Source organism: Misgurnus anguillicaudatus, chromosome 15, assembly GCF_027580225.2.
Source record: "Misgurnus anguillicaudatus chromosome 15, ASM2758022v2, whole genome shotgun sequence".
NCBI lineage: Eukaryota > Metazoa > Chordata > Actinopteri > Cypriniformes > Cobitidae > Misgurnus > Misgurnus anguillicaudatus.
Genome location: NC_073351.2, coordinates 31,546,539 through 31,662,102, shown reverse-complemented (window position 1 = coordinate 31,662,102; position 115,564 = coordinate 31,546,539). Strand labels below are relative to the sequence as shown.

At 37.4% G+C, this 115,564-nt stretch overlaps 7 protein-coding genes and 1 long non-coding RNA gene across 17 annotated transcripts in view; 3 read left to right on the top strand and 5 right to left on the bottom strand.

Annotated features, from left to right (window-relative positions):
- Window positions 1-4,213: 4,213 nt before the first annotated feature.
- LOC129419532 (B-cadherin) lies at window positions 4,214-18,626 on the bottom strand. The gene is made up of 16 exons (XM_055174660.2): window positions 18,605-18,626; window positions 17,429-17,485; window positions 15,999-16,151; window positions 14,927-15,082; window positions 14,690-14,834; window positions 14,428-14,594; window positions 13,118-13,246; window positions 12,844-13,029; window positions 12,521-12,765; window positions 11,992-12,134; window positions 10,150-10,383; window positions 9,852-10,067; window positions 9,361-9,494; window positions 9,135-9,239; window positions 7,138-7,366; window positions 4,214-4,340 (listed from the first exon to the last, which is right to left on the bottom strand). Exons 1-15 carry the CDS (start codon window positions 18,611-18,613, stop codon window positions 7,157-7,159), a joined length of 2,289 nt encoding a protein of 762 aa, XP_055030635.2. The 5' UTR covers window positions 18,614-18,626; the 3' UTR covers window positions 4,214-4,340; window positions 7,138-7,156.
- Window positions 18,627-20,345: 1,719 nt separating this feature from the next.
- Window positions 20,346-37,547, bottom strand: anln2 (anillin, actin binding protein 2). Its single transcript, XM_055174701.2, has 23 exons — window positions 37,404-37,547; window positions 36,894-36,971; window positions 36,526-36,711; window positions 36,310-36,396; window positions 36,049-36,221; window positions 35,031-35,123; window positions 34,844-34,924; window positions 34,512-34,635; window positions 33,377-33,906; window positions 29,487-29,581; window positions 29,163-29,286; window positions 28,424-28,559; window positions 28,175-28,339; window positions 27,965-28,091; window positions 27,273-27,321; window positions 27,070-27,135; window positions 26,962-26,994; window positions 26,837-26,858; window positions 26,642-26,751; window positions 24,065-24,151; window positions 23,699-23,806; window positions 23,455-23,591; window positions 20,346-22,040 (listed from the first exon to the last, which is right to left on the bottom strand). Exons 2-23 carry the CDS (start codon window positions 36,949-36,951, stop codon window positions 21,878-21,880), a joined length of 2,754 nt encoding a protein of 917 aa, XP_055030676.2. The 5' UTR covers window positions 36,952-36,971; window positions 37,404-37,547; the 3' UTR covers window positions 20,346-21,877.
- A 1,106-nt stretch (window positions 37,548-38,653) lies between these two features.
- On the bottom strand, window positions 38,654-41,773 carry pdp2 (putative pyruvate dehydrogenase phosphatase isoenzyme 2). 4 transcript variants are annotated; one of them, XM_055174562.2, is made up of 2 exons: window positions 41,669-41,773; window positions 38,654-41,258 (listed from the first exon to the last, which is right to left on the bottom strand). In XM_055174562.2, exon 2 carries the CDS (start codon window positions 41,208-41,210, stop codon window positions 39,657-39,659), a length of 1,554 nt encoding a protein of 517 aa, XP_055030537.2. In that variant the 5' UTR covers window positions 41,211-41,258; window positions 41,669-41,773; the 3' UTR covers window positions 38,654-39,656. The 4 variants fall into 4 exon arrangements, with proteins under 4 accessions (XP_055030537.2, XP_055030539.2, XP_055030538.2 ...); XM_055174564.2 differs by having other exon boundaries at window positions 41,593-41,700; XM_055174563.2 differs by lacking the exon at window positions 41,669-41,773 and adding an exon at window positions 41,353-41,558.
- A 318-nt stretch (window positions 41,774-42,091) lies between these two features.
- Window positions 42,092-61,541, top strand: terb1 (telomere repeat binding bouquet formation protein 1). Of its 3 annotated transcripts, none has more exons than XM_055174838.2 (21): window positions 42,092-42,237; window positions 42,324-42,382; window positions 42,941-43,051; window positions 43,164-43,292; window positions 43,391-43,519; window positions 43,720-43,780; window positions 46,002-46,099; window positions 46,477-46,605; window positions 46,677-46,829; window positions 46,913-47,044; window positions 47,168-47,293; window positions 49,558-49,670; window positions 50,141-50,278; window positions 50,870-51,186; window positions 53,756-53,820; window positions 53,919-54,014; window positions 54,102-54,359; window positions 56,032-56,073; window positions 59,599-59,669; window positions 59,882-60,052; window positions 61,237-61,541. In XM_055174838.2, the coding sequence occupies exons 2-21, from the start codon at window positions 42,376-42,378 to the stop codon at window positions 61,282-61,284; spliced, it is 2,394 nt and encodes a 797-aa protein (XP_055030813.2). In that variant the 5' UTR covers window positions 42,092-42,237; window positions 42,324-42,375; the 3' UTR covers window positions 61,285-61,541. The 3 variants fall into 3 exon arrangements, with proteins under 3 accessions (XP_055030813.2, XP_055030812.2, XP_055030814.2); XM_055174837.2 differs by having other exon boundaries at window positions 43,161-43,292; XM_055174839.2 differs by lacking the exons at window positions 59,599-59,669; window positions 61,237-61,541 and having other exon boundaries at window positions 43,161-43,292; window positions 59,882-60,046.
- A 1,815-nt stretch (window positions 61,542-63,356) lies between these two features.
- LOC129419701 (uncharacterized) lies at window positions 63,357-66,521 on the bottom strand. Its single transcript, XM_055174870.2, has 2 exons — window positions 66,367-66,521; window positions 63,357-64,330 (listed from the first exon to the last, which is right to left on the bottom strand). Exon 2 carries the CDS (start codon window positions 64,321-64,323, stop codon window positions 63,664-63,666), a length of 660 nt encoding a protein of 219 aa, XP_055030845.1. The 5' UTR covers window positions 64,324-64,330; window positions 66,367-66,521; the 3' UTR covers window positions 63,357-63,663.
- Window positions 66,522-74,463: 7,942 nt separating this feature from the next.
- Window positions 74,464-101,345, top strand: neto2b (neuropilin (NRP) and tolloid (TLL)-like 2b). Of its 2 annotated transcripts, none has more exons than XM_055173790.2 (10): window positions 74,464-75,026; window positions 76,498-76,554; window positions 77,286-77,429; window positions 77,873-78,121; window positions 78,256-78,303; window positions 79,308-79,435; window positions 79,694-79,922; window positions 97,398-97,511; window positions 98,892-99,022; window positions 99,903-101,345. In XM_055173790.2, exons 1-10 carry the CDS (start codon window positions 74,999-75,001, stop codon window positions 100,386-100,388), a joined length of 1,614 nt encoding a protein of 537 aa, XP_055029765.2. In that variant the 5' UTR covers window positions 74,464-74,998; the 3' UTR covers window positions 100,389-101,345. The 2 variants fall into 2 exon arrangements, with proteins under 2 accessions (XP_055029765.2, XP_055029766.2); XM_055173791.2 differs by lacking the exon at window positions 74,464-75,026 and adding an exon at window positions 75,575-75,818.
- Window positions 82,458-84,900, top strand: LOC129453978 (uncharacterized). Of its 4 annotated transcripts, none has more exons than XR_012357756.1 (5): window positions 82,458-82,690; window positions 83,346-83,446; window positions 83,610-83,632; window positions 83,743-83,896; window positions 84,187-84,900. It is a non-coding gene; the product is annotated as an uncharacterized lncRNA (long non-coding RNA). The 4 variants fall into 4 exon arrangements; XR_012357753.1 differs by having other exon boundaries at window positions 83,610-83,659; XR_012357755.1 differs by lacking the exon at window positions 83,610-83,632.
- Window positions 101,346-106,771: 5,426 nt separating the features above from the next.
- Window positions 106,772-115,564, bottom strand: part of LOC129418859 (transmembrane protein 116) — a 10,770-nt gene continuing 1,977 nt past the window's right edge. Inside the window, exons 4-12 of the mRNA XM_073853779.1 lie at window positions 114,797-114,937; window positions 113,090-113,203; window positions 112,609-112,655; window positions 112,405-112,524; window positions 112,276-112,321; window positions 112,116-112,187; window positions 109,106-109,244; window positions 107,691-107,764; window positions 106,772-107,128 (exon numbers count right to left, since the gene is read on the bottom strand). Of these exons, the coding sequence (XP_073709880.1) occupies window positions 106,970-107,128; window positions 107,691-107,764; window positions 109,106-109,244; window positions 112,116-112,187; window positions 112,276-112,321; window positions 112,405-112,524; window positions 112,609-112,655; window positions 113,090-113,203; window positions 114,797-114,937 (912 nt within the window). The 3' untranslated portion in view covers window positions 106,772-106,969. The remainder of the gene's footprint in view (window positions 107,129-107,690; window positions 107,765-109,105; window positions 109,245-112,115; window positions 112,188-112,275; window positions 112,322-112,404; window positions 112,525-112,608; window positions 112,656-113,089; window positions 113,204-114,796; window positions 114,938-115,564) is intronic.

Here is a 115,564-nt window from a genome sequence, read left to right as displayed (position 1 = left end):
ACACACCTATAAGCTGAGAGAGAGAGAGAGAGAGAGAGAGAGAGAGAGAGAGAGAGAGAGAGAGAGAGAGAGAGAGAGAGAGAGAGAGAGAGAGAGAGAGAGAGAGAATAAATATTAACAATAACAAATCATAGCACATTCACATTTTTGTGTTTGAAAGGCACTTTCATCCAAGCGACTTAAAGTGCATTTAAGATTTACACACACGCGCACACACACACCTGCTGAGTGGTGGCTTTTGCAAGTACTGTGGACTTTATAATGAAGGTGATGAATGAAGAAGCTCCAAAAAGAAGACCGAAGATGTTCAAAACCATCAGTGAGATGACCTAACAATACAACAAACACAAAACCCTTTTTGAACACAAATAAATGTCTACATGTCATTTCAGTAGATAACAAAATATTAAAGGTGCAGTGTGTAAATTTCAGCAGCATCTAGTGGTGAGGTTGCGAATTGCAACCAATGGCTCAGTCCACTGCCCACCCCTCGCTTTTGAAACACATAGAGAAGCTACGGTGGCCGCCACTGGACAAACATGTCATCGTCGTAGACAACTTGGTAAAAAAATGTGTCCGTTAAGGGCTTCTGTAGGAAAATGGCGGCACAAAATGGCGACTTCCACGTAAGGGGACCCTCGGTGTATGTAGATAAAAAGGTCTCGTTCTAAGGTAATAAAACATATAACGGTTCATTATGAAAGGTCTTTATACACCCCTGATAATATAGTCTTGTATATTATTTTGCATTTCTGTCAAGAGATTCTTCTAAAATTACACACTGCACCTTTAAACAAAGTGGCATTTACAGTATCAAAACAAAAAAAACAAAAAAATTTAAGGAACGATAACCAGAGCAAAATTTTCAAGCATACATTTCACAACAGTAGTTTGTTTAGTTTTAAGTGAAAGATTCACAAAGATATCAGGGACCTCTAGAGATAGATAAAGTAAAAATGCAACAACAATTGTGCATATTTTCTTTTTCTAAACTTGAAGGACATCAAACAGAGAATACTCACTTTGACTTTTTTGGGTTTTCTCTTGACCTCGATTGCAAGTGAACCAGTGGCAACATACTGTGAGAGCACATTAAAACATAGAAACAGACACTTGAAGACACATCTAGATGTTAAAGGTGCCAAAGAATGCATTGAAATAATCTGTTAAATTGTTCTCTGATATCTATATAGAAGGTATGTGGCCTTATTAAGTGCAAAAAATATCCAGAGACGGTTTTACATGTCCATTATAACCCGAGGATTTGTCTTTAGAATGAAATGGCCTATTATAACCTTATTTGAAAGGGTCATGAATAATAATATTGAGCTCTGCTCTGATTGGCTGTTTCACAAAGCAGCTCCTTCAGTAGCTGTGTGTGTGTGTACACAGACCTTATGTTTGAGCCTGTATCAGATGAAGATACGAAATTTGAGGAATAATTCATTGTTTGAAGATTGTTAATGGACATTTTTGAGTGTTAGGTTTGTGTTTTTTTCATTATGGACCTGCAAAACGTAACTGTAGAACTGTTCTACAACAATAGTAGAACTTCAGGCTAAACGCTAGCATAGAGCATTAATATCATTGATTGTAATTTAAAGGGATATTCCATTGTCTTAAAAGAAAAATCCAGATAGTTTACTCACCACCATGTCATCCAAAATGTTGATGTCTTTCTTTGTTCAGTCGAGAAGAAATTATGTTTTTTGAGGAAAATTGCAGGATTTTTCTCATTTTAATGGACTTTAATAGAGCCCAACATTTAATACTTAACTCAACACTTAACAGTTTTTTTCAACGGAGTTTCAAAGGACTATAAACGATCCCAAACGAGGCATAAGGGTCTTATCTAGCAAAACGATTGTCATTTTTGACAAGAAAAATAACAAATATACACTTTTAAACCACAACTTCTCGTCTAGATCCGGTCCAGCGCGGCCTAACGTAAATGCATAATGACGTAGGGAGGTCACGTGTTACATATAAAACGCACATTTGCGGACCATTTTAAACAATAAACTGACACAAAGACATTAATTAGTATCAGTTGACATACAACAACGTAGGAATGGTCCTCTTTCAACACACTTGTAAACACTGGGGCGGAGTTTTGCGTTCGTCTTCTGTGACCTCTTGATGTCCTGACGTATTGCGTGAGGTCACGCTGGCGCATCACGACCAGATCTAGGCGAGAAGTTGTGCTTTAAAAGTGTATATTTGTTATTTTTCTTGTCAAAAATGACAATCGTTTTGCTAGATAAGACCCTTATGCCTCGTTTGGGATTGTTTAAGGTCCTTTAAAAAACTCAGTTGAAAAAAACTGTTACGTGTTGAGGTAAGTGTTAATTGTTGGTGTCTATTAAAGTCTATTAAAATGAGAAAAATTCTGCAATGTTTTCCTCAAAAAACATAATTTCTTCTCGACTGAACAAAAAAGACATCAACATTTTGGATGACATGGTGGTGAGCAAACTATCTGGATTTTTCCTTTAAGAAAATGGAATATTGCGGCGTACATCTCGACTGTAACGTCAAAGTGGGTGTTATGTTGAGATTGGCCTGTTTTCCAGCGGTCTTTTGCATGCACAAGGTTTATATAAGGAGGAGGAAACAATTGTGTTTGAGGCTCAGGGCCCCAGACTAACTTTTTTCACTAAGAGCACAGTGGCCCCCAACTGAAAATTTTAGGGGCGCAACCAGAAAATTTAGGGGCACACACTGTAAATCAACATGCTAACCAAATATTCACATTTCTACTAATTTCCACTGTATTACTAATAAATACTTTAATGATCGATGCAGAAAGTACAATGTGCTGTTTCAAATTCAGTGTCACATCACAAAAAAAGGTCAAATTTACTGGTCGCACATGTGCAAATGGATGTAAAATTCAGTGGCACACTCTCAAATTTTGGGCTCATTCCCTGAGGCTCATGATATGTCATTACCATGTACAGAATTCTTATTATTCATCCATGCCTGGGTAAATACAGTTTTACATTCAACGGCAGTCAATAATCTAAACAGTCAATAATAAACTGTTGTTAAGAAATGAACGTTTGCATTTAAGAAATAAACTTAAACAAGAATAAAGTAACGGGAGAACTTACAAGCAGACCACACCAGATTGGTGCTGTCATCGACACGGAGCAGCTGAAAGTCAAACACGTATAAGAAATGGTGGAGAGAATACAGGAGACGGCACTAAAAATCTGAACAACCTGCAAGACACACACACACACAATTATGTTAATAAAATATACACACTGTTTTTTTGCATATACACACTCTACTGTAGGTAATGTGTGAAACAAATTGCATTATACGCTATTCCAAAAATTTTCTGTGTTAAAGAAAAACACCACAGTTTTTCAATATTTTACTATGTTCTTACCTCAACTTAGATAAATTAATACATCACTATCTTTATTCAATGCGTGCACTTAATCTTTGTACAACGTGTCGTGAATGTGTAAGCATTCAGCCTAGCCCCATTCATTCCTTAGGATCCAAACAGGAATGAATTTAGAAGCCACCAAACACTTCCGTTTTCCCTATTTAAAAACTGTTGCATGAGTAGTTACACGAAGTATGATGGCACAAAATAAAACGTTGCGATTTTTAAAAATAAGAACTATGTTGTATGGCGAAAGATCACTTAGTTTGTTGCACTTAGTCCTCGGGTGCAGTAATATTTTTTATCTGCCTTAAAATTTGACACGTTTCATTTTCGAAAAGTTATTTATAAAAAGATAGGTATCTATTAATTCGTCTTAGTTGAGATAAGAACAAAGTAAAATATTAAAAAAACTTTTCCTTTTATTTAACCCACTCATAAAAAAATTAACTATTGTTTTTGTAGGAAAATTGTAGTAACAATGGTTAACTATAGTTTTTAAAAAAATTTGGTGGTAACCATGTTTATTTGTTTATAACCATTTTGTAACAGTTGTGTTCGTCCCTTTTTGCCCCAACGTTTGGTTGAAAATAATCTAGCATATTTTTAAATGTACAGTTTGGTTAAATTAACCCAGAAAATGTTTATATTTGACCCAACAATGCATTAAAACAACCTGGCATAGGTGAAATTATAACCCTTGGGTTTGTGCTATTGGGTCAAAACCAACCCAGCATAATCTATGATAATGGTTAAACTAGAGTTAACTTCTTACCCCAGCCAAAAGGAGGCGCGTGTTGACCACTGTTCCAAACCAGCGGATCAGTCTGGCTTCCTTAAGCTCGGCAGGTGTGGAAACTGCAGCAGGAAGTGGGCGGGACTGAGGGCGGTCCTTAAAAAACACCTGATACAGCCCTTCCTGAAACATGTTCTGAGTCATCTAAGGATAAAATGGTGACATCACAATAACCATTGCAGAAGATTGATTAGTTATATATGCCATGATTTGGTTCAAAACAAAGTCAAAAACATTTGACACAAACTGCAACTTTAGGAATAGGTTTGAATGGTTGAGCTTCATGAAGTCATCACTAAAGTTTGTATCAGAGGATTGATTAATGTCACTTCTTTGCTCACATTTTGAAGACTTTTATTTGCGAAATCATGTGGAGGACACAACTATTGTAATTATATGATTTAAACTTAAATGTAATAGTTTTCAAAAATGACTACAATTGAATAAAGTCATGTAACATCAGTTTCATATATTTACAGAAAGCCACATACATATATCAGTATAGATTACATTTACAGTCACTAACATTTTAACACAACTCTATGAGCATACAAGAAGATAATACAGTAAATATGTCTCTCACCTCTGGTAATCCTGACATCAAATATGAAACAATCCTTCAAAACAGTCCCAGACCAACACAAGATTCAACAAACATTTAAACATATAGATCAACTTTTAAAGCAGAATTTGTTATCATGAAACATAGGGTCAAAGCTCATATGTTAACTCCTTATTCAAGACCTGCCAAATAGGGAGAGTCCTGATGCGTGACTGTTCAGGAACTGGACAAAGGTTGTTTTAGTTACACTGCTTTAAAATTAAAAAAAGCTGTGTGTGTGTATGTATATGAGACCCAATTTGTGAAAACCCAGCTCAAGTCTTTTGTGTGATTTACTGTTTTCTGCATAAAATCATCATAAATAATGTAAATAACAGTCTGTGAAAATTTTATATTGACTGAGTGAGGTCCTGTCAAAGATTGAAATCAAACTTTGATGCTCCAGATCATTAGATTATGAGACATCAACCTGGATTTCACACAAAGAGTCATACTGTATATGATTCTTGTGTGTTTATAGTACAAAGTCCTTTTTTAAGCTGCTTTTAAAGGGACACTCCACTTCCCTTGAAAATATGCTCATTTTCCAGCTCCCCCAGAGCCAAACACCCGATCCCCACCATTTCTGAAACCATTCAGCCGATCTCCGGGTCCGGCAGTAGGACCCTAGCACAGCCTAGCATAATTCATTGAATCTGACCAGACCACCAGCATCGTGCCCAAAAAAATAACCAAAGAGTTTCGATATTTTTCCTATTTAAAACCCGACTCCTCTGCAGCTACATGGTGTACTAAGACCGACTAAAAATGTATTACGCAGCACCCGAAAACAGTCCCCTTGGTAACTTTCAATAGCAGGGGACTGTTTTCGGGCACTACGTCATGTCATTGCGCATCCTGCAGTCATGTTACGGCAGCAAAGTCCTTGATTATTACGCCAGAATGAGAGTATAGTCCTAGACATATCTGCCTAGAAAATCACAACTTTTAATTTTCTGTCTTAGTACAAGATGTAACTACAGAAGATTCATGTCCCAAATAGGAAAAATATCGAAACTCTGTTCATTTTTGAGCGCGATGCCAATGGTCCAACCAGACTCAATGGATCGTGCCAAGCCATGCCAAAAGTGGTACAGCCAGACCCGGAGATCGGCCGAATGGACTCCAAAACGATAAAAATCACATGTTCAACTCCAGGGGAGCCGGAAAATGAGCATACCTTTAAAAAACGTGGAGTGTCCCTTCAAAAGGTACATACTGTACTATTCACAAACAAAGCAATACATAAATGTGATGTCCAATCAAAACAGTACACTATAAAGAGTTTTATCTACTTATCTAATTTACTTCAACTGGTTACACCTAAAAAAAGTAAGCTTTTTCAACTTACAATTTTCACTTATAGTGAGAAAGTTTCAAAAGTAAAAAAGTCTGTCTGTAAAAAAATGTGTACTTTTTTAGGTGTTACCAATTAAACAACTTTTTATTACAATTAAAGTTAATCCAATGTTCACTTTTTACAGTGTATACAAAACATATGGTTTATCATTAAACATATTAAATATTTAATCTACATCATAACACAAACTTCAGCATTGACACAAATGACACAAGATTTGAACTAATAAACAAAAACAAATACTGAAATAATTCAAAATATGAATACCATTGGCAAAAAACTAAACCAAAAAAATCTAAATATATATGTAACTAACTATGTTCTTAAAAGATAAATGTAATATGAGAAATAATAAATATAATGTAGGAATTAGTCTGCAATAAAAAAAGAGATTTTTACACTTTATCTAAGCTGTTTATTACAGAAAGCAATGAGAATAAACTGCGACCAAATGTGACCCTGCATGTAAAAACCCAGCTAAAGGTGTTTTTGTGATGTACTGTTTCTTACATAAAATCCTCTTACATAATTTAAAGACCATTGCCATTCAGTGAAATATAACCTTGATATATTTAATATTGACTGAGTACTGTCATTTTAAAGATTGAAATCAATGTGAAATCAAACTTTGATGCCCCTAATATCATCATTAGATGAGATTATGAGATTTCAACCTGGATTTCACAGACAGCACATATTTTCTTATATTTGCTGCTTTTCAGTTCTGACAAACATTCAGTTCTTTTCAGTAGATATATTAAAATTTTTTCTTTAAGATAAAGTTGACATAACCAAGACCTCTATAAAGTCCCATTAACTTTAACTTTTTCATAGAGAAGAAAGCCAAGATGCCTGAGATTATTGTATCAAAATTAGTTTTCAATATATTGCAAAACTTCATCATCAACATATCTGAAACAATTTCACGTCACATGTTTCTATTTTCAGAGGGATTATACAGTAAATAATGAAGATCATACACTGTACTTCCAGGACGTGTTACTCATCATCACCTCCTGCATACATGTCAGCCAGTTTTGTGAATGGAGAGCCCCAGTACTTCAGCGGCTGATAATCATGACTGTCATCACTGCTGGAGGACTGAAGAGAGCTGAGAGATCCACAGCTCGAACCTTCACCCTCATAACCGAACACCAGCAAAGAGTCACGCGGTGCCAAAGAGTGATCAATGCCTGCCGTACATAGACTCTACAGAAACACACATTGCAACATATTAAACATGTATGTGTAGCACCTTACAACTATGGTAAATCACATATTATAAAACGGGCAGTTCTGGTTCTTCATTCTGATTGGTTGAAACGCGTTCTAAGCCGTGATAAAATACACCGGTAACCCCACGGTTCAGACCACATTACATAAGTATCACTGCGCTACTGATTAATTCGTGACTATTTCACATATTTTGTGAGATCAGGCTGTTTCTAACTCAAGTTCATACGTTCGCTATTATCCACTGGGTGGCAATCTTACCCAATTTAAACACTGACGCATTCACTCAACACTGAAAACAGCGTGTTTTCATCAGGCTCTGAATCTGATCTCTTACAAAAGTTCTTACCAAAAATGAAATTATCTCCGCTTTTAGCAAAAAATTTGAGAGGTGATAAGAGAACAAATGAAGGTAGGATGAAACGTTTTTTTTTTTTTTTGAAAGCGGATGGTCTGTTCTTTCATTTGATATTTTATGTTTATTTAAAGGTGTAGCAGAGAATTTTCCCAAATTTTAGAAAAGAACCGCCTTCTTCACTTTTTTAAAAAACACAATTGCGCAACACTCCTGATTGACAACTAGGAGGACCAATAGTCTTGATGATCCACACGGAAAAAGAAAATCCTCCGCAATACCTTTAAAGAAGATAATTTTTCTGCAAGGCATTAAACTTAAACTGGGTGGCAACTTAAAAAAAAAAGTTCAGCATGCTTCTAACCATATTTGATCATCACTTCAACAGTTGCACAATATAAATGTTAATGTATATTTTAGATGAATGTTGATTTATGAAAATAAACACTACAGTCTTAAATCATATTTTCAAATGTGTCTTTGCTGCATCTCTGTTGGTTGGGAACTGCACTCTGTTTCAGTCACACTTGATTCTGAGGAACTACTTTGTTTGACGAAAGAGTAATATTTGTACTAATATAATTACAACTTATTTGTGTTTTATTTTATAAACTCCCGCTAACGTTATGCATATGAAGAAACCGTTTTATAAACGCAATAAACCCCTCGAAGCAGTGGGGTTACCAGTGCTTCGCGTCGTGCCTAACAACACCCCTTAGCTGTTATAAAATGTACTGGTAACCCACTGCTTCTTGGGGTTTATTGCTTTATTAAAAAGTACACCTGTAACATGGTGGCAGCAGGCGTAGTGATATTACGCAGTGCCCAAAAATAGTCCCCTGCTATTGAAAGTAACCAAGGGGACTATTTTCGGGCAGTGCGTAATATCCCTACGCCTGGTGCTGCAATGTTACGGCAGCAAAGTCCTTGATTATTATGCCAGAATGACAGTATAGTTCCTAGCCTTATCTGAATAGAAAATCTTAACTTTTGACTTTCCGTCAGTTTTAGTACACGATGTAACTACAGGAGAGTCAAGTTCCAAATAGGAAAAATATTGAAACTCTTTGGTTATTTTGTAGCGCGATGCTAATGGTCTAATCAGATTCAATGGATTATACTAAGCTATGCTAAAAATGGTACAGCCAGACATGGAGATCAGCTGAATGGATTACAAAACTGTAAAAATTAAATGTTTAACTCTAGGGGAGCTAAAAAAAGAGCATATTTTCGAAAAAAGTGGAATGTCCCTTTAAAGAGTACTGCCCCAGTAACAGGTGTGGTACATATTTCGACTTCTTTTTTTTAACGGGCACTAATGTGTTTAGCAGACCCTGGTAAACCACAGGGCAAAGGAAATGTTGAATACTCATACAGTACAATACATACATTATTAATGAAGTTTCCAATATCTTCACTCTCCTCATGATATTGTCGACCGAAGACGTGGGTGGGTTCCTCTGGTATGCTGTGTAACAGGCTCATATCGTAGTCCTGTAACACACGCACACAGGTCTGTTTTACTACATATGTAAAGGCAGTAGATTTGTTTCCCAAAGCATAAGCATGTACACTCATACACATAATCTGAGCATCAATTAAAGATGATGTTCACCTGGTCTTCTTCCCCGCCTCCTTCCTCATTGTAATATAAAATATTGTCCCTGTCTTCTTCTTTATGAATAAAAAATGTTTGCTTCTTTCCACTCTTTCTTCTTAAAAGAAGTAGAAGCAACAAAAGTAGCAACACTAAAGAAAGAATAAAGGAGTTTCGATATAATATTGCATATATTTATATATATATATATATATATATATATATATATATATATATATATATATATATATATATATATATATATATATATATATATATATATATATATATATATATATATATATATGGTATATCAGTAATGTGTAAATATAATAAACGTGTTACCCAGTCTGTGAAATCTATAAAATCTATAAAAATATAACCTTGATATCTTAAATATCAAACTTAAATGCTCCTGATCTCAACATTATATTATGGGTTTTAACCTAGATTTCACAGAGAGTCACAAATGTATAGGTTGTTTATGACAAAAGAAGTTGTTTGCTTACAAAGACAAAAGATGACCGCCAACACATAGATCAACACGGGTGGGATGTAAGCAGCGCGCACGCCGGCGAGGCACATGACATCATCACCTTTACAATCACACATCTCTACCATGAGAGAGCTGTTCTGAGCTAACATCTGGGAATCAAACGCACGCAGCATCAGGTGGTACTCGCCAACATCCAGACGTTTGAGAGGATTCAGCCACACAACATCGCCTGGGAAAAGAAAGAGTGTCCTCTGTGTTTATAAAACCTGAACAAAACTCACAGTGCTGGTGATTGTAAGTGATTGCTGTACCGGTTAGACTGCTGGAGTTTCTGATGATGGTCCAGTTGTTTTGAAACTCATTATGCAGTTCGACTCTGAATGGGACGCTGTTTTCTGGCCCATCTTGGTCTGTAATGGTCAGTTGGACGGGCACCGGTTCTGTTGCACACATCTGGACTCTGCGCTGGTCCAGCACTGGGGCGTTATCATTTACATCTGACAGCTCGATTATCAATGTGCCTGTACTTGAGGCTGGATCATCATCTACAGAAAACAAAAAAGAAGAAATAGACTGTGTCAGAATACATGTTTAGTTTAAAGTAACTGCTCACATAATTACATAAAATTACATAATCATCATAGACAGATAGACAGACAGACAGATAGGCAGAAGAATGATAGACAGACAGACAGACAGACAGACAGACAGACAGAGACAAACAACAATAGATCGACAGACAGACAGACAGAAAACAATAAATTAACAGAAAACATTTGACAGACAGTTAGACAAACAATAGAGATGGATAGATAGACAGAAAGAAAGAAAAAAGATAGACAGACAGGCAGAAAGAAAAATGATGGAAAAGATAGAAATAGAAACAGACAGACAGACAGACAACAATAGAACAGATAGATAACAATAGACAGACAGAAATAGACAGACAGATAGAAAACAATAAATAGACAGACAGACAGACAGACAGACAGACATAAATGGATAGACAAACAGACAGACAGATAGAAAACAATAGATAGACAGATAGATAACAATAGACAGACAGAAATAGACAGACAGACAGATAGAAAACAATAGACAGAGAGACAGACATAAATAGATAGACAAATAGACAGACAGATAGAAAACAATAGACAGACAGACAACAATAGATGGACAGACAGAAATAGACAGACAGATAGATAGAAAACAATACATAGACAGACAGAAATAGACACACAGACAGAAAACAATAAATAGACAGACAGACAGACAGAACTAAATGGATAGACAAACAGACAGACAGACAGATAGAAAAAAATAGATAGATACAAGGATAGATAGATGGATAGACAGAAATAGATAGACAGACAGACAAACAGACAGACAGACAGATAGATAACAATAAACAGACAGACAAAAACAGACAGACAGACAGACAGACAACAATAGACAGACAGACAGACAGACAACAATAGACAGACAGACAGACAGACAACAATAGACAGACAGAAAAAATAGATAGATAGACAGACAGACAGACAACAATAGATTGGCATACAGACAGACAGCTTTTGACAGACAGATAGACAAACGATAGAGATAGACAAACAGACAGTCAGGCAGGCAGACAGAAAAATAATAGACAGACAGAAAAATGATAGACAGACAGACAGACAGAAAAAAATAGACAGACAGACAAATGATAGACAGACAGAGAGAAAATAATATATTTACAGACAGACAGAAAACAATAGATGGACAGACAGAAAGAAAAATGATAGACAGACAGACATGCAGAAAAATGATAGACAGACAGAAAACAATAGATGGACAGACAAACAGACAGAAAAATGATAAACAGACAGACGGGCAGAAAAATTATAGACAGACAGACAGGCAGAAAAATTATAGACATACAGACAGAAAAAAATAGATTGACAGAGAGAAAACAATAAATAGACAGACAGACAGACAGACATAAACAGTAGATAGAGAGACAGATAGGCAACAATAGACAAAAAACAATAGATAGACAGAAAATATTAGACAGACGATAGAGATATATAGATAGACATAAAGAAAAATTATAGACAGATCGACAGATTAAAAACAATAGATAGATAGACCAAAAGAAAGATTAGATGAGTTACCGTTGTCATTTGCCTCTATTAAAACAGTGTACTCTCCATCCCTTATGAACGAGGCCTCTCTGTCCAATGAGCTTCTGACTTTGATATGTCCAGTATCTTCTGTGATCTCCAACCAGTTAGCAAAGTCTCTCAGCAACTTATATCTGACATCAGATGATAATATCTTCTCAAAACATCATGGAAACATCTGAGAGTTACAAATGGATCTGGACACCTAGGCCACGCTTAATGTATGAATGTCACAACATTAGATGAAACACAAAGTTAAGGTAATGGATGACAGTTGTAGTTACTTAGCTTGTAAAATTGTGTAAACTTAAGGGGAAACTGACTTCATTATGGATCCATAAAAATGCATTTGACTATCAAATGACAACTGGCTTAACTGCACAAATGACAAAAAGTTATTTCTGAGAAAAAGTTAAATATCATTTGTTTTACAAATGCTACTTATTTGGTATTCATACACTTAATGTGAAGCTTAAGTAACCACATAATTGTGTGCACGCATGTACTGTATCTGTAAGACCTTATGTTCTGCCGTCTAGAAGTATCCGGGTCCTTGGCTGTGTATTTAGTGATGATGCTACCCACTGCGAGGTCCTCAGGCACAGTGACCCGCTTCTCTGCGGGCTCAAAGACGGGCGGCTCGTTTCTGTCCTGTACCAAGATGGTGACGGTGGCAGTTGAGGTGACCACAGGAACCACAAATGGAGCGGTGTTCACCACCTCCACCAGCAAAACGAAAGTATTGTGCTGCTCAAAGTCCACACCCTAAACACAAACATATAAATGTACACATTTACATAGATGTTTTATTATACAAATATTATATATATATATTTTTTTTACTTTTGTTGTTGTGATGGTTCCCTCCATCTGATTGGGAGTGGTGCTAATGTTGAAGAATCCTTCCTCATTGCCCTGAATGATGGAAAACTTCACCATTGAGTTTGCGGTTAGTGGTACATCTTTATCTGTGACGGCCAACCTTGCGACGATTTCTCCCACTTCATTTTCTTGCACCGTACTTTCATACTGCCAAAGCACACGCAAACACAGATTTATGCCTAATTGACACCTGCATCTTAATCTTTAATAGTTTCTAGAAAAAAGTTTTACTTACTGATTTTTGGCTAAATTTAGGGGCGTGATCATTGCTATCAGTGACCCGGATGATAACCATACAAGTGGTGGAGAGGCCGCCTCCTTCCATATCTGCTGCCTCCACATCCAGTTTATACATAGGATGAGTCTGTTTATTAAACAGGTTATTAAACATGCTTATTACACAGCTCGTTGGAATGCTTGATTCTGATTGGCCCGTTTGTTATTCTGAGATAACAATGGCTCAAAACTAATAACACACGGTAGATGCTGCAAATCATTTTGACAGGTACCGTTTAATATTACACAAACATTTTATATAAATGGGTTTGTGACAAAAACGGTTTGGCAAAATGAGAAATTCAAAAATCTTTTTAAAAACTTGTTTTAAAAGCACGCATCAGGTTTATTTCAATGCGCATAGTGTATTTATGTAAATTTTATGCAATAAAAATGACATTTGCACCATTTTTATGAAAGTTAAGACTGAATGGACCTGAAAATGTCAAATGGTGTAACCACCAATTGCGCTAAAGAACTAGTTGCACCAATTGACACAGACCGGTTACACCACACTGACATTTTTGCAATTATCCCTCAAATATTCTTTAAAAATGAAATAAAACCAGAAATTTTAGACTTGGTCCTCAAAAAAAGAATGTATGCAAGAAATCTGCAATTTTATTTTGAACTTTTAACCTTTTACATTTAATTAAACCATACGGACACAAAATAATTAATGTCATTGACCCAAAAATATATTATAATAACATATCCACCATTATATTTACAAATGATTAAACCAAATGGCATGTTCGTGAATCTTGACTTTAAATGTCTTCTCTTAAAACCGACAATTAAATGAGTTTTCTTGCGAAAGGTGAGGTCTGCATTTGTTAAAAATGAGCAAATAAAATATTTTTTACCATACTTATGAGGTAAATAGTAGTAAGCGGGATAATGTACAGGTAGTCGGTTGTTATCGTGAAATAAACCCTTCAGTATGATACAAGACCCTTCGCTTAGCGGCTTATTTTTGCGATAACAACTGGCTGCCTCTACATTATCCCTTATATATGTTTAAATCCATCTTACTTTAGTCAATGTGAGATGTGATATCAGTGATCTCATCACTCATCAGACCAATACAAAAATCACCGGGAACTCACTGCGCCTCAAGTATTTGTGTGTCAACCAAAAGCTCCAATCGAATGATTCAGAAGAGCCCAGACTATTACATTAATGCCATCTCATAGTGTTCGGACTCCTCTGAATCATTTTTCTAATCATACCAATGCATCCACATACGAATATATTTGTGTTTAGTACCTCTCTGTCCAAAATGCCAACAGAGGCTACACGAATGACTCCGGTGGTAGGGTCAATGTAGAAGGCGTCACCGCTTGGTTCCTGTCCCACCAGTTTATAATGCACAATGCCATTTGTAGTTTCTGGATCATCCAGGTCCTCTGCTGTCACTTGTATGACAGAAACGTCTGTAAAACAAATACAAAAAAACATAGTATTAACTGTAGTAATTTGAACACTAAAATATTTGTGGTTTGATTTTAAAAGATTTGTCACATCTTACTTTCCTTCGATCGTTCTGGTGCCTCTCCTCGAAAAGGATTTTGGGTACAGACGGGTTTGTTGTCATTTTGGTCAATAACATTGATGATTATTTCGGCAGGTTTTTCAATGTAGTTATCACGCTCTGCCCAGCCATGAATTGTGATCTACTCCATACACAAACACACAATAAATTTATCAACAAAACCCAATAATTAACTACTAACTTTTTATTGGAGATCCATGACAGATAACTCACAATGTACTGTTGAGTTTCCTCTCTGTCCAGTTTATTAGTGACAGACAACATGCCTGAATATTTGTCCACTGTGAAAAGACCTACGGGTGGCTGGTCGGCTCCAGGGCCTGTGATCTTATAAATCATTTTCTTTACATCAGCCTCCGTAGACTTCATCTGTAGAGCACAACCCCCCCCCCAAAAAAAAAACATGAGATAATTTTTTGCTCATTGCTTAAGTCACTATTTACTTTACTTCTAACACTTTTTTGTATAGTAGAGTGGCTAAGTGATATAATCGTTCAGTTTATGATACAGGCGTGAAAATTTGCATGAGCAGTCTCCATGCGTCACTTGACAAGAGCCACTTGAAATTTCAAGATAGCAGCCATTTTTCAAGATGGCCGACACCTTAGAGGAGCAGTTAAGTGATATAGTGGTTTATTTGGTGATACAAGCATGAAAATTGGCATGAGCAGTCTCTGAAGGTCACTAGACAATAAGCCCCCCACAGCTACTTGAAATTTCGAGATGGCGGCCATTTTTCAAGATGGGCACCACCTTAGTGGAGCAATTACTGTACATTCACACAGGGCGTAAGCGTTAATGCTTGACGGAAGGCTTGTCTGAAGCGTGGCCAATGGCCAATCACAGTGGCCGCAACACAAGCTCCGGTCTTCCTTAAACGTAATTTGCTGGCTCTGCCTAGGTTATTTGCATAAGGCGATATGATTGGCTGACGCACGCGTTGCCGCTTGAAAAGTTGAGAAATTTTCAACTTCTGCCGCGGCGCTGCCGACGGATCCACAATTCAGTTCGGCAACTCATGACGTCACCCATTAAAAGTGAATGGGAAGCGTTAACGCTTATGCCCCGTGTGAATGCACCTTAAGGCTTAAGAAATCATTTGATTGGTGATACAAGCATGAAAATTGTACAGAAAAAGAAGTTATTAGTAATTGTAGTAATAGTAATTAGAAGTAATTGTTGACTGATCAGTTTCCAACATCCTGTCCATATAAAAATTCAGTATTTCATGAAATGTTAAATGTTAAGAGAATATAAAGGGTATAGGTAGAGAAAAACAGATCACCTGCATCACTTCCTTTGGAAAAGGGCCTTTTTCGTTTTCTGGAATGTTGACGGGTGGAATGACCCATTCCCTCTTTCTCCTGATCATGCCGACCGATGCTTTTGGGAAGACCTTCACAATGGGAACACTTTGGGGCTCTGGAGTTGTTGCATTCTGAATGACAGATTTGATTTGTACAATAAATACTTTTAAGGAGCTGAGTGCCGCAGGGATGACGTATTTTTGTAGGAAAAACCAAGAAACAAGTTAGCATTTTAGCACTTATTGTTCCATCGTCCCAAATGAAATGTTTTTTAATGGAATTTTGGTTAAATGCCTTAAATAAGATCTTGTGTTAACATAATCCCAAGATATTTTCTACGACATAAAACACCAGTAACACACCCACTAGTGACTTTTCAAGGGGACATTTTTATGGTGTGGAAGTTTGAGCTCAAAATACCCCAGAGATAATTTATTATAACATGTTAAAATTGCCACTATGTAGGTGTGAGCAAAATTTGCCGTTTGTGGGTGTGTCCTGTTAAATGCAAATGAGCTGATGAAATGCCAACACTGATCGCCATAATTGTGGTTTGATTAAATTGAATCTCAGTTGTGCTGTCAATAATTTTCTCTCTCTTTCTGCACTAAATGGCAGTGCTGTGGTTGGATAGTGCAGCTTAAGGGGCAGTATTATTATAATAAGATCCCCCTCTGACATCACAAAGGGAGCCAAATTTCAATAACCTATTTTTTCACATGCTTGCAGAGAATGGTTTACCAAAACCAAGTTACTGGGTCATTCTTTATCATATTTTCTAAGTTGATAGAAGCACTGGGGACCCAATTATAGCACTTAAAAGTCATATTTTCATAATATATGTCATTAAAAGGGTGGCTACATGGGACTACAGACTTTGTCTGGGACTTTAAATGTCATCACGCATGAAGACCTCAAAAACAATGCAACACGGACACAATTTCCAACAAACATTCATCCACGCATTTACTTGTCAGGATTTTTCTTGTGTGTTTAATAAAGTTTAAGAGAGCTGTCGAAAGCTTGGTGGTGATGATGTTGATATCAAGAGACTGGTGTAGTTAGCTTGTAGCTTAAGGTTAGCTTTTAATTTCTAGTAAATGCATTAGGATTTTAAAGTTCATCAAATCTGTGTTCATCTGTGAAGAACATCTTGTTGGACCAAACCTGTGTCATTAGCTTATTTTTGCGATAATCCATAAGTCTATGTGAAAAATGAATCGGCTTTTTGGTAAGGGTACCAGTGTCCCGCTAACTTTAGTGTTGGCCTACAAAAATACCCAAATACAAACATATCCCTGCGGCACTCTTTTCTGCACGAACATACACACAAACTGTGTTAATAAAGTACAGTGTAATGCACACACTGCTATTTTTTTATTTGTCCCAAAAAAAATAATAGTTTTACCTGTTTAGTGACTGCGACATACTGAGGTGTGTTCCCTGCCTGGAGTGTAAAAATCTCCTGTTTAAAAAAGTAGTAAGAAAATGTTACATTAATTTCATAAGTAGGCTACAGATCACTCATATAAAATCATGTTATATCAAAACAAACTTTCATGCATCAATTTGCCTTTATGTAGAAACAGAAATGTATGAATTCACATAATTGAGAAAAACAATTCATATATTTTTTGGTCTACCCTATAACATTTAAACATGAGTCTGTACACTACAAAAACAGGACCAAAATTGTCCCTATGTCACATCTTTTAGAAAGATCCTATGTACCATTTAAGCACAGATACAGTCAGCTCCATGAATATTGGAACAGAGGCACATTTTGTGTTATTTTAGCTGTTTACCAAACTTTATTCCAGTTTCAATCATATGATTTTTTTTCAGAATGTACCAAATTGTTGATCTGGCATTTACTAATATTCCTCCTGTCTGACTGATGGATTTGTAGTGTTTTTAAAACCTAAATATGGTCTGTATCACTTGCATGGAGTGGAGATCTCCCTGACCCACATGATGTGGGTTGAGAGGCAAAGCATCCAAACGCAAGTGCCACACTTAAAATCAACTCCAGACCTTAAACATCCTTCATTTATGAGGAAATTATTTAACAACTAGACAATACCTGTACATAAAACAGCTTTTAAATGAACCGTTCCATTACTTTTGGCTCTTTAAAAAGGGGAAGTTACATATTAAACAGTTCTTCTTAAACACCCTTCACCCAATTTGGATGTGAATACCTTTTTAGGAAAGCTGAGACTGTGCACTTTTGTATTCTTTATATGACTGTAACTGGAATAAATGTTGGCAAACAGCCAACACAACACAAAATGTGCCTCTGTCCCAATATTTATGAAACTCACATGTGCACCTTTGAGTAACTAATGTGATACCAATATGAGCTCTTTAATGTGTACAACAAGGGATCATGCGTACAAATTATAATTCTATTTTTTTATATTTAAAAGGCTAAAAGTGTCTGCTAAATACATAATTCATAATTAACATATTACAATGATACATCACGGCAAGATATTTACAGATATATTTCGTGTTCATGATCTGCTATCCAGACTCTCAACACTGTCAAAAGCAATAATACGAAACATTAAAAAGCACTTACCAGTAACATAAGACAGATGAAACTCAGACTCCTCATGCTTCCATTGATAATACTAACTAATCACTAATAAGAGGAGAAACACATACTGTATATCATCCTTTCTCTTTTCAGTACTAACTGTGAGGGCTGAACTCGTAAACTAAAGTGGAGAGCATTTGCATGCTTGTGGGAAGGTGCTAAAGACATGCATCACAAGACAATGAGCTGAATGACAGGTAAAATAACACTATTGTTTACGTTAATGCTTAAAACATAAGGTAATACATGTAGGCGACATCGATCCGGAGGTTTTTGAATGTTATTAGTGGTTAAGTACTCTTTTTATGCAGTACATAAAAAGTATTGTCTTTTATTTTATACACACAGAAGTGACAAACTAGCTGTACTACTATACACTGAACTTTAACAATAACAATATTAGACCACTATCATATGCCACAGCCTGGGGGTGAATGGATAGACAAAGGACAGCTACAGTACAGTTTTCATGGGAAAAGAAAGCTCATTGAAAAATGATCTATTGAAGATGCTCCATATAAAATAAACAACATCAGATCATCGTTGCCCTTATGGCAGATACAGCGTGGAAAATAAGTATTAGACAATCAGCATTTGTATCAGTAAGGGGATTTCTAAGTGGGCTATTGACACAAAATTTTCACCAGATGTAGCAATCAAGCCAAATATTGAGTTCATACAAAGAAATCAGAACATTTAAGTATACAAGTTGAGTCATAATAAATAAAGTGAAGATGTCAAATACTTATTTTCCCCGCTGTATGTGGTTTCATAGTTCCGCAATATACTTACACATTTATTGTTACCAATTTAAAGTGTAATTATATTAGTTTAACATGCTGTATAAACTAGCATGTCTGTGCTACTTTTGAAGAACAATACAGTTGAATAACATTAAAAGACAAGTTCGGTACTCCACACTTAAAGCCCTGTTTTCAGATTGTTTCTGATGAAATAAAACAGTTTTGACTGAAATTTGGACATATGATGCTGGCCCGAGAATTTTCGGGTGTTTGTTCTATCACCTCCCACCTCTGCATAGGTGCACAGGAACAATCCTTCCTAAAATGCATTAAACTTTTGTTTGCAAAGACGTGAAACTCACCGAGTGGTCAGGGGTGTTCACTGGTATGCTCACACAAAAAATCGCCGCAAAAGATGCCTCCATACAGGTTTTATTGTAATTTTGTCCAACTCCATTGACTTGTATTAGATGTGCTGTGAGGTACGGTATTACTCCGAGCCGGGAACCTTGTTTGTGTTCTTGCAATTGGCAAAGGTGGATTATCGCCACCAACTGGGCTGGAGTGTCTATTATTCAAGCTCTCAACGGAAGAATATACGCGTGTGGAAAAATAGGTCCACAAGTTTACAACGAACGGTAAAACACCTGTTGGAAAACATCTTTTGCAGCGATTTTTATGTAAGCATATCAGTGAACACCTCTGACCACTCGGTGAGTTTCACGTCTTTGTAAACGAAAGTTTAATGCATTTTAGGAAGGATTGTTCCAGTGCAACTATGCACCCATTGTAGAGGTGAGAGGTGAAACAACAAACACCCGAAAATTCAGTCAAAATCGTTCTATTTCATCATAAACAATCTGAAAACAAGGCTTTAGGTGTAAAATACCAAACTTGTCCTTTAACCTGATCTATTGTTATAAATGGCAATGAGCTTTATAAATCAATTGGAAAAAAGAAAATAACAAAAACACGCAAGCCTTAATAGCCATATTTATTTTATAGTACCTTTACCAGGATATTTCATAGAGTTTAACACAGCAATAGAATATGAGAGCCTTGGGAAAAACACATATATGGGACAAACACAGCACATAGAAACAAAGTGTATGTAGAGAGGGGGAACTCTATGAAGTATGAAGACAAACAAATACAATCTAATGAAGCCTCCAATAAAGCTCCATTAATAGGTTGCTCAATCATACATCACTCTCCAATACACACACTGAAAAATAAATCGCTTGCACTGTTAACTACTACAGTATATGGATATTAAAGCTATACAATTACAAGCTCTCTAGTGTTTTTTTTTTTGGCACTTACACATTCCAGATTCTCACCCAAGAACCCCAGATTACAATCATATCCGAGTTTGAACCAACATTAAAACACATAATCATGTGACACAATACTGTTGGTCAAACTGCCTCCCAATGAAAGTGTACTCCGCAAATATAATGCATGGCTAGGTACTCCCAAAATCCTTTCTGCTTAAAGTATATAATTATCAATACTCATGGAGAGATATGAAATCCTTCTTCCAAAATGACTAAGCAATACTATCATGACTTATTTCATATACTGTATATACAAATTAAAACGATTCTCCCTTCTAGATAAAGTCTGCAGTATGAAGTGTTCCCAAAGTAAATGAAAAGTAATAAAAATAAAACATTTTAGCCTAGTAGTGCTTTTCTAATAATGAAGTAAACTATTCATTTAACCCCTACACACGAGAATAAGTTTAAACAAATCCTCGTTTCAAAATTATTGCATTAAATGCAAAACCTTCACGTAATCACAGTGAAATAATAAATGTCTGAAAAAGGCAGATAAATGAACATTCAAAACAGCCCCTTAACAGAATAACTTCGTAAACATGCAAATCTATAGTCAGCCTACATGGCTTATCTTTCAACATCTTACCTTAACGCATCATTAAAGTGTCATTAATAGTTGTAATGTAAAAACTGGTTTACGATGTAGTATTTTGCATGTAGATATGAAATGATAAGTAATATCAGACCAAAAATCTAATCTAGTGTCTAATAATGTAATACAAGGACGTTCAATCATTCATCTAGAAAGCCACTGTCCTGCAGAGTTTAGCATTTACCCAAATCAAGCATATCTGCCTGTAATTTTCAAGGTCGATATGGAGACTTACAGGCACTGAAAATACTTCAAAAAGTGTCCCATTTATCTGAATTCATCCTTATTTATCTTGTTCTGGTATGTTTGATTAGGATTGTAGCTAAAACAAAAGACAGTGCATTACTAGGAGCAGCACTATAGTAGAAAATGCATATACTGTATATTACCAAATCATCTTAATAAAGCAGATTATGATGCATTATTAAAACAACAAGCTTAATAGAGAATAAAAGAGCATTATCGGGCTGCTCCTCAGTTTATTCTCATAAGATCTTCATATTAGAAAGTGCCACGTATGATCTATTCTGATCTACTTTCTTAGTGTTAGTAATTATAAGGCATTTAGGTTTGTGTGGTTTTACAGTATGCTCTCACGAGAAGTCCCGCTGTTGCAGGACGTGCTGGCCCGGTTGTCATTAGAAACAGGTTTCCTGTTCCAGGTTTGAAAGTCCAGTATGGTTTGACTCAGTTTCTCCATCCAGTCTGCCCTTTCTTCTCGCGTGTCTGCTGAAAACCAGCATCTGCAAAAGATCATTGATGCAAATTAAATTAAAAACTTTGAATGCAGTGCAAATAGTTAAAATGCTACATCAGTTAAAGAAATACATTAGCACTGAGCATTTAAAAGCTAAAGGGTTAGTTCACCTAAAAATGAAATTTCTGTCATCATTTACTCATCCTTAAGTATAAATTTCTTTGTTCTGCTTAATGCGAGGAAAGACATTATGAAAAACGGGGCACCATTCACTTCCATAGTATTATTTTCTTTTACTATGAAAGTCAATGATGCCCTAGATATGCTTGGTTTAAACATTCCTCAAAATATCTTCCTTTATATTAAGCAGAACAAAGAAAATTATTTTATTAAGTTTGAAACAACCTGTGGGACAGAATTAAAAATTTTTGCAAACTACCCTTTAAACTGTTAAGCGTGGCCGTCCCGAATACGGGACACCTAAGTTTGCATTAATATTGTTGATGTAAATTTTAATCCATCACTACAAACTATATATCGTTGGAAAGGTGTAAGCCTCCAGAATAGACATTTCAACAGAGTAATTGATTCATTTATGAAGAGAGTGTGCCTCAAAACATTTATTTTCTGCTAAATGTCACTGTCCCACCAGCAGGACGCCTATATTTACTTCAATGTTTGCATATGAATTCTTATCTAATCATGACAAACTGTATATTGTTTGAAAGCTCCAAGAGTGTAGATTTAACTCAATAGGGTGGGTGAATCTTAAAAGGTTAAACAAAGAACATTGGTTAGCACTACAATACATGTTTATGTCCATACATGTGAGGGCCAGTTACTCTTAACAGTGGAAGATATACACTCACCTAAAGGATTATAAGGAACACCATACTAATACTGTGTTTAACCCCCCTTTCGCCTTCAGAACTGGCTTAATTCTACATGGCATTGATTCAACAAGATGCTGTTAGCATTCTTTAGAAATGTTGGCCCATATTGATAGGATAGCATCTTGCAGTTGATGGAGATTTGTGGGATGCACATCCAGAACACAAAGCTCCCATTCCACCACATCCCAAAGATGCTCTATTGTGTTGAGATCTGATGAATGTGGGGGCCATTTTAGTACAGTGAACTCATTGTCATGTTCAAGAAACCAATTTGAAATGATTTGAGCTTTGTGACATGGTGCATTATCTTGCTGTAAGTAGCCATGAGAGTACATGGTGGTAATAAAAGGATGGACATGGTCAGAAACAATGCTCATGTTGGCCTTGGCATTTAAACGATGCCCAATTGGCACCAAGGGGCCTAAAGTGTCCAAGTAAACATCCTGCACACCATTGCATTAATGAGAAATTGAACAGGTGTTCCTAATAATCCTTTAGGTGAGTGTACAATATGCTTTCTAAACATTTAACTCTAAAAGCCTCCAAGTAAACACATGGATGAATTACTTCTTTAAGGTCTGGTTCTCTTGCTGCTCCTCAGCAATTGTTTCAACCAATTCAAATGTGTGTGGCCGTGCACAACATTCCCTCTCCACGGGCCTGACACTGTTGAAGCCAAAGAGAGAGAGACTGCCATCTGATGGCTAGATAAAAAAACAATAGTGAGCACAAAGGTTGGTTGATATGTACACATGCTATTCTGTGCAATGATGCAAGCCTATTGATTTTGTAAATTCTTGTGAGAACGCACCTTGTCCCCCATCTCATTAGGATGGTTCCAGTACAGCAGGTGTCCTCCCTCAAGACAGAAGTACAACCTTTGCCAGGCTCCGAAACCACTTACATCCTCAAACATGGTCTACAAAAGGACAGATAACATATTACTGAACAAACACCATAAAACCACATACACATGTTTGGTTATTAGGTGACACCGGCTTTGAGGATAAGAATTTTTAATAACCGCTTTGCAAATGTATTTCCCCAACATGTAATTGCTATTTGCCTATATACAAATGAAAGCAGGATCACAGTAATCTGTGACACCAATAAAACCAGCTAAACGTGGAATGAGTCACAAATGCACAAAGACATATGCGCACAAACAGCAACCCACCAAAAACCCCTGGTGCTGGACGTTGGAGTGGCCTTCACTGTGCAGCCTCAGATAGATGTGTCCCTCTAAAGGAGAAAGAAAAGGAACCTACACCAAACAACAAACGAGTCAGATTACTGTACGCTGACCAAACACAACTGTTTAAAAGTCTATTCATGGATTATAATGTCATACAATACAATTTCAAGGACTGATTTCCTTTACCCAAGATCAAAGCATTGCTAGAAAAATGTCTTTGTTAAAATTTCCAATAATTTTTCATGACTTAATTTCAGGGTTCCCACACCTTAGCTAACTTCAAATTCAAGGACCTTTTTTAAGGACTTTCCAGGTCCAATACCCTCAAATTCATGGACTAAATGTGAGGACACATTTTCAAGTGAGAGCAAGGTCACATTGTGTTACCTTTTAAGATACATTGTTACAGTTCCCTTTCGAGGGAACTCACGGTACGTCACTGCGGTGACACTTTGGAGACGCCTCCAGGGGTAAGTGCGTCTGAATGTGTATATCAAATTCAACCAATGGTGAGACTTAACGACAAAGACAGGGTGATGCGGGAGCCAGGAATTATATCGCTATCGGAAATATTGCCAAAGACGGCGTTACAGGGACGCAGGAATTATGGCAAGTGAGACGCAGCGTCTCGTTCCCTTCTCAGGGAACAACAGTTACATACGTTACCCGAGACATTTTGATTTGCTAAACACAACTATGCAAAAAAGCATTTTGGTATGAATCAACATTCGCATACAGAAGATATAAGCATTTAAAGTGAACAGTTTAGCACGTGTGCTTAAAAGGCAAGAACGTTTATGATATTATCCTACACTACACAGGGAATAATATGGATTTTTTCCAAAAAAACTTCTTGCATGAAATATATTTAAGCACTTTCAATGACCTCTATCTATGTATGTAAATTTCCAAAAACTTCAAGGATTTCAAGAACCCGTGGGAACCCTGTAATTTCCATAATGTTTCCCAGACTTAAAAGTACAAAAAAAAAGACATAATAATTACAGCATAACAGCTGTAAACCTCAATAAATACTAAATTAATGAATAACAAACAATACACAGTGTACAAAGCCCACAAAACCACATAGAGAAAGAGTGACACCTTTTCCTGAAACTCATCGCCAAGGAGTCGTCTGATTTTGCCTTCAAATTTCATCTGAGTGAAGAAAAATAGGAGAGAAGGACAGAGACCCAATTATATCCCACCACAGTGCAAACACAAAACAGACCCTCAGTCACCCATTGTACTCTTAGCCAACTGATCTATAGATTTTTTAGGATTTGTAATGTTTTACTAAATTAACTTGAGATAATAAGTGCTCAAATTTTTGACAGTGTATTGACTAAAGAAAGTGTAAATGAATAAGAGGTGAGGAAAGTACATGCACACTCACACATGTTTACTTAAATATCCAAAAGGGTCATCTACCTATATTGCTTAACCCGTATATACAGCTAATTATAATTACTAAAATGGTTATATGGGGTACACACTAGGGCAGCACGATATTGGTGGAAATTGATATTGTGGTTTATCTATTTATTTTCTTATGCCTGCGCTGTATGATATAATAAATACTAGATGCTTCACTAGATGCCTTAAAAAGCTCTGTTTGAGAGGAACTACCTTCGGCCTTGCATTTCTTGAATAGGTCTGAGATGCGAACAGATCGTGTTATAAAAACCTTCTTAGAAACATCTTATACAAAGTGAAATGTTATTAGATCCATAATTTCTCTTTGCCATTTGAAACCATGTAGGTATAGTGTAACACTGAACAAAAGCATCTAAAATAGTTTTCCTTAAAAAAAAACTGCAATAGTCAGATCGCAATGCTTAAACAATATGTTGTGCAGCCCTAGTATGCACCAATACCCACTATAGCTACGTCCAAATACCCACACTTGCCCTTAACGCACATTTTGGAGCGGTATTCAAGTCTAAGCGTATCCCATCATGCATCACGTTCTAGATGGAAACCGTGAGACTTTTGCCAAAACCTTGTGTGAAATCACTGAAATGTTTTATTTGCAAGTTAATAAATGGATATTGCATATTTTGGTAGTAACACGGAAAGTGTTGCACATTTCATTAGTGCAAACATTGTTATATATTTTGTAAAAAATCTGCCACTGCTTTTATCACATAATTAGAAACAACATTAATTGTGTTGTTTATTCAGGGGCTACTGAATAAACAATAAACTTTAATAAAGCTGCATGCACAAAATTAAAACATTTTTACAGGTGCAAAGAATTCTGCTTCTGAAAGTTTAGATAATCTTCTAAGTTCAACAAATGTTCATTTCATAGTGTTTATGTGTTCATTTTATTTAAAGAAAAAGTAGCCTAAATAAAAATAGAATATGCTTTGGTGCAAATTGCTGCCAGTACCTGGATTGACATTTTGTTAAGTGTGTCCCTTTGGGCGTGCATGCTTGGGATAACACGTCATGTAAGTAGTCAAGTGCAAAGACCGCAATTGTGGGTATTTGAACGCAGCCCCAATCTTACTTTTCTTCCTAACTGATATGACCCAAGTTTCTCAGCATCAATACCTTATCCAGAGGAAACTTGCTCTGTCCCAGTGAATTTAGTGTGACTTTGTGAGAGCCCACTAATTTAAAGTTACTGGAGCGCTGGAGGCTCAGGCCAGGTAAAGTAGTAGCTATAACGGAGAAGAGAGAAACGTCTTGAAAGGACCAACCACTGACTTATTAAACAGATCCATAAGATATACTAAAAATACTTACGTGTTACACTGTGGCTGGATTTCTAAAAAGAGACAACAAATAAAAAACATGGTTGATTAACACTCAATACTTTATTTTTTCCACAAATGTAAAATTATTGTACACAAAATGAAATAAAAACATACTGTGATGCTGTGGAGTATCTTCTTGGGCGTCACCTAGAGAACCAAATACTTTATTATAAATGATAAGCGAGCAAAGACTCATGTTTCAAAATGTCAAAACGTACATACCCTTGACTTTGTTGAGCTGCGAAACTGCTGAGTGTTAATGCTGCAGGTATTACTCTGAGTATTAGACTACAATACAGAGAAATACACAAATATTTAATAACACCACAGACAAGCGACATCTAGTTATGAACCTACCAGTTAGAAAACAAAGTATTGTTAAATTATTGACAAATTACTAACCGTTTCTGGTCAACTGTACCTACCAAACTGTACACTTCGACATCAATCTCAAAATTGGAACGAATGTCTTGTCTAGGAAGAAACAATAAAATCGGAGTAAATTATTATATTAAAACTATACTCTCAGAATAAAAGTTCCAAGAAGGTACAAAAGTTATCATTGGGGCGGTACCCTTTCAAAAAGTACACTTTTGCACATAAAATGTGCATATTGGTACCTTAGAGGTTCCCAAAAGGTACGTATTTGTACCAAAATGGTACATAAAAGGTACCAACTTGAAAATTTTACTAAATTATTATATTAAAACAACCCCACCCAAAAAATAAGGGTATGTTGAGGATCAGCATAACTGTGCGTTCACACCAGACACGGAAGACGCGGCAAGCGCAAGTGATTTACATGTTAAGTCAATGCAAAGACGCGAATAGGCATCCACAAGATTAAAAATCTGAACTTTGGTGGATATTCGCCCATGTTAACCAATCAGGAGCTTGCTCTAGTAGTGACGTGATTACAGGAAGTGAGCGTAGTCACAGAAGCCCCTCCCATGACGCAAATTTCCACGTGAATGTCTCGAATGACTAATTTCATGTGCGAATGAAGCGAGTAAACTCACAATGTTCAAGCGTCCATTTAAGCGCGAATATCGTGTTTTGACTTTACCACATCTGGTGTGAATGCACAATAAGAAAACATCACGTTGTTTGGACTCACAGTGTGATAGAGGTGGGAAAGGTGATGGTGTCTCCATTCTGTGCATCTGCTGCTGTTGCCAAAGGTGTGGCCACAATGTTACACGCTCCATAACGAATCAGAACAAAGAAGTAGTGTGTTGGGCGACCTTAAAAAAGATAAAAAGTGTGCTTTAAAGATTTACCTAGCTATTATCTTTACAATAAGTACTCTTTAATGCTCATACTGTACCTGTACGACCAGAGCACACAAACTCCACTTTGAGAGGCAGCTGAATGCTGCTGATGCTAACGGTGCCCCTGCAGGGCTGGAGAGGTGCATTATGGGAGCCCGGCTCTCCAGACTCACCCTCTCTCAGCCTGCTGACCTCTGCCAGTAAGGCTGCCCGCTTCTCACCTGCATACAATAGGTAAGAGTATGAAATCAGCACATGTAGTCTCAAAGTGACATCGAACTTTGTATGGGTTCTAGCAGACTTACAAGAAACGAGAAGAAGTTTCTCAGCCTCGGCCTCCTGCAGTGAACCCTTCCCATGTTCCTCATCACTGCAACAGCCTAGAGCCTGAAGCGTCTGCGTGATGACCGTATGCAACTTGGCTGCCTCCTCATTCAAAGCCTTAATATACCAAATACAATACATTAGAAACCTAGCATGCATGTATTTTGTTGTGTGCTATGTATAAAAATCTTGCTACAAGCACATATCCAAACCTTATTAAGAATAGGCAACACATTCAATTTTAAAGATGACACGCAACAAAATAACCGATTTATGACATTAACAGCCTCATTTTCATTCAATTAAATATGGTGTTGACTCTCTCAGAGATCTATTACCTATGACTCTGGACAACAAAACCAATTATAAGGGTACATTTTTTTAAATTGAGATTTTTACGTAATCTGAATGCTGAATAAATAAGCTTTCCGTTGATGTATGGTGTGTGGGCCGAGATATACAACAATTTGAGATCTGGAAATATTGAGAAAATCGCCTTTAAATTGATCCAAATGAAGTCCTTAGCAACTGCATCCATTCAAGTTTTGATAAATTTACAGTATGATATTTATAAAATATCTTTACATAATATCCTAATGACATTTAAAAAAAACAATTTTGACTCATTCAGTGTATTGTTGGCTATTGCTACACATATACCTGTGAGACTTAAGACTGGTTATGTGGTCCAGGGTCACATCTAAACACTTCATTACAAACCTTAATTCTTTCTTTGATGTTGATGGACTCCTTTGGGCTTATTTTCTCATGAACCTGCTTCTGAACCCCAGTGGTCATGTTGGAGGGAGGGTGGATCTTTCTCTGTAAGCGGTAGGCGTCGATGCTGTCAATCATAAAATAACTACTGTCATAAATTATGGCATGAGTTTGTAATAAGAAAACAACAAAAATGTTTATTATTAACATCACATACCGTAAAATACTATGAATTACCAACAGTTTTAAACATTATCAATACAGTAATACAAAATGACAACAAGCATTTAAAAAAAAACATCTCAAGTAATTTTGAGGGAGGTGCACCTGTACAGAGGTGGAGCCAGGTCAGCTGTGTGGAGAGCGTCTTCATCAGGCGAGACCGGTGGGACTGAAGGCTCAACCGCGGCGATTTCAATCTTCTGTAGCAATATTTAAAAACTGTGATAAGTTTTCATTTATTTAAGATGTAAGATTACAAACAAATATATATACTGTATATCTCCAACTGTTCAAAGTAACTGAACGGTGCATGTATCAATATAAACTTGTATATTTGAATTTGAGATCTTCCCAAGAGAAAAATCCAGATGTAAAACATTGCCTGGGGTTTCATATGCAAAAAAGCTAAATTATGAAAACAACAGACAAGTTATTAACATTAAAAAGGTGGTTCAATGGTATTTCATGCATTCTGATTATTTAACACAGTTATAGAGTTGTTTCCTCATGCTAAACGTAGGCAAAGTGTCAAAAAAGCAGTTGGGCGTGTTACACAGTATTTTTGTGCCAAATGCACTTTGCCAGGATTCGTACAAGTTTTGGAACGTTTTTTTTTCGATTATGGGTCCAGCTGACGTTTCAGGGGTTTCTATACGTATCACTTCTTTTTATGGGCCCTTCCCCCGGAAAACCCCCGCCCACCCGTCAATCAGCAGGAGACACTAGAACTTAAACATCACATCACGCGACAGCTTTGTTAAATTTCAAAACTCAACAATGGCATGAAAGAAGAAGTGTGTTTTTGGATGTAAGGAGAAGAAAGCCAGCCTTATGGAAACAATGGATATAGTTTATTATCCGGGGTAGGAGCAGAGTTTTGCGTGTGGGACTTCTGTCTTACGTTGGAAATAGGCGCGTGCATATTATATAAATGACACGAAAATGTAATGAATCATAAGTTATCTAGTCAGTGTTGTATAGTGTTGCATGACTCGTACACGCTCCTCCTGCGGAAGTAACTCCTCCTTCTTCATTTTTCGTACGTTTTCGGGAAAGAATCGGTAAAGCTAATATTTCTTTTATAAATCTGATTAAACTAAATACTCGGAGATATAAAAGATGTAATACTACTCTATAGGTACTCCAGATTAATATCATGTATCTTATTTACTACGGTCAAAAAACTATTCAGCTTAACACTTAAAGGGGGGGTTTAATGGTATTTCAAGCATTCTGACTTATTAACACAGTTATAGAGTTGTTTCCTCATGCTAAACGTAGGCAAAGTGTCAAAACAACAGTTGGGCGTGTTTCAGAGTATTTCTGTGCCAAATGCACTTCGCCAGGGTTCGTACAAGTTTCGGCTAGTTTTTTTCGATTACAGTTCTAACTGACGTTTCAGGGGTTTTCGATACGTATCACTTCTTTATATGGACTTCCGTCGGAAAACTTCCCCCGGAAAACCCCGCCCAGCCGTCAGTCAGCGGGAGACGCTAGAGCTTGCTAACAGCTTATCACGCCACTCAGCTTTGTTTAATTTCAAAAGTCAACAATGGCACAACAAGAAGTGTGTTTTTGGATGTAAGGAGAAGACATCCAGCCTTATGGAAACAATGGATATAGTTTATTATCCGGGGTAGCAGCTGAGTTTTGCGTGTTTGTTTGATGCGCTGGATTTTCCCAACTGGGTCATGAGTTGCATGCGGTAAGTAAAGCCCTTTTCACACAGATTTGCCGGAAGATACACGGGACAGGCATCCTGGAATTTTACGGGACCGCTTGCTATTTTATTCATTCACACTGCCAAGTTTACACGGCATCTGATGGTCCCGGAAAGACACGTGACCTGTTGAAAGTCCCGCCCTCTCTTCTACGCAGTGTCTGAAGTTTGCATATTATTTATTATTCCTCTCTCCAGAAACAACTCGCGTGCATTTTTGTTTATGATAAGACTACAAAGGAGCGCGTGAACGCACAGTTCTATTCTGGTGAATGATCTCAGCTTCAGAATGGATATTTGACGAGCTCCCTGATTTCTGCTTTGATACAGTTTTCAGACATTTCTCATCGTGATTGTTTATATGCATTTAAAACCCGCATTTTGAGGAGCTGGACGATATATCTTGTTGGGATGACGTGCGGGTATTTTCGTTTATTATGGCTCAAATGAGCAAGTGGCGCGATATTCTTTTATGCTGCTGAATGATCTCCGTTTCAACGAAGTAAGTAAAAATCTAACTTACCTGATATCTGCTTCAGTCCAGTTTGCTGACATTTCTCGTCGTGAATGTTGTAAATCCCTCATTTTAAAGAGTTGAACCAACTTCATGTTGCCATGACACGCGCGTCCTGATAACTGCTTCAATCTAGTTTGCAACATTTCTCGTGGTGAATGTTTATATGCACGTTATCTCTCGTTGTAAGGAGCTGAACCATAACTTGCGTTGTGATGATGACGCGCGCGTCCTCACTTCGACACGCCCTTTATGGCATTCTTGCGGCTTCTTGTTCACACAGAGGGTTACCCGTGTATCTTACTAGGTCCTCTTTCCGGCAACGATCCCAGAAGATCAACGGAACGAGTTTTTGTTCACACAGATGCTTGTCTGGCAATTTTACGGGTATTTTCTGGGACCAGAGGTCTGTGTGAATGGGGTATTAGACTTCTGTCTTATGTTGGAAATAGGCGCGTGCATATTATATAAATAACACAAACATGTAGTGAATCATAAGTTTAAACAGTGTTGTATAGTGTTGCACAACTTGTACTCGCTCCTCCCGCGGTAGTAACTCCTCCTCCTTCTTTTTTCGTACGTTTTCGGAAAAAATCGGTAAAGCTAATATTTCTTTTATAAATCTGATTAAACTAAAGACTCTTCGGAGATATAAAAGATGTAATACTACTCTATAAGTACTCCAGATTAATATCATGTATCTTATTTACTACGGTCAAAAAACTATTCAGCTTAACACTTAAAACGCGATTATCAAAGCCTTTCCTGTAAAGTATTTCTATCCATTTTAATTTTTTCCTTTTAGTTTTTTCTGTTTCTACTTTTCTGCTTTTGTACTTCTACTCACCATAATAGAACTACCGTACCCTAAATTTTAAAGGGGACATATCATGAAAATCTGACTTTTTCCATGTGTAAGTACTATAATTGGGTCCCCAGTGCTTCTATCAACTTAGAAAATGTGAAAAGAACAAACCAGTAACTAAGTTTTGGTAAACCTTTCTCAGCAAGCATGTGAAAAAACAGGTCATTGAAAATTGGCTTCCCTTGTGATGTCAGAAGGTGATCTTTTTTAATAATACCGCCCCTTAATTACACTATCCAACACCTACAAAGCGGCAATTTTAACATGCTTTAAAAAATTATCTATATGGTACTTTGAACTAGAACTTCACATACACACTCTGGGGACACCTCATTTCTAGCACCTTTACTGTACATTCACACCGCCGCCAGTGAGAGCGTCAAAAAAGCACTGGCTGCCCTTCCAATGACACTATAGAAAAAGAGTAGTGGACACTCTGACGCTCAAATGCATTCGCTGGAATCCTTTTCCGCCTTCCGATTGGATGCTGCCAAACCACGTCCACTTTGACGCTCTCACCGGTGGCAGTGTGAATGTACAGTTAGGGGTCGTGCACACCAAAGCATTTAAACGCAGCTGAAAACACCAGGTGGATGCCGACTGCCAGCTTGAACGATGGACCGCTATGATTGGATGGCTGAGAAGTGACATTGATGAACTGAGCCTTTCACCCAAAGTTTAACATTTTTCAATGTTCAGCGCAGATAAAACCCAGCAATCGTTGGCATTTTTGAAAAGCATGTCGCTTCAATTGGAAACAATTGAAAACATATGGTGGCGTAAACACTTTGGTGTGCACAGTACCTTATGATAAATTGCAATGTTTCCCATTTGTAAGTCGCTTTGGATAAAAGATGAAACAAAATGAAATTGTAAAAGGATTGTCATATTAATACCATTGGTGTGACAACAGCCTCCACAGATTTGCTCAGAGGAGAGAGGATACAGCTGGGCGGCAGGGTCAGAAAGTCGTCTTCTGCACTCATGGAGGTGCGCTCTATGTTCTGCTCCATCTTTCCATCACCAGGCTGGAGCTTTTCTTCAACCATCTCTATGTTCTGCTCCATCTCTTCATCACCACATTCAACAGGCTGGAGCTTCTCTTTAACCATCTCTATGTTCTGCTCCATCTCTCCATCACCACCATCACCAGGCCGGGGCTTCTCTTCAACCATCGTAGAACTGCCATCAGGAGTTTCTTCATTCTCCTCACATATCTCACTATGGTCTTCAGAGGACAGACTTAATTCGACTGTGTCTTCATCTTCCCTCTCAGATCCTGATGAATTTCTATTATTCTTCTCTTCTTCCTCTTCATTTTTTTCATATTCTTCCTCTTCCTTCTTTTCATCTTCTTCATCTGCATGTTGCAAGACATCCTCAAACATCTTGTCAATCAGAGCAGAAGTGCTCATAGTCGAAGGATCTAAAATTGAGATCAGTTTCAAATGTATTATCAGGGTACACAAGTTTACATTAAAGGATTATTCCACTTTTTATGATTTTTAAATCCTGTGAGTAATCTAGAAACTTTTAGGCAGGTGTGCTGAGGCAAGTTGTAGCTAAACTCTGCAGGACCAAAGTTGCCCATCCCTGATCTAGAGCGAGGAACGCGATGCTTTGCGTTTGGTGTGTATGCAACATAAGACGAGAAGTTGTAGTTTAAAAGTACATAATTTTTTTTTGGGCTGAAAATGACGATCGTTTCCCTAGATAAGACCCTTATGTCTTAGTTGGAATTGTTTCAAGCCCTTTGAAGCTTTAAACTGCATTGAAACGGTAAAGGTCCAGTATATAGAGAAAATCCTGGAATTTTTTCCTAAAAAAAATGTATTTCTTCTCGACTGAACAAAGACAAAAACATGTCGAATAACATGGGGATGAGCAAATTATCAGATTTTTTTTTGAAAGGGAAATATTCCTTTAAAAAAAATTATTTAAAACTTAAATCTGGACCCTTAAAAACATTTGTTGATCTATACACTTACTATGGTTATGTTAAATCCAAAATATTTCAGAAAGCACATTCACCTCCAGATGAACTAAGTTCAAGGTGGGGAATCTCCTCAGTACATGGTGGCGTTGTGTTCAGACTTCCCTCCAACACCTGACGGTCAACCTCACAGGAGCTGAATTCTGATTCCTTGAGCTCTTCCTGAAAATAAATCAAGATAAAACTTGATCTGTTTCTTTCTACAAAAAAGCCATAATTCTTCCTAAGTGAATGGGTCTGTGCAAATTAAATCCCTTTTGAAGTCAAGTCCCAGTGATCACAAGCAAATTTAAGGTGAACCTTGAAGCAAACGGTGGAAAGACAACAGAGACCACATATATACACTTTAACAAATTGCCTAAATGCTCACACTCCCGGGCTGTAACGAAGGCCATTGGAGTTTTCGAGTTTTCCTGTGCATCCAGGGTGAGGTTGTCGCTGGCGAGCCCCTCTGAGAAGATGGGGATACTTTGCATTTGATCTACTAAAGCTCTAAATTGCTCAAAAACACACCTCATGGTGGTCACCTTTATAAACTCTTAACCTGATTGGCTTACCTCAGTGAGAGATGAATCAGATAGACTTCTCTTCAACCACATGTTCTCTGACACGGGCTGAACCTTTAAGGTACGTAACTCATCCACACGAGCCTGCACAACAGACACCGTTATGTTACTCGAAATAAACACAAAACGTTTTTACTAAAAAGCAGCAAATAGCTAATAGGGTGATTCTCGCGAAATTAGATTTATGAGGTGTCATAAAACATTTTGATAAAAAAAGGAAATGCAAAGTAAGAGTATCAAAACAAGAAGCATACAAACATCTCTTCATGTACAATTTTGCACATGATTTCAAATGACATCATACAGACCAATTTTGTTGTTTTTTCCACATTTAAGGGGAAAATTGTCATTACAGCAACGTGTCCATGACTGGATTTGGGTTCTTTGACATTGGAAATATTTATAATCAAAAAAATCTAAAAAATAAAAGCTTCAGTGCATGTTATACTATAAACATTTACAGTAAAGAAACGTGGTATTTAGTGATCATTGGTAAGTAGAGACAATAATAAGGAATATAAATGTGTCCAAGACCAATTTTCTCATCCTCCACAACAATTTCAATCATTGTTTAAGCCCTCAAGGAACTAACATTTCAAAAATAAAATGTTGGATGGGACATAATTGACTGTGACACTCAAGATGGCTACCAGGTAAGCAGTTCTTGTTTTTTCTCTCTGGATAAAAGTTAAAATTTTGTTTGTCATAGTACCTAGACATCTGTTTAGTTCTCATTACCGAAACACGAGTTTGTTAATGCATATATTTAATGTGATATCATGTTACGGTAATGATCATTTTTGATAATGATAAACTAAAAAATGTAAATAATTCTATAGGAAATATTTTTTTAAATCCTCTAAAAATAATGGTTATAGTAAGTTCAGACCTTAATCTTATATGTGCAAAACAATTGGCTTCAACGGCTTTTTTAAAATTCTGATGCTGCTGGACACCTTCTAAATCTGGATTTCGTGAGAATCACCCAATAGGATCTAAAGAAATATACCTGGCGGATACGGGAGGCCTCTTTACTGCTGGGTGTAACTGCAGTGTTAAGCCGCTCTTGGATGCCATGCACAAATCTAGAAAGATTGCGCCCGCTGGGAGTGGAGCGACTTGGACTGTTCAGGGGTGTTGGAGGTTTAAAGCGCTGTTGGCGGGAGCTAAACTCTCCCTCACCTTTTGGAAAAATACACAGGTTTAGAAACAGCTCCTCATTTAATAAGCATAATTTTTAATAAATTATAAATTAAAAGTAGCAGCTGACCGATATGACAGATATCTGTGGCTATAGAGCGAGTGAAGCCCTCAGATCCAGGGTCAGACAAGCAGCGCTGGATCAGACTGGTTCCACCTGGACAGACAAAAAAAAGCAAAGTTAAAGGGTTAAATATTTCAGAGGGCATGGCAAAGCATGTGTACAATTCAAAAAAATTATAAGCATTAAAATAGTGTATGTTTGAGGTTTGACATTAAGTGGGACCTGAATTGTCACTCTCTCGTCTCTGGCTAAGCTGTTGGACCCTGGACCGTATGGAGACTATGGCTGGGGTGTCCGGTTTCACTTCCAGCTCTGCCAATCTCAAGCGGGTCCTGGCGGGGGATTTCGTAGGGTCCAGGTTTTCTTCTCCTGTTGCTAGGCGCCTTTTCTTTAACACATTTTCCAGTTCTGGAAAAAAGCCATAGCTCATGTCATAATTCCTCTTTGAGAAGAACCATGAGTCAGCAACGACACTGCAATAAATCTCTGATAATGATAACATCTAGGCAGGTAACTTGAACAGGTTACATAACTGGATTTGGAGGCACAACCCTATAGTATAAGATGACTGACAGGTAAGACAGTTTTACCAGTAGAGGCTGAGGCGTTTTCCTCCAGTGGATCTCTCGGTCTCTTCTGATTTTCCATCTTTTCATAAATCTTTTCACCTGAAAGACAGAAAACTGATTTAAAAAAGTTTATATTTTACATAATTTTCAAAGAAAAACTAGGCTCAGTGTGATTTATTTGTTTACATACAGTACTAACTTATATATAAAACGTTCATACTACGTCCTGTATTTCACAAACCTGTGTGAAATACAAACGACAGCCTAAATATCATTCGTTCTTATTTTAATAAACTATCAAGTATGGTTTTATGAGATATATAATATGAGACTGCTAATCCAAATAATTGCTGTTATTGGTTTTATATAAACACATCGCGACATCGTGAGGCCAAAGTGCAGCTAACTAGCACTAAGGGGCGAACCAAACCACGAAATCTAACCTTGTCCCAAAGGCAAACAAGTGAAAACCATAATATATGTAAACAAATAACCTTCATCGTTTTATCCTAAAATAAGTTTTGATCTTACCTCAGTAAAATAACCGTGTGAAAGTTTGTGCAGTTTTCAAACGTCTCTGCCTGTCAACAGCGCTCGAGAGTTTGAATTTCCGCGGGCGCTACGCGCATGCGCAAATCAGTACCTCAAGTCAGCGCTGAGGGCCCTCTAGTGGCCTGATGGCGATATATTAAGATTTTTTGAATAAACACTTTTTACAAATTACATTGATGTGTTAAAGTCATTAGATGTATTGTAAGTTAAATTGAAAAAAGTATTTTAACATAAGTGTTGCACAATGTATTAAAAAACCATATGTAGGCTAAACCACAACCACATACTAAATCTGCTTTATAATAATCACTATAAATAAGATTTAAATAAGCTCTCGAGCTACTGCTTCCTATGTTTTATAACTAAAAATATTAAACCAGAATGTGATAAAAATATGTAATACTTTAAGATCCATTTCAATTTGTTTTGCCTAGATTTTATGATGCATGTCATATGATTTGTAATGGTTTCCTCTTAAAGGGATAGTTCACCCAATAAATTTATAATAATTTCTGTCATTATTTACTCACCCTCCTGTTATTACAAACATGTATAAATTTCTTTGTTCTGATGAACCCCGTTGACTTCCAAAGTATTCTTTTTTTCTACAATGGAAGCAAATGGTGCTCATGATCGGTTTGGTTACAAACATTCTTCAAAATATCTTCCTCAATGTTCATCAGAACAAAGATATTTATACAGGTTTGTAACATCATAAACATAGGAAAATTATAAAAATAATTTAAACTTTGTGTGAACTATCCCTTTAAGCAATCTAGTACAAAAACAACACGTCTTAACACCGTAAATCTGATTTAAAGGTGCAGTGTGTAAATTCTACTGGCATCTAGTGGTGAGGTTGTGAACTGCAACCAACGGCTCAGTCCACTGCTCACCCCTCGCTTTTAAAGCGCATAAAGAAGCTACAGTAGCCACCACCGGACAAACATGTCAACTTCAGAGACAACTTAGTAAAAAAAATTGTCTGTTACGGGCTTCTGTAGAAACATGGTGGCACAAAATGGCGGTATGTAGATAAAAACGTCTCATTCTAAGGTAATAGAAACATAACGGTTCATTATAAAAGGTCTTTATACACCCCTGATAATATAGTTTTGTATATTATTTTGCATTTCTGTCAAGAGATCCTTCTAAAAATTACACACTGCACCTTTAAAGAGTTTTTCTTCACGAAAAATAAACATTGGCATACAGTATCAACAAGATCATCAGGATAAAACATTTTAATAGCCAGAGGTTGCATATAGACCACAGAACAAGATAGGAAAATTAATTTTACAATAGAAAAGACACTCTCTCGTGACATTTAACAGATTAGCAAACAAGTTTATATATTTACACAATTCTTTAAAAAAGTTTTTTATATTTTGTTACTTCAAAAATCTGTACTGAAAGTGTAAGTAGTGCTAAAACCTTCCATAAAACCGGCTCTATGACCTTTACACTTTGCAACTATTTAGTTTAACCATTGACAAGCATTATTGTGGTCCTATGACACAACCTGAATCTCTACAAAGTGCAAAAGCAAAACATCTTCATTGTAAAAGCCACAAAAAAGCCCATTTAAATTAATTAAACAGACAAGGACACAAAAAAATAAAGGCTAAAGCAAAGAGTCAGGTGTACTGGAATGATTGTAAACTTCAGACTACACAATAACTGATTATATAATGCATAATTAAAAAAAATTAATGTGTAATGAAACAAAAATGCATAGTAGAAATAAAGTGTTAAAATAACTGAATGTTCATGATTCTACCTTTATGAAACATACAGCACACTCAAATGACCACATCTCCGAACTGGTACTTCACCAACAATATAAAGTAGTACAGTGATAGGTAAGGCATTATGCACAATTATTATACTATGTCTTCAAAGCAGTCAAAACATATAAAGTTTTATAAATGTACATTGTCATCACAAACATTAAAAGATGATGTATAAGGACGCAAAACAAACAAGAACATGAACTGGTTTGATCAACTGGACACATTTACACATACAGATCTATATTTACCTTCACATTATGTGACCTTGGACATTGATAGTGAATCTTGTATTCACTTTCTCCAAAACACAAGGCTAGCATATGCAAGCACTTGATGAAACAATACAACTGCTACTAAGAGTTTAATAAACACATTATAAAATCTTCACAGCATTCTTGAAACACAACGTCTTGCCTTCAACTAAAAAAGTTGCCTTGAATTATTTATTATGAGATGTTTTGTTAAAGTTTGGGTTTAGGTAAATCACTGTGACGGTGATGTCATCACGGTACATGCGTGCCAGGTCACTCGGCAGTGCCAGCATGGTTGCCAACCTCTCTTGGTCCATCTCTCCATAGTCGTTTGTGCCCAGCGCATGGCGAATCAAGTGTGTGGCTGCGTTCAGATCCAGTGCGGGTGTTGCCCTGGCCTGTCGGCGCAGCAACAGCTGGTGCATTTGTCCCAGGTTAAGCTGGCTGGCTGAGATCGGTGCCTGCAGGTGAATACCTGTTAGGTGTTCGGCCACAAGTCTTACAGCCTCCTCGTTGTTTATTTCATCCCAAAGACCATCTGAGGCCAAGATCAGAAACCTGTCCTGTGGTCTCAGGCGATGGTAGGTAACCTCTGGTGTGGCCTCTAAGTAAGGTGGAGTAAGATAATTAGGTGGGGCATACTGATAAAGGTTAAGCGCTTCTGAATCCGAGTCTCCGCTGTCCAGCACACTTTGCTGTAGCTCGCGACTCCACTTAAAGCGAACATCTCCAAATGCACGTAGTGGCATCAAGACCCCGAGCAGTCTGTCATCCACGATCACGGTTTGCCGCTCACTGGTCGGGTGCTGGGACCAAACCCGCTCCAATTCGGCTGTATTGGTGGCGTTGTGGTCCTGCGTGAGTGGTAGTGCACTCCAGCTCCCGTCAGCCTCTTGGACTCCCAATATCGCACGGCAGTCTCCTGCATTTGCAACGTGCACACCTTCAGGCCCTATGTGTGCCACACAGGCAGTGCAACCGGCAAAGGCGGCCTGGATTGCTGTGTTGCGCATCATGTCATTTGCCAGCGGCACCTGCGCCTCAAGGGAAAGATCCGTGTCCAGACGCTGGAATGCATGGCTGAGAGCATCTGCAGGGCTCATGCCACCACCGTGTTCTTCACTCGCCAGAAGCTCCTGCCAGTAAACACGCAAATGATTGACATAGAGAGCGGCAGACTCTCTGTAGTTGTAGTCATTACGATGTTTGTACCATTGCAGAATAGGCGGCACTGGTCTTACTGTCTCCATGGCCGCCTCCAGATCCTCCAAGACGGATTCGGACATCATCGCCACAGAAATGTAATATGGCAGCCGTTCGCTGACTGCCTGAGCACACGCATGACCGCCATGTCCGTCAAACACACCAAAGAGCATGCCGCGGGCCTGCAGGCAACTGGCACTACTGCGGCGATCTTCCAGTGGAGTATTGGCTGCAAGCTGGTTACTCTCAAACCTCAGGACAGGACTGGGACCACCACGGCCATCAAACTCTGGAATTTGAACAGATTGTTCATTGGCACACAGGACAGCATCAATCTGGAGCCGGTTTAGGGGGAAGTCCAGTGTGGTTTCTCCCTCCTGTCCGGTTCTACCACGACGGGAGGAGACGCCACGAGTATGCGAGGGAAACAGGAAGGTTTTACACATTGGGATGGGTAAAACATGGCTGGTGGCAAAGGAACTGGACAGATGCCTTCTACCAGTGTGAAAGAAAAGCCTTGAACAAAGATAGCCAGACATTACTGTCTGGATGCAGTGACGTAGTGAAGTAGTCTACAACTCCCGCATCTGTAAAAATACAATGTGAAATGACAATATTTAGTAACGTTATAATAACTTAGAATCATGTCATATCATGTTAAAGAAGGTTGCCATCACAAACCTTTACGATCTATTTAAACCTTACGTGCGGATTTAGTTGTATTTGCACTCTAGCATATGCAACACGATGTCTTTCACAAATTTGTAAGGGTGATAAAGTCCAAATCATGTATAAACATTCATGCAGAATATTGATTTGCTTGCTTGCTAGCTAGCTTCACTAGATGTTCGGCTCAAAAATCACCAACAATTTTTTGGATTTATTGTGTTTTAGAAAGTTATATAAAATACAATTTCTTACTGTATGCCAAACTATTTCATTTAGAAAACTGAAAGATCCGCAAAAGTAGAAATAAATGCCTACTCGAGACACAAACCTGTCACTGAGCGCTGTATGCTCTTCTTCTGCAGTCCACTTCCTCGCGGGAGGCTGCAAACAAGCAGTCGACAGCGCCCCCTACACTTCCGCTTGGTGTTTGATGACTATGACATCAAAATACCGCGAGAGCGATTCAAAAGCTGTTCTTTTAAATCCCTCTCGCGGTATTTTGATTTCACACAAAATATGTGCAAAACTGTGCCACAAAATATATAAGTACAAACAAAACTGTATTATAAATTGCTGTATTTGTATTGCATTAAATAATTAAATTAAAATATATACATATTAGCAAAAATATGCATAACGTAAACATGCAAAAATACCAGTGAAAAATACCAAATTTTTGTTTTATTAATTTTTTTATTAAAAATAAAAGCGCAGAGACGTTGCCATATCGTGTTACGTCATTAATTACTTGATTGAAAAGAGCGGGAGTTTTAACTTCTTCGGTTTGGTTGAAATCGGTCGTTAAAGTTGCTGACTGAAGTTTAAATCCCCAATATCCTTAACTAAAACAGGTTTGGGTTGTGAAAATGATGTCTGGAAGCTGTCACAGATTCACAGGTAAATATTGTAGCGATTTGTACAGTGAAATGTTTACTCATAGTGAATTTACCATAATTTAATAGCGTTTTGTGATCTTGTTGTAGGGCACGGGGATATTGTGAGGCCAATATTGGAAAGCATGTTTTGAAAAACAAAATGGAAGGTAAACATCACATCATAAACACAAGAAATAGTTCAATATCTAGATGTAAACACTATGCCATCTATTAATACAAGAGTCATTACATATAACATCATTCTTATGTAGTTTAATGTAATGAACTTTAATGATAAAAATGTGAGTGCTTTGGTTAAAGTATGCATACATAATTTTAAAAGTATATAATGAAATATAAATGTATATTCATACGTTTAATGTACACAACAACTGCGTTATGTAGTGTTTGTTGGTAGCTTATAGAAAGTTTAAAAGCCATTACTGTTTATGGTGAAATGCTTTGCTTTTGCATTTGGCAGATGCTTTTATCCTAAGCAACTTTATAGTACATTACAACATACATTTTGATTAGTATGTGTATTGTCTAGGGCTGGAACCCATGACCTTTTTGTACCTCATTTTCTTCCAACTGAACTACATAACATTTATATTTAGGAATTAAGCAGACATTTAACACATTGACATGTAATTTCTTAACAATTGTAATATATAATTTTATTTATAATTTAAGTGCATATTTTAATTTCTATGTTTACATTTCAGCTATCAAGACAGATTTACGTCTTTTACTGGAGTGTCTGAAATACCAGATGAAATGGCCGGACTCGCAGAAACAAGCTCTCCTCACCATCCTCTCTATTTGCCAACAAAACGGTCTGCATATAAACATACTCGCACACTCACTCACAATATTTCTAATTTTAACATTTTTCCATGCAAAAATGTAAAGCTTTGAAGTTTAGTTTTCCTTATCTCTGTGTAGCAGGTCAATATGTGGAGTTCTTTAGAGAGATTGGAGGGATTTCATTCATCTATAATCTGTCAAAGTCTAGCTCATACTCTGAAGTTAAACAGACGGCTCTCTTTACACTTGCATCCGTTGCTGAATCACATGGTGTGTGTGTGTGTATTTTTATAGTTCGTTTTGCTAAAATGATATCTACTTGCATATACTGTGTGATTTGATTATAAACACATTCTCTCTGTCTGCAGAAAGCTGTAAGCAGACCCTTTGCCGGGAAGAGACTTTTCGTGATTTGGCACATCATTTGGAACAGGAAATACCTCTGACACACAAACGGGTTGCGGTGTACATGCTGGGTGTATTGGTTGCCAACAACAGTAAGCTTCATCATTAACCTTATGTGAGACCTACAGTGAAAGGATTCCTGTTGCTGTATTGGTTTTGTTATTTATCAGGAGATCAAACATTTATAGTCAAATCTTGTAACCAGCTGTTCACTGGATTCCCAAGCAGTGTGTAGACAAATTATGTGTATGTTGACCCTATATTTAATATCTTTGTTTGTTTTGTATTCCAGGATGTGGCCAGACTTTTGCTAAGACCTCGAGGTGTATTGAAGTTTTGCTCAGTTTGTTCAGGTACACACAAGTACAACGCATATGAATCACTTTGTCACTTGCCTTCACCTACAGACATGTATAACGACAGTGTATTTAACCCTGTGATGTTACAATTAGACATGAGATCATATTATTTTCTCCTTAAAGGCAGGGTGCATGATGTCTGAAAGCCAATGTTGACATTTGAAATCACCTAACAAACACGCCCCTACCCCAATAGAATCTGGACCATCTTCTGAGAGATCCTCTCCACACATACACAACCCAGGAAACGATGACGCTTAGTAGACACGCACCTTACTGCTGATACGGCTGCAAGTGTGTTTTGGTAGTCGGCCCGATTCCTTCCAAAGTGTTTTTTAAAAATCATGCACCCCGCCTTTAAGGGTAAAACTGTACACTGCTGGGAATTGGAGTGTGGGTAATTTTAAAGCATGGTTTTTGGCACTTATGGGGCTGTAACCCATTTACAGGTATGTCTTGAGATGTAACCATAAGTGAATAAAGAAAATGTGACCCTGTCTGTGAAATCCAGGCTTAAGTCTCATAATCTAACGATGAAATTAGGAGCATTAAAGTTTGATTTTAAACATTGATTTCACTTTATGTTATGCTTAACATGCCATTACTCAATTACTAAATTAAAGATACCACTGTTATAGTTTCACTTAATGTTCTTGAGATTATGTAGGATGCAATTATGTAAAAAATGGTCAATCACAATAAAAATGAGTTTAGATGGGTTTTCACAGAAAGAATGAGTCACAAATAATGATAATGGTACTCTAACCAGCAGCAGCAAAACAGCGGAAATTAAAGTCCAGTGGCTGTAAATTCTCCAAGACTGTGCCCTGGATAAATGGAAACATTCACAAACAAACTATAATATGTTCCATGTTTGGGAAGGAGGGGAAAGATTTGAAACCCTTTGATGTTTATACATAAAAAATATGCAAGAAATGGTATTGGGGTATAAAGTCCATAAATTGGTGCTCATTGGATGCTGGATTTTTTATATTTGTTAAACTTAAAACACCAAGGCATTTGAAATGATAATTTAGAAGATTAAAAGGCTTATTCTCACATGGCTTTACATAAAAAACAAGTCACGGGTACATCACAAGTCTTTATCAGGGTGTCAGATTTGTTCCTGATGTTTAGTTTAAAAGGGTTCTATTATACAATTTTTATTAAAGCGGACATATCATGAAAATAATTTTTCCATGTTTAAGTGCTATAATTGGGTCCCCTGCACTACAGGTCTTCTCGGGTCCAAAGAAATGTACCCGAATAACTTTATACCCCGAACCCGACGTGCATAAATCATTTTTTTAAAAGAAAGACCCGACCTGAGACAAAACCGAGAAAAATAGGCCCAATTCCGACCCAAATTAGTGGCAATTTTTTTTACCCAACTGAATCGAATGTAAACTGCACTGACGTGTGTGCATTCTGCAGACTCAAACGCAGCAGTAAGACAGAAATAAACTCCGGTGGCCTCGCAACCAATTTTCGAAGCTGCTCCATTTGTTTTACTTTGTTATCTGATGATGACACCAAGCTGACCGCTAAAATTTACTTTTAAAATTGACTGACATGTCTGTCTCAATGAAAATGAACCTACCGCCAGTCACTCAATGTCGCAAGCGCTCTTGGCAAACAGATGAGAGGTTTGAAAAGGACATTGACGCACACACGCGGGAGAGTTCGGGTCTTCTCGGGTCCGTTTGGCAAAAACACATTAATTTTAAATTACCCGAGACCCAATGCAGCTATTATTATTCCCGTCCCGTGTCCGAGGCACACGTGAAACTTTAAGAAGCCCGAGGTCCGACCCGAGACCCTATCGAGTTCGGGTCTAAGTGGCCCTGTGAAGACCTCTGCCCTGCACTTCTATCAACCTAGAAAATGTGATCAACCCAGTAACTTTGTTTTGGTTAACCATTTTCTGCAAGCGTGTGAAAAAATAGGTAATTGAAATTTAGCTTCCCTATTGATGTCAGAAGGGGATCTTATTATAAAAATACCACCCCTTTATCTGCACCATCCAACCACAATAATTGGGACCCAATAATAGCACTAAAAGTCTGATTTTCACGCTATGACCCCTTTAAGTAAATCAAAGAACTGTATATCTGTGACTCATACAAAACATCTGTAAACTCACTTGAATACTTTCCTGCTGCCCGACAGAACCAAATGTCTGTTTATTCTCTCTTTCTTTAATGCCATTTTTCAGGCACAGTTTTCCAGAGCCCAATGACTCTTACGAGCAGCTGCAGTTTTGGGTCGCTGTGTCTAGCGCTCTTTGTAGCTCGGTTAACAACCCTCAGAATGGTAAGAAATACATTAGTTATCTTTACAGTGGAGTGTCTCCCTTCAGACAATCAGATATCTTGAACAGTTGTTTAGACAAGCATTTATATTTGTGCTTTTACAATGGCTTTGAACATGACTCCTTAGATTTGTGAGGTCCTTAGGTTTTATTTGGTAGAGCATTGCATTAGCAGCACAAAAGTTGTGGGTTTGATTCCCAGGAAACATTGTATTGATAAAAAAAAAGTATAGCTCAAATGCACTCACTTTAGATAAACGTGTCTGCAAAATGCATAACTGGAAATATATTCACAGTCATGCTTATTTGAATTCATGGCAGATGCATTTAAAAATAGGCATTTTCTACCACAATCCTCTATTGTATTTGTCTGTTTCAGAGGAGAACCAGAATGTCTGTTCACGTGTCTTTCCTATGGTGATAACCTGGCTGCAGGAAGTGCAGTTGCCTCGAGCAGAACTGGCACAGCCTATATGCTCATTTATTGGCATGACTGTGGCAAACAACTGTGAGCACAAACCACATCAGCATAAAATCACATACATAAAGGCACATCTTTTGTGACTCTGCGTTTCTTAGCTTCTGCTCAGGAGTATTTTGTGTCTGCGGGAGGCCTGGATTCACTCTCTAACACTCTTAATAAAGTCTTACCTCAGTCGGCTCAAAGCATGGCTGCTTGCAAGATGGCCACAGTGATTATTAAAACACTGTCTGCTTGCATCTCCAACAATGGTAAGCAACACGTGCACACATACGCACCCTGACTGACTGGAATGCAATGGGTTGTTCAGATTCTGTATTTTTGTATCTCCCAGAGTTGTTGGTTTCTTCTCTATCAAACTTGAGGGTTATTCCAGGGATGTTGTGTTTGTTGTCCAATCCAAACCTCGACCCTCAAGACCAGATTGCTGTGGTGGTGACGATTGGTCAGCTCACAGATGCTTGTGGTAAGTGCCTGTAACTGATTAAGGTGTACTGTTGTAACCTCCAATCATATGAAATTCAGTCGGTTTGACACAATTTTGTGCATGTAAACAATAACATATTGACTGTCTAACCTTAACCTGCAGTGGAGCATCAGTTTCAGTTGTTGCTGGCTGGAGGTCTGGCGTTGATGATCTCTCTGCTCACTGAATCCCCTGATGAAGAGGTCAGGAGAGCAGCTATGTTTGTATTGCACACCTGCAAGAGAATTAGTAAGTTACACATCTAAATGTTTTCACATGCACACACTGTACGGTAACAGTATGCTGTGGTATTTGGCTGCAATTATTTAGTGGTCATTATCTTTATATTAGAATTGACATTTACAGTTATATGTGACCCTGTCTGTGAAAACGCAGATAAAGCATTTTTATTTTTTTTTTGGTAAATTAAAGGTACACGATCATACAGAGATACACGATCTCTGAAAGCCAATGTTGACATTTAAAATCACCTAAACAAACACTCCCCATACATACACATCACAGGCAACGATGCAGGCTTCTCACGGGTCCTTGAAATCCTTGAAGGTTTGTGAATCTGGGGAAATAATTTAAGGCCCCGGGAAGTATATACATACACAGATACAGGCCATTGAAAGTGCTTGAATCTATTTTATGCAAGAAGTTTTCTGGAAAAATATCCATATTGTTCCCTGTGTAGTGTAGGATAATATCATAAAAATTCTGGACTTTAAGCAAAGATGCTAAACTGTTCGCTTTAAATGCTAATTACTTCTGTATGCGGATGTTGATTCATACCAAAATGCTTTTTTGGGTAATTGTGTTTGACAAATGAAAACGTCTCGGGTTACGTATGTAACTGTTGTTCCCTGAGAAGGGAACGAGACACTGCGTCTCCCTTGCCATACTTCTTGCATCCCTGTAACATCGCCTTTGGCAATATTTTAGATAGCAATATACTTCCTGGCTCCCGTGTCACCCTGTCTTTGTCGTTAAGCCTCACCATTGGTTGAATTTGATATATTACACATTTAGACGCACTTACCAATGGAAGTGTCCCCAAAGTGTCACCGCAGTGACGCAGCGCGAGTTCCTCGAAAGGGAATTGTAACAATGTATCTTAAAAGGTAACATGATGTAACCTTGCTCTCATTTGAAATGTGTCCCCACATTAAGTCTTTGAGGGTATTGGAGCTGGAAAGTTTTTGAAAGGTCCTTGAATTTGAAGTTTACTAAGGTGTGGGAACCCCCGACGATGTCTGTAGACATGCCCCTTACTCCTGACTGGCTACAAGTGTGTTTTTGGTACTCGGCCCGACTCCCTTTTCCAAAGCGTTTCTCAAATATCGTGCATGAAAACGTGAATGGTTTTCAACATAAAATTATCCTAGATAATGTAAAGAACATTCTGTTGAAATAGGGCTGTCACAATGATTAAAAATCGTCTCATCGCGATTGTTTGACATCGTCGCAATGATTTCAGATCACCGCAATGATTGCACATCTCTTTAAAAAACACAAGAGGGAGCTACAGCGCCTGTATAAACGAGAAAGTATCAGATGGCGCTCCTTAACAGACATGTGGTCCAGTACTAATATATCATATGTAGGGTTGGCTACTATTAAAGGCCTGTTCTGGTATAGTCAGTCTAGTTTATTGCATTTTTATTTTTAGTTATTAGTTATTTTTCAGACACTTTATTGTGTTTATTTCTTGTAAAGAATTTTCAGGTTTTGAAAGAAATTTTCATTAAATAATTACTTAAATATGTGTATTAATATTTACTGCCAGGTGAACCTTGCAAAATATTTAATTTAACAATTAAAAAAAAACATTTAAAATATTTGAAAAAAATATTTCATAAACAAACAAAAAAATTGTGAGAATTTAATGTAAAAGCAATAAAACAGACAATTAATCGACAAATTTATTAGGCAATTAACCATCAGCCAAATTTCATAATCATGATAGCCCTATGTTGAAATATAACCTTGATATCTTTAATATTAACCGAATAAGGTCAAACTTTGATGCTCCTCTTCTCATTATGAGACTTTAGCCTGGATTTCACAGACAGGGTCACATACTATACATGAAGAGCTCAGATGCAAACCCCTCCAAGTGTGTCTGACATGTTTTCTTGTAAATAAGACTTTTATTTATGAGACTCTTAATGGATTCTGCCAACATACTGCTAATAATATGTAAACGTATAATACGTGCCGAGCATTTGTTAAATATCATTCTCGTTTTTGATGGAGGTGGCGTTTAGAGACTTTGCATCTGAGCTCCTCATGTCTCTTATGAGTTTGCAACCTTCACATGGCATTTCAAACCTGGTGTAGGAAAGGCACATTTTTGTCTTTATTGCAGTGGTGATGAAGTGCCATTTTCTTCAGGTGTATATCATTCTCACACTGAGCTTCTCTTAACACGCTGTTGTGTTGAGTCTAAGTCTGAATCTGACAGAGGAAGTGGTAGGGCATGCTGACCTGTATTTTTTTTCTCACAGCTGAATCAATGTGTGGAGACATGTCTTCAAAGGTTGAAGAGGAGTGTGATATGGAGAAACACAGGCAGTCAGCTGCTGAAATCCTTCAGAGAATACAGCAGCTAGAGGAAAAGGTGGAAATGTGTGCTGTGTTGCAATTCATTTCATATTAAAATGTGTGTGAGCCAAAAGATTTACGCCATTTTAGTTTTTTTGGAATTGGAGGATTTCAGCCTTCTTTACATCTTTTACAATTTCTTAAAGGGATAGTTCACCGAACAATGGAGATTGTGTCATTTACTCATTGACTTGTTACAAATGTGTGTACATATCTTAATTTATGTTCAGCAGAACAAAAAAATAAAAAAACCCACAACCAAACAGATCTGGGGCACCATTCACTTCCATAGGATTGTTTTTTCCTACTATAGAAGCCAATGGTGCCTCAGATCTGCTTGGTTACAAACATTCTTTAAAATTTGTATTAAGCAGAACCAAAAAATGTATACTTGGACAAAATTAAAAACAAATGTGCTGAAGCCTTAAATACATTTCCTCTGTTTATTTTTAAACTTGATCGCCTTAATTGTGTGTTTACAATAAGATTGGGGTGAATCAGTTGGAGAGGGACTGTGAAACCCAGCGGAGTGAACAGAAGTCGACCTCATCTGTGGAATTTAATGAGGAATGGTGGGGCGGCTCTGTGAAGCGGAAGGTCAAAGGTTATCATCAAGCATGTCAGGTCAGGTGCACACCCAACCCCTGCAAAAAATCTGGAGCAACCAATCACAAATCAAAGACCATGGGTGCTTTTCAAATGCAAGGTTGCGTCCTATAAACTCAAAGGCTCAGAAGGATTGGGCTAGAGTAAACAGAAACAAATGAGTCGGTCTTAGTATCTATTGGAACGTCATACCGGTTCCTGCCCCCATAGTTTTGCAGTACAGTGATTGGGAATCATCATGTATCAACAGTTTGTGGTCTACCAGTTCTTTACAACTCATTGTTTAATTTACGACAATAAAATGTTTTTGTCTTGTACGTCATACTGAAATTGGCGAACATCCTTCAGATTGAGATGTCCTGCGATGATGCTTAGTGACGTGGCAGCCATCCTGGGATGCAGCCTTTGGTTTGAGAAGCACTCGATATAACCAAGAGAGCTTGGTGATGATCATGTGTCAGGCCAAATTAACATACAAACTTGCAAACATTGACCATTCCACATTTCTTTAGAACTGATAAGTGTCCCGTGTTAGCTAGTTAATTTTGATACATCTACCATATAACTTGGCTACACAAACTGTGTATGTGTTTGTGTTTCCGTGAGTAGCAGGGTGTGCGAAAAGCTTTATTTAAGACATCTGAGCCGTGTTTGAGTCCAATCCAAGTCCCTGTCTTCCAACGCACTTGCTGGGAAAAGGGCAAAGAGAGCGAGCAAACGAGAGAGACTGAGAGCTCATCCCAAATGAGCAATGACTGGGAGATAAGGAGAGAGATGGATGAGGAGCAGAGGAAATTACATTCTGAAAGAGTAGTAAAGAAATTGAAGATGATCACAACTTTTGCAAATCCACATTCGGAAGATAAATGTTATGAACCTCTTAAAAGCTGCAGTGTGCCAACAGGGGGCGGCAGAGATACAGAAGGGTAAACGACCATAAATTACTTTGCTATCACTTTGTTTATACTGTAATCTCTTTTAAAGTAATATTCCACTTTCTTAAATCTTGAGTATTTTTTGTCTTTCTTTATTCAGTTGAAGAAATTAAGTTTTATAAGGAAACATTTCAGGATTTTTCTTCATATAGTGGACTTAAAAGTTTAGCCGTGTGACGCGCCAGCGTGGCCTTACGTATTACGCATGTCGAAAAGTCACACATAACGTATGAGAAACTACCGCTCCAGTGTTTACAAGTGTGGAGAAAGAGGACCGTTCCGATGTTGTTATACGTGGAATGATACTGATTAGTGTCTTTGTGTCAGTTTATTGTTTAAAATGGTCCGCAAGTGTGCTTTTTACACATGTAACGCATGACCCTTCGACGTGATTTCGTCATACGGTTGCACTAGCGGTTCACACGGCTAGTGCAAGATGAGAAGTTGTGGTTTAAAAGTACTTTTTGGCTAAAATGGCAGTCGTTTCGCTAGATAAGACCCTTATGCCTCGATTGAGATTGTTTAGAGCCCTTTGAAACTGCAATTTCAAAACTGTAAACTGTTGAGGTGCATTATATGGGGAAAAAATCCTGTATTATTTTCCTCAAAAAACTTAATTTCTTCTCGACTGAACAAGAAATATAAAAACATCTTGGATGAAATGGGGGGTGAGTAAATTATCAGAATTTTTTTGGCGGCAAATTCGTGTCTACCGTGCGTAGTTGGACCCTCGAACATTTTAAATGTGGGTTAACATCAGACACGAGTTCAACAATTTGCATGAGTCGATTAACATACAAAGTCAATGCAAAGACGCGATCAGATGCGCCCTCGCGTGGGGTGATGCAAATAACTCTATATCTATTCGGTTCAAACGCTTCTTCACAAAAGTTGAAAATATTCATCTCGAGCGAAAAATTCGCGTGTCACTAAGTTAAAACCCGCGAGTAATCTAGAGCGAGTAACGCGATGCCCCGGGTTTTGTGTGTACATAGCATAAGTTTACTCGCGTCATTCGCGTGTGAAATTCCAGTCATCAAGACATTCACGTGGAAATTCGCATCACGGGAGGGGCTTCTGCGACTTCGCTCACTTCCTGTAATCATGTCACTACTAGAGCAAGCTCCTGATTGGTTAATACGGCACGTTTTTCCGCCAAAGTTCATATTTTTCAACTTGTGCGTTTCCTGTGACAATCCTCGATTCCTGTCATCTCATTCGCGTCGCGAGACCTCCAGACGCGCGTCAACGTTGACTTAACATTGAAATAACTTGCGCTTGACGCCTCTACGGCGGCTGGTGTGAACACAGCATAACACTGGAAAAATTACTTGGTACACTTAATAAACTTGAAATTAATTAATTTAAACTTTCTTTATTTTTATAATTTATAGTAACTCATCAATAGTAAAGTTGAAATAACTTGAGCTAATTAAAAGGAATAGTCTACTCATTTTCAATATTAAAATATGTTATTACCTTAACTAAGAACTGTTGATAAATCCCTCTATCATCTGTGTGCGTGCACGTAAGCACTGGAGCGCGCTGCGACGCTTCGATAGCATTTAGCTTCGATAGCATTTAGCTATGGTACCATTTGGAGATAAAGTTAGAAGTGACCAAACACATCAACGTTTTTCCTGTTTAAGACGAGTAGTTATACAAGCAAATTTGGTGGCACAAAATAAAACGTAGCGCTTTTCTAAGCGGATTTAAAAGAGGAACTATATTTTATGGCGTAATAGCACTTTTGGGAGTAATTCGACTCGCCTGAAAAGTCCGCTCCCCTTCTCACTCTCATAATGGGAGAGGGAGGGTGTTACTGCGCCGAGTCGAAGTACTCCCATAAGTGCTATTACGCCATAAAATATAGTTCCTCTTTTAAATCCGCTTAGAAAAGCGCTACGTTTTATTTTGTACCACCAAACTTGCTCGTATAACTACTCGTCTTAAATAGGAAAAACGTTGATGTGTTTGGTCACTTCTAACTTTATCTCTAAAATGGTACAATTGAATGAATGGGGCTAAGCTAAATGCTATCGAAGCGTCACAGCGCGCTCCAGCGCTTACGTGCACGCAGACAGATGATAGAGGGATGTATCAACAGTTCTTAGTTAAGGTAATAACATATTTTAATATTGAAAATGATGAGTAGACTATTCCTTTAAGTGCAACAAGAATTTTTTTACAGAGTAAAGTTTTTTTTTTTTTCTTTTGTGCACAGGTTTACATAAGAACATTTAAATAAAGCAAAGTGGTGTTGCCCACATTAAAGCCAATGCCTTTTTGCTGAGAAGTTTGCTAGAGCACTGCTATGTGGTTGCTAATATGATGTTATGATTTGTTAATAAACATTCAGATATGCATATTCAGTATGCATTATGGTCTGAGCTGTTGTTCATTAAGATCCCTAATCCTACATGTATAAGGAATACTAACAATTAGTGATTTCTGCTTTAGCAAGCACTATTCACATTTGATGTCAATGGCTTTTCAAGACCAAATTTCTTTCCCTCTCTGGGAGTGACATTTTTTCCTTTTATTTTTTCTTGGTTTTCAGCCCAGATATTTTCAGACATCCTCATCCCAGAAAGAGAAACCAGTTCAGACAGACACTCTCAGATGGTAAAAAATGCTCTTAAAGTGCTCAGTCACAAAAATATTTTATTTCTCAGGGCTTTAAAAGTGTATAAAGGCTGTGGATTTCTGTATTTTTTTATCAGATGAGATCTCTCTGTGCTCGGAGTTATTGGACAAAGAAATTGAGAGGTTTCTGAAGCCACCACCTGCTTCTGTATCCAGCAGCTTACGCTGTGCAGGTGTGTGCCTATAAACACACACATTCAGTACTGTTTACTTTATTGGTCTCATACAAACAACTCATTTCCTTTCCCTACATTTTTTAGGTTGTGTAAAACTAATGCACGAGGTGGACAGTCGTGCATTTGGAGCCATGATGCGTATCTGCAGACACCAGTGTGATTTTCACCTGGTCCTTCAGGAGGCTGAAGATCGATATAGGAGAAGCCAGCAGTTAGAGAGAGCTAGTCACACCCTAACACGTGCTTGCATCAGTACACCGAGAGAGAAGACGGAGAGCAGTGCTAGGGACAGAAGCAAGCTGACTCACAGAGACACTCCACAGAGTCTTTGGAAAAGAAACGGTTTGTCCCACCTTAGTTATTTGTCATGTAAACTTTTAGAAAGTAACTGATAGAGAGAGAGGATTGGGGAACTAAACACACCCTCATCACAGTGCTTGGAAACTACATTCAAATACTGCAGTCTGTGTGCATGAAGAAATAAATCAAATAATAATGGCAAAGTTTCATAGATTATATAAGCATCTTCTGTTGAGAATCTTGTTAGTCCTTTTTAATTTCTTAAAAATGCGTCCTGGTTGCATACTATATTTATTATATAATATTCAGGATTAAAAATGTGACCCTGGACCACAAAACCATAAGTAGCATGGGTATATTTGTAGCAATAGTCAAGAAAACACAGTATGGGTCAATAATATACTTTTTTTTAATGCAAAAAATTGAGAAAATCGCATCAAAAGTTGTCCTAAATGAAGTCCTTACTGTGCGCTCACACCAGACGCGGTAGAGGCGGCAAAACGTGCTATTCGCGAGTAGTTGGATGCTCGAACATTTTGAGTTTGCCCGCTTCATTCATGTGTGAATTTTTAGTCATTCTAGACATTCACACGTCCCTTCCTGTAATCATGTTACTACTAGAGCAAGGTCCTGATTGGTTAACATGGCGCAAATATATGCCGAAGTTCAGATTGTTCAACTCGTGCGTTTCCGCGACAACGCTCAATTCGTGCTATTCGTATCTTTGCATTGACTTTACATGTAAATCACTCGCGCTTGCTGCCTCTTCCGCGTATGGTGTGAACGCATGGTTAACAACAAATTACTAACGATAAATACATTTTTTAATACATATTTATGGTAGGAAATTACAATATATTTTCATCAAACATGATCTTTGCAAAAGCAGAGATAATTGCATTTTTGTGACAGACTTTTCATAGAGATCCCATTCAGAGCGATCTTTAAAACAGACATGGACATGCAGCCGCTTGCCTTAGGGCAATACTTCCGGGTTTAAAAAGTTACGGAAGGGCGCCACCTGGTGGATAATAGCGGTATTGCGGAAAGCCGGAAATACTCGTCATTGACGTTTTCTCTTGATTGAAGAGATATCTCGTCAATGGCGGCGAAAGAGTTAAAGGTGTAGTGTGTAATTTTTAAAAGGATCTCTTGACAGAAATGCAAAAATAATATTCAAAACAATATTATCAGGGGTTTATAAAGACCTTTCATAATGAACCGTTATGTAATTATTACCTTAGAATGGGACGTTTTTATCTACATACACTGAGGGTCCCCTTACATGGAAGTCGCCATTTTGGGCCGCTATGTTTCTACAGAAGCGGACATCTTTTTACTAAGTTGTCTCCGACAATGACATGTTTGTCCTATCATAGCTCTCTATGTGTTTCAAAAGCGAGGGGTGAGCAGTGGACTGAGCCGTTGGTTATAATTCGCAACCTCACCACTAGATGCCGCTAAAATTTACACACTGCACCTTTAACATCCTAATGATTTTTTGCATAAAAAGACTAATTTTGGCCCGTACAATGTATTGTTGGTTATATCTACAAATATAACCATGTGACTTATGAGTGCTTTTGTGGTCCAAGATCACATTCTCTGATTGCACACTTTAATCTGATACTGTATGTCTTTACATGCTATTCTAATATTCTTTAATATAATGTACATGACTTTTTTGCCGTTTAATGAAAGTTTTTCTCTCCAGTTTTCAGTCTAACACCCCTGAAAAGGCCATGTGAAACTGATGGTAAGAGAAGTTTTATTTTCCTACTTGCAAAATGTTTCTTAAAGTGATGTAGGTGACATTGGGTTTTATAGGGAAGGGTGCAAACATTCATAACATCTTTGCCACTATAAACATCAGCAAACCACCCCATAAGCTTGATAAATTGTGCGTGTGCATGCAAAAAGTCGGCTTATAATAATGAATAAGTTTCTGCTGTTTCGTAACATAAGACCTCTTAATTCTTTCCACTTTGGTTAGTGCTGTTTAGATGTCTTTCCATCTTTGCGTTTACTTTTTCCCCTGTGTGCTGTATTTTTTGTCTCTGTCTCATTCTGTTCCATCCATTGGCGAGTCGTGATGTCTGACTGCTGTTCGGTTGTTTCTCCATCCAAAAACCTCAAGACCTACTTGCAAAACTTTTACCGTCACTGTACATTTATTATTTAACCAGTGACCTTTTGGGGTAGTTATATAAACCAATAACACCATACTGTAGCGGTACTTGATTCTTTTACTTTTAAATTGTATTGTATGAGAGAGAGAGAGAGAGCGAGAGAGAGAAATCATGAACCGGGAATGTTAGTGCAGGGAAGATGGGAACTAGGTTATGGATCTCTGTAAGTTCAGACATCCTCTGGTCATTAAACCTTTACTATTGACTTGAGACATAGTCTGATGTATATCCCAGAACATGAATAGGACATGATCAGTGTGCTCCTTTGGAATCAATCCAAGAAACTTTGAGCTGCTAGCATAAGGCTCTGCCAACTTACCAACAATTAATTTCATATTCATTAATGATTTTGCCACCAAAATTTGAGAGTGTGCCACTGAATTTTACATTCAGTCGCACATGTGCGACCAGTAAATTTGACCTTTTTTTGTGATGTGACACTGAATTTGAAACAGTACATTGGACTTTCTGCATCTTTCATCAAAGTATTTATTACTAATACAGTGGAAATTTGTAGAAATGAGATTATTTGGTTAGCATGTTGATTTACGGTGTGTGCCCCTAAATTTTTTGGTTGCGCCCCTAAAGTTTCAGTTGGGGGCCACGGTGCTCCTAGTGAAAAAAGTTAGTCTGGAGCCTTGGGTACCGATATTCAATTACTTGGAATGTCATCCATTGATACCGATAGTTTTGTTTAAAATTATTGTGTCATGAAATTATAGAAGTGCAGATCGTACAAACTGCAACTCTTTTGATTAAAATCTGCCCTGATCATCGGCCATTTAAAAGTCGTCATGAAATTTAATTTTTTTTTTTATAAATGACTTGTCTGTAAGCTTAGTTTTTGATTAAAGATAATAAAAAATGATTTCCTCAACAACTTTTCTTAACTTCTGTCACAAGGAATGGCATGAGGGTGGGGCCCAGGAAAAGACCGCAGGAATTAGCAACATGACCCAACTGATCCAATCAGTTCTTGTTTGACTAAATCAAGTCCCCCCTACCATTTTTCTCATTTCATAAGCCTTTCACTTGGATATACGCCATGACAGGGAAAATGCAAGACCATTGCTACTTCCGTTTCATGACAACTTTAAAGGGACACTCCACTTTTTTTGAAAATAGGCTCATTTTCCAGCTCCCCTAGAGTTAAACATTTGAGTTTTACCATTTTGGAATTCATTCAGCTGATCTTTGGGTCTAGCCGTAGCAGTATCACACTTAGCATAGCTTAGCACAATTCATTGAATCTGATTAGACCATTAGCATCACCAGGGCCGCCTTAACCTAATGTGAGGCCCCGGGGCTAAGAGGTTTTGTAGGCCCCCCTTCCCCTCGATTTATAGTCTGTAATATCTAGGTAATCTACATCACAAAATGCATTAGTTTCTTTCGAGACATCCAACATTGAGTTTTCCCTCTTTGAGCCAGAAAACACCATAATATTGTTATTAACATATCACTGAGCCCACTTGAGCATAAACACAAGACACTTTATTTAACAACCACACACAGCAACTTGTGATAATAAAACCAAAATGTGTGAAAGTTTATATGTTTATAAGCTTTATGTTTATATAGTTTTTGGAATATAATTTGCAGAAAATTGCCACTCACTAACTAAATGCTCACCACAGTTTTAAAAATATAATAAGTTAAAGTTAGTTTTAAAGTGAAAATGCATTAATGATAACAAAAGATAAGTCTTTATAGACAGAATCTTGTTTTTTAATCAATTTATTTTGTAGGCTACTGAAGATATAGTATGCATTGTATTTAGTATTTATGCATACATAAGCATGTAAAACGAACAAGTATGAATATGCACAAGACAGACAGGGAACATACATGTATACAAGATCTTTATATAATGAGATTATAATGGTGCTATCAGGGGATGATCATTTGAGATGGTCTTGTCGCTCTTTACTTTCTTAGACTTGCACCTTTACCGTTTCGTCTCTTTCTCGTCTTTCTACCAACAGATGTGTGTACTGTGAGCTGACGTCGGGTCAAACTACATCGCTCCAGCTGCGCACGCGTCACTGATATAAACGCGAGTGAACTTAAACTTTATAACAACTAACAGCATTATGTGCGGGAACTCCTTTCTTAATTTAGCGGCACAGTTTCTTGTGCACGGTGGGAGAGACTTCTGCATGCCAGAGACTCAGCTGAACCAGCACAGAACGAACGAGCGAGCGCGCGCACGAAAGAGAGAGAGATAGAGACCTGCACCTCACTAGTGCTTATTATGAAATTTCAGAAATTAGTCTTTCATTTGTTGGTGGATTATTTCCCGTTTCTCTGTCACACTCAGTCTAACGTGCAGGAATGTCAAGTTGACAACGCGCACTTAATAACATTACGCGGAATAAAAAATATGTTACGTCTGACATTTTAATTCACGTTAAGTTACAACGGACCAATCAGCAGTCATGTAACGTGCAATTAGAGTGATTGACAGAAAACCCGACAAGTTACAAAACAATATGACATTTTCAGCTCGTCATGAACGCAAACTTGGGAGGCCCTTGAACTTGGGAGGCCCCTGGGCTTCAGCCCAGGTAAGCCCGTGCATTAAGGCGGCCTTGAGCATCACCCTCAAAAATAACCAAAGAGTTTGGATTTGTAGTTACATTGTGTAATAAGACAAAAGGAAAATTAAAAGTTACGATTTTCAGAATTGACTAGGAACTATACTCTCATTCTGACATAATAATCAATGGATTGTGCTAAGCTATGCTAAAAGTGGTACCGCCAGACCCGGAGATTGGCGGAATGGATTCCAAAACGTTAAAACTCAAATGTTTAACTCTAGGGGAGCTGGAAAATTAGCATATTTTCAAAAAAAAGTGGAGTGTCCCTTTAAACAATTGGCCGATGTCCTAAAATGGGACAAATTGCTTTCATTCACCAATAACGATTATAGGGCGAATTATTTATTTATTTTTGGGTGCGTCCCTAATTGTACAGTGTACTGTTCTGTATTGTGATAATGTAAGGAGACAGTTTTAGTCACTGCATCTTTAAATTCATTCAGTTTAATGTGCTTGTTTGTTTTTACATTCTTTTTATTTATTTTTTCACAGGCTCAAACAACGAAGAGAAATTAGTTCGCAGAAATCTTGAGAAATCATTTGATAAATGTCTCCCCAAAAATGTCAGTATTCTTAGTATTGGTAGTAAAAACAAGAATGCATTTTACCATGTCACACTTGAACATTTTAGATGCGACAGTCATGATGCCTGGATTTTTTTTGTCACAATATTCTGTTTTATTAAAGAGCAGACAGTTCATACTCACTTTGGGTGCTTATACACATAATGCCCATTGTGTTTGCGTGTGAATTTGTAACCATTATTTTCTGTTAGTCTTTCTCAGGTAGGCAGAGGGACAGAAAGAATTGGTCTGCTGATGAACTGCTTTACCTCAATGAGGGTGTAAAGAGGTTTGGTCACTCCTGGAACTCCATCCTGTGGGCATATCCATTCCTGCCCAGACGCACCAATGTAGACCTGGCCCAGAAATACCAACGCATGCAGGTATTACATGCAAAAAAAAAAAAAACTGGAATAGTCAAAGTGTTTTTAAATATTAATAATTCATAAATTTAGATCAGAAATCTGAATGCTGCCCAGAAAGTGCATACTGTATATATTGCATCACTCTACCCCAACTAGCTGCAATTTTCATAAAATTATAATGGTTTTAAATGTGATTATTACAATTACTATAATAATCTTAGAAGGAAAATGTCATGGTGTAAATATACTTAAATATGAGATGTTTAAAGGGACACTCCACTTTTTTTGAAAATATGCTTATTTTCCAGCTCCCCTGGAGTTGAACATTTGATTTTTGCCGTTTTGAAATACATTCGGCTGATCTCCGGGTCTGGCGGTACTACTTTTGGAGTAGCTTAGCATAGTCCATTGAATCTGATTGGACCATTGGCATCACGCTATAAATAACCAAAGAGTTTCGATTTTTTTCTATTTGAAACTTGACTCTTCTGTAGTTACATCATGTACTAAGCAGCCGAAAATAGTCCCCTTAGTAACTTTCAAATGACAGGGGACTATTTTCAGGCAATGCGTAATATTGCGCCTCCTGCAGCCATGTTACGGCAGCAAAGTCCTTGATTATTACGCCGGAATGAGAGTGTAGTCCTAGCTATATCTGCCTAGAAAATCACAACTTTTTATTTTCCGTCGGTCTTAGTACCTTATGTAACTACAGAAGAATCAGGTTTTAAATAGGAAAAATATTGAAACTATTTGGTTATTTTTTGCACGATGCTAATGGTCTAATCAGATTCAATGGATTATGCTAAGCTATCCCAAAAGTGTTAGCGCCAGACCTGGAGATCAGCTGAATGGATTCCAAAATGGTAAAAATCAAATTAGGGTAGCTGGAAAATGAGTATATTTTCAAAAAAAGTGGAGTGTCCCTTTAAGAGATTTACAGAGGTTCAGAGACGATGCTAATGACAGGCTGTATATGCTTTATAATGCATTCTGTGGGTGTTTCTTCAGTATTCAGACTAAATGTCAAGCCTGACATTGCTCATTGATGCAGGGATCATCACTTAACCAATGTATAGAGGATTCATATAATTGCAGTGTCCCAGGGTCTATGTTAGATCTGGCCTCTATCACAAATTGTATTCATGTTTACGGTTTCATTTCCCCAACAAAATCCTAATTTTGTTTTCTTTCACTGACAGAAAGCTAAAGCTCAAGGTTTGGATCGATCTGATGCAGGAAACATTTAACTTCAAAAAGATCATCTTGTTTTGCCATCAAACCTGTATGCATTTGTTTTCATTTTTTCATTATATTTAATATTTATTTAAAGCGAGTGAATGCATATTTAATATATATACAATATGTTAATATTTATGTTTTTGGATTGTGTAGTTTTGCCATAAAAACAAAGTGATGTGTTAGAGTATACTAATTTCTTGCACTAGATACAAAAGACTGTTATATTTTCCTTATAATTTTCCAAATATATGCATGAGACCAAAAATGTTTTGTGTGTGTGAAAAAATCATTACATGGAAAACAAGCAATGGCATTTCCTTGAGATTCCAGTAAGAGAAACGGCTTAATATTTCATCATAAACTTCACTATATTTACATTCGGTTCAAAATACTCAATGGACAGATGTTTATGTAAAGTTGAAGTTTCCTAGGATAGGAGCCAAAAAGCTGACCTCAAAAAAGATCTAAGTGTCCCACGAGACCTCTTCTCTGTGGAAAGAATGCTGTCCTTCCCCCAGGCGTTGGTCTGAGAAAACTTTGACATGCGTGTGTGTGTGAGAAAGAGATTGGGTACGATAGCATGCACCACAAAACAAGAAACTGGAAATTCTTGTAGAAGTATTCGAACTTCCCTCATCCTTTGTCAGAATGTGTGTGAGGATAGTTTACACACATTAACCCACGTGTTGCATTTTGGCTTTGCTTTAAAATATTTCTAACAACAGTGGCAATGTAGTAACGACCGTATCAGTGATTGCCGATGGCACTTGGTTTGATCTTTTTAAAGAAAAACATTCGAAGAGGAATACAAACCACAGTCATGCTTTTGTTAGTTTTTGTGTTGAAAAATGTATTTCTTTAAAGGTGCATTGTGTAACTTTTAGAGGGATCTCTTGACAAAAATGCAATATAATATGGGTGATTCTCACGAAATCCAGACTTGGGTGTTCAGCAACAGATTTTTTTTTAAAAAGCCCTTGAAGCCATTTTTTTTTTGCACATATAAGATTAAGGTCTGAACTTACTATAAGGGTGATTCTCATGAAACCATTGAAACCACGGCACTAATGATTTTAGCTTTAAAATGTGTAATATGGTAACATTAAAAAGCATCAGAATTAACACAATACTGTGTTCTACCTTGCACAATGTGTGATTTCAACATAATTTATAATTGGAAATTTTATCTCATTTTCTGCTGAAATTCTCATTACCGCAATGTGTCCGGCTGTGTTTGAACATGCGTTATGTTGTAATTTAATCAAATTAACACAAAAATATTAAGAAAAAAATAAATGGATGTTTTGCTAGACTATTTTAGATGACAGAAAAAATATTTACTGAATATTCATGTATAATAATAATGAAGAAAAATTAGGAAAATGATGTGTCCATGCCTGATGTTCTCATCCTCCGCAACACTTTTTGAGAACAGTTTAAGCACACATACAGAATTTTTATAAAGTTTGATTTTGAGTGACCAAGCACATGGACCAGTTACTTCAAGATGGCTACCAGGTAAGATCATTTTTCAGTTAATTTGAAATATTGTCTTGTCAGAATGCTTACACGACATTTTGATTATCATTACCGCAAAAGATGCTTATTAAATGTTAATTTAATTAATAGAAGCATAATACTTTGATTTTAAATGCATGTGCAGAATCTCCAAATTATGTTCTTTCAGGTTTGTCATGTCATTTTGAAAATATGTCAGTGTTGATGTTTTCTGACTGTTGCGGTAATGAGTTTTTTTAGGACTAATTTTTTTAATTATGTTACAAAAAGTGTTAAATGATAAGTAAAAGTTTTTAAATTAATGTTCCCATTTACTCCAGACTTTGTTTTTCAATGTCTGGTGGGAAAAAGTAAATGTAAGCAATTTTTACATTTTCATGCTTGACATTTTTAAAACCAAGTTTTCGTGAGAATCACCCCCTTACTGCTGATTGGTTACAAGTGTGTTTTGGTACTCGGCCAGACTCCCTTTTCCAAAGCTGCTTTTTTTAAATCATGCACCCCGCCTTTAATGTTTTTGTAGTAAAAGGCACAAGAGAATACGGATCAAGGCAGAATGCTGTTGTGGTGTGTAACAGTCTTTATTTACTTTAGTACAATCATTGTTTTAATGTACATTCATATCCACCTTCTCCTCTGGGAAACTGAGCAAAACTTCAAACGCAAACCAAGGTGGATGAAGGTAAAACATTAATAAGAAGCTTTTCTATGTATACTGAGTAATGTTCATTAGGCATCTGTGGTAATTTAATTTTGTAGCGTACAGCTTTCAACATTTCAATATAATTTCTTTGAATATTAAAGCCCATTACATCGTTTTATTATTCTCATTACCTATGAAATGCTGCTTTTTTCTTGTTGTAGGTGAGTTAGTAGTTTACCAGGTCAACTGCTTCGCATGCCTCTTGTCCCAACGTGACTGGGAGATCTGAGTTTGGGATTGTGGATTCATAGGTCAGTTTACAGTCTAGAAAGTCCCCTGAAGAAGTCGCCACCTTATCCAAACCTTCCAACAAATCCTGGTTCTCTTCCATCACCTGATTGGTTACGGCTTCACTCTCCAATTTGACCTCCGCTTCTTGAGGTTTCATCAGATCATCCAAAAGGGTGGATTCAGACAGCAGGGGAACGGAGCCAGATCCACCAAAAGGTTCAGGTGTAGACTCTTGGATTTGCTTGGGTTCTTGTTCCTTTCTGTTCAGGCTGACAGCGGCCAATGCAGACTCAACTGCTGTAATACCTTTGTTTACAACATCTTCCACCGGTGCAGCAATCTGTTCGGTGACACTGTTGACTGTTTCCTCTACAGCTTGTGTAATGCTCTCCAGAAAACTTGTGGAGGAGTCAGGCTGTGCATCTTCTACAGGCTTGGTCTCTTCAGTAGTACTTTCTAGAAGCTCATCCTCAAAAGATTTCTGTTCTGCGGTCACAGGTGAGCCCTCGCCTGCATCTTTCTGCTCCACAGGGGGACCTGTTGTCTCTGTTGCCGTGCCCCCGTTACTCTTCTTTCGACTGAGCCTTGCTCCCATTCTGCCCCTTAACGAAATGTAAAACAGCTATTACGACCAGCATGCACAGATATAATCGTTTATGAATGTACAAGACATAAACACTCAAATAATGAGTCAAAAATGGCTTGTCGTTGGGGTGGTACCCAAAACTTTGCACCCAAAGAGTTCATATTAGTACCTTAAAAGTACCAAATATCAACATATTTGTACTTAAATGGTACATAGGACATTTTTAAAGGGTACTACCGCATTTAACCAGTGCAGAGGTAAATCAGATCACATGCTTGGAGACTCTATACTCCAGCGTACTGTAAAATACACCACAGTAGTTCTTGCATGTCTACATGTTGATTGTAAGATTGGAATGTGAAGTCTTTAATACACAGTAGACAAAAGTTGTCATCGGGCCAAGCCCTTAGTTTTTAAGAGGTCCTTGTTGTTGATGGCCTTGGACTATGAGCTGGACGGGAAATATTTCAACAGCTTTATTTGCTGGGGGACAGCTGGTTTTGATCTGGGCTTTATACTCACAGGGGCGGTTTCCCGGACAGAGCGTTTCCTAGTCCCAGACTAAAATGCATGTTTGAGCTGCCTTAATTTAAAAACACCTTGTACTTACATGTATCAGTGCCACTGTTTGGACACACCTGTGTTGTTTTTGCAAGGTTTGTTTGTAAAAACTACTTAAAGGGCATCATGAAAATCTGACGACTTCTATGTTATAATTGGGTCCTAGTGCTTTTTATCAACCTAGAAAATGTGAAAAAGAACAATCCAGTAACTTAGTTTTGGTAAACTATTCTCTGCAAGCATGTGAAAAAATAGCTCATTGAAATTTGGCTCCCCTTGTGATGTCAGAAGGGGATAATACCGCCCCTTAATCTGCACTATCCAACCACTGCACTGCCATTTAGTGCAGAGATTTGCATTTAAAAGGATACACGCAAAACGGCACAACGCTATAATAAATTATCTGTGGGGTATTTTGAGCTAGAACTTCATGTACTCTTGGGACACCAAAGATTTATTTGACATCTTAAAAAAGTCTTGTGAAATGTTCCCTTTAATGTCCTAATATATCTAAGATGGATTAATATGAACTGTGTCTGAAAAACTGCCCCAAAAATTTTGGTCTCTTGAGAAATAAACTTTAACCAAAAAAAGTAAAGTAGCCTCAAAAGTAATCAGAACCTCTTGTTCACTTGTGTTGTCATTTGTTAGGTGGGAAAGAGCCAAAAAACAAAAACTAATGGGTATAATAAACAATATCTGTCTGTTTTATAGACCACTTGAATAACAAATGAAGAACACAAAGTAATTCATAGTTATAAAGCTGTAACGTTCCTGTGCAGCATTATCAGAGTACAGGCATTGATGGGGACTTTATACTAAAAGCTTATATATAAAATCTATTACATTTGAATATTTTATATACATTTGTGACCCTGTCTACGAAACCCGGGTTAAAGTTTCATAAACTAATTCTGAGATTAGGAGACGATTATGATCTTACTTAGTCTATATAAAAGATATCAAGGTTATATTTTCACAGTATGTTTGTTTTACAGTGTAGGATGTTTTTTTGTGTGTGTAGAAAACAGTAAATCACAAATAAATCTTAAGCTGAGTTAAGACTCTGTCATTTTGTATATGACGAGGAAACTTCTTACAATATTGTTTTAGGAAATACACATTAAAAGTATTAAATACAAGGTATATGTTGTAAAATTATACTTTATACTTTAAGTCAAGTAGTCAACCACACATTTCCTCAGCTGTGCCCTGGCACATCACTTGCAAAAAGAATAAAAAGCACAATTTTCTAAGTTTTAAGTCCTGAAATGTAACACTGAAGTTTAACTCGTTTCATTAGGCTAATTTCTACTGACGTGGCACCAAAGAGAAAAAAGAGCAGCTCTGCTGAGAGCATCAACAAACTGTATAACCCCAAACCACAGCATCCTCTTACGTTTTTAATATTACTAAGCCAAAAAGTTTATTATAAAACCAAAAAGATCGCAATATATCCACGCCTGGCGATGTAAAAAAGTGTGAACTAACCTTATGAAACGATGTAAGAGCGGAAACGCGGGCAGATGCGCGAGCAGAGATGAAGAGACTGACTGCGCAAACAGAGGACAACTCCAATATAGTGATGTACTGTACAGTTCGGGTTATGTATCGTTCTTGTGAGTCGATTCATTTGAATGATTCTTCAAAACCGATTCGTAAAGCGTTCAGGAAGAACTTTTGAGGGGACTCAAAATCCTTTTGGTCAGATGTTACTTTTTTGTTTTTTCTATGCTGTAAAAATGATTGAATTTACAGAGACTTATTTTTCTTTCAGATTTTTATTCTAAGGACATTAATCTTCGATTTTTCGGATTTCTCTACTAGGCAAATTTCATATTCATAAAGACAGATTCGTTCTAAACCTAATTTTAGAATGTTTGCCACAGACCTTTTCAAAACTTTTCGCAGTATGACAAATTAAGCCTTTAAATTCAAACGCTCAAAAAACATTTAATATTTTTAATTCGGTAGTATATTTGATTGTATTGTATGTTTTGTATGTGTATTGTATGTGAATTGTGATGTCCGTCTTCCCCTTGTTATCTGTTCATTGTTGTCTTAAAATTGTTAAATAAAAAAAATAAAAAAACTTTTGAGAGGAAAAAGAAGTTGGGACTTTTACGTAACAGCCTGATATTTTTCACAAGATTAGTATCAAAAATATTTAGAGACACTTAATACTAAAACAATGATAACAGCTATATTATATACTTCATAAGTAAATGATTGAACTGCAAATGACTCTGAGAACATTTGAGCGACGATTCAATAAACGACTCTTTCGAATCAGTTTGTTGACGCAAACGGTCAGAATGAACTGATTCGTTTTGTCTTCCAAGACTGACCCGCTCCCCAGGCCCGGAGTGGGTAATCGGGAGAACCGGGAGGATTCCCGGTGGGCCGCTTCACTTTTGGGCCGGTCGAGTTTTTTTTTTTATTTTTTACATTTGTCACGTTACTGAGTCTGTCTTCTCTTAAATGACACTTCACACGTTTCGCATTGACACTACAGCGCGCAGCCTCTGCATGGGTTGTACCATGTGAAGGAGTTTCCCCCTCCCCTCCCAAAGAGTTGGTTCGGTCCATAGCATGTCTATTCCAAAACTTTTCTCCGGTAGGCTGGGCCGGCGCTACTGTAACACAACGCGTCTGAGAGGAGGAGGGCGTAAAACAACAGGTTGAAGAAAAAAGCCATTGTAGGAGGATGCTGCCAAATGTGCCAAACTTACAGATTTATTTTCAAGAGGACAAACAAAAGTGACAACAGGTAAATTAAAGAGAAATAAGCCTAGTAATGGTTAGCATTAGCAACTTAATTATTCGGCTAATACCGTTTTCAAACTATTTACAAGCCAACCTTTTTTTTTTTGTTAAAATATTAGCCTTTTGTGTATACATGCGATTCATAGACTTTGCAAATATTATGCAAGCAGTTTCTGAGCAGCAGATAAGCCAGTTCCCCGCTAAAAACGAGGAGGCAATGAGTAAACAATATGAATTAAAGTTATTTAACCCTCAGGTTGTGTTCAGAACCCTATAACACCTTTTGTGTTCCCAGTCAAAAATGAGCAGCCTAAAAAAAACTTATAAATCACTTTTTATGCTATATATTTACCCAATATTGGATTCAATATTTTTGTCAAATTGTTTTCTTTTTAAATTAGGACTGGGTTTTATATTTCTAATTGCACCTAATTAATCATAGCCCTCATAGCATTAGCAATGCTAATAATTTATCAACCTTTTCTTGTGGAATAGACTCTAGGGGGGGCTGGGTTATTTTTGGCCCATGGTGGGTAAATATTGGACAGAACACGCTGCTGGGTTAAAATTGACCCAATGCTGGGTTGTTTTAACCCAACTGTTGGGTTATTATAATTCGTGGTTGCATAACAACAACCCAACATTGGGCCACTTCCAACCCAGCACTTGCTCCGTCCAATATTTACCCATTACCCATTACAGAGTGTAGAGGAATATTTTTGTTAACTTCTTATCTTAAGTGAAATATTATTTAACTTTTACCTTATTTGTTGAACCATGATATTAATAAAAACTATAGTAAGAGCTGAACTGTTGCTTTATTTATCCAATTTGAAAAAAGTGCTAATTTGGAATAACACTATGGAAAAAGTGGGCCGGTCTTGGGCCTGAAACTCCCGGGCTAAAAAGTGGCCCCACTCCGGCCCTGCCGCTCCCTATTCGTTCTCCACGGGACTGTTGGAAATGTTCGTGTTTTCCAAACAGCCTCCTCCCTGTTCAGACTGTAAACGATTACATTTTAAATGTGATGTATTGGTTGAAGTGAAGTGGATAATTTTCTGGTAGTTTGACGACTCAAATGGTTTAATGAAGCACAGTCTCGCAGTTTTACGTACACAAGCCTGATGATCTATACATGAAATAGCGTTTATCAATGAAGTTTTAAACGGGTTTGCTGTTGTTTATTTTTCATTTATTTTGTTGACAACAAAATGAGATTTTTTTCAAAGATTCATTACACAGATCATTGTTCTGTATAAAACTTTTTTCGTCTATAGTTTACGAGCATCTTGTCCACTAGATGGAGGCACCGAGCTTTGGATGTTTAGTCCTAAATTTACAGTGAAAAAATATTACTGAATATTGTTTATGCATTGTTTTTAGCTCATCCCATCTATGCTTTCTCTTTAAATCGGAAACAATGACTTATGCTTTATCCCTAAACACTTTCTGAGACATGGAGTCATACATAAACATTATGACTTATGTTTATTATTTTAAATGCCACACCCATACAGTTTGACTTTTTGGCTTGTGTCTGTGAATATGTGCAGTCTTGTGTTTTTGCTGTAGATGATAGCAGCTGGTGTTTGTAACAGCAATTGTACAGCTGTAGCAGTAATTTGCAAAGCCACAAGAACTATCAGCTTGTGTGATGAGTGTGAGATGAGAGAGAGATGAAGCTGTTATCGCTCTTAAGACTCTTAAGATTTTAATTTCCATGCTGTTGTTTCGGAGGGAGATTTTGGTACAGAAAGTAAATACCCAGGGATGATTAGAAACATCTGTGCTGTGACTCAGAAATGTGAGTTGCTTCCTTTTCATGCTTTTTTTAATTGCCCACTTACTGTACATAGATAAAACAGGTAAACATACAACCAAGTTTTAATTATGGATCAAGATCATCCTAAAAGGAGTAAATGACTTGAAAACTTTAAATCACACTTACCAGAAACTATTAGGTCAACCAATTGTCATTTGACGTGTACTAATTATGCCTTGTGCCTTTTTTCTATTGTGCCTTTGATCACATGTACATACGTGTCTGATTATGTAAGCTATAATATGTTATTTTTTTTACAGAAATTATTATTACATTTTCTGCATAGTTTACATTTTATAGGCTGACAAAGGTTATACCTCATATGAAAAAAAGAAAGGGTTAAAAAAATGTCCACAATTTTAATTTTTATGTTCATTGGATGATGAGAAAAGTTGCAAATGAAGCCAAAGTCAATAAAACCAAAATGTGTGTGAGCCTGTCAATGATGGTGTGTGTGTCTGACCTCTTTGGTGTGAGTGGGCTGCTTATTGTGGCTTTGGTGTATTTTAAGGTTATTTTTAGTTTGAGATGTTGAGAGATTTGTTAAAGTCTTAGATTGCTTGCATCAGGACTTCGGTCAGAGAGTTTTTCTATCTCACTTTATATGGTGAGGATGGATTGAAGTATTAGGTAAAAGTGGTACCCTTAAAGGTGTACTTTTTGAAAAGGTACCCTCCGGTGACAGTTTTTGTACACTGTTAAAATTTCTGTATAACTGGCAGCTGTTTGAACATTAAACATTAACAAGTCTTTACTTTTACAGAATAAACTATACACTGTAAAACTGTCTGTAGAACTTACAGTATTAATACAACTAACTGCCAGTAATTAACTGTAGATTTTAGATTTGTTATTTACTGGCAACAGTTTGTTCAAAGTTAAAAGAACATGAAACATTTTCAGTCTTTATCTTCTACAGTAAGTTACTGGCAACCAGCTGCATAATTACAGCACATTTTTTACAGTGTACAATAACGGCCTCATGCAAAGCATTCTGGGAACCAAAATGTTGAAAAATGTTGGTGAAAAAGATCTCAGGCTGTTATTTTATAGTTTTATTCTTGTTAATGTTTAATGTTCATTTATCTTTAAACAAACTGTTGCCAATAAATAACATACATTTAAATCTACAGTAAGTTACTGGCAAACTGCTGAATAACTACAGGAAATTATTTACAGTACTTTATCAATTGATCCTCTTAGAAATAAAGACATATGCAGACAGACAGAAAAACAGAGATGGATAAACATAGATAGACAGACAGACAGACAGACAGGACATGGATCGACAGACAAACCGTACACAAACAAACTGAGATCGATAAACTGACAGACAGAAAAATGATGGACAGAAAAACAGACAGACAGAGATAGATAAACATAGAGGATGTTAGAGACAGACAGTAAAAGTATAGAGAGACAGACAGACAGATATATAGATGGACAGACAAACAGAAAAACATTACACAGACAGACAGAGATAGATAGACAGACAGACAGACAAAAAAACAGTACACAGACAGATATATAGACAGACAGAAAAACAGTACACAGGCAGACAGAAAAAATGATGGACAGAAAAACAGTTGACAGACAGACAGACAGAGATAGATAAACATAAAGGATGTTAGAGACAGACAAAAACAGTACACAGACAGATAGACAGACAGACAGAAAAACAGTACACAGACAGGCAGACAGAAAAATGATGGACAGAAAAACAGTAGACAGACAGACAGAGATAGATAAACAGAGGATGTTAGAGGCAGGCAGACAGACAGACAGACAGACAGACAGACAAAAAACAGTACACAGACAGATAGAGATATATAGATAGACAGACAAAAACAGTACACAGACAGATATATAGACAGACAGACAGAAAAACAGTACACAGACAGATAGCCAGACAGACAGACAGACAGAAAAATGATGGACAGAAAAACAGTAGACAGACAGACAGAGATAGATAAACAGAGGATGTTAGAGGCAGACAGACAGACAGACAAAAAGAGTACACAGACAGATAGACAGTCAGACAGACAGAAAAACAGTACACAGACAGGCAGACAGAAAAATGATGGACAGAAAAACAGTAGACAGACAGACATAGATAGATAAACAGAGGATGTTAGAGACAGACAGACAGACAGACAGACAGACAGACAGACAGACAGACAGACAGACAGACAGACAGACAAAAAACAGTACACAGACAGATAGAGATATTTAGATAGACAGACAAAAACAGTACACAGACAGATATATAGACAGACAGACAGACAGACAGAAAAATGATGGACAGAAAAACAGTAGACAGACAGACAGAGATAGATAGATAAACAGAGGATGTTAGAGGCAGACAGACAGACAAAAAAACAGTACACAGACAGATAGAGATATATAGATAGACAGACAAAAACAGTGCACAGACAGATATATAGACAGACAGACAGACAGACAGAAAAATGATGGACAGAAAAACAGTAGACAGACAGACACATAGAGGATTTTAGAGATGGACAGACAGAAAAAGTAGAGAGAGACAGACAGACAGACAAAAAACAGTACACAGACAGATAGCCAGACAGACAGAGAGAAAAATGATGGACAGAAAAACAGTAGACAGACAGACAGAGATAGATAAACAGAGGATGTTAGAGGCAGACAGACAGACAGACAGACAGACAGACAAAAAACAGTACACAGACAGATAGAGATATATAGATAGACAGACAAAAACAGTACACAGACAGATAGACAGACAGACAGAAAAACAGTACACAGACAGGCAGGCAGAAAAATGATGGACAGAAAAACAGTAGGCAGACAGACAGAGATAGATAAACAGAGGATGTTAGAGACAGACAGACAGACAGACAGACAGACAGACAGACAGACAGACAGACAGACAGACAAAAAACAGTACACAGACAGATAGAGATATATAGATAGACAGACAAAAACAGTACACAGACAGGCAGACAGAAAAATGATGGACAGAAAAACAGTAGACAGACAGACATAGATAGATAAACAGAGGATGTTAGAGACAGACAGACAGACAGACAGACAGACAGACAGACAAAAAACAGTACACAGACAGATAGAGAGATAGACAGACAAAAACAGTACACAGACAGATATATAGACAGACAGACAGACAGAAAAATGATTGACAGAAAAACAGTAGACAGACAGACAGAGATAGATAAACAGAGGATGTTACAGACAGACAGACAGACAGACAGACAGACAGACAGACAGACAAAAAACAGTACACAGACAGATAGAGATATATAGATAGACAGACAAAAACAGTACACAGACAGACAGACAGAAAAATGATGGACAGAAAAACAGTAGACAGACAGACATAGATAGATAAACAGAGGATGTTAGAGACAGACAGACAGACAGACAGACAGACAGACAAAAAACAGTACACAGACAGATAGAGATATATAGATAGACAGACAAAAACAGTACACAGACAGGCAGACAGAAAAATGATGGACAGAAAAACAGTAGACAGACAGACATAGATAGATAAACAGAGGATGTTAGAGACAGACAGACAGACAGACAGACAGACAGACAAAAAACAGTACACAGACAGATAGAGATATTTAGATAGACAGACAAAAACAGTACACAGACAGATATATAGACAGACAGACAGACAGAAAAATGATGGACAGAAAAACAGTAGACAGACAGACAGAGATAGATAAACAGAGGATGTTAGAGGCAGACAGACAGACAGACAGACAGACAGACAGACAGACAAAAAACAGTACACAGACAGATAGAGATATATAGATAGACAGACAAAAACAGTACACAGACAGACAGACAGACAGACAGACAGACAGACAGACAGAAAAACAGTACACAGACAGATAGAGATATAGATAGACAGACAAAAACAGTACACAGACAGATATATAGATAGACAGACAGACAGACAGACAGACAGAAAAATGATGGACAGAAAAACAGTAGACAGACAGACACATAGAGGATGTTAGAGATGGACAGACGGAAAAGTAGAGAGAGACAGACAGACAGACAGACAAAAAACAGTACACAGACAGATAGATAGATAGACAGACAGTGATGGATTAACAGACAGAAAACGATAAAGATAGATAGACAGACAAATGTAACAATGCATCACAGAAACTTCAGCAATATGAATTTGAGCAGTTTATATGCCAGATGTCATGCATCCTTTGAAATATCTGAAGAAAATCACTTCCATGATTTTCTCATCAGGCATCGTCTTTGATGTCATCTTTGATTGTGTGCCACTGTCACACTGTAGATTCTAATCCGGAACGCTTCCTGGTTTTAACCCCTTACATCACATACACATATGACTATACAGGTTTCATCTGTGTATATTTTGTACTATACACGTAAAACACATCCATCCATTTATTTTTATCTTTTGCCAATATTAAGATTGCTAAAAGATTCTTGTAAGAGGTTATTCTGTGGTTGTGTGTGCTGGTTTGCAAGCGTGGTGATTTGTTTTACAAGAGATGGTTTTGATTAATCTGAAGGATGTAAGACCATTGGCTGGTCTGCTGAACCCAGAGTCCTCTATAGATTTAATAGTTGTATAATACAGTCTGCCCTTACATACTTTGTGTATCTTAAGTGTTCATGCTTTAAAGGGTTCCCTGTTTTATATACTTTCTCTATTTCGCTTTCTTTAAGATTGCATCACACTGTCTGTCTTGGTTGACTGGCAGGTCACATATTGTTTAATACAAATACACCCACCTGTTATGTCACTAATGAGCGCACACAACTCATGACATGTGCTACTATTAACTTTTCTTGAACATATTCTGTGTTTCTCTTTCTTGAAATTAAATTTGTTCACATGAGATTGACTAGCAGACTCTCTCTCTCTTTCCTACAAAGCACCAGATTAACAAAACGATTTCACTCTTTTCTTAATCCTTCAACACTCAACCAGATGCAACAGCAAGATTGACTTAAATCTGCAAACCCGCACACACTCACAAGCCATGAACTTTGGCACTGCAAAAAGATGGCAAGCCTACTGATGCTCCTTTCCAACATGTTGAATGATATTTCATTTTAATTCGGATCTCATGAAAACTTTTATGGTAAAACATACCAGAGAATATCATCACATGGGTTTTTACTGCACCAAAGGAGGATGTGTAACAGAAATAAGACACAGTATGATTTATGCAAATCTGCATCTGGAGTTTTTAAGTGTGGCATTTGCATTTGGAAGCTGTGGCTCTGAACCTAAATCATGTGGATCAGGGAGACCTCCATTTTTTTATTTGTTTGTTTATTTACCTAAATCACTGTAATCATACCCATCACTTTACTTCATCTGCATTGGTGACATCCCAAATGAATCACTGTGCAGCAGTAAGGTTTTAAAGATGACAGGTGAAACAATGCTGTTATTATCCCAGACATCAGTGATTATCTGTTGACTTCATTGTATTAAAGTTGCTTCATTATCTCTTTCAGACTTTGTAAATGAATGCGGCAGAATCTCTATTCTCAGGTGAGAATCTCATCTCCTCTGTCACAGATAAAAGAGTTTGAACGTTATTTGAATTGCAAATGTGTGCCATCATGCTTCAGTGGCAGATTAATTTTTTTTATGAAATTCATTTTCCATGTTCCTTGTCAGCAGGCTTGGTCTTATAAAACCTTGAATAGAAATAACCCGTGATAATAATGGGTTTCTTCCTGTCTGGAGCTTAATATAATGGGGTTCAATAAATATATACATGTTTGCCATGCCAGGCATTCAGTAAGATCTAAATTATGTAGAGAAGGGTGTTTAGACATGATCATTTAATCACAATGATCACCCTACTGTGATCATTTACTTAATGTAAATGTACCTTGAATGCAGCTTTGGATAAATGTGTCTGCCAAATCCATAAATGTACACTTCCAAGAGGTCTAATTCATGTAACATATTTAATATTCATGAAAATGTATAATTTAAAAGCTTTCATGCCCGCTTGGCGTCTTGCAGCCAATCAGTTACGCGCACCGTGATGATGTCACGTAATTCTATTCATATTCATGATCACAGTCTTCTCGGTACTACAATCACAAGACTTAGCGGATCTTCAAGCACACAACTCACAAGACGACGAGTTTCTGCAATGACTCCACTTAATTCTTAGTTTTGTTCTTGATTTTATTCCAAGAAAAACATATTTCTTTAACAGTGAAATCTTCCTCGGAGTCGTAGTACCGTATTGCAAAGTCTTTAAAAATGTAGACCACAATACAAAATATCTCACACGAGCAAACGTGTTTAAAGTGGAAATGCAAGAGGGTAAGTTTTTGTTTACTTATTGATATGAATGTTTTGTTGATAAATTTAAGTCTAGTCGAGTACTATGTGCCCACTTGTTTGTGCAAGTGTCGAATATGTGTAGGCTAACCATGTATTTTGTTTTAACTGAAGTAAAAACCATGGTTATTTTTCGTAAGGAATTGTAACATGTTATTGTATTGTTTACGGGTTGTTAAACTAGACTGTTTTTAAACATACAGCGCGTGCCCATTTTTATCGACGTGCCACACGCGGATGGTGCTGAATGGACAGCTCCCGCTCTTTTTTCCCGCTTTTTACTGAGGGTCTCAAGCATGAACAGACCCTCGCTTAAAAACCTGTGGCTAAATCTCCCGGAGTTTATTACATAATATTTATTCATGACGTCATTTATCTACAGAATCAAGTCATTTTTTAGTCACGACATTTGTGTGGGAAAAAGCTATTTTTTATCATGCAGTGTTTTCTACTGTACGCAATGTTGTTACTATATAGGCCATTTTTTGCAAATCAATGAGTGAAATTAAACGCAGATGCTTTATAGATACTATGAGACTTTAACCATTATAGATTGTTTAACGTGAATATGCTGTTAAACATAATCTTAATGGATGTTCAAAAAACTGACAGATTTTTAATGTGAGATTATTATGTAAACACAGTTTCTGTTGTCTTGCAGTCTTGTTTTTGCTTATCCTGATAGAGGAGGGGTTTGCATTGGCACAGAAAACACAAGGTTAGTACATCCTAAATGTTGCAACTAATGGGCGTACACACCAAACGCGAATTCAACGGTTTGTGCGAGTAAATTACATACAAAGTGAATGCAACGCTATTTGCCTCAATTGCGTCTTCGTTCAAGTTAAAAATATTTAACTCAAGCGAAAAATTAGCATGACACAAGTAATCTAGACTAGAGCAAGGAGCAGCGATGCATCGCGTTTCTCACTTTATGGGGTGTACACACCAAACGCAAATTCAAAGATTTTCTGTGAGTAGATTACATACAAAGTCAATGCAAAGATGCGAATAGATGCAAACTTGCGGGTCGGGGGCATCTTCGCGGAAGTTGAAAATATTAAATTCGAGTGAAAAATTTGCATGACACAAAGTTAAATTCTAAGTACACACCAACTGCGAAGCATCGCATAGATTACTCGTGGGATTTTACTTCATGTCATGCTCATTTTTTGCTATAGTTAAATATTTTCAACTTGTGCGAAAACGTGTTTGAGAGTAAGTTTGCGTCTATTCGCATCTTTGCATTGACTTTATATGTAATCTTCTCGCGCAAATCATTGAATTCGCATGTGGTGTGTACGCTCCATTAGACTTAAATAAAAACTTGCATGCAAATATAGAAACTATTGAACTATTTATTTAAAGGAATTCAAGTCTGTTGACTTTATCTTAAATATCTTTATGTAGATCATCAGATGGTATTTGTGTGTGTGTGCTATTTCTTAGCATTGCCTCAAAATGTGGCCGTTGAGGATAAGAAGCCGGCACACTGTGGGACTTTGATCCAGACAGCCAATGGAGGATCATTCAGTTCTCCAAACTACCCAAAAACCTACCCAGCAAACAAAGAGTGTGTGTACATTCTGGAGGGTACGTGTCTTATTTCTTCCATTGGGTACATCTTGTGAATTGTGTTCTAGATGTATCAGTTCTGTCATTACATTTGAAATACATTATAAGCACTTGTCAGTCACTGTAAATATATTTTGCTGTAATTATGCAGCTGGTTGCCAGTAACTTACTGTAGAAGAGAAAGACTGAAAATGTTTCATGTTCATTTAACTTTGAACAAACTGTTTCCTGTAAAAACATAAATGTGAAATCTACAGTAAGTTACTGGCACCTAGTTGCTAGTTATACCCAGTAATACTGTAATTTCTACAGACATTTTTACAGTGTACAGTCTTTAAAATAAAGGTGCTACAAAAGGTTATTCACAGTTATGCTATAGAAGAACCTTTTTTTGGTTCCCCAAAGAACCATTCAGTCAAAGGTGCTTAAAAGGTTCTGTTTCTGTTTCACCGTCTCATCAGCCCACCCACGAAAGAGAATCGAGCTGACATTTGATGACCTCTACTACATCGAGCCATCATTCGAGTGTCGCTTTGATAACATTGAAATTCGTGACGGGCCGTTTGTTTTCTCTCCGTTGATCAACCGTTTTTGCGGGGCTCTGAGTCCAGGAGTGGTCACCTCCTCTGGACGCTTCATGTGGATCAGGTTTATCAGTGATGAGGAGTTAGAAGGACTGGGCTTCAGGGTGAAATATTCATACACCGCGGGTAAACAAATACACACACATACTTTATGAATCATCGATCAACTTATGCAACTTGCAAATTTACTTTAACCCGGATTTCTTTTCAATTTTCATTATATTTTTGGATTTGTCTTTTTATTTCAAAAACCCATCTAGATCCTGAATTTTATCTTCATGTTGGAGGACTCTTGAATCCCATTCCAGGTGAGCACTGCTGTATATACATAAACTAAAGCTGGTGTAAATACTGCTTCTGTATTTTTTTTTTTTTATACATTTTCTTATTCCAGGTTAATGTGTTGAGACATAACCCTACTAAAAAAAACAGCTAAAGCCAGTTTAAGATGGTTAGCTGATTTTAGCTGGTTTCCCAGCATGATTTTAGCGGTTGTAGCACAGTGGTTTTAGAGCCGTTTTAGCCACTTATTTTTGCTGGTCGGGCTGGAAGACCAGCTGACTCACTACCTAAAACCAGCTTGACCAGGCCGCTAAGCTGGTTGGCTGGTCTTAGCTGGTTTACGATGGAGGTAGCTGGTCCTTCCTGTCTGGAAAAGCAAGTCAAGCTGGTCTTCCAGCCTGATCAAGCTGATGGCTCAACTGGTTTAAGCTAGTGAGTTAGCTGGTCTTCCAGCCTGACCAGCTAAGAATCACCCAGCTACAAATTTACAAAACCAGGCTGGGAGACCAGCTAAAACCAGCCAACCAGCTTAGGCTGGTTTTAGTAGGGAATTCGTTTGTCATTGTGTCATTTGTTTGTTTAATTATTTATCATTGACTCATTGAGTTTGGGGGCGAGACTATCGTTTGTTGAGTCAAAGACAGTGGAAAGGATTTTTTTTTTTTTGAGAAAATAATAATGTGGAAACCACTTCTAATAATGTAAGATTTTTTAACAACATTTACTCTGGGTTTCATTTTTTATATACATGTATATGCATTTTTTTTTACAATTTTGTTACAAACTGGGATCACTAATATCTTTATAGAAGTACCTTTTTGGTTCCCCAAAGAACCATTCAGTCAGAGGTCCTGGTGATCACTAATATCTTTAGTGACTTTAGTTATCATCACAACAACAGACGACACTTTCAGTGGCCAACAAATATGAATGTAAATGAAATCTCTTATGGACTATATCTGAAATACTCTAAAGATGTAATGTTATTATATCATGTTATTCCTGTCTTCCTGATGTCTCATTTTCTTAGACTGTCAATTTGAACTGTCTGGATCAGATGGTATTATCAGATCTAGTCAGGTTGAGGAGGAAAACAAGGTGAAATCTGGAGAAGCAATCGATTGTATATGGACCATTCGAGCTCCGCCTATGTCTAAGGTTAGTATTGCGGTCTGCATTCTCCTTCCTAACATACAGATATGTCAAAAATAAACCTCAATCCATTAGATATTATTATCATAAAAAGAACACAAAGTGAAAAGGTGTTGTGTTATCTTGAAGGGATTTATTTTGTGTTTTTGCTTATTAAATATCTTGACCGATCAGAATCATGCATTTCAGAGTCCTGTAATAAATCTTTATATTCATTTATATTTACACTTACAGTGATCTGTTAAATTTCTCTCACACACACAGATATATCTGCGCTTTCTGGACTATCAGTTGGAGAACTCAAATGAATGTAAAAAAAACTTTGTCGCAATTTACGAAGGCAGCAATGCCATTGAAGACCTAAAGGCCAAGTTCTGCAGTACCGTTGCCAATGACATCACAATTGATAACGCTGTGGGTGTGGTCCGAATGTGGGCTGACGAGACCAGCAAACTCAGCCGATTTCGTATGATCTTCACAGTCTATGCTGAACGTGAGAATTCATTCCTTTCTTTTTGAAATGATCGTCATGAAACGGATGTATCGATTGCCAAATTTTCCCTGTGGTGACGTAGCCTGGATAACACCAGACCAGTCTCATAGAGAATGAGATGTGGTCTGGGAACCATGTGCTAATTTTCTCGTATTTGAGGTGTGGTTTAAGAATGCCCAAAGCCGTTTCTTGGGCGCTACGAATGTCTATCAAATGCGTCTGTGCGTAGCTCATGGGTGATTCTCACGAAACCATTGAAACACCACGGCACTAATGATTTTAGCTTTAAAATGTGTAATATAGTAACATTAAAAAGCATCAGAATTAACACAATACTGTGTTCTATCTTGCACAATGTGTGATTTCAACATAAGAATTTATAATTGGAAATTTTATCTCATTTTCTGCTGAAATTCTCATTACCGCAATGTGTCCGGCTGTGTTTGAACATGCGTTATGTTGTAATTTAATCAAATTAACACAAAAGTATTAAGAAAAAAATAAATGGATGTTTTGCTAGACTACTTTAGATGACAGAAAAAATATTTACTGAATATTCATGTATAATAATAATGAAGAAAAATTAGGAAAATGATGTGTCCATGCCTGATGTTCTCATCCTCCGCAACACTTTTTCAGAACAGTTTAAGCACACATACAGAATTTTAATAAAGTTTGATTTTGAGTGACCAAGCACATGGACCAGTTACTTCAAGATGGCTACCAGGTAAGATCATTTTTTTACAGTTAATTTGAAATATTGTCTTGTCAGAATGCTTACACAACATTTTGATTATCATTACCGCAACAGATGCTTATTAAATGTTAATTTAATTAATAGAAGCATAATACTTTGATTTTAAATGCATGTGCAGAATCTCCAAATTATGTTCTTTCAGGTTTGTCATGTCATTTTGAAAATATGTCAGTGTTGATGTTTTCTGACTGTTGCGGTAATGAGATTTTTTAGGACTAATTTTTTTAATTATGTTACAAAAAGTGTTAAATGATAAGTACAAGTTTTTAAATTAATGTTCCCATTTACTCCAGACTTTGTTTTTCAATGTCTGGTGGGAAAATAAGTAAATTTAAGCAATTTTTACATTTTCATGCTTGACATTTTTAAAACCAAGTTTTCGTGAGAATCACCCTCATAGCCAATTGTTTCAATTATACCACATGAGATGACGTATGTAGAGCGACATAAATTCAAATGTAAACGACTTTTATCGGTGCGTGTACACACAGCTGAAAGCTATGCAACGAAACCGGTAGCTGTATAATGATATTGAAAAGCAACACATTTTAGTGGCACTGTGCAGTACCGGCATAATGAACCTGCTGAAAAAAACAATTACAGAAAATTCTAATGGTTTCCATTAAAATACCAATAAGAACCATTAGCTTTTACCATTAAAACCACTACACTGTAGTGTGTTTTGGGCCATATTCCATTAGAACCAATAAAATTCCCAATAAAACCAATTAAACCAATAGAATTTCTTTAATGGTGTCTATTGTTTTTTTTAGCAGGGGACAATATGATATTAATAAATAACACTTACCATTTATATGTTAATTGTACTTTGTCAACGACGATGCCTAGCACTCCATGGATCATGTCTTGCCATATCCAAACATCCTTCTTGGATATGAAATAGTTTAATGCCAAAAGTTGCTCTTTTTTTTAAATAAACTTGTGTTTAAAACTACTTAGAACACTATCTAAGGCTGCATTGAAAAGTAAATTTGCGTCTGCTGCCGTGTTGGATAAACAAAACTGCGTCGGTGTGTCGCATATACGTCATCCTCGTCTTGCTGCCCTCTCCCCGTTCTGTGATTGGTTCCCTATTTCATGGGCAAAAAAGGTCCATAGTTTCCATGCTAGACTTGCAGTGTGAATAAATTTGTGCGCAAGGCAGCATGGGGAAACCCAGGTGGTGAGTGAAACTGGCTTCTGAAATGAAATAAGGCAGGGATGGATTTGAATTTGTCCACCGAGATCTGATTGGATCGTTTGAAGTTGGTTCGTGTTGCTAATTGCTAATCGCAGCGATTTTTCCCGGACCCCTCTTATGACCGTAAGTAAAGAGAGATCGTTTTGAGGAGGGGAGGAGATTTGCATTTTTGATTAAAGATTATGAGGGGACATGAATTTTAAAAAAATAATGAAGCTCTTAGATAAGTTATTTGTAAAAAAAAATTTTTTTTTTACAAAACATTAATTACAGTTTTTTATTTTATTTTCATTGCGACTTTAAATTCAAATTTTTGTGTACGAATACCTTTATGGGTGGTTTATATTATATCATCATATCATATTATGTTTATATTATATTATGTTTATATTATATTTAACTTAAACTTGATTACTTACTGTATGTATGAAAAAAATGTATGAATTGACTTGCATAATTAAGTTATTTAAACTTCATGCTGCATTTGCTGCTACCCAGTCTCACAAAGTTTCGTGATATAGTCACGTATTTTTTTGATTCTTTTTTCGTGCTATTATCACGAAATTTCGTGTTTTTTCGAGACACCCCTCGCTGCAGACTGTAGCGCGGTGACATCACGTACTGACGTCAGGTATGTTCTACGTATCGTATGTCTTTAATGCGCATGTACAAAATATTTCACTTTAATCAGTAGGTGGCGGTAATGCGCCTAAAAGTTTAATGCCAACCTTAATAATACAGCGAAGAAGAAGTTTTTCTCGTCTGCAATTCTGGATTAGCGTTTTCTCGAAAGGGATTAATTCGATTGCGGTAAGTCGATTACATAAAATAAATATTTATGCTTTATGTTTGCTTTTAGTTGTTATTAAACATTATTTCTGTTCAAAATTGTACATTCGAACTTTTTTGCTTATAAAACGCATTTTGTTTCTCCCTAGTAGTTTTTTACATTCACACATCATGTTGAGGAATTGAGATTCCCTATATTTATCAAATAACATTTACGTTCATGTGATGGGTAAAACCTGTTTATGTGAGATATTTTATATATAGTGTTTTTCTTTGGAAAACATACATTCCAAAACATATTATCGTAATTTTTACTCCACTACATTTCATAATTTCAAGTTTTTGGTTTATATTTAATATTTAAGTACTACATAAAACATCTAGTAATTTTTTTGTACTTTTACTTAAGTAAAAATTATTTTCGTACTTTTACTCAAGAAACTAAAAGTACACAATTTTTATGTAATTAGGCATTAAATCAATTTTAATATGCAATGTAAAAGGAATACACAGTATGACTCTATGCTTTAGAATGGTGTGAACATTTTTTAGTAAAGAAAAGTAAATATTTTCCCTACACAAACACTTTGATAAAGCGCAGATGCTTGAAAAACGTAACTAAAATACTTAAGTATTATACACCTCTGTTATTTTCTAACTAATACATCCCTTAAAGGAAACCGGACCAGAGAATGAATTGATGCCATCTGTTTGAACCAAAGTGCTCAGGAGGAAGGCTTCCTTACTTGAGGACTGCTTCAGCATGTAGAAGGAACAGTAAGTAACAGCAAGCATACAACTATATTTTTACCTTTTACCCTTTACCCATGCAGTGAAGTACTGTAGTATGTGTACTATTAAATATGACCTTGAATGTTAAAAGATTTTAAAATATTCTTCTTTGAATATTAAAAGATTGTTAATGCTTGTCTTTTGGTAGTGAAGGATCTTCTTGAACCACAGGTATATATACTTGATTACTTGACCAAGGTATAAACTGTCAATCTATCTGTTTCTCTTTTTATTGTCTAATGTAGTTGCATTTTAAACTGACTGTTGGCTATTTTTGACAGATGTCACCTGAGATCCTGTGGCAGATCCTGATGGGAGTAGTCAAGGTTGATGGCGATGTGGCTGTCTTGAGGCTTGCACTCAAATGCTAGATGTTTAGGGACATTGTCAGTGAGCCCAAATTTAAAGAACAGGCTCACTTTTTGGGGCTTGACAGTAAGTTCTTTAAATCCTTAATAATGTGGAGTACTCTAAAAATTATTTAAGAAAACTCTTTGTCCGTCTACATCTTTATTCTCTGGTAGACTGTATTGCCTTCAAAACCTTTCAACTTTCAGCTAGAAAAGTACCCTGAACTTAAAATTGTACTAAGCATATCTTTGTCTAGCATGTGTAAATTAATCTCATTTAAAATGTTTTCCTTATATGACTATGTTAACATGATATTTTAATGCCGTTCTTTATAATAATTGAATATGGTTTGATTTGTATTTTGTCTAAATTAGGTCATGAGAACTGGATTGTGTTCTACAGACAACAGTTTCGGATGCCCTACTGTCTGATTCAATGCTTCCACTGTGGAGTAATCTTCAAAGACTGTCCACCTGGCAATGTTGGGGAAAAATATTTGCACAAGTTACATAATAATATACGAGCATATATTTGACATGACTTTAATTCTCCTATTCATTAAAACGTATAAGTATACAAGTATAGGTTTTGTCTTTATTTCACTTGATAGTACTTGATGCTAGTATTGCATCCCTAAGTTGATGTTTCGAATTAAAGTGCAGTTCACCTCACAGATCTTTCATATTCTAATGCTAAACAGGCTCTTTAATAGGACTTAGGTCAGATGATGATGTGGGTCACATATTGTTTGATTTCTTTTTATATTTTAGGCCCATAATAATTAAAATAGTCAGTGATGCTTTTTGCAGTATGGGATGGTATATTGTCCTCCATGAAAGTAAATTTATTTCAGAAGACATAATTCCTTCTATCTCATAGTAAAAAACTATGTTTTAGGAACTCTACATATCTTCTAGATGTCCATTTGACACCCCCCAGGGACCTACAATCTTACTTCCCAATATTCCAGTCAAAATCATTACTCTGCCACCTCTCCCTAATGTTACAGTCTTGTTTGAACATAGTGGCTATTCACCAATAATCCAGAATGACATTCATCTATACTATTCAGTGTATTTTTGCATGTCTTTGTATTCTTATAGCTCACATCAAATGTATTATTTTTGCAAGTTTTGGTTTGGGGAGGGGTAGAAATACAGCTTTATGCACTTAAGGATCCTGTATCGAGAGGTTCTTGGGATTCCAGGGACACCAGCAGGTTTAAATACATGTTTTCTTGGTGTTTTTTAATGATGCCTTTTTCTAATATTTTCCTAAAATATATTTTAAAAGCCTTATAGTCAAATCTCATGAATCTTATAATAGTTCAATGATTTCTGTTTAGGGACACCAAATATAAATTGTTATATGAAATAATTTGCTTTTTTATACCATATTGTATGAGAACCACAACTTGCTCTATAATATGGAACAGCATATTTTGCGTATTTTTCAAAGTATTAAAATATCTTTTGACATTTTTATTTCATTTAAATATAACAGCATCCACACGGTCATATAACTGTTGAGGGTGAAATAGAATTTGAAAACTTACTGGCTGTATTGGAAAAATAAACAAAAATGGCATTTGCATAATCATTTGGAATGCAGTGTATTATACCCTGTATATCGTTTCATGTGTCGTGTTTATAAAACGAAGCAACACATTGTGTTATCATGGAGATGTGTCTTCCAAAATAAAGGATGAGGAGACTGAAAACATACTGTACGTAGTTGATTTAACTTTAAAGTACTTTACCATAAATGTCTAACTTTTTTTTGAAGGCAACAAATATGCCCCGAAATATAAAACCCATAAAAGAACCATATGTCAGAAGGAAGATTAAAATATATACAAGGTGTCATTAATGTTCACTGTTCCAGTACACAAAATAAAGTTTGCGCTGTACACACAGGTTTAAAAAAAAGTAACTTTAAAATACAACCGATAAAGCTGAGTTTGCTCTGTATTTCCCTATACTTGTTTTTATGCGTGTCAAAGGCGTGTCACACGTCGTTAAAAGACATGAATATTAAAGACATACGTGCATGCGCACAGAAGACATACTGACGTCAGTAGGTGTGATGTCACCGCGCTACAGTCAGCAGCGAGGACTACTTGGTTTTTTCGTAGTCGTATAACGAATTCCTGTTTTCGTGTGATTATCACGTATTGGTTAATCGACTGTTTCCTCCCACTTTTAAACCATTGTCGCTTCGGCTTAGGGTTAGATTTGGTGCTTGCATTAGAATGTCACTTAATATATTGATCTATACTATTTTTCCTGATTTATTTTTTTATATGTCGCCTGGCGTTAGGGTTAGAGTTGGGTTTGGTTAGGGATGTCATTTTATGTAAATCTAACCTGTAGCAAATGGCTCGGAGTCAAATAGAGGCCATTGGGCATCTGGATTTCAACAGCCCTAAAATTGTGATAATTAGATAACCCTGTCTCCTCTATCACCTATCAAGGCTGTAAAGTGGGCAACAATTAAAACAAATGCCGTCGTAAAAGGACGTTCAAAGGAATTCCATCAGAGCCGTTCAAACGAATATCGCCAGAGACACAACAGGGGGCGCAGACTGTATGTCTGTGATGAAACCACATTTAAAAATCACAATGAGCTGTTTAAATGTATATATATGTTATATCCCTTTACTGCATGATCAGGTATGTGTGATGTAACTGTGTGTTAACACTTTAGTTAGATTTTGTTCACTGTAGCATGGTTCATATCTTAGGTATGAAATTATTATTCAACGTGATCTTAAACCCATGTCTTGTCTAGTATCGAATTAATCTACTCTTTATTTCCCAATCATTTCTATGTATCATATTACCATAAGCCGCATCAATGTCATTTAGTATCGATTTGAAGAGTTATGGAAACAAAGTTTTATCCTTATGCAATTACGCAAATGTGATGTCTGAAAGAACAAAGGCTTGTTTCCCCGCGCGACCGAACACTTCACGCATTGGTCAAACACCCAAAATGGGCTGGGCGTGTGAAAGGTCAAAACGGCCTATCGCCCAAGCCATCATAGCTCAATTGCTCAGTTCGCTCAATAGCTCAATTCGAACGATTCGCTCAGTAACTCAGTCAGTGGCTTAGTTCACTCATGAGCGCCCAGTCGCCCGGTTACCCAGGTAACCCGTCAGCGCAGTTTGGAAACTCGCTGAGACTCACCCAGAGTCCCTCGGATTCATCATCTTTTCTCTGAGCCCTGTCTCTTCAGGACAGTCTTTCCTGGCTCTGCGCTAGAGTTCGGAAAACCACGCGGACCAATCCGCCCTACGAAACACCTTAACGGACTACATCTTACGAACACATCTGGACTCTCTCTCTCTCCTTGCTCGCACCGCGTGCAGCAGAAACTTCGCAACGAAAACACAAAGAGCCAAATGCAAGTATAAACTTGTTTTACTCGCTGATGTTTAAGCTTTACCCCTTATAAAATTAAGGCGCTACTTAGAGATTATCCGATGGTTTGTGCAGATGTTAAGCAATAGTGCTTTGCCAATCTTTTACTCTCTCTCTCTAGCTCTTTCAATCTTTTCTTTCTCATCTATGTTTTATGTTATTGTATGTGTGTATGTTTAGTTAGTCGTTATATGTACTTCATTTTATAGTTAATAAACCGGTTTGCATTTTCACAATTGAATTGTTTCTGTGTTCAATGCTCACGAAAGTAAAGTCACTATCTCTGCCTTTTGATCCAGCTACACGCTGCGAGTAGCACTGTATATCAGTGAGAAGGTTAATTTTAAAGGCCATGAAATTAACATTTCTTAGACGTTAATATACGATTATGGATATATGTCTTCGGTGGACGAACACATTAATTAATTGTTATTATTAATTCTGCTACGCCAGGTAAAACCTGATAAACTTGTATAATTAATTACAGTTAATTATACATAATATTCCCTTTTGAGCTAAAATCTAAGATTCCCTTGGGAATCCCCGTAGTGTTTCGGTCGGAGGTTCATAGTGTTTCAAATAACGTTATTTCCCTCCTCCCGCATAAATTCGCTACATATAATGGTGGAGAACGCGCGGGCAGATTTAAACATTATTTTCTGAGCAAACCAGTTACAAATCAAATGTGTTTTTGCATTGTGTGAATGAAAAAGAACTATCAGCTATAACTGATTTCGCTCTTTATTTGTATGAATGAAAATGTATTTTCCTGTATCATTTTCAGGACGTAACAGACTCGCGCCCCTGTTATGTATAGTTAACTGCAGTCTTTAAGGTAACCGTATTAAAAAACACTTTGATACGCTGCATTACCGTCTGATTCCGCCTAATAAAGAGTAGAATTCCTTTATTTAGAGCGAAGCGGTGGTCGAGTGAATACTCCCATCTGATAAGGCCTTTTTGTTAAATCTCCAGGAAATGATTTACAATTAGAGAAGCTGTCTATTGTATTTTTCCATTTTATTCACGTACGTGGATTTTTAAAATTGTAAGCACCGAGGGTAAGACTTTTCAATTTTAAAGGAGATAAAAACTTGATCAAGTATTTATAGTCACAACGTATGATAAAGCACGTTGGATTCTTGTTGATTTCGTGTCCCGGTAACGTAAGCCAAAAGAGGCACCGGCTGAACACGAGCAAATTACATCCGTCGTCTTGGCAACGCAGCGGCCGCCGATGTAACTACTGTATAGAAGCGAATCTTTGTCAGTTTAAAGCGTACTACCTAGTTCTAACACTAGATGTCAGTCTTGAGTGTCTAACACTTCTTCTTCTCCATTACTCTACGTCTGACTTCCGCTTTCTTTGTTTGTTGGGCGAAATATCGCCATCTAGTGGGCTCGTTTGGTCCTCTCATAAACTCTTTTGGGAGTGTATGACAGGAATCAAACTTGGATTTTTGACCTTACTTCAATAACTAGGTTATTCTACTACTTTGTAGTTTTATTTCCTACATATTGAATGTTATGGTCTTAAATTATAAATAATAATTAATATTGCTGTGGCTTTATTAATTTATTATTTCTTTATTTAATTTTTATTTTATTTTGATTTATTTTATTTCATTTTCTTTGCTGGTCTCTCTCACTCCTTACTCTCCTGTTCTCTTTTCTATTGTAGAGATTGTATTTTTAATTAAGTTTAAATTTAAATTCAATGCAGTTTGATTTATTTTAAATTTTAATTGAATCAATTCTTTACTGTGAATAGAATTCAGCCCCATAAGTCCCATTCTCAGTGAATTCATTTATGTTTTAACTGGTGCAATAGGATAAGCCCCTGTGCATCTCTTTAAAGCTAACACTTGATAGATGAATCAGAGGCTTCACCAGCGGTGAGTTCTACAAGAGACCGGTCCCGCTGAACTGACTCGAGTGTGTACAGTCGGGGTGCTGCGGTAGCTCCCTCCTTAGCACCTTAGGCAGCAAGACACAGTGCAACCTCTGCCACCGGGCACTCCAATCGCTAACCTTGCCAGCTGACACACCAAAGCCCTAGCGGCAGTGCCAGTTGGTGGGTGACACCTTTGAGTGCGGCCCGGCGGTGTGAAGGGTGTGACTGTTGAGCGGTCGAGGTGGGGAGGGCAGAAGGCCCGGCACTCTTGGCTGCGTGCTCAGGGAAGCGCCTTGTCTCTGTGTTCCACCCTGGGTTTCCTTAAATAGTCAACGAGTGTTGGTGTAAAAGAGATGCACTTTTCTCCCCTCTGTAGCCACTAGAGGCACCAGATCCCTATCAGGTTGGGCCTAGCCCAGCCAATCTAGCTAAGCCACTCCCCTAACTCGCATGACTCCATAGTGCCCTCTCCCTGTAAGGCCCTGTCATCAAATTTAGGGTAGAGAACCTGCTAAGCTGAAACAGGAAACCCCTTTTTCACCTCCTATCCTTTTCATTTTCCCAGCCTTAGGACTTCGTCTGTTGGCTGTCTCAATTCACATTTTCAGTTTATTTTATTATTTTTATTTATTTTATTTTATTTTATTATTTTATTATCATTTATTTGTTTTTTCCTCTCTTTTCCCTTTCCTGTTTCATTTCATTTCCAGCAACCTTGCTTTATGTTTTATTATTTTTTTTTATCATTATAATTAATTAATTTTAATTATTTTGATTCACTTTATTTTGGGTTGAAAGAGCAAAACTGCACAAACCATTAGGAGAATTCATTAGTAATACGCTCGAATAACCAAATGTCCAAGGCGACCTATAGGTTTTAACAAAGCGACAAATTACTAAAATTTTTCCCTTATTTCCCCACACTGATTATCTGTGCCGTCGGAGAAAGGCCCTGATAATAAGCTTATAGCCCACATATATATATTTTATTGCCGTAGCTCGCTGAACTGTGCGGACTCGCATTGGCTCTTTGTGTTTTCTCTTCTACCAGTGTGTCAACATGTCCAGATTACCAAGCCCTGTCAACCACTGGGACCAGCTAGAGGCCTGGCTCAGCGCTGTGACATCTGAACTCCTGCCCAACCTCGCCAATGAACTGCAACACTTGGAAAGAGAGCAACTCGACGGCACCCTGGACAAGTTCATAGCCCACGACCCAACAAGGAGCTACAGTCACAAGGACATAGCCAAGATCACAGGTGCCATCGCTCACAACCTCATCATCCAGCTTAAACTGGGCGAAAGGAACATCGCCCAACTGGAACAGGATGCAGCAGCTCTACAGCTCCAAGCGGCAGAGGCACGGAGGAATCAGGAGGACGCGCAGAATCGTCTAGATCAGCTGACACAGGGATCAGAAGATCAACACCCATCGACGGAGGAGGAACACTGGAGGCTAAAGGACAAGATTGGACAACTCCAAGAGGCCTTGTCAAAACTCCGCACCGACACAGAGCACAAGGAGCAACAGGAAAAGACAGCCAGAGAAGAGCTGTCTGGAAAGCTCCAGCAGGCTGAACATCTTCTGGTGAGAGCAAAGGCAGAACTGAAGGAACGTGATGCCAAGCTGAAGGCCTGTGAGAATCACCTGCGAGCGGCTCGAGATGAAGGTCGAGCTCTGGCTCAGCAGCGAGACCAGGCAAGGGACGACCTTGACTCCGCCCAAAGAGAACTCATTTATGCATATAAACTGCAAGCTGAACAAGTAAGGGAAAAAGCAACCTTTCCCTTTCATTCAACCAGTGAGCCTGTACCCCCCCACCAAAGCTTTTCTGTTGAAAAGGGGGGCGGGAGCCCACTGTTAAAGACATCAGCCAGCATCCCAGAACCTCTCACTACCATAGGGGGGTGGGGACAGACAAATTTCCCAAGGTCACCTGCAGACATGCCCGGCGTGGCACCCAAAGACCTCGACAAGCTGGCTAGAAACATCCCAACATTTACCCCAGAGCCTGCAGGTGGCCATGATATCCACTCTTACCTGCAGGACATTGACTTTTATTTGCAAACACTGCCAAATGTAACCACAAGAGACAAACTGTATCTGCTACGGGTTACTTCCAGTCGTGAGGTGAGGAGTTTCCTTGACCGGCAGCCAGAAAATGTCAAGATGGATTACAAGCAGCTGCAAAAGGCTTTAATAGAAGAGTTTTCGGATCCAGAGGCAGAACAAGGACTTGTTACAGCGATGGACCTCAAACAGAGCCGAAACGAAACTCCACAGGCCTACTACAACAGACTCAGGCGAGCTTACTTTGGCTCACGGAATGAGCCAGGAATGGAGGAGGACTTTAACTTCAGGACCCTCTTCCTGCGAAATCTTCACTTCACAGTAAGCCAACACTTAGGGGTTATGGCCTGCCCTCGCACGATGACAACCAGGCAGCTGCGGGACTTGGCCCAGAAAGCTTATGGTAAACAAAAAGCGGCCTCTGAAAAGACTGTTAAAAACCCTGTCATTCTCCCTGTCTCTGAACTGTACCCTGAACTACCACTGGAGGGCGCACGACAACGCCACAGTGAAAGACCTTTCAACAGAGGGCCAAGAGGGTCAAGAGACTTTACAGCCAGCCAGGAATGGTACAGCCATGAAGGGGCTCGTCCCAAGCACCAAATGGGACGCGCCGAGAGGTCATGGAGCCGGCTAAACTCATCAGACAACCAGAAGGGTGGCGGCTCGTGGGAACCTGGCCGACGACCTAGAGGTAACCGTCCTGCACCTTGCAGATCAAATACTGGTCACAGACAACAGAGAGATCAGTCTCGATACACACAGAGCAAGGCTAAGTCTGAACTACCCCAGAAACAGAGTGACACAGACACGTCTGAAACAGCAGAGATTCTGAGAATATTGAAGGAGTTAATCCAAAAGAGGCCCCACAAGGAGGACCACGAAGACAAACCCGACTCCTTATTCATCCCACAAACCAAAGGCTTTGGCATACAAACAATATCTCAAACACCAACCAAACAAAGCCTGCAAGTACCAGAGAGTGCTGTGTTAAGTGTCTCTTTCCCTCCAGAGTCACAGGAAACCAGCCTTGACTGCCTTCCTAGTAATACCACAGCCCCAGTACCAAGCCTCCTGGGAAACCTGATCGAAAGAGGAGAAGCTAAAAAGCTATATCTATCCATCACCTTGGAAAATGAGGTTGAACTAGAAGCCCTCGTCGACACCGGAGCTGACCTAACGCTGATGTCATCCCAGCTTTTCACCAGACTCCAGAACAGAGCTAAGGCCCAAAATTTGACCCTTAAACCCCAAAGGTGTATGCTGAATGTGCAGTCTTACAGCCAGACTGAAGTTCAACTGCAACAGGTGATTCCCATCCACCTGACGATCGGTCCTATGAGCATCATACACCCTGTGTACATCTCACCAATGGACTCATACCCTCTCCTCATTGGCAAAGACCTGCTAGACCGCTTTGAACCCTTAATGGACTTTAAACAGTTAAAAATTTGGGCTCAAGTGCGAGAACCTTTACCCTTTCAATCAGCCAGATCATCTAAGGTAAACTGCCAGGTCACACAGGTCATGGACGACCCCCCAGCCAGCCGCGGGAACTTCGTCTCAGACCTAAACTTCAAAAGTTCACTGCTCTGCAATCTGCATCCAGCCAAAGACTCAGAGCCATACCCAGGACTTGACACACAAGTTCAACAAAATTTAAAAGATGCAGATGCCATGCAGGATGATGCAGATCATCAGAAACTACAAGCCTTTAACATCGCTACCCAAGCTATGTTAAACCACCTCTCAGACCCCTCCACCTACCCTATCACAAACTCTGACCTGTCTGCTGCTCCAACCCGCAAACGTCTCAACGATGTCAGGCACCTGCTGCGCATACAACACAACATCCTCGGGTATGTCCCTGATGACCGCACTACACCTGCGCTTGTGGTTCCTCAGGACCATAGGGGGGTCATACTAATGTATGCGCATGACACAACATGTGCCGCACACCACCGCACAAAAGCCACTTATGAAACACCGAAACAGGTGGCATACTGGCCTGGAATGCAGCACGATGTAGCAGAACACATCAAGAAATGTCTGGTTTGCTGCCAGTTCCAACCGGCTAAGCCAAACCATGGAGCACCACTTCAAAAAAGAGGTGTCAACTTTTCAGTGTCAGACCTCCAGATAGACTGGGTTGGACCATTACCCAGGCCAACGAGGGGCAACAAACACTTTCTCACGGTCATCTGCCAATTCACAAAGTTGGCAGAATGCTTTCCAGCACCCAATGACACCACTCACCAGTATCTGGATGAACTTCATCTGGGAACGACCTTCGCTTTTCGAACGACCAAGATCTGGTCCTACAGTTTCGCCCTGCCAATTCAGACAGCTCACCAACTGCTGTCAAAGAAATTTCTGCCACACTGGACAGGACCTCATGAGATTGTGGACAAACTCTTCCCCATTGCATACCAGATCAAGATGGGCAGGAGTCAGAAGGAACCAATTTCCAGATGGGTCCACCAGAACCAAGTCAAGAGACACTCAACATTATGGCACGATAGTAAAGGGGAAACGAACCAAACTTCTCCACACTGCCTCATCACTAGAACTCTGCCACCTAGGGAACAGCCGCCAATGAAAAGAAAGAGAACTGTCCTGACCAAACAAGGACCGGTAGTGCTCGCCTATTGTTCTTTCTCTCTCTCCCTCTCTGTCACCAGGATGCTGCTGTGGATCACTGTTCTGTACATCAGCCTACAGGGGGGATGGCCGCAACCTGAAATCATGTCGCCGGGTCCCGTCTCAGGCATCGTCCTTAAAGAGCAACCTGGACTCCTGATCACGAACTGCAGAACACATAGCCAAAAAGTCTATGTCCGACTCAACCCCCGTGATGTCTACAGAGCACACTACACAGCATTAGCACCAGAAACCAGTTGGGCAGGAGAACGATGGGCGCAGAACGCTATGATTCACGCAGAGGTTGACATCAAACACATGCTGTACCAACTTCAGAAGACACAGGCAGGTCTTGGCCGACAAACCAAGCGTCACAAGCGGTTCCTGGGAGCCCTACTCGGAGCCGCCGCAGCAGCCATTCCACCCTGCCTGGTACCCCTAAGCCTGGTACAGACCATTTTACCCTCCGCCACTGCAGGCCCAACAAACACCCTGCAGGCGCATCTGGCCTACTCCCTAGGTAGCGCAATTCCATTAAGCATAGCCCCTGAACAAGACGAACTTGCTTTTCTGATAAACCTGCCAATCATCGAGTCACACAACATCTACAGACTCAAAGACATTGTCAATGTTGGCTTCTGGCAGGGAAACACTCACATCAGAATACGCACCCCCACTTTCGTGGCTTACCATGACAGTAATGAACAGCTGTACCTTGCACCAAACCTGCACATGTGCAGCCTCACTAAAGACATTAATTATCTCTGCCCCAGCAAACCTTTCCTTCAGGACAACACTGACGGCATCTGTGGGCTGCGGCCCATGAAGATTGACTCTCGTTGTCCTGCCTCAGCTAAACCACGAGCCGAGGTCACTACCACCCAAGCTGAGATCGTAGGTGACCGATGGCTGGTCAACACCCCAGCCAGCACGGCCACTTTGACCTACGACCAACACGACACAGCCACCGCATCAGTGTACCAAACCAGACGATGTGGATCCAAGTTCCAAAAGGTGCGATTCTTCACATCGATGAACTCGCACTCTATCACCTTCCCAGTGAGGAGTACCACATCGAACTGGAATTTTCAACTTTCTTCAGGGACCACAACTTCACTTTAGACCCTGAACTGGAGATGAGGATTGCAGAAGGGGGGGACCCAACTAATTGATGTCACGCCCATCGACACTGCCCTCCAGGCACTTGCTCGCATGCCAGCTCTGCACAGCCTCCCTGTTTTCAGAGCCTGGACCGCCGCTGATACGGTACTGTGCCTCTCCACATGAGTAGGATACGCCCATACTCTTGGCCTCACTTTCATCCTGTACCGAAGAGTCAGCGGGATGCAGGAAACAGTGAACAAGTGCACAGCTGCCGTCCCTCGAGCCTTCAAGCGGAACCGTGGGAAGCAAGACACACAAGCCGAGCAAGAGCCCAACCTCATCGAAATCACCCCTCTGCAGGCACCCCGAAGCGCTGCAGAAAATTAAGATACACCTGCCATCCAGACCAAATGACCTGTCCAACCATCGCCTATTGAACCATCGCCCACCAAAGTCTCTCAAGACCCTGGTGGCCATGAAGGGGGGATATGTAGCAAATGGCTCGGAGTCAAATAGAGGCCATTGGGCATCTGGATTTCAACAGCCCTAAAATTGTGATAATTAGATAACCCTGTCTCCTCTATCACCTATCAAGGCTGTAAAGTGGGCAACAATTAAAACAAATGCCGTCGTAAAAGGACGTTCAAAGGAATTCCATCAGAGCCGTTCAAACGAATATCGCCAGAGACACAACAGGGGGCGCAGACTGTATGTCTGTGATGAAACCACATTTAAAAATCACAATGAGCTGTTTAAATGTATATATATGTTATATCCCTTTACTGCATGATCAGGTATGTGTGATGTAACTGTGTGTTAACACTTTAGTTAGATTTTGTTCACTGTAGCATGGTTCATATCTTAGGTATGAAATTATTATTCAACGTGATCTTAAACCCATGTCTTGTCTAGTATCGAATTAATCTACTCTTTATTTCCCAATCATTTCTATGTATCATATTACCATAAGCCGCATCAATGTCATTTAGTATCGATTTGAAGAGTTATGGAAACAAAGTTTTATCCTTATGCAATTACGCAAATGTGATGTCTGAAAGAACAAAGGCTTGTTTCCCCGCGCGACCGAACACTTCACGCATTGGTCAAACACCCAAAATGGGCTGGGCGTGTGAAAGGTCAAAACGGCCTATCGCCCAAGCCATCATAGCTCAATTGCTCAGTTCGCTCAATAGCTCAATTCGAACGATTCGCTCAGTAACTCAGTCAGTGGCTTAGTTCACTCATGAGCGCCCAGTCGCCCGGTTACCCAGGTAACCCGTCAGCGCAGTTTGGAAACTCGCTGAGACTCACCCAGAGTCCCTCGGATTCATCATCTTTTCTCTGAGCCCTGTCTCTTCAGGACAGTCTTTCCTGGCTCTGCGCTAGAGTTCGGAAAACCACGCGGACCAATCCGCCCTACGAAACACCTTAACGGACTACATCTTACGAACACATCTGGACTCTCTCTCTCTCCTTGCTCGCACCGCGTGCAGCAGAAACTTCGCAACGAAAACACAAAGAGCCAAATGCAAGTATAAACTTGTTTTACTCGCTGATGTTTAAGCTTTACCCCTTATAAAATTAAGGCGCTACTTAGAGATTATCCGATGGTTTGTGCAGATGTTAAGCAATAGTGCTTTGCCAATCTTTTACTCTCTCTCTCTAGCTCTTTCAATCTTTTCTTTCTCATCTATGTTTTATGTTATTGTATGTGTGTATGTTTAGTTAGTCGTTATATGTACTTCATTTTATAGTTAATAAACCGGTTTGCATTTTCACAATTGAATTGTTTCTGTGTTCAATGCTCACGAAAGTAAAGTCACTATCTCTGCCTTTTGATCCAGCTACACGCTGCGAGTAGCACTGTATATCAGTGAGAAGGTTAATTTTAAAGGCCATGAAATTAACATTTCTTAGACGTTAATATACGATTATGGATATATGTCTTCGGTGGACGAACACATTAATTAATTGTTATTATTAATTCTGCTACGCCAGGTAAAACCTGATAAACTTGTATAATTAATTACAGTTAATTATACATAATATTCCCTTTTGAGCTAAAATCTAAGATTCCCTTGGGAATCCCCGTAGTGTTTCGGTCGGAGGTTCATAGTGTTTCAAATAACGTTATTTCCCTCCTCCCGCATAAATTCGCTACAAACCCTAAAACAATGGTAAGAAAATAGGACAAAACAGTCGAGTAACCAATACGTGATAATCACACGAAAACAGGAATTCGTTATACGACTACGAAAAAACACGAAATTTCGTGATAATAGCACGAAAAAAGAATCAAAAAAATACGTGACTATATAACGACATTTCGTGAGACTGGGCTGTTTTTTACAGTGTAGTAGTACAGATGTTTGATGTAAGAGCTCCACCATGTGGCATTATGAAAATCATATTGTCTGTCTGGCATGTACTTCAGTGATATGTTTGCTTTACAGCTCCGTGTTTGGCCAACACATTTTTTTGTCACAGCAGCATGTGCATCAACAACACGCTGGTCTGTAATGGTGTTCAGAATTGTGTGTTCCCTTGGGATGAGAATAACTGCAAAGGTAAACGTGTGACTGTGCATGTCAAATTACCTGTGACACATTACATGTATGTAAATAATGCATGTATGTAATAATGTTAAGTTATCAATGTTTGGACATCATAAGTTATAATGGGGTAAAATTAAATGTGATCAGTTTTAGTTCCACAATATAACTTGATATAACTTACTATATAAGCTAAAATAAACCAGCGAGGTCCTGTACTGATTGCCCGAGTAACTTAATTACATTATAAGATTGATAATAAGTGTACAATTTCACTGTCCTCACATTTAATCAAGTATGCTGTAATGTATGAGGGATGCATGACTGAAGAAATGTAGTGCACTTAATGTGAGATAGTGGTGTTACGTACTACATGTGTTTACAATTAATCTTTCAAATGAACAACTTCACGTTTTTAATATGCAGTATCATATTTCTGTTAGTGTAATTTTAGTTTACAGGAATTTTTTAAATATTAAAATTATATATTTTTTAGGATAGGCCTATATAAGAATATTTGGTAATGTTAACAAGATTTTAATGAAGTATTAGTAATTGTTGAAATTAACATTAACAAAGATGAATAAATGCTGTATAAGTGCAGTTCATTATTAGTTCATGTTGAGTAATGTAGCTAACTAATGTTAACTAATGAACCTTATTGTAAAGTGTTACCATATATTTATATCACAAAGTTAGGCTATATATTTTTCAGCATGGCACATTCAAGTACACAATGACACTAGACTAAAATTAAATGGGTTTAAATTAAATTGAATGTAGATTTCTAGACTAAAATCTCATGGCATTTAGTTGAATAAAATTAGACTAAAACTAAATCAATTCAGATGACAAAAATATGACTAAAACTAAATTCATTTTTTGTCCAAAGACTATGACTATGTTTAATCTGTGTTTGTTCTGCCAGGTCAAAATTTTGAGGAGTTTGATTTCTTTTCTATATTAGGAAATAAAACCTCATAAATAAACTTTCTTAGTTTTCACTGCCCAGATCTACAATGTCTCTTTGTGTTGAGGACTAGTGCATCTTTGAGCCAACATTCAGTACGAGTAAAAATACTTGAGTACTTTTAAATTGGGTTACTTTAATACTTTTACTCAAGTCGTATTGAAATTGGTAACTTGTAACTTGTAGTGGAGTAATTTTTACAGTAAGGAATTTGTACTTTTACTCAAGTATGGCTTTCAGCTACTCTTTACACCTCTGTCCACAATTATATAAAACCCGTATGGGAAAACCCAGCCACAATCTTTGGTGATTTCTACAACTATGTTTTCTACATAAAAACAGAAAAAATATTATATTTAAATCTCTCTCTCTCTCTCTCTCTCTCTCTCTCTCTCTCTCTCTCTCTCTCTCTCTCTCTCTCTCAGAAAAGAAGTCAAAAAGTGTTTTCCAACAGATGAGTAAAACTCATTGCACTGTGATTGGAGTGGCAACTGGTGTGGTCTTTCTCCTTCTCATGATCTCTGTATTTATACAAATGAAACAGCCGAGAAAGAAGGTGACTATTTAAAAAATAATATTGGTAGAAATAATAATAAAATAATATCATAACAAATATTAAAAATAATAAATTAGAAATACAAAATTACCACATTTTTAATCCCCATCAGCATTTATTAAAACAATATTCAATATTTAGAGGTAATTTGGAGTAATTTAGAGTAAATTTTTTGCTGCTATATAGTGGTAGAGCATTGCATTAACAGTGTAATAGGTCATGGGTTCGAACCATAGAAAAAAGTGTCCGAGACGTCACCCATAGGTTTGTGAAGAGGTTTAATGAAGTAGGCGGTGCCTGCCGTCGCCATCTTGGCCGCACGTCACCACGCATCCCTCGCTGATAACCGAAAATGGATAAAAAGGCGGGACATGGGTGTAGCTAAGTTGGCTGGTTGCTGAAACCATGCCGCGTAGCTCGACTCTAGTGACTCTTATTAGTGTTAATATAATTTAAACAGATGAGTTACAAAAAAATGTACCCCCCTCACAGATGTCATGAAGGGAAAAATAAGCTATATAGACCAAAAAGACTTTTTGTACCAGGCTGTAAACATATTATTTCCTGCTGTAAAGTCGGGCATTTTAACATGGGGGTCTATGGGAATTGACTCCCTTTTGGAGCCAGCCCCTAGTGGCCAGTCGATGAATTGCAGTGTAAGTCACTTCCGTATTGGCTTCATCAGAGAGATCGGAAGGTTGCCCTTTGGTTTGACACATACTGATAAAAAATGTATACCTTGTAATCCACTGTAAGTCGCTTTGGATAAAAGCACCTGTTTTTACAAAAATGTAAATTGGTGCGAGTTAAAATATTGCAGTACTTTGACTGTTTGTTTATTTTCCCCCAACCCTTAATCTGTATCACTTAAAACTTAAAGGTTTTAAATCGAAAGAGTTTGGAAATGCAGGAATTCTCTGAGCCGCCCCAGTACGAGCTGTTCTCCATGCGGGAAGCTGAGATGTCAGATGAACTTTCGGAGGAGCTGGAGACTCTGCAGAAGCTCCGCCGGTCCTCCAATACATCCCGCTGCATCCACGAGCATCACTGCGGTGTGCAGGGCAGCGCTCCTCCCGTTGCCATGGCTACCAGACCGCATCACCTTGCTCAGGCTTCAGAGGAACTGAGCGGGATTGTAGGGGCCAGAGGCTGGAGCAGTTACCACGAGCGTAGGAGCGGGTCACACGCTTTCACACGCGCACACCCTTACAGGGCACAGAGTCTGCGTGAGACACTGAACGATGGGGAGTTGGGTCTGGAGGAGCGGGTTATGGAGGAGATCGGGTACAATGATGTTTTCAGCCGTGAAGGTGTTTTGATGGTGCGTAACCCTGTCCAGCAGCGCTCCCTGTCCATGGACTTCTGAATGATGGGAACGTCAGCTGACACTTCAATATTAGATGTAAAAATACAATACACACATGTAGCCTAACTATAAATGTTTCCATTTTTGATCATTTTATCACTATTGTGCAGTGGCGGCCGGTGACTTATTTTTCGAGGGCGCACGATGCAAAGTTCGTCACGACATGTATGTAGCCCGTCATGTGTGTGGTTCGTTATTTGTTTGGCGCGTCGAGTGATCCTGTGTGCATCACGTGTCTTAATGTCTTAAGGTAGGTGCCTGCTGCAGACGCGTTTAAGGGATTTATGATAAAGGAGATGCTTGCGTTTGCCAGATACTTGCATAATCTCATGCATAATCAAAGTTTAGTGTTAAGTGACTGTCTTGCGTGTATTTTGTGAACATGAGCGTCTCTTTTATCATAAACGGTTTTGACGCGTGTGTAGCAGGCACTTGTTTTGACATAACACGTGATGCAGGAGGGTTCACATGACGCGACAAACACACGTTTTGAGGACACGAGCAACACACATGACACCCTGGACACTTGTTTTGAATTTGCGCCCCTCAGATGAGCAGTCATGAGCCAACACTGCTATTGTGTTTAGTTTTCACTCCCACATCAAACACTCATCAAGCTTTATTGACATGAATGCACACACTGTTTTCTTCAAAATCATGTTTTGCATTCTCTTAGTATTTTTGTCTTGTTTTCAGTAAAAATATAAAAAATTCTTAAATTAAGATGTTTTTTCTAAGTTTAGTTTTTAGACCAAAAATATCAAATTTAAGTGATTTTGTGCATAAAACAAGCAAAAAAATCTGCCAATGGGGTAAGCAAAAAAATCTTGAACATTTTTCTTAAACACTAAATTCAAGAAAAAATTCAAGAAAAATGTGCTTGCCCCATGGCAGATTATTTTGCAGACTTATTTTTTTGGGTTGTTTTGCTCATCAAGAAAAAGCATCTTAATTTGAGAATTTGGATATTTTTGCTGAAAACAAGACAAAAATACTCAGAATTTTTTTTATTGAAATCATTTTTTTTGCAGTGTAGCCTTTCTGTGCATCACAAAACTGGAAACTTTAATTTTAATATTTAAATTTTAGCTTTTACTGTATTGTTTGTGACTTCTTCTCTTTCAAATTGTTTTAAAGGGATAGTTCACCCAAAAATGTCAAATCTGTCATCATTTACTCTCCCTCATGTTGTTCTAAATCTCTACATTTCTCATACATATTCTGTCGAAAACAAAAGAAGATATTTTGATAAATGATGGTAAGCATTATTTATCTGACTTTTTTAAAATGGCGATAACAAAAATATTGTGAAAAAAACATTAAAATGTACTGAAATGTCATAGAATAAACAAAACTTTTTAAACACATATTCCTGAATCCTGACTAAAATATGCTTTACATTAGGGCTGTGATGATAACTGCGTTACCGCATTATCGCAGTAATGAGATGCATACCATCATCAATGCCATCACTGCACGATTTTCTGTATTTTTTTTTAATCTTTTTTGCTGGTGAATTTTACAGAAGTGATACGGTGTGTGATATGAACTATAAACACAATAATAATTGTTTATCATAATTTACTGTCAACCGTCCTCTGGGCTTTTAGAGAAAAAAGTAGCTTCCCATTCAATGTGGAGGGATAGTCCATTAAACATTTTTTTTGTGTGTGTCTATTGTTAATTAACTACTAAGTTTCAGTACAGTATTGATGTCTACAGATGTCCATTTAAATACACATAAATACAGCTGGCTACACTGTCACGACCACAACCAAAATTTGTTTTCCTACTATGGAAGGCAATTTGTACTGTCGCCAATAAAGAAACTCATAGATACAACATAAGGGTATAAGTAAATGATTCAACAATATTGATTTTGGTGAACTACCGCTTAAAATGGTATTTTCCACATTATTAAACACAAACTTCTGCCAGGAAAACAAAACGGAAGTTTACAATGAAGTGTAATGAGGGGTGGGGGGAATAAAACATTTAACTTGTTTTGTTTATAACAAAGCTAACATCCATAAACTGAGCCATTTAATTATTTGACTGTTTCTTTCATTTTCAGTATGACAGTCATTCACAATAAAACACTTCTTGCACGTACAAGTCTTTTAATGTGCATTTTAATTATAGTTTAACACATCGTAGAAATCCCCTTTCTCCTAAAAGAAAATAATAAATAACCAGAGGCCAAAAAAAGTTTTCTAGGTACCTTCATTAAGTTCCTTTTTCATCAGAGGTGTATTTAAAGCTTTTCTCACTTTTGTTTTTCAACCATTAATGTGAATGTTTTACACATGCAAGAAATTTCACTCACATTACATTTACACATCATGTAGATGTATTTTTCATAATGAAAAATAGAGTAAAGGTGTGGCCACATGACCTTTACTATACTGTATGTTTAGACCTAAAAAGTTAATTTCTTTAATTTCTTGTTTTATCAAAACCATTAGAAACACTGTACTGTATTTTACATGTGCAGTTTTATCACAGTCAAATACTTTTTTATAACCATAACTTTCTGATTAACTCACTGCAAAAATGACTTTCTTACTTAGTATTTTTGTCTTGTTTTCATTAAAGATGTCTAGGGATTCTTAAAATTGGGATGGATTTTCTTGATGAGCAAAATGACCTAGGAAAATGAGTCTAGTTTTTAAACAGAAAATATCAAATTTAAGTGATTTTGTGCATAAAACAAGCAACAAAATCTGCCAATGGAATAAGAAACATTTTCTTGAATTAAGTGTTTATGAAAAGTAAACTTATTTCAAGAAATTATTTCTTATTCCATTGGCAGATTTTTTTTGCTTGTTTTAAGCACTAATTTACTTAAAGTTTATATTTTTTGTCTAAAAACTACACTCTCAGAAATAAAGGAAAAAAACTTGTCACCACTGCAAGAAATGATTTTGAAGAAAAAAAATCTTAGTATTTTTGTCTTGTTTTCAGTAAAAATATCTAAAAAATCTTAAATTAAGATGTTTTTCTTGATGAGCAAAACACCCCAAGAAAATAAGTCTAGTTTTTGGATCAAAATTATCAAGTTTGGGTGATTTTGTGCATAAAACAAGCAATAAAAAATCTGCCAATGGGATAAGCAAATTTGTCTTGAATTTTTTTGCTTACCCCATTGGCAGATTTGTTTGCTTGTTTTATGCACAAAATCACTTAAGTTTGATATGCTTGGTCTAGGGGCTGGACTTGTTTTCTTGGGTCGTTTTGCTCATCAAGAGAAGAGCATCTTGATTTGGGAATTTTTGGATATTTTTGCTGAAAACAATACAAAAATACTAAGTAAGAAAGTCATTTTTTGCTGTGCTCTGACACCCAAATCCTCACCTGAACTTTCCAGATGCCCAAAATGTTTGCCCTTTGTAATTTTATGCCTTGTACTGTACCTGCCACTGTTTTTATACTACAGCATTGAAGATCTTTCTAGTTGTTTCTTTAATGTTTTATGTAATTTTAAAGCTCTGTTTTATGTTCTTGTATTGATTGTTCCAACTTTTGGCAGTTGTATAAAAAGGCATTTATGACTGTTATGTCTCTCTATTAATAATACACCACAGTCCTTTGTGTGCAGTTTGTCATCTGATGTAACTTTTAAAAACAAAGATTAATTTATGAGTGGATATTTTTATTATTTTGTTTTTTTATGACTACTGACTTTAAATTCGTCCTAAATCTGTGGCTCAGTGATTTGCTGTGGGTCTTAAGGACCGGGTTTCAGAACCACTGTTCCTGATCATTGGTGTATTATTAGCTTTGTGTCACTGCCTGTATTTTATCCATGAATTGAATACAGTGTTGGTGATTCGTTCATCAAATGCTTGCAGTCGTCACATCAGACCTTTTGAAGTTTGTTACTAAATTTGGGGTCTTTTTCATGCCGTCACATCCCACACATGTGCATTTATTTTCTTTTTTGCCACAACAGCAGCTTTCATTTCGTTTTACTCCCATTGAGTGTCACACATAAAAAAAAGCACACGCAGTGCTGGCCAATTTTAGCCATGAGGGTGCGTTTTTTTGTTATTGTGGCATATTTAGGTCAGGACAACAACAAGTCCAGAAACATCATCATGGCTTGTGCCAAGTCCATAAAATTACCGATAGCTTACAGATAAGTGCAGTAATTATTTAACACCACCTAAATTACAATTAATTCATTACAAGGACAATCCAGATGGAGTGCTTTATACTTCTGTCCATCAAAAAGTTTTTTGTTACCAGCCCACAGATTTGGCACCACCCTATAGCATCCACATGGGCACACACCAGGTTACCTGATGTTATGCATTAGGCATTTGTTGATTTTATCTCACACTGTCAGCAAAAAGGGTCCCAGGCTGTCATTGGGGTAGTAGCCTTTAAAAAGGTCCCAATCTGTACCATTTAGGTATAAATATGTATACTTTTGTGATACTTATATGTATTTTAAGGTACTAATATGAACTCTATAGGTGCTTTTTGGGTACTTTTTGGAGGGGTACTGCCCCAGTGACAGCTATGGGAACCATTTTTGCTGACAGTGCACAGTGCGTTCAAGCTATGCATATATTTCTTTTTATCATTACCAGCCGAGCAGTTTTCTGCTTACAAACCTTGATATGGTCCTGATATGAATGAATGAATAAAAATATGATGCTTTGAATTCTGTATTTTTCTCCAGAGCCAGTGACAAATGAAATCAATTGTGTTCACATGATCAGCTGTTACAGTATATTATAACCTTGTTATCAAGGCATCCATGTTATCAAAACTATAAATCTAGATAACAAGGTGCTTGGATTATTGCCACCTCAGGCAAATGTTGAAAAACTGTGTCAGGTTCATATCTGCATATGTTTTATTTTCATTTAGTCAAATTGGGGGAAAACCCATTATGCCAACAAGCCAGATCTGTTATAGGGCTGATCTCTTACACACTACATACTGCACATGCAATTTAATGTTGTACATCACCAATAATATACAAGCTGTTTACTGACACTGACACCATATTTGGATATACCATATTTTGAATATAGACCTTTAATCGTTTATCAAAATATCTTCTTGTTCAACAGAATAAAAAAACTCATACAGGTTTACAACAACATTGACTGAATGACTTAATATTCATTTTTGGGTGAACTTTCAAAATATGACCTCAAAATAATAAATTCAGCTATTAAACATGTTTTTAAAAATGTCTTGAATGGTTTATACAACTAAATCAATTTCGATTTTACCTCTGTAACTCTGCTGTTGTTATATAGATGGCATTTTTACATTTTTGTTGTTTTATTGGTCTCAATAAAAACCTCTTGTTGAATAAACTTATTTAATAAATGTTTTTGGATGTTTTGTAATGTATAGCAGGTGCTTCAGTTCATGTACCTGTAGCAAACAAACATCACTATGAGATCAGCATGAGCGTCTGTGACCAACAGCTATCATTTTTAAGTACAGATTGTTCTGTGCTTAACTTTATGGGATCGCATACAGTACACAAACATTTACTATATAGGACGTTAAAAACGTTTTACTAACAATCATGTGACATAACTTGCATAGTCATTGTTGGTTAAAGCTTTTTAGACAAAGGTCACATGAATAAATATTACACAAAATTTATTGGAAAAATACTTTTGGTCAATATCCTATGTATCAGAAATGTAATATTTCCATATTAATATCATTAATCTCTTGAAAGTATCAACTTCATCATTTTCTAATTTTCAAAACTTCTAATTTTGATTACACTTTAATTTATCAAATTAATTTAAGCAATTTCAATGTTTTTATAAGTTATTAAAGGTGCAGTGTGTAATTTTTAGAAGGATCTTTTGACAGAAATGCAAAATAATATACAAAACTATATTATCAGGGGTGTATAAAGACCTTTCATAATGAACCGTTATGTTTTTATTACCTTAGAATGAGACATTTTTATCTACATACACAGAGGGTCCCCTTACATGGAAGTCGCCATTTTGAGCCGCCATTTTTCTACAGAAGCCCTTAACGGACAATTTTTTTTACTAAGTTGTCTCCAACGATGACATGATGTCCGGTGGCGGCTACCGTAGCTTCTCTATGTGTTTCAAAAGCGAGGGGTGAGCTGTGGACTTAGCAGTTGGTTGCAATTCGCAACCTCACCACTAGATCCTGCTAAAATTTACACACTGCACCTTTAAGTAGCTAAAAAAAGTGAAAGTTGGATGAACTTAAAAATTACTTGAATTGGTAAAAGGTTTCTTTTATTCTGAAATATTCTTACTTTATGTTGAAAACCCTTTAATTTTTTGGTAAATAGATTTTTTTATGTATTTTTCCACTATATTTAAACAGTTAAAAATGACACAAACTTTTTTACAGTGTAATTGAATAACCAGGCAATAATATTTTAATTAATGTTCAGATTTTACTACATTTCAAATATAGTTTTACAGTAACAAATATTATAACACTTCTTGTTAACAAGTGTCACAGATACACAACAGGTTTACAAACATACAAAAAATAAATAAATAAAACACATTAAACACTAATCTAAATTCACACAAAGATGATTTCATGCTTTAATTTCCCATTGGCTCATTTAATGATTGCTCAAAGAAAGCTTTATTTGAATAAGCCATGAGGGGCAGACGTTCTCCAAGCACAGCGTCTCTGAAATTGCGTCGTCTCCATGCGTACACAATGCTGTTCAGAAACCCCTGCAGTGATACTGATATCCCCTATACAAGAGCAAATATCACACATTAATCATTAAACTGAAAACATTCAATTTTACACTAATTATCTCCTAAATGTAACGGCACATAACTCGGCTATTAATGAGCTTTCTGACTTTGTCATGACAATAAATACTCGTTCTACACAGCAAGCAATTTCGCATTAGCATAGCCAAAAAATAAATAAAATAAATAAATGAAACCAAACTGTTATAACTGTTGACATTTCTCACAAGTTATTTAAGCAAAAATGGCATGTAGACAAATTCAGTTCAAGTTTATTTTGGCTAAAAGTGTGGGTTACACATAACTATATTGGGGCTAGATGGTGAAATGACAGCTATCACTTGCTGGGTAGAGAGTATTTGGTTGTACAAAAAGTCATCAATATTTTAGATTCATACATTTTGTCAATGAGATTTTGTAAACATTTAGAAGCACATGAAATAATGATGATGATAATACTAATAGCAATAATAGCAACAAAATTTTGATTTAGATAAAAAATTCTAAAAGTTCCAATATTGAATTCACATCATGTTCTGTTTAAGAAAACACATTTTACCTGTATGACATAGAGAGGAAAGAGACTTGGTCTTATCTTGGGTGATGCAAAGGATAGACAGATCAGAAGCAGAGCTGAGGACAAAGAAAACATTTCATTCATACTAAATAAGATCTTGGACATGATGGGGACTTTATGCAGGGAAGGTTTTGGTGACTTTACACTAGCAATTAGTATGCCTATACATTTTTGTCAATACTATAATATGTAATGATTGTTTCTGTAGCATGCACTCATAAAAATAAAGGTGCTTAAAAGGTGATCCCAACAGGCTAATAGCAAAACAGATTTTATATACACATTGCACTGCTCTTATCTCAAAATTAGGTCATATGTCCCTTCTTATTTTAACAGTCCATGATTTTTGAGGTTCTTTGTCCTGTGGAAATTTGTAAAATGTTTAAACAAAACAATAGGTTTAAAGATCACGCTCTGGACGTCTATCCCTCACAGCCTCGTTTTGAAATCAACATTATTGAATAAGGCATATAGGACCGTTTTTGGTTCCTCAAACCATTTTGTCAAAGTTCTTTAAAGAACCATTTCTTTCTTACATTTTTATAATATGAAGCATCTATATTCACTACAAAGAACCTTTTCAAACTGGGGGCCAGGGCCCCCAGGGGGACCGCGAGATGGTGTCAGGGGGGCCCCAGTTTTATGTCATTTTATGAAATACATTAATTTATCATGAATTCTGTGTATTTAAACCTAAAAAATAAGGCTACTAACCAAAAGCACTACTTTTTTGTATTATTTAATATTTTTTTATTAAAATGTTGAGTTTTAGAACAGTTTTTGTCACAAATTTTTTTGGGGGGCCGCAAAGGAATGCACCGTACACAAGGGGGCCGCACGCTGAAAAGGTTTGGGAACCACTGTTCTAAGGCACCATTAAAGGAACAGTATGTAGGATTGTGGTCAAAACTGGTACTGCAATCACACAACTGGTGGCCAATACACAACATGACAACATAAACATCAGTTGGGGGCTGCAACTCCACTTTTTAAATGACAATATCCTGGCCGTAACACTGTTGTCAGTGATATAAGTATTTGAAATAAAAATGATTTCTTAATGTCTAGTGACATATCAGGGCCATTTTATGATTAATTAATATAAAATTCTTACATACTGTTCCTTTAAGCACTTTTATTTTCAAGATGTGTTTCATGTGAGTATTTGTACACAGAGAAAGGTACAGAAGCTGTCACTGGGGCGGTACCTTTTCAGAGGTACCTTTACAAATTTTTACCTATAGAGTGCATATTAGTTCCTCATATCTGTTCCTAAATCGTATATAAGGACCTTTTTAAAGGGTACCATCCACCCAGCAACAGCTTTGTACCTTTTTTCTCAGCATGTAGATTAAATAGACTGATTAAAGGATTAAATGTAGATGAAATGTACTGACCTGGTGCCCAGCAGAATATGATAACAAGGATCATGTATCGTGCCGATGACCAAATTCCACCTGGATGATTCTGTGACATTCTTAATACGCTTGTGTTCTCATACTTCATATAACAGCTCTGTAACTGACAGTATACCACCTTCAGGAATAAATAAACACAGGATTACATTTAAAATAAATGTTTCCCAGCAAGCAATAGCAATCATTTTATTATACTGTAGACCCAGCTATGAGTAACTCACTTCTAAATAACCTTAAATTTGGTTACATTTTTTTTGTCAAGATAACTTAAGTATGAAATTTAATCAACAGTCATTACAACACTTTCAGAAAAAAAGGTACAAAGTTGTCACTGAGACATTACAGCTTTAAAAATGTCCTAATATGTAACATTTTGCTACAGATATGTACCTCTGAGGTACCAGTGTATGCACCTTTTTGGTACTTTTTAAAAGGGCACCGCCCCAGTGACAACTTTTGTACCTTCTTGTACCTTTTGTTTTGAGGGTGAAGGTGTTTGGTTTCATTTATTTTTGGGATATGGTTAATTTTCACTGACAGCCCAAATTTTGTCATCTGGGCTGTGTTTGGATGCAGTGGCGGCTCGTGACTGCTCTTCCGAGGGGCGCAAATTCAAAATAAGTGTTCGGGGTGTCTTGCTCGTGTTTTCAAAATATGTGTTCGGGGCCTCGAGAGATTCCGTGTGCATCACGCGCCCTGCCAAAACAAGTGCCCGCTGCACACGCGTCAAAACCGTTTATGATGAAATAGACGCTCATGTTCACAAAATACACACTCCCTTAACACTAAACTCTGATTACGCATGAGATTATGCGAGTATCTGGCAAACGCAAGCGTCTCTTTTATCATAAACCCTTTAAAAATAATTAGCTCGATTTACTAAAAGATATAGATATATTAACAAAATTAAGCTTAAACTGCTTAAAATTCCATGTAAAACTTACTTAAAAAAATTGCATTTGCTTTAATTGTTTAAAATGTCATGTAAAACTTACTTAAAAAAGTGGGTGCAAAAATTATGCACTATATGTTACTTTTTTTTGTAAATCCAGCGTATTCTTTTTTCAGTGTATTAGACATATTTTAAATGCAAAATGCTTGTTTTCAGATGAACATAGCACAAGCACACATTTCAAACCATCCATCTAAAAGGGTGATTCTCACGAAACCATTGAAACACCACGGCACTAATGATTTTAGCTTTAAAATGTGTAATATAGTAACATTAAAAAGCATCAGAATTAACACAATACTGTGTTCTACCTTGCACAATGTGTGATTTCAACATAAGAATTTATAATTGTAAATTTTATCTCATTTTCTGCTGAAATTCTCATTACCGCAATGTGTCCGGCTGTGTTTGAACATGCGTTATGTTGTAATTTAATCAAATTAACACAAAAATATTAAGAAAAAAAATAAATGGATGTTTTGCTAGACTACTTTAGATGACAGAAAAAATATTTACTGAATATTCATGTATAATAATAATGAAGAAAAATTAGGAAAATGATGTGTCCATGCCTGATGTTCTCATCCTCCGCAACACTTTTTGAGAACAGTTTAAGCACACATACAGAATTTTAATAAAGTTTGATTTTGAGTGACCAAGCACATGGACCAGTTACTTCAAGATGGCTACTAGGTAAGATCCTTTTTTACAGTTAATTTGAAATATTGTCTTGTCAGAATGCTTACACGACATTTTGATTATCATTACCGCAACAGATGCTTATTAAATGTTAATTTAATTAATAGAAGCATAATACTTTGATTTTAAATGCATGTGCAGAATCTCCAAATTATGTTCTTTCAGGTTTGTCATGTCATTTTGAAAATATGTCAGTGTTGATGTTTTCTGACTGTTGCGGTAATGAGATTTTTTAGGACTAATTTTTTTGATTATGTTACAAAAAGTGTTAAATGATAAGTAAAAGTTTTTAAATTAATGTTCCCATTTACTCCAGACTTTGTTTTTCAATGTCTGGTGGGAAAAAAAGTAAATTTAAGCAATTTTTACATTTTCATGCTTGACATTTATAAAACCAAGTTTTCGTGAGAATCACCCAAAAACACAATTTGTCATATAACACAATAAGACAAAAATTTAAGAGGTCTAGTAGCATCATTTGCTTAGATTCCACAGGCGGACCACAAAAACAGTCATAAATCGCACAAGTGTATTTGTAGCAATAGCCAACAATATATTGTATTATCATTTTTTTTATGCCAAAAATCATTAGGACATTAATTAAAGATCATGTTCCATTAAGATATTTTGTAAATTTTCTACAGTAAATATATCAAAATGTATTTATCATATAAGTAATAAGGACTTCATTTAGACAACTTTAAAAGCCAATTTCTCAATATTTGGATTTTTCTGCACCCTCAGATTCCAGATTTTCAAATAGTTGTATCTCGGCCAAATATTGTCCTATCCTAACAAACCATATATCAATGAAAGCTTATTTATTCAGCTTTCAGATCTCAATTTCAAAAAATGTACCCTTATGACTAGTTTTGTGCTCCAGGGACACACATTGTTATCTTCATTAATGCAATGACTCAAACATAAATTTAGGCTTAAAGGGACAGTACACCCAAAAATAAAAATGTTCTCATCCTTTACTCACTCTCATGTTGTTAAAAACTTCTATAAATTTCTTTGGTCCGATTAACACAAAGTAAGACATTTTGAACTCATCAAACACCTCATGAGCCCCGTTCACTTTCATAGGAAAAGAGAATACTATGGAAGTGAAAGGGGGTGGCGAACGGGTTAGTTACAATCATTCCTCAAAATATCTTCCTTACAGGTTTGTAAGAACATGAGAGAGCGAAAACATCATTTTTTGGGCGAATGATCCCTTTAAGTATCCAAATACCTTTTTGGAGCCACTATATGTTGTAATACACGTACTACAGTTAATAAATGTGCTTGCTAAACAATGATAACATTTAAGATCAGTGTCGTGTGTGTACCCACAGTGCAGCATATGAGGACTATCAGCACGCTGGTCAGTGTGAAAACCCGAATGAACTCCGCGTGACCCGAATCCTGTTGAATGAAATACGATTCTTTTAATTCAATCAAATAATGGCTTATTCAAAAAAAACTTATTTGTGTCCTGCTCAGTATCTCTTACCACAGTCGGGCAGGTGTCATTTGTAATGTGCAGAAACAGAATGCAGCTGTAGAGGAAAACAGACGTGAAGTTATTAAGATGACAAATGCAGATTACACGTACACAAAAAACACAAACACGTGTTCTCACCTGTTGCAGAACCTGGCAGTGTTTGGCGCGCTCCTAATGAATTTATTCGCTGGCGTAAGAGTCGCTTGCATAACTGTGACTGTGTTGACATAGACGATGTACCCAACTATGGGAATGAGCCTATAAAATGACATACAGGACAAACTGAATATTACAGTACATGGACATTGCGATCTATAAAGTGTATTTATAATGAATACTCACCACACAATAATATAGAACAGACAAAACATCCTTCTGCGACGCAGTAACTGTGTTAACAAATAGATTAAAATACGTAAAATGAAACATTATATAACACTGTAAAAAGTTGAATCAACTTAAAAAAATACAAACATTTTCACTTTAGTTTCACTTTTACATTGTATATGTGTATGTTTGTGTGTGCGCGTGTGTTTGTGTAAAATAACATATTGTGAAACATTAATAGATTTGTTTCACAAACAAATAAAACAAATAATAGATTGCATAGTCTAGATGCAAAGAGTTAATTATACAGTACATGAAAGATACTAAAACAAGTAAGAAAATCGTGAGGAATGTGGCACAGCCTGACTGATCTGAGATTTGATTGGCTAACAGCAAATGTTCATTGGTGTTGTCATGTTATATTATAGCAGTGACGTTGATTTGTTTGACACGTAGTGACACATTGTGTCTGTGGGACTTTCTCAACCCAGCTCACCTGGTTTTCAAATCCTTCCACTTCGGTTCTTTCTCGCCATCCTTGAAAAACATGTGCTGACTCACAGGCATAAATGATGACGAGCAGAAATGAAATGCAGTAAAATGTCAAAGAGAGAGAGAGAGAGAGAGATAGAGAAAGAGAGAGAGAGAGAGAGACCAATATTCAATTCAATTGAATTCAATTCAATTTTATTTATATAGCGCTTTTCACAATTTGGTAATTGTATCAAAGCAGCTTTACATTAATAGAAGCAGTGAAAAGCACAGAAAATCGACAGATAGCACAACATAATACACAATAGCACAAGCAGCTAAATGTGCTGCGGCTATAAATCAACATTAAAGCGAACGTATTACTAATGTAACGTATAGAAGTTAAGCCCAAGAAGGCTGCCTCCCCGGGTTGAAAAACCCCCTAGGAGAAAAAACCCCCGGATTATATGTATATGTATGTACGTATACATGCAAAGCAGAAAATAATGCTTAGATATAAAATGTAAATTTATATAAGAATAAAATATTAAAGGTGCAGTGTGTAAATTTTAGCGGCATCTAGTGGTGAGGTCACGAATTGCAACCAAACGGCTTAGTCCACTGCTCACCCCTCGCTTTTGAAACACATAGAGAAGCTACGGTAGCCACCACCAGACAAACATGTCATCGTCAGAGACAACTTAGTAAAAAAAATGTGTCCGTTAAGGGATTCTGTAGAAAAATGGCGGCACAAAATGGTGACTTTCATGTAAGGGGACCCTCGGTGAATGTAGATAAAAAGGTCTCGTTCTAAAGTAATAAACACATACCGGTTCATTGTGAAAGGTCTTTATACACCCCTGATAATATAGTTTTGTATATCATTTTGCATTTCTGTCAAGAGATCCTTCTAAAAATTACACACTGCACCTTTAAAATTGTTAAACTGTTTATACTTTAAATATAATTATATTAAATAATTTTAATATATTATTTTATAATTTTCATAGTTAAATATTAGGTTAATAAAGGTTAAGGTGTGTCTAGACTAGTGGTCTCCAACATGGTGCCCGCTGGCACCAGGTTGCCCACACGGAGTCTGTAAATTGCCTGCCAAAGCACATTTAATTAATAGCCTCAATTTTAATATTTATTTATTGCATATTTTTATATTATGTAGAATATAAAAAGTTGATTGTTTTATCCATTTTGGTAGCCCTTGCTCACAAAACAGTTGGAGACCCCTTTAGACTTTTGACTGATAATCTGGTGCTGTATTTTACTAAACAGCATTAGTAATAGTGTTCTTCATGTACCAATCTGTACACTCCTATGTATACATAATAACATCACCTCACTTTTTATAGGGTCATGCATGACTCAGTTATTTTGTGTGTTCATATATGACTTGTTTTATGGGTCGCCACAATAAAACCAAAGATCTGTAAAGCACTCAGCACTGTATAAACATCTGCTGTGTAACGCTACACTACTAGTTTCTTTTCTTTTACCAAGATGAGCATTCATTGACCGCTGAAGGAAGTTGTTGTTTAATAATACCTGTTACATAAGGGTTCTTCTGTAGTTTTACAGTTTAACGGTACGACCACATTAAACAACTTAAGCAGCTGAGTGCTTTTAAACATTTATTCTAATAGTTTGATAATGTTTATAAGTGTGTCAGTGTATAAGAATGATTTGTGTTTATGTGCTCGTGGTTTCTCACCAAAGATAAAGGCAATCCATAGTTGCACAGTTTTTCACTGTCTTTCACTGGCAGCGTGTCATAGGATAGGAAATTTAGTATGACGGTGCCCATCAAAACAACTGATGCTAGAAAATCTGCCAGGGCCAGCTGAAGAAGAGGCTTAGCCTACAACAGTGACAAACATACAGTATGAGCAATCCACACCTTTTGCACAGCTTTTTAAATGAGATATTTGAAAGAAAGTATTGCATATTAGCAAATGCTGAGAATCATTGGAGTGTTAAAGCAATATGTACACTGTCACACTGCTAATATTGACCTTCTCTGTTGACTTTTGAAGCAATAGAGTGGCATGTATGTACTGTACTTCACTGAATGTGAACTATCAAATTCTGATTCATGTCAAAAGGTTTGCCATTCAAAATCCAGGGCAGGCTATATGCTGGAATTTAGTTTTAACTGGGATTCAAATGACATTTCTGATTTAATAATATACTTTCTGGGATTAAATAAAGTATTACCTTTACATATGGTAGCTAGTTGTCACACTTTACACTGTCAGAATTAAACAGGGTTCCCACACCTTAGTAAACTTCAAATTCAAGGACCTTTCAAGGACTTTCCAGGTCCAATACCCTCAAATTTAAGGACTAAATGCGGGGACACATTTCAAGTCAGAGCAAGGTTACATCGTGTTACCTTTTAAGATACATTGTTACAGTTCCCTTTGGAGGGAACTCGCGCTGCGTCACTACAGTGACACTTTGGGGACGTCTCCAGGGGTAAGTGTGT

Bases quoted from the DNA above. Each gene is read 5' to 3' on its own strand.
- LOC129419532 (XM_055174660.2), bottom strand. The intron at 10,384-11,991 runs GTAACTCATCTA...TGTTTTCTGTAG, and splicing joins AATAGAGGCAAATGACAACG to ATGATGATCCAGCCTCAAGT. The intron at 10,068-10,149 runs GTACAGCAATCA...TTCTTTTCCCAG, and splicing joins AAACTCCAGCAGTCTAACCG to GCGATGTTGTGTGGCTGAAT.
- anln2 (XM_055174701.2), bottom strand. From the start codon at position 36,951: ATGGAAAATCAGAAGAGACCGAGAGATCCACTGGAGGAAAACGCCTCA. The intron at 26,995-27,069 runs GTATGTACGTTT...TTGGTTCTCTAG, and splicing joins GCAGCTCAACAAAGTCAAGG to GTGACGCCCAAGAAGATACT. The intron at 26,752-26,836 runs GTAAGTATTTTT...TCTCCGTTATAG, and splicing joins ATCCAGCCACAGTGTAACAC to CTACTACTTTACCTGGCCTG.
- pdp2 (XM_055174562.2), bottom strand. From the start codon at position 41,210: ATGTCTGGCTATCTTTGTTCAAGGCTTTTCTTTCACACTGGTAGAAGG.
- terb1 (XM_055174837.2), top strand. The intron at 46,100-46,476 runs GTAAGAAATACA...TGTCTGTTTCAG, and splicing joins GGTTAACAACCCTCAGAATG to AGGAGAACCAGAATGTCTGT. The intron at 51,187-53,755 runs GTAAACGACCAT...CTTGGTTTTCAG, and splicing joins GGCGGCAGAGATACAGAAGG to CCCAGATATTTTCAGACATC.
- LOC129419701 (XM_055174870.2), bottom strand. From the start codon at position 64,323: ATGGGAGCAAGGCTCAGTCGAAAGAAGAGTAACGGGGGCACGGCAACA.
- neto2b (XM_055173790.2), top strand. From the start codon at position 74,999: ATGAATGCGGCAGAATCTCTATTCTCAG. The intron at 78,304-79,307 runs GTGAGCACTGCT...TCATTTTCTTAG, and splicing joins ACTCTTGAATCCCATTCCAG to ACTGTCAATTTGAACTGTCT. The intron at 79,923-97,397 runs GTGAGAATTCAT...TTTGCTTTACAG, and splicing joins CTTCACAGTCTATGCTGAAC to CTCCGTGTTTGGCCAACACA.